General features: G+C 39.4%; 1 protein-coding gene and 1 long non-coding RNA gene across 2 annotated transcripts; one reads left to right on the top strand and one right to left on the bottom strand.

The window, feature by feature from the left end:
• The first annotated feature begins 37,389 nt into the window (after positions 1 to 37,389).
• UBE2E3 (ubiquitin conjugating enzyme E2 E3) lies at positions 37,390 to 101,801 on the top strand. The gene is made up of 6 exons (XM_067298982.1): positions 37,390 to 37,635; positions 38,829 to 39,031; positions 41,169 to 41,219; positions 95,683 to 95,815; positions 97,617 to 97,764; positions 99,291 to 101,801. The coding sequence occupies exons 2-6, from the start codon at positions 38,838 to 38,840 to the stop codon at positions 99,386 to 99,388; spliced, it is 624 nt and encodes a 207-aa protein (XP_067155083.1). The 5' UTR covers positions 37,390 to 37,635; positions 38,829 to 38,837; the 3' UTR covers positions 99,389 to 101,801.
• On the bottom strand, positions 70,189 to 90,338 carry LOC136992346 (uncharacterized). The gene is made up of 3 exons (XR_010884552.1): positions 90,317 to 90,338; positions 87,914 to 88,044; positions 70,189 to 70,198 (listed from the first exon to the last, which is right to left on the bottom strand). It is a non-coding gene; the product is annotated as an uncharacterized lncRNA (long non-coding RNA).
• Positions 101,802 to 144,179: the final 42,378 nt, after the last annotated feature.

Genomic DNA, 144,179 nt, shown 5'->3' with positions numbered 1-144,179 from the left:
AATCATTCTGGTGAAAGTTGTTAATCAAATCTAGTTTTCAACCTTGCTGCCAGTCAGTGAATCTGCTAGTCTTTCCTGAAGTGAGTGTAGGCTGATAGCAGTATCTTAGCTGAGGTCATACATCTGCAAAGACTTATATTGTTAAAAGGAAGGCTTATATTGGGAAGGGACAGGAAGCCTATTGAAATACAACGCATTGAAGTACAACACATATATTTAAGTTTAAGAATATTTGTAAGATTTTGAAGACATTCACAAGCTAAATTTATCACTGAAGCAGTTTTGAATATCCTTTTGAGAAATATACAGAACTGCTACAAAGTTTTTCTAGAAATAAATTAAAGAATGCCAAGCAAAGTCATTTTTTTCTTGTCCTTAAACCAAAACTTCTATTTTGGGGAAAAAATAGAGGTTAGCAAGCATTTATTACTTAAAGAAAGGATAATTACTTTTGGTACTGCAAAGGGGACTGGATATTTATATCCCAAAAATAGCTATTGCAGCTACTTTCTAAAATGCTTCATAATTACACAGCAGCACTGCGCACTGCAGAGTTGTTTCCATGCTAAACATCAGTTTGGACATGCTTAAATTTTACAGGAGTGAAAACAAGTACACATTTTCTCTAGAGGAATGTGTTGCGGGAACATTCATGTAATAAATCTAACATATAAATTCATACTCTGAGTGCCTTCTGGAAACTAACCCTGCATCCAAGGTTTGAAATGTATTAATTACAGCTTTGTATTTACATACAGAATAGCAGACTATCTTGCACTTAAATTTTAGTTGAGCAAAACCTTCTGGAAACATCAAACACTGACTATGAGCATTCCTTCACCTGGAGACAGAAAGGCAACAAAACACATGCAAGTAATCTGCATTCCTTCAGATGCTTCAGATTGACTGGTACGTGTTCATGACACTTACACAATTATTATTCTCTTTAAGGATGAATAGAATAACAGTGCAAAAGTAATTCACAAAACACAAACTTTTTAGAGTTAGAAAGGAGTCTTTGGAAGACCTTCCTACCATTGTTCTGGGGAAAATACAGACAACCGGACAATAAGCGAAATAGCTAGGCCTTCATATTACTGCTAAGTGAGGACATTTTCTTTATGGTTCTGTAGCCCCCTTGCTGAGAACAGAAGCATTAGAAAGGGTTTTTCTATTGACAGTCACTTTTTCAGGAAGCAAACCTGGCCAAATCCTGCATTTTCAAAGAAAATCTCATAGTCTTGCAAAGTAAACTGTGTATTAAAGGGTTAAGATTCAGGTCCTATGAGCTGCAGGTTGTCCACAAATGTTCCCTGAGACACTCTGTATCTTGGATCAGGCTGCAAGGTACTGGAGGGGCTTAATACAGATTTTATTATATTGGTCAAGATATCTCTCTTTTCAATCCTTCTTCTTTCCCCCTTCCTCCTGAAACTCCAGATGAGACAGAAATTTTTCAATATGCAGGTCAGGGTGACACAGGACTGATGCAGAAATGACAGCCAACCACAGTAACTAGCTGTGGACCATACTTGCAGAGTCAACACAGGTTTAGTACTTCTCCACAGACTCATAGCATTTTAGTCTGCTGGTCCCTGCCTTCGCTACAACACCCCAATGACCTGAAGCAACATCTCCTTTCACTGGCACAGACTGCTCTGATTAAGACTGTGAAAAGAAAGCTCTGCTGCTCAGTAATAGAAGCTTAGAGCACCATGGCTAAATTCCAGATGGATTTTTTGATATCCTTCCTTGATCTTCAGGCCTAACTTAGTTCAGGAGCCAAATTTCTTGTACTTTTAGTGAGTGCTGAATATGACCCTTTCCACAGTCCTCGTTGTCAAACAGCGGTATGGCTAAAACACGGCTATTACGAAAAGAGTTTGGTCAGTTGTCCTGACCCTTCACATTGGTTGTATTACTACCACCTCCCCTTCCAGTAAAGCTTAGGAAGGTGTTTACAGAATAAACCTAATAAAACAGTGTCATTAACTGTATTCTGATGAAAGATTAGAAGGTATTTGTTGTTGTAAATACAATGCAGCATCTGAAAGCTTATTTCTCTGAGTGACTGTCAAAAATCCATTATCTGTAAAGCATGCAGCAGAAATTTCACATTCACGCTCTTCATAGCGTTAGGGGCCTGGAGAGAGTCTGCTCAGTTCAGTGACCTATTAGCCATGCTATCTGATCATATGCAACCAACACTTTCTCTGTTTCATTAAAACTCAGCTTAAAACATATTTAAGATTTCTTTACCCTTTTAAGGAAAATACAAACAATATATTGTAGCACAGTTATTTATCACATTAAAATGGTAGGATATTTTGAATAATACAAGATGAATTGCAACAAAATCTGTTCACTTTACATGAAGGAAATCATGTAAGAATTAGAATTACAAAAGAATGGAGCTTTTGAAGCACTTTAACACCTGAGATGGAAATATTAAGGGCCAGAGTTTTCAGACCGAGCAGCACAGGAAGACACAGATAAGTACCTTGTAGAATTTCAGAAGTCCCCAAGCATAAACTCACCTTGCATTTCTGTCCATATGAATGCTTTGCTGGACACATTTTGGTCCCAAGCATCTATTTCTTTTTTTTCCAACATAATTTACCAGCATAGAGATAGCCAACATGGTGAACAGCGCCAATTTCTTACAGCCTCTTACTCCGCAGACTCTGCAGCCTTTCTTAGTCAAATCAAAGGTCTGCTTGGATCTGAACAGATTCAAGCATGACACCTATACAAAGGATGTGTGCTTATTAGTATTTATTAGGCTGAATACCAAATACAATTTTGTTAGCAAAGTACTATATTGAAAATGGATCAAATGGAGTATTGGAATGGTATCAATGGTATCACTGCTGACTGCTTTCTATTACATAAGGTAAAACCATTCACAGTTAAAAGCTGTTTCTTCAGCAAACTTTGGGGACCACAATTGTGATGGGATATAGGCACCCACTGAAATCAAATGGGAATTACGTCCAAAATTTTTTCACAATCTAACTGTGAATGACTCCAGTGCTCACAAGAAGTCTACTTTATTTTATATTCAGTATTTTATGACAGCATGTAACAATAAGAGCTTTGCACCATTCCACGTGAACTTCCAGTTTGTAAAGGCACAGCCCTCAAAACCATACAACCCATAGATAAATTTGTCACTTGCTGAGAGCATACCTAAGGCAAGATTAACAGGGGGGAATGAAAAACAGGTTATGTAGGGATTCAAGGGAGCACAAGCTCAGTGGAGATACAGAACCATGGACACTCCTTTAAAATTTTGTTTTAAAATATTAATAAAGGATATTAAGTGTAGAAGCTCTCTAAGGAAACACTGCAGATGCAAATATTATGTACAGAGTAACTAACCTTCACATTTTGGATTAACATGTGTTGCAATTCAATAAAGCCTGCAAAAGCCCATCAACTCCTTCCCTTCTCCGGGTCCACACAGTATAGGACAATTTAATACCCAGGCTAAGAGGCTTAAGTATTGGCTCTTATACAACGTTACTGCATTTCTGTTATCAGGACTACAGCTATGCCTATTGCTATGGCTGGTGAAGAAATACAAGTTCAGATTTTGCTGAGTGCTTTGAAGCAGTTAATAAGAAAATACAGACAATTAGCAAAAAATCATTGTTTTCTCCAAGGGAATGTTACAGAAAAAAATCTAACAAAATACAGGAAAGAGCAATATTTTGTCAATGAATAAAATCAGATTTGGTAGATATGACAGAAGAATGAACTGATAATGCAGAAAGGTCAGAAACGAGGAATACAGTAATTTCTGATAGGTACATGGGCAGTACTAGAATGGAATTATTCTCAATTTTCCCCAAAAGGAAGAATAAGTAGCTTTAAAGAAAAGTAAGTCAGGCAAGACAATAGAAAAATTAATTATTTTTAATGATGCTATTTAATACTTTTTATAACTAAATTTCAAAGCACTTTCTAGAGAGAGATCAGCACTATCATCTTCATCTTATAGACTTTTATAGAAAAAAAAAAAGTACCGAGGAAACTGCCAACACTGAAGAACAGATTTTGTAACCAGCAGGCAAATGGATATAAAGAGGAGAGAGAGAGAGTGCATATGTAAGCCATACTAGGCAGTCCACGTGGCTGCTATTTTTCTATTATCCTACGTACATATACTGAATACATTTAGAACAAAAAGTTAGCCATACAAACCTGTGTCTGTTTCTTTCATTGCACAGAATTATCTTCCTTTATTCAATAAAACAGATTTAAATTACTGCTGAATTGTCATATTATGTTTCTCTGGCCTATTTTATCAAATACTTTGGCTAATTCTGTGTCAGATTGCAATTTTGCCTGCTTGGATTGAATGTAACTGTCAGACATATAGGCCATTTCACCAGTGCATCCGTAAGTATGTAGCACCATTTCAAATTCCCAAATAGCTGTCAAGTGCACAAAAGATATATTTTCAGTTCATCAAAGTTGCTATCATCACTTCTGCTTTCTGCTTATTATGCAAATCCAACAGCACCCCGTATTTTTGTACAGTTGATAATTGCTAATTATGGAAGGAAAAGTTATCTGATTGTCAACTATGGAATCAAATGAATTGAAAATATTCCATAGAGCATTTAACAAAAGTGTAGGAAAAATACCAACTAAAAATAACAATGAACATACTCTTTGCACTGAAAGATCATTGTAGAAGTAAATCACATAAAATTCAGATCCTTATTGCTTAATCATCTCACATTTCATTAGCCACAGCTACCAATTGTCTTGTGCAATGTGAATTGTTTTGCATAAAAAAAATTTTTAAAAAATGGAGAAAAAAAAAGTTTCTTAGGCTGGAAATTGGTTCCAGTAAGATGCAGTGTTGGAATGCAAATATTCATTTCAGAATTAATTCATAACAGAGGACTTGGCCAACCTGAGCTAATCACACCCCTGGCATCCTCTAATCCTCTAAAGCTGATTATCTCATGATTGTCACACCCCCTGGGAGTTCCCTTTGTCCTTAGCAAATTCAAACTGTAGTTTAAAAAAAAAAAGGAAAAAAAACCCTTGTTTTGATGCTAAGGTTGACTAGTGAATAGCAGTTCCAGCTCTAATCCTTTGGCTGGCTGACAGGAGGAAATGCACTTTGGTATGTCTCATTGCCCCTTCAGAATTATTAGGATTCAGATAGAATAAACCGCTAACATGTCAGGTGGCAAGATTATATACTGATAAGATAGCTTTGTCCCTCCAAAGTTAAACCAAATTCCAGATATAATAAATACATACAATTCTCTTTTTAATCCTTGATTTAGTGTGTCTGTTTTGATGGCAAACTGGCATTAAGTCATGAAGAAATGTGCAACATAAATTGCAAATATGTTGTACAACACATGTTTCACCATGTCATCTTCAAAATTTGTCTTCTACCAAGATTGTAGAAGCTTCAGGAGGAACAAAGAAGAAGTTTACAACATGCATGTGAAACAACTGTTAGTGAACAGGTGACATCCTTCTCCAGCAGACAGTTGTTGACGCTATTTATTAGATTATACCAATATAGAATTAAAGTCAAGGTTTAAACCTTATGGATGACCCATGTCTGGAGCAATTACACATGCAAGCCCCATGAAACACAGTTTGCATATGCGCCCACATTGCTTTGAAATTCTCCATGCAAGATAATTTTCTTTTATTGAATATGAGTTTTGCGTGCTGTGAAACTTGTGTTGTGCACACACTATAAAATTTGCATTTATGTCAAGCTGGAAAATTGTGTGGGAAAGCTTGCATTAAGTATATGTTCTGAATTATTCATTGCACTTGCTGATGAATTTGCATTGTTTGTTACCAGCATTACCAACCTGCTGGAATTTGCCTGATACATTAGCTGTCTAACAACTGTATTTAAATGTACAGTAGTGGCTTTTCACTTCCTATTCCAAGCACTAATTGACTGTCATCTAAACTGGTTACATTTCTAATAATGATTCTGTATTTGTGAGATATTGTGGCTTTCTGTCTCTTTTTTTTTAATTCAAGAAAATTTTGCAGGTCAGCAGACGTGTGCATGCGCATCTATGGGCTGTGCAAGAATGTAAAATCTATTAATCTTTGCAGCTGGTATATGAGAAAACTGCTGGTACTTGTTTGATATTCTTAGAAGTGCTAATATGACATACTCCATCATTTATTTTCAATTCATACATACATCTAAAGTTTCAACCAGCTGTAGATTCTGTATGGTCCCATCTATATTGCATAATGAATCTTGTCTGGCTCACTGAAATTCATATTGATCTTCTGAAGTTTGTATCGTGGGATTTAGCAGTCCATCTCTATGAAAACGTCATAGAAGCAATATAGTGTGTACTTTGTGAAACATGCAACATGTGATTTGGGATGTACATAACCTAGCTCATAATGTTCCAGCAACAGAAAGAAGTGCGAGATCTGCTATAAAAGTTGAATCATGTGCAAGGCTTGCAACAAATTTTGCATGCAACATGAAACTTATGCTACTAAATTTGCATTTTTTGTTGAATGGGCTGTGAAATTTTTATCATGAAAGTTAATATTTATTACACTTCGCATATTACAAATCTGTTATCTATCTATTATGAAGTTTGTACTGCAAGCACGCTGCTATTCATGTGAATATTTGCATTTCCCTCAGGTGTGCTGTAGAAAGTGTGGTAAATGCTTTAAATCATATATGCATGCTGAGAAATCTGAGCTACACCATGAGAAATTTGCATTGAGTTTACTGTGAGGCTAGCACTTATCGCTCCCACAAGATATTCTCAACATGCGTATTGCAGGAAGTTTTCATTGTACAAAGGAGATCAGATTTTGCCAAAGCAAAGGAAGGTAGCACTGTAGCAAAAGCATGTGCTCTGTACACAAACACATAGACACAGATGCACAGACAGACAATAATATCTTGGAGATATTATAGACTTTATCAAAACTCTAACTGCCTACAATAGTTGCAAAATTTTTCCCTAAATCTTTGTATGATTCTGCATGAAATTCTCCATAGATATACAGTTTCACAAAAAAGATTTCATCTACATTTCTGTGAGCAACATTTTCTGGGCTTGAAAATCTAGTCCATGATGACAGATTTATAAATTAACCTGATTCTGGAAATTCATACTATCTGCATGCATTGTGAAAATTATCATCTCAAACACAGTCCTGACAATTCTCAAAATTCACAAGTCTTAACATGCATGGTGTTTTCATACAGCCCCAGGTCCCTATAGCAAATACTCATGCAAGACTTTAAACTTTAACTCATATGAATAAATTGCTAATGTTAAAGTTAAAAGTAAGAATTGAAAATATAAAACCTTTATGCACATGGACCAAATAAAAAATCAGCCACCACCACAGAAAACCCACATTTTTTAATCCCTTAACAACAATAGCAAATAGTCTACACTGGAAATGATTGATGAATCTGAACCAATAAAGCCATTGAGCTAAAAGTCATATATTTCAAGCAAGTTATCTGACTATTCAAAAGAAGAATTTTAAAAGTCTGCTTTTCCCATCCAATTTCTAGGGCAAGTTAAGGTAAATGTAGGTAAATCTAAACTTCTAGAATCATGTAAGAAACCCAGATCAGAGCATATCAGAATTAGAAATAACTTATACTTTGCTTTAAGTAACAGTTTGTTAATTTTATTTTTAAAGAGTTACACATGCTTGAAGCAAACTGTTTTTTTGGGGGGGAGAGTTGTTTTTTTGTTTGTTTCTTTGTTTTTAAATAGTACCAGGTAATACATTGTGAAACTCCCAGGGGAATGATAAACTACAGTGTCATACAGCAGCTAAAACAACTGAGCTGAAAGAAACTGAATTTACAAATATATTGGCAAACTCAAATCTACTATGTACTTGCCAGTGTTTTAAGTCTGCTTCACCTTTTATTGCAAAAAATCATTATTTTCCAGATTGCTTTAGAATCTAAATCTTCAAACTCTTTTGACAATTAAAGCTTGTAAATCACTTAAGAACTTTTCAAAATGTTATGATGCACGTTTAGTCCTCTAGAGTAGAGGTACACAGAGTATGTGTGTGTACATATCTTCTTCAATATATCACCAACAAAATGAACTGTTTATCTTATGAATTGTGACTGAACTTTCTTCAGTGTAACTACAGAGTAGAAGAGAGAAACAGAATGTAAATGAAAAAAAAATCAAAACTTGCATTTCTTTAGGAAGCTACCAATATACAAATCAATATTTTAGCTTGGGGAGAGGGAAGACTTTTAGTAAATACAATGCATTTGGGCAAAACACCATTTCTGTGCACATCTTTTTGAAAAGGGTTGCTCAGCATCATTGCTGCACCAAGGGTCACCTGTTTTGTATCCCAGATAACTGACTGGGAATTATCTCCAACCATTCCTGCGGGAGCATGAAGAGACGGATACGATGCTCAGCCATGACATGTCACCTTTTCTCACAGCCTGCCTCATGTAAGGAAAAGTCTTGTGACGAAACTGAAACATGTCAAATGTGTAGCAGATGGCATGAGTCAAATGAAAACCAGGTGGCAAAAATATCTTCTAAACCTGGGAATGCATTAGCCACATTCACTTATATTTATTGTGGTAAAACAGAGGCCTGACCAAGGATCAGGCCCACACTGTGTAGACGCAGATAAAGGAAGACATATGCTTTTTGACATCAAAAGAAAGGGAGAGTTTGATAGCTTATATTGCATATTCCATAGACAATTATGTGGACTCTATTGGCTTCTATAATATTTTGAAAATATGTTCACAATAATATTCTATTTCCACGCTAGTAATGTCAGTGGGAGTCCTAGTAGTGCACTATTTAGGCATATTGAGAAAATAATAGAATTTACAATAGCTGGCAATTTGTTTTCTACTGCCACAACGTATGCTTTTGTTACAGTCTTTGTAGCTGTTAGAAATTTCTTTCTGGCTATTCTGTTCATCTTTTCCATAGAAATATTTCTTCAGTGTGGATCACTTTAGTATGAAATGAAGTGGTTTTGCCATGATAAATTTTCATTATTAGACCTAATATAAATATTGCAAATGTTTTTGCAGGAATAGTCATTCACATTCTTAATGTTCCCTAGTTCTGTTTGTGGTCCTGATAGATGGTCTTACCAATGGTACTAGCAAACTATTTCAGAAAGCAGTGAATATTACCAAATATTTGTAGCAAGTAAGGTGCTCCTTTTTAAATCCCCCCAAAAAATCAGAATTAAAAATCTAAAATCTAATCTTTTGTAAAGCTATCCGCACTAGAACGTTTGTTCTGTGAAGTATGCTTATGCAGTCAGGGAAAACAATCACGCAAGGAAGGAAGGGAGACTCATCAAAGCTGACCAGCCAAAGGGTGCATTTCAAGCACTGGCAGTCACAGATCAGTTAGCTACACCCTTTGCAAAATTTAATGAAAAAAATATTGCCAATAATGAACACACTAAAGACATCTAACAAAATTTGATATATTAAAATCCCAGCGAATGTTGTCATCCAGGAAAAATTCTTCACCAAACTCAGTACCACAACCCTGAGAAGGAGAGCCAGGAGTTATGGGTCTGTCAGTCTAGTGTTTGCTGTATACTGCAAACAAATGTATCTTCCTGTTGTTCTCAGGTTAGCACATCATCACATATTTATTCACAATTGCCCTAAATATTAAACTTGCTTTAGATATTCCAAATTCCAGTGCAAATACCATCAGATCTAGGAAAATAAATACGCTATATGATACTATAAGCATGCATAATAGAAAACCTCTATATATGCTGCAGATTAAAAAGTTGAGATTCAATTACAAAAAGAGATACAGACAAGTACTTTAAAGTTGTTATGAATTATGTGTTGTACATTGAATTAACTTGGATTAGACAGGGAGTAGGAAAATGAAAACATAATAAACTGCCAAGATAAAAATAATTGATTTTTTACTCAAGACTTTTTTAAACTTAGACAGCAATGTCTCAGCACTGTGTAAATATCTCACTCATATATAGCTATTTGTTTATAAATTTGTCTCACATGTTACATAGTAATTGGTTATTTTTTTTAACTTACCCAGAAGAGTGTTGGCTAATATTTGTCGAGACACTTGTGATCCTTTTCTTCCATCTCCCTCATGCTGTTTCTCTGGACTGTCACCTACTGCATTGTCCTAGGCAAGCAAGAAGATCCACAACAATACAAAGAATGTGACCAGTTAAGCTGCAACTTTATTACTTTATCTCACCCAGTAACCCTCTGGCAAATATTGAACAGTGAAGGTCAACTTTTCTTCCTTATTCAGTCCCAGCTATTGGAGAGTAGTCATCAGGTCCTCACCTCTTGCCAGATGATTTTGAGGACCTTTGTCTTTTATATGTGAGTTAAAAGATGGGGTGGGAGGGGGAAATGGTACTTTGGTTGTATCTTAAATGGAGAACTATAGTCCTAAGCTTCTTTACTTAATGTCCATCCAAATTCCATAGGGAATTGAAAATTTGGTCTGGGCATGTACCACACAAGGATAATAGGAATTAGCTGTTTAAGTATTAATCACTTTCTTCAGGTTAGTCAGTCAGAGCTGTGTTCCTGCACTAAATAAGTCTGTTGAGTAATTATCAGTGTATTATTATCACAAAGATTCCTTCATCTTCCACCATTATTGATCTGTAGAGATAGTTCTCCTGCTTTACTCTCAGCTGTAGCATTTCAGTTCAGATTGAAGTCTCCTCCGGAAAGTGATTTTTGACATATCTTCAATTCTTTTGTGAAATTCCAAATGATTTGTTCTTCCCTTCCTCAATTTTGAGTCACCAAAGATTTCAAGAAGGGAAACCACTAATCACACCAGGTATCCACCCTTATTGTCATGTCAATTCAATCACTCCATCTACAGAGTGCATGCCTTTGAACATCAGCAGCTGACTTTATCCCTCAAGCCACGTGAAATTTCAAAATGGACAGTCACGCAATGTAATCAGAGGCTGATTTATCTATTTCATGACTCTCTATCAGTGAAGGCCCCATACCAAACATGAGCAAGTCCTCAGACCCAGCTTCTGTTGTCTGCTCCATCATTCAGTCCCCAGCTTGATTCCCATTCCTCCCCCTAGCTCCCCACGATGCATAGCTGATCATTCACATATCTCGTCTCTGGCTGGCGTATGTAAGAGCACACAGCTTCCTCCTCCATCGATGTCAGAGACTGAGACCTGCCTTGCAGAGGGAACTGATCTGTTGGTCAAATACACACTACTATGTTCTCATAAACTCCTGTGACCCATTTGCACAAAGAATTATTCTTTCCAAGAAGGGCCTCCTTATTTTGAATGAATTGAGAGAACACCCTTACCAAGAGCTCATGAGGCCATGCCCCTTCCAACCTGTGCTCTAGTCAGAATACCTTGAACAAATAGGATCCCAGCTCCCCAGGAAACACCATTCACATTCATATACCCTCTGGCACAGGTAAGAACTGAAATTCCTTTCCAAGGAAATACATTTCTTTCCTTAAAAAAAGAAAGTGGACTGTTGCCACCAACTTCACACTGTTCTGTTAATATGTTTAGGACTGGGAAAATGCCAGCTTCTTCCTTCTATTCTCTTACCTCTTCATCATCTGCTACATAGAGATGTTAAAGGAGAATCAGATCAACTTTACCTGTGTCCATCATCTGTGACAGGCACACCCAGAAGACAAGCTCAAACTAGACATTCCTCTTTCAGAACTTCAAAGGCTTCAGCACGTAATGTATCTCTGTGTAAAGAAGGGACATTTCTATCTATGATATCTTCAGATCTTTCTACAAACTGTGCTGCAAGCTATTAAAGCTCCAGAATGGAAGATAAATCCAAAACTGGAAGTTTTTGTACTCCACATTGCTGACAGATTAGGTTACTAAAAATGAGGAGAATCTGTCCACAATGACAGGAAAAATAGAGATTTTGATAAGGAAATTGACACCGTTGAAAAGTTATCATCTATTATAAACAATAATGTTTTTCTCTATCTTAGAACTGCATATTTCAAAAATCAGCTCAACTAGATTGTTAGGTATGAAAAAAGGGGCAAGAGAGATTGAAACCTTAGTCAGTACAAATAAAACATTTCATGCCAAATATAAACATTTATAAAACTCTGAAAATCTACTGTAATCTTTGAAAAAGTAGGACTGAGATTTAATTTGTAGATTTTTCCCTGGCTCCCTCTACAAATAAGTCCACTCCATCAAAAATTCTGTGTAGTGAATAATATTACTTGTGAATAAAAGTAGTTTACCTAAAGATAGATGTTATGAGAGACACCTTGTCCTGAACACTGTTCTGATTCTTATCAAGCAGAGAAACAGAGTCCTTAGACCAAACTTTTAATTAATGGCACAGCTCTAGAAGGGGATATATTTTATGAATCTTGAGGGAGTGGTCTGGTCTTAAGGCTCAATTTATTCTTTAAATTTACTCTTTGTGGTATATATGCATGTAAATCTAACTAAGTGTGTGTATATATATGTCCCCTCCCCACCAGCCATCACCTTTACAGTAATTATTTTCATTGTATATGTGAGTTAGCAGAATTACTGTCTCTCACACAGAACAAAGATACTGAGTATTTGATGGTAGATATCTGACCTGACTCAGCACTGACTGACTTCTGACAAGGACACAATCTATTCTTTAAGTGCCTAAATAGGCTCTAATACATTTGCCTGAAAGTTCAGCACAGGGCTCCCAGCTGCCAGGAAAATACCACAGCCCCTAGACCATTCTCCTCTCATGACAAGGTTAAAATTTGAGCCAACATGGACTAAAGAGCTAAGACTGTTGGTGGCTCAAAAATAGGCTACCAGCCTATATTTAAAGCTGGGTTGCCACAAATTACTCTCAGATGGGTTTGGGGTTAGCCTTGCTTCTTGGAAGCAAGGAGTCTTCAGACTATTGGAGTCTTCAGACTCCAGTAAGGAAATTTTAGGACTCACAGAGGTTATGGTTCAAACTAGGCAGGGAGCGACTGTTCTGGCCAGGATAGGCTATGCTTTTTAGCTTAGTTCTGTGGAGTTGTTAGCCCTGTAGGCCATGTAGCCAGCTTATGGTCCAGATCTGGCTGGGATTATAAACCAGAGTTATCATACGGTCTTGAGACCACAGAGGCTGATTATCATGTATCCTTATGTATCTTTCAAGGGATGTCCACTCTAGGGCCCGAAACCTGTGGATGAGTTTAGATCTAGAAGTGACTGGAGGATTTGACTGAAGACAGGTGTTACTGCTTGGTCCAGCAGTAGCCAAAGCATTCATTTTGATAGATCTGTTGCAAGCCGCTGTGCTATTACCAAGTCCAACTCTTGAATAGGCAAATTGGGTAGGTTTAGGATGAACTGTCAGCTTTATCTTCAGCTTCATGTTCAGCTGAAGAACATAAACAGTTTGGCTTATGGCAGAAATCAGGAGATACCCAGTTTGGCTAAAGGCTGAATCTGATATGGTTATTTGGGTAGAACTACCTTCTGAATATAAGAGAGGTCACTAAGTAAAACTGGGATGGTGTTTTAGTTCAAGCCAAGAGGATGCACTGGGCTAAGTTTGCTATAAAAGGAGGGTAAACTTCAGTAAGGGCCACTTCAGACATGAAGCTGCAGTGTAGGTGCAGATCAGTGTGTGCATGGGCAGAAGCTCTGATGAATTCTGGAGTAAAAATACCCAACCCAGCAAGAAAGAAGCCAGAACCATGACAAAACTCCACAGTTTCATTGGGTCCAGATGGTTCCCTGGACCTGGCAGAACTTATTCAATGCTTGGATCCACAGACCTACTCTTGAACTCAGACCTATCAAACTCCATACACTGACCAAAAGATACATGCAGCTGGTGCCTGACTCCTAAAAGTGTATTTCATTCTGTGACCTCATCATTTAACTTGCCAAACAGTTCTTCCAGCTGGATAGGGATGGGTCTAGAAGAGGCCAAATAACTAAGTGAAAGGTTAGATTCAGGAATGATGCAGTTAGCTGAAGTCAAGAAGCCACGTTACTGAGCTTCCTAACTGACCAGGGGATGCAGCAGTCTGCCCAAGGCTGGGGTCCAGACAGCCATCCTGCTGGTACCGTCTCAGTGGTACCCTCTGTGGACTAGGGTTAGTGCAGTGATATTTTTATGTTCTTTCAACTGAAATCTGAAGATATTAACACATTTAGTAAAAGATAATTATTAGAGGTTAATTTGCTATAATTTTTTTCTGCCAAATTACCAATTAATGTAGCTGGAAATAAATATTTTACAGATCTATAATCAAGCCCAAATAGAAATTGGAGCTTCAATTGGAGCCTCTTACTATTAGTGTACTAAATTATCCTGATATATCTTCAGCTGATTATATCAAGCACTCTTCCAGAATCTGAGAAAGTAGTAAGAAATTAAAAGATAAATGAGTATTGATTATTTTTATTTTTAACTTATCTTCCTCTAGATTTTGATATGGATATTGCAAACTGTTGCTGAGAAATAGTGTATAGAGGCAGTAGTTTTGAACAAATACTTGACATCTACATGATAACTGTTCATCAGAACTGTATTTTTGCTTCTGTAGTCTCAGAGATGCTCTATTACCAGGAAATGAGGCACTATGGCTATTCTTTACAGGCACACATGTATGTATGCATATGTACATAATGGCAAGTTGCCTCCATTGCATTAGGACTGCTAACTGAACTTCCTTTTCCCTCTACTGAGGATGTTCTGTAACAGGCACTGAGGAGGCAGAGGAGGAGTGTTTCACGTACCATTGTCAGGCCACATCAGGGCACCGGACCCTATGCAGGTATTGCCAGATGAATCCTCTTAAGTTTTGAAGATAACTAATGCTTAAATAAGAAAAAAGAAAGGAAGCATTTTTTACTCTCTCTTTCCTCCTGTCCACCTTCTGATGTCCATGTAACAAGTGAGTGTGAGAGGCAACAAGTTTGTTCTTTCCCTAGCAGGAGCAGCCCTGGCTACAGAGCGTGTAGAGCTGCTGCATTTGTCTGTTTCATTTTAAAAGTCACTCACGCAGCATAAATGTAGTGTTTATCAACATACATCAACATAAGCAGAGCATTCTTTTGTACACACCTGTGTGAGCACAACAAAGCAATGGCAAGGATCGCATTTGCCAGTGTTTAAAGATCTGGAAGTCAGGAATACCATTGCCAACACTTTTTGTCAACTATGATTACATAAAAGTCCTGAAAATTATAGCTATTGGCAAACAAATCAAGTTGGTAACACTATCCTATACAAAGAAATACTGTTCTAATCAGCAATTTTCTAGATGCCCAATGCTTTTGGTTTCAAGTGCATTTTGTTTATCTATGCAAAATTGCTACCGACAGTAGGTTTTCTTTAATGTAAAAAATTACTATGATAGATAATAATTGCTATGACATCTAAAAAGTAACATTCATATTGAGTACTGTAGTTGTAATACATATACCATTTCTTATTAATTTGTGGCATAATAAATTCAGTCATTTTCCAGCATATAAGAGTGTTTTATTGGCTATTAGAAAACCCCATTTCCACTCCCAAATAGCTCCCTGCAGTATTGTCTCCCAGTTATAGAAATACCCTTGAATGCATTTTTAGACAGTCACAGAAGAAACTACATAAGAATAAAGCTGCAGAGCAGGCTAGAATCTCTGAAAGTTGGCCTTTGAAAGTGATCATCTTTCTGATTCTGTCTTCCTTAGTAAATTTGCCCTGGAAATACAAACACAAATTTAGGCCCCATAGAAGTGCATAGGGTAGTGGGAAAATGTCTTTATGGCCGCCTTATCCCAGGGTGTCCACATATTCAACTCTTTCAGGGAAGGAGAAGCAGATACAGAACGCTACCCTCCCTTGAGAGCGATATATGCGGGTCCCTGTGGCCATGGAGCATCAGAATATTTTGGTGCTATAGTGGAGAGCAACTACAGTTGTCACACCAATAGCGAACAGATATAGAGTCCTCCTATGCAGACTTTACACTATTCTGCTGTCCTTGGTGCAGTCTAGGCATACAGTTTCGGCTGCATTAGATCCTTGCATATAATCAATCAGCTGGCGGACATAGCTGTATGATGACCGGAAATGAAAATGCAGAGGATGCTGAAATAAGACTGTATTAGGAGTTAATTATATTAAAGGACAGGAATTGCATGTACCATGAGTGAAGAGCATGTAGGATGCAGCTGGATAGAACAGTCATTCTGTTAAAATGGTAACAGTTTATGAAGGTTTAGCTCTAAAATAAAATCCATTTTGTTGTTATTACTGGAAGCTTGAATGTTAAATCTGACAAAAAGGCTCAGAAGAAAAGTCAACTAAAATTTGATTTCATGTATATTGGGTCAAATTATACATTGCAAATAAGATTTACTGTAAGTTTAGTCTTTTTCTGTTCTTGACTCTTCTGCAAACAGATTTTCTCTATGTGTAGGCATACACCAAATTTCTTCTATGTTAGCATAGCACAGTCCTTTGCATTGTTTGTGAATAGTTCATATTAACCATTCACAGCCTGAAACTCATCATTTAGCTCACAAGCCAAAATTTCCACCCTTGAAGTATGATTTAGAATGTCCAAATAACTGAGAAATGAAATACCAAAGAAAAATAAACTTTTGAATATGTATTTCTGGATGAATAGTTTTATCTTCTGAAATTTGTGAGATTTCAGTAAATGTTCAGAAACTGTGTGAATATGGATGAAGACAGGACTAAAAAAAATTAAAGTGAATACTTGGCAGTCTTTACTAATTAAGTCTATAATTAAAGTTTTTTTTTTTAGCTCTAATCCTCAGAATTTTAAAATAAAAAGAAAAAATCATAAAGAAATACAAAAATTGCCCCCAGAGGAAGGAACAAATAACATTGAATGTAATGACTAACCTCTGGATTAAAAAGTAACTGAAATATTACTTAACTCCATGGGGAAATCAGCTAAAACAGCATAATAAAAAGACTTAATGAAAAAAATAAAGTACACAAAGCAGCAGAATACAACTCTGAAAAAGTTAGGCAAACTGAGACAAACTGAACTTCACCATAAGCTAAAATAATTGAGGCTCCTAAAGAAAGCAGAAAATTGATGAAAACTAATGAACATATAACCAGCAACTTTTATGAAAAAAGATCAGCCTACCAAAAATGAAGAAACTGTACAGAGATTAGAGAAAGAAGATGAAGAGAAACAATTGAACAAGGATGTGTGAAAACAGGAAAGCAATTCTCTGCGCCATAGGAGATTTATCTGAACCAGAAACTATTAATAGTCCAGGAATATTTAATGTGAAAAAAGTGTTACAGGGAAATTAAAGAATAAGTGACAAAAATTACCATAAAAGACATACAGTATTTGCCAGACAGAAATCCCTGCTCCCTCCCTCTATCAGTCCTCAGTCACAAAGGTACAGACGTACACCTTAAACATTTGTGATCATTATTTGAAATCTCAACTTGAAAGCCACGAATATGAAAACAGTTATTCTAGATAGTAGCAGTGTTTGTTTTGTAATGTGTGATCATCATCTTCAGAAACCATGTGAAAATGTCATGGCCAGAAGAAGAAAGAATTTTAAGCTAAGTGACAAATTGTTAAATAAAAACATTTAGAAAAGTAGTGGAAAGATTGAAGCATAAAATCAAATGAACAGCAACGTTTAAGAAGTCTGATCAGTTAGAAGGACATTTTTGAAGACATGGCCTATTGTACGGAACAGATTTAAATATCTTCTGGTTTATGTGCGAAATCTTGCAAGACAAAATTAAACACATTTATCTTACTCAGTTCTTCTTAACTTTTTTAATAGTAAGTAGCCTCAATGTGTCTATCATCAACATTCTGACTGCCTGTTTTCAGGACAGAAAGAGAAAGTGGTATTTCCTTTTATCAGTGAGCTCTGTGAATGGGTGAAAATCAGACAACGATGACTTATCAGTTTTTCTCCTTTTTTTCTACTTTTTCTTCTTTATTCTCCTACAGGCAAACCACTAATGAGTATACAACACCGGCATAATCAAAATCCTGAAAAAGGAGGCTGGCTCATGAAGGATTGTATTCTAATTGCCAAGACAGCAAAAATCAAGATAGCCATAGCTCCTACGAATAAAAACCTTGTGGATGATGGAGTTAACTATTTATAAGGGCAAATGACAAACTGTTGTTCTGGTCACAGTGGTCTTTTTCCCTTCTAAAGGACATGACTTCTGAGCAATGCTGGACATTCGCCAGGTTTTTTTGAAGAGTATGAAAATTTACTAACTTCTTATGCAGCGTCACATCTTACCTATTGTTGTTCATTATTATATTTGGGAATAGGAATAGGAAATGCTATGGAGAAAACAAATAGATCCTTCAGTCAAAGTCAGTGGAATGCCATCATGTTTGACCAGTAGGTTCAATTCAAACCCCAGGTCATAGCCTCTAATCCATTGGGAGGGAGCAGAATCCAGCTGGGATTTGAAAGAAAAAAAATGAAGAAGGCACAGCGGTAACAGATCACTTTGCAATTGAAATTCTAACAGGGGTACATAGCCAAGCAAAATTTAATGTAGAGAAATGATTTAAGGAACATTGTGCACAGGACAGGATGTACAGCGCAGGGAATATAACTTGTGCAAATTCCTGCATGTAAGCAGGAACCAAAGACAGAATTATCCTTTTCTGTTATCTACAAAACTTTCTCCATTGTATGACATTATTCCATGCTGGATTAAAGCACCCCACAGCAAAGAGGCTAGTGTCTTCAGATTCTTACGCTTGTTACCAGATTTGGCATCATAAAATTATTGCACAAATTTGCACAGGTTTTGTAAGGCATATTTAGGTACCTTGTTATTAATAAGGCACTATTATAGCATTGCTATGGCAACACTACAGTTATGGTTGAGAAGACATTTTCTAAACCTTTCTTCCCAGGTGTTTGTAACTTTTAAAGCTTTTGAAAATGCTTTAAAACACTCATTGGTTCAGCTAAAATATTTCAAGTCTGTTGCCAACTTAATAGCAAAAACTTTTGAAAAGTTTTTTTGGGGGGGAATTGTCATGCTTGATGAATCAGGGTGTACAGATATTATACTTCTTGCATTAAGAAATATGTTCAGAAGGCCAGGCAATGTTCAGTGAAAAAGAAATGGAGGGCAAAAAATGTTGATGTCATGGGTATGGCTGCAAGTTTATACAAACCTAAGTCAGAAAATTAAAAATTATGATACTCCCAACACCTGTCATGCTGCCCTGAGCACAGAGATTAACATATTAAACAGTGCACACATGAAACCATTGTAGTAAGCAGCATACACAGCAATACAAAGCACTAAATAAGCACAAACTAAGGTTATTTTGGGAAACTGTTTCTCCACTTGTGTGTACAATACCTTATGCTTACATAGGACCAGATTTACTGTTTGGCAGAAATGCAGCATAGATGACAAGAAGGCCCATAAATCTGTCCTTGAGAAGTTTTCCCTTCAAAAGGTTGTCTTCACTCAAAAGTAACCACAATTTTCACCTGTGGAGCTGTATGCAGGGCCCATGCATCAGCTCTGTAGCTCTTCTTTGCCACAGAGTGAACCAGGTCTTCCTCTCTGACATTTGAGAGACAGGCTGCTCTTGGAGGAAGCTAGACCTGCGCAGCAGCTTTCTTCTATTCCTTCAACTGTGAAGGGACCCTCTAGGTAAAGCAAAGTACTCTAAGAAGTCCTCTGATTTCTTTTTACCACAAGTGTCCCCAGAAGACTGTGAAACGAATCAGACATTCTCACAGTTGACATGTGTTTTCATTTCTAGTTAAAAGAGAAAAGTCAAAATTTCCCACAGAATGCAAATGCCTCAAATTTTTCATTTTTGAGCCAATGTTGAATCATTCTGTTCTGGTCATGAGGAGACAACTGTGATTGGAATTACAAGAATTGATCTCCCTATTCTAGAATAGGATTAAGCCATTTCCAATGGATATTTTGTCTAACCTGTTCTCAAAAATCTTCAGTGATTCCACAGTCTCAAAAGACCACCTATCCCATTGTCGCAGTATGCTTACAGCTAGGAAGTTTTCCTTGATGCCTAGCATATATCTCTCTTCCTGCAATTATACTGAGTTTACAGCTTGAAGATAAAGTACTATGTCCAGTAGATGATGTGTGAATGATGATGTGGTGACTTGTGAAGCTACATCATCACTCCTCAATGTAACTCTGTAAGGACAGGCAGTTTACATTTTCACTAGTGAACCTTTAGTTGAAATAAACACATTCTTCTGGGGAAAAAGAAAGTTCAAATTTCAGTGAAATCTCTTTTACTACTACTCATTTTTTCAGTTCTGTATAGGATACAATGTATCTCACAAAAGCATTTTTTATGAAATATGTCTATTTCTGTATAATATAAATTAGAGGCTGATGGAACAATTGCAAAACAACACTTTTTATTTACAAAACTAAAAACTTTTTTTCCATATGCACTGAGCAACCTACAAAAAAGTCCCTTATAAACAGCAGATACACACTAACAGACCTTAAAGACTAGAATATTTCAAGTATTTCCTTGAAAAAATCTTAAGGCACAAGTTCCTTGATTCTTACAGAATGCACCTAGCAATGATGAGACTTTCTTAGCATTCATTGACAGAAAATGTTGCTTTCCCAGAGAGGTTGTGGAGTCTCCTTCTCTGGAGACATTCAAAGCCCACCTGGACACAATCCTGTGCAACGTGCTCTGGGTGACCCTGCTTGAGCAGGGGGGTTGGACTAGATGATCTCCAGAGGTCCCGTCCAACCTCAACCAGTCTGTGTGATTCTGTGTGTGTGATCCCCATTTTAGGTAAGTTAGAAATTCTGCATTTCCAAAGGTTAGAGAAACACAGCTGTTTCTGGTGTAATCAGAGAAGAAATACATATAGAAAATACACTAACTGAAAGATTAGGTTTATTCCCTGTGAAGCAGGTCATTTATCATAACACTTGACTTTTTTCTTAAGGAACAGCTGACCACATTTAATGGGTCAAATATTTTCTCTTTTTTGTAGCCGTATTTTATATCTTTGGATACTGATTAAACACAACAAACAAAGCATAAGAAATGCAGAGAACATACATGCCAGCAACTGCTCAGTTGTAGACCAGAAAAGATTTCAGAAAGGGACTCAGACTGAAGTAAGTTTTTATATCAGAAACAGTGAGCTCAATTTGCACATCAGTCCTCAAAGAAAAGAATAAGGTAGACTTGGCTGGGATAGAGAGGACGTGATCAAAGACGTCAGTGTAGGAGGAATATGGGAAGTAGCGATCACAATCTCATTTTCAATAAGGGTATTGATGTTGTTGTAGCTGAAGGTCTAAATTCATTCATTGTCTCAGCAGTCCAAAGGGATGATAACAGCATGCAACATTATTAATATAGTTAGGAAAAAAAAAGAAGCTAGAACATCCCAGAGACAGAGCTACGTTTCTGTATTCAGGCAATTTGGCAATTTAGAGTCATCAAAAGCTGACAAAGCACGAGACACAGCTGACACATAATGCATGAGAGAATTCTGAAAAACACAAAAGCTTCTGGCAAAGCATTTGTATCCAGATCTAGACTTGCTGCAGTGTAATTGCAGCTCCATGGAAATCAGCTACTTAAACTGTGCCTGAATTGAGTCTTTCTGGGTTTTATACCAGTTTCAAATGAGCTTCCTCATCTTTCCCACAATAACAACAGTTGGTCTAAGTGCTGTCAACAGTGTGGCAAGATGACAGGTGGTAACAGCCACCTTGGGATTCCCAGCAATTCCTCTGCAACGCGACTTCCGCACATTGGTGTTGCCCGTGGGGGTGCTGAACTGGTGACAGCAGCATCATTACCTTTGCTTCCCCGCTAAAATGAAAAGGGCTAGGGATTCAGCTCTCACTGAGGTCAACTGGGAGCAAAAAACAGTAATATGCTGTGGTTTAATTTTCCGCACAAAACATTTCACATAGCTTTTTCCATAGAAAGAATTCTCAAGGGAAAAGCAATCTATTGACTGAAGTTGGTAGCTGACAATGTGGAGGGTGCATATAAACAAACTGGCTATATTTGCAATCAACTACATCAATCACTTAGTTAACCCTGTATCAGAATACGCTGCATTTTCCCTGACTCAGGATCTAGTGAAGCCTTCTCCCCTGCAAACCTGTCCATGAAATTCTATGGTCTTCAAGGAGTTTTGCAGATCTTCTGTTTTTTGGTAAAAAATCAAAGTCTTGTTGTTTCAGATACATAATCAAACACACACAAATGACAGAGAATAGTTAGCAATTAAATTTGCTAACTGGTGACTTACTGAGAAGGTGATATAGAAATGTGTTTGTTGTCAAAAGTGCTCATTTATCACTTATATGACTCCTAGGGGGCAGAAGTCTGCTGAAGCATGAAAACAGTGCACTGGAATTAAAACATTTTTATTTCTTCCTTTTCTTTGCACCTTCAACTAAGGTATCTGCTGTTGCTACTGAAAACCTACTCATGCTTGCAACCAACTCAGGTCTCCGAAACACATTTAACATATTCTATGTGGAGAATAAAGATAATAAGGAAATAAGGGAAGCCATTTATTTACCATTTCCCTGTAGCTTGTGTATTATTTATCCCAGTGCACCAAATGAGAATCATGACATTCTGCACAAGTGTAAATGATTGATTACACACAGGACACAGGGTGTACAACAGACTGAACAGGATGCAAGAATTTTCCCACTCTTACTAAAATTCATTTTTAACTGTCACTAAATCCAACAAGGTCTATTTCCAGATTTTTTCGTATACTTTTTTTTTTTCTGGTGAAAATGTGTCTCTGTATTCATTAGTCTTATAGAATTCAGGATAAAAGAGGGTAAGTTACAGAGGTGTGCCAGGATTCCCCCAGGAATAACTGCAGAAGATGTTCTTTACAATAACAATCAGATATTTTCTGATTTCATATTTCTGTCCAAGAGTGATTTCCTGCCATTCCTTTACAACCTGGGCTTGCCTGGTACAAGATAATTCCATTCTACTGCAGACCACAGCTAGTACTCATCATTATACACTGCACAGGTACTTTACTGTAATTTATTTCTTTTCAGATGATTTAGCTATTTTCTGCTTTAATTTCAATGAGGATGCTATTATTTATGTTTGCTCATTATTTCTTACAGTCTGTTTCATACTCATAAGTTCTGTATTTCCGAAAAAAGACTGTATTAAGAATTCCATAGTACCAAGTTAAGATTGAAATATTTCAAGCATGTGTTAAGGAGGCTTCAATTACCACTGCCTACAGACAGTGCAACTGAATGCATGCGTTTTCTTTAATATCTCCAAAATATACTTAACATATGCAAATGTTTAAAAGCTATGGGAGCAATTTGTCTAACTATAACATTGCTTGCTATTTCATTACAATACAATATAGTAGTGAAGAAATCAGAGAAGATCCCTACCCGAAATGTTTATGATCTAAACAGACAATGCACAGGCAGTAGATTAAAAACAAAGTATCAGAAAACAGTAATTCTGTGAATATCAGAACCCATGAGGATCTATGTGAGAATCTGCTTTCCACTGGAGTTGTATATTATGATTGATTGGCTTTGTTACTGAATAATATTAACGATACACTACAAGTTCACCTGTTACTGGACAGCAGAGAATAAACACAGGAGAGAAATAACTTGAAGGCTGCAACTGTGAGAAATGAGAATTTGCACCTTGAAAATCCATGGATGAGAGAAACCCAGATTAAGGCTCTAATAATGTAATCTCTAATAATGTAGTATCTAATACCATGAGCATTCCACAGTCCTCTGTGCAGGTTTTCTAATGTTTAATAAGAATGAGATCACACTACATTCTTTCCTTTAAGGAGGAGCACAAACTCTTTTTCTTCTGTTCTTTCTTCTCTTCTTCTAGGAAACTTAAAGACACTTTATATAATTTTACTCCTCTGCCAAATGTGCCAAAGATTTAGTAAGTTATTCAGGGTAAAGGGTAAGGATATGCACTCATACAGTATAATTACAAAACTTTTGCTTCATCAAGAAACCGGGCCTAAAACAGGATGAAGGAAACACTAACAAAGAACAGTTATTTTTCTAGGGTGACAGGTGACAAGACTGGACAAGCAGGCATTCAAAGAATGGGAAGACCTGATCTAGAATGAAAGGTCAAGTGAGGCAGTGAGGTGGGTGGCCAGCATGCCAAATGAGAAGTTACAGAGATGAAAACAGATGAATGTGAGGAGGGACAAAGACAAGAGAGAAAATCAGAGGAGAGCAGCAGGAATATACGGAGGAGAAGAGGAGAATGGATAAGAGTGTGGAGAATAAAATTGCCTTGTTGGGGAGGAAAGACTGACACCACTTGACAACTAGCCCCTCTGGAAGTCATTGTCTCAAATTATTTGCAAGCACAAATTCATTCATCTTCACGCAAATCATGCAGGGAAAAAAGAGGAGGGCATCTCAGAGGGGATGTTATCCACTCAGTCCTTCCACTTCTCCGAGAAAACAGCATAAACAGCACCTGCTCAGCCCTTCCAAGGCAAGGAAGTGAAAAATAGCTTTATATAACGGGTACAGGTATAAACAGCCAGCAAATCAAAGTAGTTCATTGTTCCTTCATGAGTCTAAACAAGCCACAGCTCCTGCGATCCACTTGAAGTTTGTTGGGGGCTGTGACAACAGTTTGAAAAACTCTCCTGTGGAGAATATCAATGCTGGAGCAGAGAGAGGAATGATGTAAGCAATGGAAGTGGCAAAAGGGAAAAATCTACGTATTTTAGGTAGCACGAGAGATGGCAGTGACCAGAGGGTCTGGATGCTATTGATATTATCCAAGATGGAGTGAGAGCAAAAAAAAAAGAGTGCTGTATACCATAAACTACAAGAATCAGAAGCTGTTCAGCACAGATCTTCGAATGCTATTTGAAGATAGACTTCAGTAATAGAAGGCTCACACTACAGGATTGCCTTGGGAAAAAGGGCATGGTGAGAGAAGTTACACAGATCTATGACAGCTAATGAATAACTAAAAAGGAGTAACTGTACATAGCCACTGACACTCTAACTGGTTTGGAAAATGTTATATAAATGGGAACAATTTTAAAGATTAAAATTAACCTGATTTGGGGGAAAAAGGTCTTTGGTTTTACTTAGTAATTTATTGTGGGTTGAAAGTTAATTTAAAACCCAGCAATGCAACCGGAAGATTTTAATCCTTCCCTAACATTCTCAGACTGTCTCATTGGCTCTGGTACTCTTCTTGCTAATAGGAGTGCCTCGGTGGGTAGCGCTGAAGATGATCTGAAAGACAATCCTCTTTTGAGCTGCCCTTGCCTACCGTGGAGTTCAGAAGAACCACAAGGCTGGTGCAGACCACATCCTGCACAACTGCAAAAAGGGCGATATCTAGAGAGCAGGACAAGAGCTACAGTTTTGGTTGGATCACCTAAGCCTAGAGAAGTGAGACCTCTTCACCTCTCTCTTGCAGCTCCTCCTAAGTCTGCTTATAGGGGAAGAAATGCCACAATTTGACCTTCCCTACAACAACATCAGCTGAACAATCCTCTCATATGGCAGTACAAAAAGTATGTGGTACAGGGGGAAGAGGTGAGGTTGGCGTCTCATTTTAAGTTGCTATTAAGAAATGATCTTTTGCCTTCAGAGGAAAACGTCAGTTTGTTTCCAGGGAATGTTCCCACGAGGAGCTGGTGCAGTCCAGTCTCCGAGGCCAGTTCCTGCTTGATGAGAATGGGGGGAGCAGGCAGCATGGCAAATAGGGCATTAGCAGTCCTCCTTTGCTTTAAAATTAGACACTTTTTTCACAACAACCTTTCCTTCCTCTCATTTTTTAAGTTGATCGTTTTCCAAGAAACTCTGAACTGGCAGTACCTGACTTTTAAATGAATTTGGCTAGAATACAACGAGATGCAAAAGACAGCCCAGAAGACATAGGTTATTCTGTATTTCCAACTATTGATCTCAAAGAGTTTTACAATAAACACAAATTAATGCTTCCTAGGACCCTGAAATGTAAGTAAGAACAATTCTTATTTTACAGATGAGGAAACTCAGACACAGATCAGGTCTGTGACTGCTGGGCTCACAGTGTAGCAATGCTATCTATCTCATCTGTCAATCTCTGCTGCCCTTTCTCACCTCATACGATCTTTTCTCAAGAATTAATAACCAAAATTACAACAGGCCACAAGTTTAAATTCTGTCTTTCCTTTCCCCAGACAGAGTTTATCTAACTTATTTCCTCTTCTCACTCTTCTTTCTCACTTTTTCTGCTTCCTTCTTTTCATCATTGCTGTTTTATGCTGTATACCTGATGGGGGTAGTGGGGCTAAAATAACATGTTATACTTTACCCTGAAGGCTAGGAAATCTGCAGTCGTTCTTATCTGTTTCAGCAAGGGGTATGAAAGTCTTTGTTGCCAAGAAAGCCTTGTCTTCTACTGTCATGAGACTTACCCTTGAGGTTAGGAGAAACACTGTTCCTAAAGTAAAGTAGATGGCAGAAGAGAACATTGAATGAAAATCAGCTGCTCTAGGTAGTGACTTAGAAGACAAAGCTTTTAAAATTAATAATGATGCTCTGAAACCGACCCAAATTCTACAGAGGGCTGGCCTAGAGTTGGAAGCAAATCTCTTAGATCCCACGCAGCAAGGTAAGTATTAGTAAATAGGTACGCTTGAAGAAAAAGTAAAAACATCCCCCTTCTAGTGATAGGACAGAAAAATTATTTATTTGTTATTTGAAAGACTTGTTGCATGTGGAAATGCTTTCAGGACAACTGGTCTAACTCAAGCACACTCCTGAACAAAACACAGGTTCTCTTCTTCAGATGTGGCCCTGACAGTCTTTCCAAGCTGCTTTGCCAGGTGCTGGAGCATCTTGGAGCAGCAGCGGATGGGCACCAACCCAAATCACAAGCAGGCACTAGTTCCATTCTACATTTCCAGGGAGTGCCTTTTTCCAGAAACCTGCTGACATCTTTGCAGCTTATTAAGTCCTGTGCCTGCTGCATGATTACTGCCCCCCAGGGTAGTTGACCTGTTCTGGTAAGTATGTTCATGTTTCCTTACAGTACAGTCCTTTTTGCACAGTTCACTCTGTTCAACCCCGGGTGAGAAATTAATCTCAGCCCCAAAATATTAGAGAGAGCAGGATTTAGGACTGTGGAAATCTCAGTGACAGAGTTTATCTGTAACAATTATATTACCTGAAAACCGTGTCCCAAATTTCTTTATTCCTGTTTTATGTGCCAACACTGTTAGAGAATGGAGGTGAGCTAAGAAGACAGTGTGAAGAATGAAATAAATCTACAAGTGGTAGTGGCCTTTAGGAGATCTCATGTTCTCAGAAAATCCAGGTGGATTTTCTCTGTAGTGGATACTTTAAGGTATCTGCGATAAAATTTCTTCAGTTTGAAGGGCAGACGCACCAGGATAGGGGAGCAACATTATTTCCCATGCCACACCTATGTTTGTAATTGAGTTTGTGATGTGACCAACCTGTGCCAAGCTGATCACCTGAATGACAGATTGGAGATTTGGGAATGTCTGAGCCCAGTCTGCATGACTACTGAAGTGGCTTAGGAAATGAGCTTCACCAGCATGTAAACTGTACGAGCACCTGTCTTAGGAACTCTTTCCTGCGGGGAGATCTGAGAGCTGGCTTGAGGGCACACACATTCAAATGATACTAACTACCATTTTTGCATTTGTGGCTGAACAGGACAGCATATCTACTCTCCTTGTTGCTTTGAACAGCCCAGTGGACTGAGTTTGGCTACCTGGCATCATCTGATCTGGTTTTGCTAATGCAGGTTAGGGTGGAGCTCTAAATCATCCCTGAGGTCAAAATGAAACAGTTTTGGTCTTACACAGAACAGCATGAGTTTTCTGCCAATATCGTAAAAAAAGAAAACAACATAATCAATTTACCTATAATTATTCACGACGATGGTACATTTAATCAGCTCTGTGGCATTTTTGCATCAACATGTAGTAAAGGACAATGCTAATAGAGATCTTTATATCTGAATACTGTGGAGTGGTATATAGGTGCTATTTCTCCCGCTTGTTTCTCAATTTCCTTTTTCTTTCAGGAGCAGAACCATAGCTTATCAACTCTTAGCCCTGAGTCCTAGCATAAAGACTTTTTCTATTCTGCTGGACATTACTTGCAAAAACTGCTTTTTCAGAATGATCCCATTAATGGCATATTAACGGCCAAGGAACAATGCAAAGAAAAGACAATCTGAACTTTGAAACTTCTCTTTTCATATTCATGCCTACTTGTTGGATAGGATTCTGACAAAGGTAGATCTGGGAATGTACAGACTGCTTCCTTGGCACAAGAAACCAAAGAAAAATAAAGTATTGTTAAAGACTTTTTTGTTTGCTTCAGGATTTCACACATTCTGAGTCACTTATCCATGTTGCCAAAGTTTAATAGCTATTAATTTGATGAAATAAATCTTAGTGTCACTGTATTTCTTTACAGAAAAAAGTAAGTATCACACATGCATTTCAGCCAGATTTATATTAGACACCATACTATTTCAAAGTAACTTTAAGAAAGATAATTAAAAAGGAAAAAATGTACCCTGGAGACTTAAAATGCACACTGCAAAATGTCCATTATTAAATGGATATGTTTAACCAATTCAAACTACTGGAACCACTTTGGTTCTACATCTCTTTTACGCTTGGTTTGATGCTGAGATAGGAAAGTACCACATCAGTATGTCAGGTATCTATATTGGACATAAGAATGCATAAAATCACATTCTTATGTCCAATACAGATGGATATCTGGGTAGATTCAATGTAGAATACTGGTGGGAGTTACTAGCTTTTTTTGTAAACAATCTGGCCACCTGATTATGTGCTTGAGCTAGGATTTAGACACTTAACCTTGCATACCTGCATCCCAGTTCAAACCTAAATTACATTTTTGATTCTATTGGCCAAGAAGTTTCATATCTCGTAATTTCCTTTTTCCACTAGTAGGATTAATACAGCCTACTAGCAAGGAAATTACTATTTAAAATCACGATCAGCCTGACAGCAAAGGCCAAAAGTTCATTCTCACACACAGCTGAAACAGGGACAAAAATAAGCAGACCTCAGGAATGATGATCTCCATTTAGCAAATTAATTAAAACAACTTAAAGTAACTTAGGAATAAGAATACTCCTGAGAGTTTTTTTTTTTGTGTGTGTGTGGCTTTTAAGATCATGGATACAGTACAAAGTGAAGCAATCTTTTGATGTTAGATGTGTGGAAGCAGCTTCATTGGCACATTTTTTGTTTTGAAGTTAGCACCATGTTCTTATTTGTTCTGGCATAGTACAGTCTCCTTTATTTTTATTTAACCAAAAAGCATTCTTAAAAACATGCTATATTAATATTCCTGTTAAACATTAGTGAGAACATAGTAAAGAGGAAGTAAAAGACAACTGTTAGAAATTCAAATATGAATAGGCAATGCTATAGTTAGACTGATGCAAATAAAGGTGGCTTGAGTTAAGCCTGCTTATCCTAGTTTTCCTCACCAGTGCTGCTTAGAACACAGGCGCTTCATTTCAGTTTAAGTCAGGCTGGAACACTAAAACATTTTAAAGTTGGACTTTAACTGACACTTCCGTTGTGCTAATTATATTTCAAACTTCCACCTCAAGCTACCACGCCTCTGCACTGCAACTTCCTCATGAACAGCGTATTTGGTGATATAGAAGTGCAGTCATACAACTCTCCTACCTGAAGAGATAGAGTAGATTAATTTACATATTTATTAAACATTATAAATAGAAGCACGCACTGCAGTGCCACATTGCATTATGAAGTAGGGCTCTAGCAGCAGCTGGGACTACTGCACTGGAAAACACACAACATTCAATCTACTGACATACAAGTGAATGAAAGCAGGGAACAGGCACTGTGAGTCTCTGAGACAAAAACAACCTGAGGGATAAGTACCCTTCGCAGTGTGGCTGTGCTCTGCAGGGGCATGGAGAACACCCTGGCTCTCTCATTCTTTTGGGGAGCGCAGTGCAGACACTGCTCGGGGCTGGCTGGGAAGGACACTCATCTATCAGCTGCTACCTGGCCAGCCTAGGAGTCATCAGACCAGAGGGAGCCTGGTTCAGTTCTCACTTGGAAGCAGTACTTTGCTCAGAATAAGTGTAAAATAGATTGGCTCGTTATAAAAAGAATCAAAAGGTGAAACCAGAGTTTACCAGTGAATCCATGGAACAAGAGAAAAATCAGACTGACCTCACAACCGTTAATCACAACTTTCCTGAACAAATATTTCTAGCTGATGTTACTAAAGGAGCTACTTGAAGATAGTCACATCTTGACAACACACAGATGGGGGTGATAAAGAATGAACGTGCCGGTAAACACAGCTCATTTCAGTCTGCACCATTTTGCCACTCACAGACTTCAAAGTAACCTTTCAATGTACTCAATGACAAACTTAAACCTTCCTCCACCCTGTAGGATTCAATCTATTCTTATCCTTGAGTTTTTCCAGTATATCTCTAAGTTCTGACTTGACCATCTCTGATGGTTTTAGCTACAATTAAATACAGTACCACTGCAAGCTCTCTGCTTGGATGTGACTGCTCCAGCAGTGGAGGTGACAGAAACAAATATGTGGAAGCTCTTTGGCCAGTGCTGTCCCCCATTCTCAGCCCCACCATCACCCTAAGGGAATTCATTCCTGGCTCACGTTTGCTCCTGCCATCGCTGCTATGGGAAGAGCTTCCACTGGCAGGGGCACAAGACAGACAGCTGGGAGTTGTGACACCTTTTCCTATTGCAGAGACTGTCCAGGGAGCTCAGGAGTCCAGGCTGTGGCAGAACAGCCATGCCCAATTTGCAATGCTGATTTAGCATGGTGTGGCTCCAACCTGTCTTTCCTGTCCCTTTGTGGGAGGTTAGGGCTCCTAGAGCAGGAAGGGGGTGAATAATTGCAAATGGTAATGTTCTTAGTCAAAAAGTAAGATGCCACAGGGCTATTTCACTGCAGTCTTTGGTAATCCCAATCTTTATACTCTGAAAAGATACTTTTTCTTTATTGTAGAATAGACAATCAGCCAAGCTGGCCTCTTGTCCAGTGCAGACAAGATAATGGGAAATATGTATAAGCCTTACCCTATAATCAGGGTGCATTCAGAAGCACCATCGGCTTTCCAGGCAGGTAAATATGACACATTGTGACTCATCAGAAAAGGCTCTGACTGTTCTCAGGGATTTGTAAGATTTTTTAAAATGCTGACTGGTTCCTTCCTCTGATGGGAAGTCAGAAACCAGGATCTGGAGAGCCCGTTGGGGGGTCAACGCGTTGAACTGCTGATCAGGTAAACCAGACAAAGTCATTTGTGCCAACTGTAACCAGCCCTAAAGGTGCTGAAGGTTTTTTCGCACCTAATCTCAGAGAAATATGTTAGCCAGACTGAAGCAGTAAGGAGCCATCCAGGACCCATTTTTTTAATGACACCCTCAGGATGGACCAATTTAGTCACATACATTTTAATCTTTTTGTTTAAAAAACATCAATGAGCTTATGAATAATGCCCTGCCCCATGTGTGTGCTTCCTTCTGACCTCAAGTTGGTCAAGTGAGTTTGACTTTGTAATTATCTTGCCTTCTTGGGGCTGGCATGAAAGAGGATATTAGCTCTGTTACTACTAGCCTATTAACTTTCTCCTTTCACTCAAACAGTAGAGGCTGGTCTTTTGGAGCCAAAGGTTTTATGGAGCCAAAGGTTTCCAATCTAAGCAGTCTGTAGATAGTACTAGTACATATGCTTGTGTATATACTTACAGATAATTTAATCTGAGATATCTTAAAGTGGAGTATCTCTATTTGTAACAGGGAAATGAGAAATTTAATAGACCTTCAACATTATTTGCTGTAACAGCTACAAGGTTCACTGCAGAATATCACACACTGAGAATTATAACTTTATTTTATGATGTCCTTTGTGCTGAAAAGGGGCACAGGGTCTTCAATGCTCTCGCACTGCAAGATTTTTGAGAATGCTGGTCTGATAGCATTATATTTGTAGAGTCCAGTTCTCCCTAGCTTATGATTTACACACTATACTGTTGAATATACACTGAAAAATAGTTTTCTGGAGTTTATGAAGTTGATTATAGATCTATCATTCACACACTTTGCTACAGATAAAAATCTGCCAGTATTTGCATTATACTCTCCCATAGTCAAACATTCATGATTCTGCACTAAAAATTCAGTCTGTGTTAAAGCAAGCCAAAACTACCAATTAAAATACATCAAGGCCATTTTTTTCCATTAAAATTTCAAGAAAGAAAGCAGAAATTCTCTTCATGATATTGCTTGCAGATGAATACTCACTAAAATGATGTTTACGTGTAAAGAGGGAAAAGCCCTTAGGAAGTGTGAATTACTATTGTCCAACTGACACACCAATCTCACCTGAAGATTCTCTCTTTAATTTATCTACCTTTTCTTACAGTATTCCAAGTAAAATGATAATTACAAAGGTTAAAAGCTGAATAATACAAGCTGCTTTCAATAAAAAAATTAGGTATTTTTTAAGCGCTGATACTTATTTGTCATACACAGACAATGGATTCATATGAATGACTATAGGAATACAGGAACTCCAATGGGGCTATAATGTTTCTTCCTTGCATTGATAATCCACACACAAGGAAAGAATTTACACAACAGAATACAAGAACTCCATGTGAACACTGAAATAAAAGCCTTTTTTACCTAACTGCATGTTCCAAAAACATGCATTTATCTGATGTGTTTTTAGGTGCTTAAAGCTAGCCTGCCAAATAAAAGCTAGTACCAAACTGACCATTTAGTCTTCTAGTGTATATAAAATGTCTATCAAATGCAATACATACCATACAGTACAACTTAGTATCTACCTCATAGGGTTATTATGAAGCATAATTAAGGTCTGTAGTGCTTTAACATACTTTAATTGTTCTTCTGTGGATTTAGACACTACAGTGTCTGGCATTATACAGTTCCCTGGCTAACTAGCTGATTCCTGTGTTAAAATACAGTTGGTCAAATACTTTTCTTCCTGGCTTTATTCAAGCACATAGGGATTCAAAGAAAGTAAAGCTATCCTGAGAACTCCTTTACGCATCCCAAATTCTAGGCCTCATGACAGTATATATTAGAGCAGTCTCAGGATTATTGCTGAGCTAAAACATTTCCAAAAAGTCGTTCTCCGAACATGAACAACTGAAGCACAGCAGTGTTCTGGCTCATGCCTTCATCTCTTCCCCCACCCTCCCTCCTCATCCTTCCTCCACCATATTCCTGTGCCAGGATTTGTAAGGTGGCAATAAAAAACCAACAGATGGGCTAAACACCAGCTGACAAAGAGACAGGGAGGTGGTTTCCTAACAGTTGGTTCCTGCCCACTGCTATGCTTACTTTACTTCTCAGTTTGTGGACAAAAAATTACCTCTAATTTTCTTGTAAATTCTTGAGAATACAAATTAACAGAAAAGTAGTAGGAACATTGTATTTAGGGGGGTATTTTTCATTCATAAATCCAAACAAATCTATAGCATCACAATGTAAAAATAATCCTATTTATGGTAGTGATTTTAAGTTTAAGGCACAACAGGATGAGCTGTAATTACTGGCTCTGCAACAGGCTTCCTGCACTCCCCTGTGTAAGTCACTACATCTCTTCCTGGCCCAAGGTTTTTGCCTAATATACTTTTCAAGGTTTCTCTGTTTACATTGTAAACTATCTGGGGAAAAGATTGACTGGATATCTGTATGGGGTCTACCTTACAACGGCCACTAGTTGTTACCATGACACTAATTAATAATAAAAGCACAATCTAAATTTTATCACATCACATCTACTCTTAAAACAGCACTTCCTGACTCGGCAGTTCGTGCATGTCTAGCTGCACCATTAGTAGAATTCCAACAGGTGCTTTAAAGACAGAGTCTGGTATGGAAACACACACAGGACAGAAAGATGCATTGCTAGGTGTAGATATACTTACTGTCAGGAAACAATGAGTTTGTGATAAAGAAGATAAAGTATATGACTGTAAACATTAAGTAGTATTTTCAACTGAGCTGCTCCTAATCATGAAAAATGTACACTGGCCTTATTTTACCATCTGTACAACCTTAAAATGCTAGGGGCAAGGAGATCAAACAATGATCTTTTCCATCTCACAGTTTTCTTGCAAGAAGCGGAAAGTGCCTTTTGCTCTAGTTCTAGTGCCATGCATTGAGTTGTTTGTTATCACATCACTTCACGTCAGATGGAGGAGACTGAACTGTGAATTCCTAAACCTAGAAAAATATTATCAGATGTCTGTGCAGCCCAAAGCAGTTGTTAAGCCTCTGTATATTGACAATACCTTCATACCTGTGCTCTGACAAAATAGGGATGGAGACATACCCAAAGAGATATGTGGCTTCTGAAAAAAGCACCAACAGCCTTTGAGAGGAAGACCTGCGATAAAAACAGAGGCCACCAACTGGGGAAAAAATGCAGACCTCACCCATTTGTGAAAGCCCAGAACTGTTCGGGCAAGTCTAAATGATCCTTAAGAAGGCTCTGCACTTCACAGTACCGACTGCATTTTCACAGTTCAAGTGATCCAATAAATTGGCAGCAGAAGAGCATTCATGATAGGTACATCAGTTAAAAATATACTGATGTAAAATCGCAAGGGATATGAAAAGTTACAAAGATTATGATATGTGACTTTATAATTATGGCTATTAAAATTAGCATTTTCTCCCCCTAGTTCAAACTGTACCGTATCCCTCAATACTCTACTTTTTATACAGCTGACAACATAACAAACATACCTGAGGAAAATACAGCCTCATAAAAGAAAAGCGTCATCCTTGGAGATTTGATGTCAAATGAACGAATATTCATTCAAATAAACATCTGTTATAGCCACAAGTTCCTTCAGTAAATCTGTTTTAATAAAGTACAAAAGGCTGGGAAAAAATAAATTCTAGACTGGCTTTTCAATTAATCTCTGTTAAATGGGCTTTGTTTATTTTCATTTTGTATCGTAAAAGGCACACGGAAACCAACATGTAATAGCTGATGTGGTGAGCAACCCTTAACCAGTCTATTATGTTCACTCTGCAGATGCATACCCTGCTAATCATGTTTTTTTTGGATGCCCGTGTTAATCTTCACCTGAAATAAAATAAAAATTTAAACACTTAAACTTTCAAAGCTCCAGCAAGTTTCATCTTAAGCATCAGCAACAGACTAGCAAAAAAAAAAAAAAAAAGCTCCCAGTGCTGACTGATAGATTTTTGATATTGCCATGCTTCTCTTTTACTAATTATGCCCAGATTGCTCATCATGCCAGATACTGTTTATGCTAGGAATTTTCTACAGCATACCTCAGGGGCAAATTGCCTGTAGTGGTGATCTGGGAATTCTCTACAGCCTACTTTAACAAACAAACCTCCAGTATTTCTCCACATCACATCATTCAACTCTCTCACCAAATCTTCAGCATACTTTTCAACTGAGCTAACTTCAGCTACCCAGAAAACTGTCATCCCTGACACACTGATTGTTTATTCCCTCTAGAGCACAATATACACTTGCTGACCCCTTGATCCTACTAAACCTAAGAAAATACAGTAGTTTTAAGTCATCAGGCTGTTGATAATGAAAGCCCTTGAGGTAAAAGCCATTGAGGTGAAAGCCCTTGTGTTGGACAGCAAGGTTCACCAGAGATTTCATGTCAATTGCTGCCTTTTGTCTTTGCACAAACATTTACAATAATTGTTTATTCCTTCTCTGCTAAAGTGGGTTATACACAACCTTGTCTAGTTTTCACAAATAGGATAAATCTTCTTTTACAAGTAGATTTTATCATCAGTACAGTATGATCAGACACTTTGGTAAGTTTGGAGTATTTATATTATTTCAATTCTTGGCTTGCTTTTACCACACTGAGTACTCTAAATGTATAGTGTGAAAAGCTGTTCACATACACGCCAGCACAGCACATTCATGATAGGCCAGAAAAGAAGCCAACTCTTCACCCTATACTATCTCCCTTGTGAAACGATCTTCCCATTGACACCTATTGTGATTGCTACCTGTTATCGCCTTTCCTCTTAAGAAAAAATCAGAATTTGGCACGTGGGCTGTTTATGGAACAATTCAAAATACCGTCTGTAATGCAGAACACCCTTGCCGCAAGCAGCTCGGCTGTGCAGCACCGCTCCTGCCGCTGCACGGATACCGCACTTTGTTTGCGACACAGGAATTCCCGGTGCATTTGGCTTCCTCAAGCCGTGGGCAGCGTACGTACCCTAGGCGCAGCGCTGGTCCCAGGCTGGAAGGCCCCATCCGCCTACAAAGCTTCATGGCGAAACGAGGGGCTCCAGTGTAAAAGCTCTGGATCCTACAGAGCGAATACGCCAAAAAAAGTGTGTTTGGTACCGCGATGCGCTACGAGACTGTTGGAAGGGGAAAAGCAGAGGGAAGCAACAGCAGCTGCTTGTTTTCTGAGCTGCTGAAGCTGCTCCAGAGCTTGTGGCCGGCGTATCGCAGCCCGGCGAGGCTCCGCGCTGGGCACAAAGGCTGGCCTGGCGGCCGTGGGGCCGGGCGATGGGCCCGCCGGGGGACTCAGCCCCACGCACCCCGCTTCGGGGGCAGAGACCTGCCATGCGGCGCAGCCCCGCACAGGGCGATGGGCCTGCTGGGGCTCAGCCCCGCACACCTCGCTTCGGGGCAGAGACCCGCCGTGTGGTGCAGCCCCACATGGGGCGACGGGCCTGCCGGGGCTCAGCCCCACACACCTCGCTTCGGGGCAAACACCCGCCACGCAGTGCAGCCCCACACGGAGCGACAGGCCGCGGGTGGCAGCCGGCCCACAGACACCCGGGGGGGGGGGGGACAGGAGCCCGGCGGGCCCCGGGCCTGGCCGGCAGGCAGAGGCGCTGCCCCGGCTGGGGCGCCGCCGAGGCCCGCTCGCCCCGCGGCCGCGGGCCGGGCCCCGCCGCCCCCGCCGACGCTTTGTCCTTGCCCGGCCCGGCCCGGAGCACGCCCGGCCCGGAGCACGCGCGCCCTCGGCCGCGCCGGGAGAGCGCCTGCGCGCACCCCGGCCCAGAGGGGGGCGCGCTCCGGCAGCCGAGAGGCGGGAGCGAGCGCCCCCTCGCCCCTCCCCCGCGCGCTGGGAACTCCGCTGGCGGCGCGGCGGCGGCGAGCGCGGGCGCGGCGGCGGCGGCGGCAGCAGGGGGCGGCGGCGGCGGGAGCCCGCCGGCCCCCCCCGCGGGAGGCGCGCGCCCGCCCCGGCGCCCCGGCCCGCCGCGGGAGCCCGCGCCGCAGAGCGGGGCCCGCCAGCGCCACCCGCCGGCCCCGCGGCCGCGCTGCACCTCCCCCCGTCTCCCCCCTGCTCCGGCTCTCAATGTTCCACACTGCCCGGCCACAGAGCCTCCGCCGCCGCTTTATAGCCCCCCGGCCGCCTCCGTCCCCGCCGCGGGCGCCGCGGGCCCGGCCCTGCCGCCCGCCATCCCGCCCCTCCGACCCAGCAGCGGGACAGGACGCCGGCGAAGGTAAAGGAGCGGCGGCGCGGCGGCTGCAGCAGGCGGCTGGGCGAGCGCGGTGGGGGAGGCGCGGAGGAGGCGGGGGGGCTGGTAGAGGAGCTTTGTTCTTGTTTCCAGCGCTCGCAGCCTGGCGGCGGCCGGCGGCCGGGCCGCCCGAGTTCACGCCTCACTTGGCGCACACGCGCGGCGCGGTGCGGGGCGGCGCGGTGCGGCGCGGTGCGGGGCCGGGCGAGCCGCCGCCGCCCGCCGCGCCGGGCTCTCCCCACAAAGCGCGGCCGGGCGGGCGGGCGGGCGGGCGGCTGCCTCCCTCCTTCCCTCCCTCCCTCGCTCGCTCGCTCCCACCCTCCCTCCCGCCGCAGCTCCCCGCGCTGGCGGCGGCGCCGCGCTCCTCCTCGGCCCCCCCCTCCCGCCGCCGTTTGGCCAAAACATGTCGGTCCGCGCGGCGGCGGCGGAGCGGGAGCGGGAGCGGGAGCGGAGCCTCGCGCGAGGGGCAGTTTGAAACGCGCCTCTTGCCCCTCGCAGCTCCGCGGCGGCTCGTGCTGCTGCCGGCCCTGTACGGAACCGGCGCTGCTGCTGCTGCCGCTGCCCTCGGAGTTGATTTAAATGCATCTTGTTTAAAAAAAAAAAAAAAAAAAAAAAAACCCTTCTCCCCCCCCCCCCAGCCCTTTAAACGCGCAGGGACGGAGCAAGTGTCTGTTTCAGCCTGAAATCAGCCCAAGTGCTACTGGCGATGTCTTTTCTCGGGGAGATGGGGAATCTGGCTGTTTGGACCCAATAAAATGCTCTGCTCCAGTGTAAATATTTACAGGGTATTAGTGACTTTTTAAAAAACATTTTCAGTGAGGTCTGTTATTTACAATGTGTCATAAGTTATTAATGTTCCTTGCCTAAGTACCCTGCTAAATCTGTCTCATGCCTTAGAACAAAGTCGACAATTGGCATATTGTTTAAAGTATGAAAAAAATGTGAGTGGGTTTAAAAATTGGAAATATCTGTATTTTCAGAAGTGTAAATATTGCTTCGTAGCTGTCAAACTGCAACCCTTGCTGAGGATGAGACAAAGAGTTGCATTTTGGCTAATTTCTCAGTGAAATAGAGTTGCCATCAATTTAAAAGTGCTCCTTAGAACTTGGGGGAATGGCAAGAGACAGTCCTGACTGTAACGTTAACTCTGCCTCTTCTCCTCTCCTTCCCCCCAAAAGTTCCCCACGATGTCCAGTGATAGGCAGAGGTCAGACGATGAAAGTCCAAGTACCAGCAGTGGTAGCTCAGATGCCGATCAGAGGGATCCACCAGCACCTGAACCTGAAGAGCAAGAAGAAAGGAAACCCTCTGCGACCCAGCAGAAGAAGAACGCCAAATTATCCAGCAAAACTACTGCTAAGCTATCTACTAGTGCTAAAAGGTAAAAGTGATAGTAAAATATTCTGTAGTATTTTTGCACAGTATTTTGAGTCACAGTATTTGCAATTGCACTTTTCAGGGCAGATGGATTCTTGTAAAGCTATATGCGAAAGTGAAGTACAAACACTTTAAATACAGGAGCTTGTCAGGCATTATTAATCCAGATCTTATTGGGGTAATAACAGTTAAACAAACTTGTCATATTTCTTTTGAGGAGTTGCTTAAGAATTTGGTAACCTAGTGGCTGCGTGGTGGGGGTTTTTTTTTGGCTGTTCTATCTTTGTAAAAATGTGCGAGAGGGCATATATGTGAGCTTCAGGTATCTTTTTCACAGAGTTAATTTTCCCGCCCTTATTGCTATAGGGCAGTGTCCTGGTGTACACTGGTAGCCTGTAGACTAATGAAAGGAAATGTTCTTTAATTAAAGAAGTCACAAAAAAGTGGGTTTTGCAGGCCTTATGACTAGCTTTTCTTGTCAATATGCAGTACAGTCTTACAAGTCTAAAACTAAGTTTCTGCAGTTTCTCCAGAAGTTGTTTAAGCGGGTCTTTTGCCTTAGGACCTGCAGGTTCAAACCATGGAGTTCTATAGGTAGGCTCTACTGTTAACCACCAAAATCTTTAGAAAGCTTGTTTGGTTATGTCTGGTGCACTTTTATTTGCATATAAGATTTCTGGAAGTGCAGCTCTCAAGACACGCACACTAACACTTTTCTGTAAGTTCAGCTGTATGAAACAAGCAAACTTCAAATCCCTCTATTCCCATGGTCTTTTGAGATGAAACGTAACTTTCCAATCTTTTCCTCACAGTTCCTTTTCTTTACAAATATCAAGTGTATCCTGTAGCAAGAAGAGCTGTAGATTAGCCGTAAGAATGCATACGAGTTCTTTATTAAGCAGCTTCAAGTTTTGCTTATTCAGCATGAATACTGTAGTTCAAATTTTTAGGAACATTTCAGGAATTTTGTATTGGACTTAAATTCAATAAATACTTCTTGAAATGTGTTAATATTACTGCAGAATATGACTAGGTGGCTTTGACTTCTGTGTTCATTTAAAAAACCACCTTTGCAATAATAGGACTGGCTAAAGGCACTGTGTAGATTTTGTAATTTACTATTACTTGCCTTTTTTTTTTTTTTTTTAAACCCGCGATACATCATGTAGAAGCTCAAGAGTAAGTTTTCCCCTCTTGCCATCATTTTGCTTAGTTGTGTGTCTAAATCCGTAGATTTCAAATAGTTGAGTAGTCTGATTGAACTTAATGTGACTAGTGTAAGGGCTTTCAGATCAGCTTCTATTAGTTCATATTTTAATGCTTCCTATTTAAAGGAAAGAAGTCTTGCTTTTATGGGCCTCTTTTGAAGAAAATTCTTATTTGATATTTTTAAGAGGAATTTACCATGCATCTTTTAGCATTATACCTCTTATGCATCTGAGTAAACTGTTAAATTGACAAAAAGTTTTCAGTATTCCTCTTCTGGACCTTAACACCTCAGGAATGGCTGTTACAGGATAGAGCAAAGCTAGCTCACAGATTATTTCAAAATTAGAAGCTTCAGGGAAGAAAAACAGCAGAAGGTGTGTTAGAGAAGCAAAGTTGATCCAGAGAGATTATTCCAGTAATCGAGACAGCCTGGCAGATCTGCAATCTACTTTTTAAATACACTGCAAAGTAGCAGGTAAAATATTGTCAAAAGAATGCATTTGCTTTCAGTACAGTTCACCAGTTCAGCCACAATCGGAGGTGGGTAGCGCTGGTTTGAAGTCATTGTTAAATACGCTTGTACAGCCCCCCCCCTCATTTGCATATTAGCTTGAAAAGAAAATCTCTCTGGTAAGGAGTGCTTAGATATGAAAAATAGTTACTTTTCTGAATTCTTGTGGGAAATTCCTATCAAACTCAGTTGCAAGTGTTCTGTTTATTTACAGTATCAGGCAGGAAAAAAGCTGCAAAGTTTCTCTGCTGTGGGATTTGGGTTATGCCTCTGAGAACAAAGAGGAAGCAGCCATGTTAGCATTACTGAAGGCAAAGCCAATCTTGCATTTAACTGCATGGTGGTAGAGGGCAGTGTAATTCCCTGATTTATTCTATAGACTATCTCAAATGCTTTGTGTCTGTTCTCATTTCACCAACAGAATCCAGAAGGAGCTAGCTGAAATAACCCTCGATCCTCCTCCTAACTGCAGGTATGTAACAACTTCTTAAATTGTGGACAGTGGCAGGAGATTAATGTGCTCAGGCTAACAAATGGGAAACTCTTTAGTGTTTACAACTGGTGACTATTAAAAATTGTGTGCGGCAAAATGAGAGAGTGTAGGGAACATCCAATACTAAGTTTGATATTTTGTCTGCATGCTGTAGGCGCAGTCATTAGTGACTGACATGCATAATAAAATTTCTTCAGTTTATTTTCTGTAACTCTGAAACATTAATAAACTTCATAATATGCTGGAGCTTTCAACTTAGTGCCTGTATGCAGTTTGAACTGATTTTTTTGAGTGCCAGGTTTATAGTTATTACTTTATTCTGAAATTAGGTAAGGAATCGTGATTTTACATGTTTTCTCTTACTATATATTGCCTAATAGTTAGAAAAGCCGAAGCATTACCTTTGAGTTTTGTGCCTGTCATTCAGTGCTGTAGTAGTCTCTTGATAGAGGATATTAAGGAAGTTCCTAAATGGAGAGACACTTCTGTTTTTTAGGAAAAAAAAAATGCAAGTTTTAAGCTTGAAAGATTGTGTGGTTTAGTCTTAAAGAAAGTAAACAAAACTGGAGCACTTGAGCTATGGGAAACTTAAGTAGTAACATAGCTAATTTCTTTAAATCTTTTACATGTTTAACTTTTGTTTAAAGGATGCATAAAAATTCTCATTAGCTGTGAGCATCCACTGTAAAATTTGCAGTAAAACTACATTTAAATAATGTTGCTTTCATTTGATGCATTCCAGTAAGATTTTGACTGCAAGGTGTCTTCAGTTTAATAACTCCTGTGTAACAGCCAGCATTGTACACATGTTAAAAATGCAGGAAGTGCTTTCTGATTTTATATTAGAGTTGTTTGGCTTGTTGAATAGTTGAAAAGGTTTGGTGCAGGTGTCTTGTTAATTCAGTAACATGTAAGTTGTTTCTCCTCTTTTTATACTTAATGAGAGACAGGGACAAACCGGAGCTGTCTTCTATTGAATTTGTGGTAAAGGTGTCTTACCCTGAGCACTATGGTGTAGACTGCCTGTGGCAGTCTGATGTGTTTGCATGCAGGATCAGTGTTTCCCCCTTTTCAGCAGAGGCAAACTCTGCAGGGAGAGTGAGTGTCTTTTAAAAAGTCATCTTACTAGTGGGATATAGTTCTGTGTTGAAGGTGTAGCTCTTCCATTTGTCATGCACTTTATGCTTTGACCCCCAAATGGGGCATGGTAGGAAAGAAAGTATTTAAGGGAAATAAACACTTTGCCTTATACTTTCTAAAAGTAGTATTGCAGCAGTTTTGGGTACAGTAAGTTACAGCTTGGCTTTTAGAAAGAGAAGCCTCTCCTCCGCCCTCCAATACCATCTGATATTTAGCTACTTGGCAAATATGCTCCTCTCTAGAGCATACCACCACCAGTGCATCTAAAATAATTTGAGTTTCTCTCCTACAGAATGTAGGGGAAGAGATTATTTTTTGCCAGTGAGGAAGTCTGCTTCTGTTGCCAGAAGTATTTTTAAAGAGGAATTTAACCCTTTTACTCAAGATCAAATACAAGATAAATGTATTTTTTACCTTCTGCAAAATCAAAAATATTTGCAAGAGACCTCAGCTTCTTTAATAGCAGTTCTGGGTTTTCAGAATGAACAGTTTGAACAGAGAGTTCCACTGCCTGAAGGATTACCATTACATTGGAATTTACATCTTTTAGAAGGGGCCTTTCTGTATCAGGAGGTAAATGCAGCTGTTGAAGGAAAGGACATGTAACACCCTTTCTTGTAGGCTGCAGTAGCCTAGATCAGGCAACAAACTGAGAGCAGGCATATGACATATCTTCACCTCATTGCCTCTTCATGCAACAAGCTGCAGAAAACTACTTCTTACCTTTTTTGTAATGTAAAAAAAAAATAAAGTCTGTAGGATGTAGGTATATATTCATAAACCCTGTGTCATAAGTTCTCCAAAAGAGATTTCTTCATGTCAAGTTCCCCCTCAGTTCTAGAACACAGCCTTGTCATTTGTGATCTACATGTTGCAGGATTAGAGCAATTTGCCAGAATACAACTAGCAACTGATTTTCCTGGACAGTGAGTCATTCTGGTTACCTAGTTACATAAGTGATAAAACTAAGGATTTTTTAATATGATAATACTATTTTGCATGTGCCTTTCCTTTAGGTAAAAATACTGAAGTGCATATTAAGCTCTCCTGTGTTGCGCTAAACACTTTGATGGCTACTACTGCTTCTCGTCTGCCAGTGTAACTGCACATAGAATTGCTCACTAATCCAATTCTGTCAAAATGATCTAAAGTTGATTTAGCTACTTAAAAGTGACACCAACTGTTGCACTGTAATTCACATGCAAGAGATATGTAGGCTTCTTCAGCAGTTAAATTTCCCACAGTCACATCTATTACTATAACATCTGTTTTATAAAAATGCTAGGGCCCCAGGAGATCTCCATTCTTGGGTGTGCTGAACAAGGCTGGACGGCACATTAAGTTCTATTTTAGGCACTGGGGTAGCAGAAAGACAAACAGTAGAAATGTTTAAATAATAATTTTCTGCATGCTTCAACAGTAGAGGCTGGTCCTGCATTTCTGATTCTTTTCAGTTGACTGGACAATGTCCTGGTAGACAAATCATGTTGTCATGTCAGTGTGCAAATACAAATTACATCCTTGGGGGTACCAAGTGTAGAAGTTAAATATTTAATGCTGATAGCTTTACTCTAACATACAGTCATACTCTAAATTCATGTGGATTTTGGTGCAATTTTCAAGGAAGATAGAGCATTGAAGACAAAATATTAAATTTGTTCTTAAGCCACTAAAGATAATGGGGAGGAAATGAAGTACTGCTTTGTCTTTATGTTTTCTCCTAATACGCGAGTCTGAAATGAGCAAGTTGCTGCACAAGAGGCACCATAGCACTAGGACAGATGGTTAAACTGAGGACATAGGTATCTGATCCTGAATTTTCTTGCTTTTGCTGGCTTAACTCAAAGCTGTACTACTTGATGCAGTGTGCTGTATTTAATTTCTTTTGTGCTTTTAATAGTATGAAGCAAAGCTAACAAAGGTCTTGGCCCTATTGCTCCTAGGCAGCTCAATTTCAAACCATGGCCAAGGGCTTATACATGCTTCAAGGTATGGAAATGTGCCAAAACCCACCGTTATGCATTCTCAGAATAATGTTCCAAGGATCTTTCATGTAATGCATGGCAAATCCATCCTGCAGAGATTTTCTTAAATAGGTTTGACATATCTGGAATAACTCTTTTCAGTTCATAGCATAAAACTTTTAGAGCAGAGGTCACTGCTCTATAGTTAAGGTTATATGAGACTACTGTTCTGACCTGCACAACTCAGAGTCTGCAGCTCAGGTGGAGCAGGGCACAGCTGGCTCTGACACTCATCTATTTCCTAGATTTTAGGGTTGGCCCAAATGGGGCTGTTCCCAGGAACAGTGATTTATAGCAGCTTCCTTAGCTGTTCCTGGCTGCTCTGCTAGTCCACAGTAACTAGAATATGTGCTCCCTGTCTTTCCTCACTCCTCATTTCCATTCCAAAATTAAGCATTGTTCATCTTCATGAGAATGTTTTTGAAGTTCAACCCAATATTAAGTAAATTTAGTAACACCCATACAAACCTATTTTTATAATTTACAGTCTCATTTATAGCAAATCCAGTTTGGTATAAGCTTCATAGGAAATGAGAGCAAATATCAAAACTGTTGTATCCGCTGAGACCTTAATTCATGCAACTTGAAAAGAGATGAGTTAAAGCAGTGCACCTTTCCCATGCGAGTGTGAGAACTGAGTATTTTAATTTGTTTGGTCAGTTGTCTCTAATCTTTTTTAAGTTAACAATCAGACATCTGAAAGCAAGTGGTTTAAGAAAAAAAGAAAAAGACAAAAGTGTACCTTACAGCTGCAGTCAGAGAGGTAGCTTTCCTCCTTCTGCTGCTAGGAAATGCAAGTTCTTATGAGGACGGAGATTCTTGGATCGCTACAGAGGCTCCCTGTTCTGTCACATCCTCTAGCCTGACTGAACCCAGTTCTGTTGGGAAGATTTTCTCAGTAGAGATTAATATCTCTGTGTTTATTTTCATGCCTTTACACTAATAGTTACTGATGTGATTTCTTGAGCAATACTACAAAGGCAGCAGTTGATTTTGCTATTTGTATCCTTTCCTAGGCTTGTAAGTAGATTGATAATTTGAGTTGTTCATTTTAAGTTACTTAGTTGAGGTTGTGACTAGCAGACTTTAAAAACTTTTAGTTTTGGATTCCTGCTATGATTGCTTCGTAACTCATACCTTTCTTGAAATAGCTTAATTATGCATGCAATATAACTGAAAACCAGTGCAGAAGAGCTAAGTTAAAGCCAATTTTTAAAAAAAGGAAAATTTTCATATAGTCTCTCTGTGCAGCCTGTCGATTTGAGTAATACCTAATTTGTGTATGAGCATAACATGTCTGCATTAAATAACTGCGTCCTTTTGAGCTTACAGTGTATCCTGTTTCTTGAAAAATGGAGTTATATGCACAGAATTGTTTTGGACCATATTAAGTTTGGGAAAAACCAAAACACATACCACTCCAATGTATTTTGTACTGCGCACAATGGGAGCAAGAAACATAGGGGTTTTGTTTTAGTATGGGATCTTTGCGCTCCCAAAGGACTGCATTTGTCCATTTAATTACTGCTGTGTCTCAGGCCAATTCTATGCTACAAGGTTTTGCCAGTCTAACCCGATGGTCGGATATTTGACACAAAGCAAAAATACCTGTAAAACCCTGGTAGAGGAATGCCCTTGCTGGTTCAGTTAAGGACCCATGAATCCAGATGTTTGTTTCCGCCTCACTTGAGGCGGTTATTGCCCCATCCCTGGGGAAGCATTGCTGCATGTGTTTAAAGCAATATTGTGAAGGTAATTCTAGACCAGCAGTTTAAGCTCTTTCAGCTGAGCTGTGTGATACCATGAGAAGCAGTGAACAGTTGTGCTGGCAGAGCCAGGACAGCCTCTTCCACAGGCAGAGGTAGCTCTGGATTCAAGGACCATTCCACAGCCTTGCGTTACCGAGCAAAGTGCCACAGATAAGCTGGTAGAAGCCTTCTTTTTGATAACATACTCTATCTACAGTAAGGTTATAGGCAAGTGTTTACTCTGCAAACAGTTGTGCCTGTTGAAGATGTTACTGCACAGCTGTGGTTTGTTCCAGGCCTGCCATGGAGGTGACTGTCAGTGAAGCAGGTTCATGCAGTTACTCCATAGTCTTCCCTCAGGGCAAGGGGAGAAGGTATCATCCAAAGTTTGCTTGAGTGGTTTAAATAGGTTATTCAAATCTGCTCTGCTGGGTTTTCCTCCTTCCCAGAGGAGGCATTGTGCACACCAAGCATTTTGCCAGACACACCAGGATATTAATAAAGTCCATCCATTCCTTTGTTTCTCAAATGTAGTAAACTTCCTCTCGCCTTTGTGAAAACCAGGCATTAGTTATGTTGCTTTTTAAAGTCTGTAGGAGGAAGATTATTCTGAATGCAGTCGAATACCAGGCCCCTGTACAATAGCACAAACATGTGACTACATCTTCTTAACGTGTGCTTTTTTTCCCCTAATTCAAACTTCTGAATTTTTAGAGTAATGGCAGTGCCTCAGTTTTGCATTTATTCTGTTCATTTCTTACTGGGTAAATCTCTTCATATTGAGCTATACTTAGTCTCATGAAAAAAAGCTGTTCATCTCTTGTTTTTTACCTCTGCACTGAAAACCCCAGCTGTGATTAAATGGTTCCCTGTAGAAGGAGTTGATTAAGGTATGTAAGAAACAGTGTATTATGAGTATGTGCAAAAATGCCTGGGCTGAAGTTGAATGAGCAAAATTAAACAGCACCCTAGTTCTACTTGATAATGTATCTTCTGAGAGTTACATTATACTCTTTATTCTGTCTTACCCCCAAGCACTTGCTCACCACTGCATGTAATATAGAAAAGAAAGCTGGAGCTTGCAAAATGGTTCTGAGGATACAAATGCACATAATTATTTTTAAACACTTCCTTTACCAGAGATTGCAGTTACAAAAGTACAAATTAAGAGGGTTCAAAAATCCTGTAAGATCATGTTTGAAGCTAGCTTTTCAATATTCAAATATTACTTTATATTATTGAACATAGTCTTGCAGTTCCGTCTGAAGCAATTCCTTCATTGTTAATCTCCAAACATAAATCAATGGCTCGCAGTGATTTAAAGATAGGTTTATCTAATGATAAACTTAGTTTAGCTGGAACTATTTCTGTCAAGCAGTTTTTCTGTTCTTTCTTCTTTCCCACAAGCAGAATACAGTTTAGGTCAAACTAGCAAGAAGCAGTATAGTTTAGCACAGCAATCAGAAGTCAAGTATTTCTGTCCATCTGTAGTAACAGCCTATTTCTGCCATCTTCACACATACAGAATGCCTGTTACCTTATTTGCAAGTAGTCACCAAAACTACTTAAGGAGTAGGGATGAAACAAATTTAGAAAGGCATTTCAGCAAGATGTTTAAAAGTGTTAGGTATAGCTAAAGTACATTTATTTAATGTGCTTTTATTAAAAATAAATGCAAGAGTGGAAAACTGTGCAACTCCTGCATATATTGAATTGTAAGAATATTTAAGTTACTTTCTTCAGTTGGGAGTAGGTGACAGATCTACTAACTTAAAATGCCTTTTTTTTTTTTTCTTCTGTACTAGAAGCCACCTCTTGCAAGCTACATACCAAGGTTTTTAAACCAACGCCCACACATTGAATTTTCTCATACAAGTAAATGTCTGTGGCATAATGAAGACAGGGTTATGCAACACAAGTCAACATATCTATTCACAGGAGCAAGTTTTCCTGCCTACAAATTTGCAGTTTAGGCCCTTGCATAAGAACTGTCCACAGTGCTTTTAGACATGCTCTTAAATAAATCTGTGTTTTAGTCAAAAGGCCTTATGAAGACTGGTGAGAGCTTTTATTAGTATTACTGTCAAAACTAAAGAAAAAACTATCTAACTATAAAAGAAATTTGTGTCAACCTGTATCTACTCTAGGGTTGTTTAAATAGTTCAAACACTTGTCACAACTACTGGTGTTAGAAAACTGACCTCATTATGTCCCAGTTCTATTTGGGAACAGTAGAAAGAGTCCAAGTAGGACCAGTCTGTTTAAACAATGCTTTAAGCATTGCTGTGCAAAAATTTGTAAGAACTTGGAGTAACTTGTTCTTAGATCTAGAGGAAAAATCTGCATTTCAAATATCCATTTGTACAAAACCTCTTCAGACCATAATAATACTGATTAAAATACACCATGTATGTATCTTTCTTTCTACATCCAAACTGTACGTTGGTCAACACTGCCAATCTGTCACATTTATTTTGTGATAGCAGCGTATAGGGCAAGCACACTGAACACTTCCCCCTTAGACTGATTTGCCTGAGTACATCAGTTACCTTTCTTTGATTTGATCTTTACTTTTACAGCCTCAGGACACCTAATTTTAACCCAAATTAACAAAGTGCAAATAAGAAAATCAGTTAAACTACATTAAACCCTTTATTGAAAGCAAGTTGGCTACTTCATGTAAAAAATGCATGGAGATTTTCTTTAACTGATGTAACTAGTATTTGCATATATGTAGAACATTTGAAACAGGCAATATGGCCATCATGAAAAATTCCTTGATCATGTTTGAGTTTAGTGGGCAGGAGCAAGGATGTCTAATTGCCATCCAGGACAGGAGCATGCATACTATTAAACAAGCCAGGAACTATATTTTAGCTTTAAATGGACGCAGTACTTTGAGCCAGTAACTTCCAGTGACAAATGAGTCCTTATCTGCTTGCATTAATTTGAATTCGTTTTCTAGAGTGTCCCCATGCAGACAGTGCACTACACTGTTGTCTAATTCAGAACTGTGATGGTAGCAGTTGTTAATTTTAATACCACTAATTGTAAAACAGACTGGTCAGATCTCTCAGGACTCACAACAGTATTTTCACCACTGTCAACTGTGTCTCTATTTAAGTGTTGCTTTCAAAAGCAAATGAGGGAAGAGATTGCATAGACAAAATGCCACTGAGAACTGTGGTTACCAATAGCTTACATTCAAGTTGGAAAGATTTGTAGAGAGGGTCTGTAGAGGACTGTCCTGCATTCATTAGTAATTGATGTTTTCCTTGACTTAGATACTGGACTAGAGCATGTAGCTATTACATATGCAGGTAATAGCAAGGGGAAGGGGCTGTGGGCACCTTGGAGGACAGAACTAGAATGTAAAGTGACCTGGACAAATAAGAAGTTACCTTAAAAATAGCATGTAATTTGATAATTAAGACGGCAAGGCACAGCACTTAGTAGGGATAATCAGCTGCACAAGTCCATGGGGGGAAAAGAGTGGATAAGGAGCAGTTCAGGAAAGTTGTAACAGCTCTGAGGATTTTGTGCTTACCAGGAGTCAACAGTACTGAGCCACAAGAAGAGAAATGAAACAGCCATCACAACAGTGAGATGTTTAAAAAAAAAAAAGTTGAATACATGGTAGGTAAAGTCATCCCATTCAGTTCAGCACTGGTACAGTCCAGGTGGGGTACTTATCCAGTTCTAAGCACTGCACTCTTAAGTGACGTGGACTAACTAGAAAGAATCCGGATTTGAGGAAGGAAATAATATAACAGTCTTTGGATGCAGAAAGAGTTACTGCAAAATCCCTTATTGCTAGTTCTATCTGCAGTGGTTATGGAGAGCAGCTTAAATTGCTGTAAGGAAAATCTAGTTTAGATGTTAGGAGTAACTCTAAAGACAGTATATCTAAGGAGGTGGTGAACCTGCGTCACCAGAGGTTTAAAAACAAAGGCTAGATAAATCATTGTCAGGAACAGTTTAAATATAGTTGATCTTGTCTTTAGGCAGGAAATGAACTAAGTGACTTCTTGAGGACTATTTTGACCAAGTTGTATGATACTGGATTTAAGTGATAGCGCTAAAAGAGAGTTCATCAAGAAGTGATTTTCCCTTCATTTTAAAAACAGTATTTTAACCAAGGTTTTGTAGTATAATCATCCTGGAAAATATACAGGATCTATCATTTTAAGCAACAACAGTAACAACAATTATTAAAAGTTAGTAGAAGCATAGTTTTTCTTCTGTTTGTCAATTATAAAAGCAAATACCTAGTGATTTTTTTTTCTAATCAAATTTTTTCCTTTCAGCTTTGTTTCCATTTTGGGACCAATCCTACTTCCCTTGCACAAAGTTGTCACATTCTGCTGATAACTAGAAATAAGCTAGGAGCATAGCATCAGCTCCCCAGAGGTGCATCACCGCTGTGGGAAAGTAATAGCACTGATTGTGCCGTAGATCTTTATTTGTTGGGTCACATGCTCTGTGCTTGGACTCTCTGCTTTTGTTCCAGACATGTAAGTCCCTCTAATACTGAGGTAAACAAAAGCAAGGGATATTTTTCCCCCTGCTTCACAGAGGCAATTTGCAGTAGTTATGCAAGCTCTAATGCATCTGCACACACGCACCCCAAGTGGGTCAAGCACATCACAAAATAGTTGTATAGCATACTGCCTCTGTCCATGGATCTAAGCGCCCTGTGGAATCAGGGCCCAGAAGATTGTAGTGAAAATGTAAGCAGCCTGGCACGTTTCCAGCCGATGAGTTAATGCTGCTATAAACTTCAGTAGTTCCTCTCTGAGGCATGCAGAAGGGTGCAGACACTGGGAAAGTAGCCAACAAAGGCAAAGCGCAGACGGCAGATCTAAAGGCCAGCCTCAGGGATTCGCAACACAACTGTCTCCAAGGTGGGTTCCTCCCTCGCCAGAAACCCTCCGCATAGCTCTAGTGGCAAGGCTGGAAGTCAGTAAGCAAATTAAGGTACGCCTTCATTGTAAAGCCATGCTGACCTGTCTGTGCTTGAGCCATGCTGTAGCGTGACCACAGGTAGCTATGCTCACTGCTCAAGCTGCCCCACGATTGGATTAGCAGCACAGGATACTGGGCAATGGGTTCTCAATCATCCCCCCTCCCCCCCCCCCCCAAAAAAAAAAAAAAAAATCCCAATAGAGCCTCTAGCTGCAGTGAGGCAGTTTAGGCTCGAGATTGAAGTGCTAACCCGAGTTAAAACCTAGACAAGGAAGTCACCAAAACATTGAAAACAGCGTAAGTCAGTAGAGCATCAGCAGATCAGATTCCATGGGACAAATGGCAAACAAACATTTGTTTTTTCCTTTCTGTAAGGGAGAGCTAGCATCAGAATGCTATTTTTATTGGCAATTTAAATAAAAAATTTAGAGTATAAATGCTTTGAGCAGAGTGAGTTTGGAGGAGAAAAAAAAGAGCATTACAATAGATTAGTAGCTACGCAATAGGAGATACGTTCAGCTGATGATGATTCTTGCTGTGAAGCAGCAGCTATTGTAGCAGACAACGGCCAGCTAGATTCCCCCCGACCTGTTCTAACAAAGGATGCGTCTACTGTGCAGTCACTGCCCTGGGTACGCTCATACTTTAACTCGCTTTTGTCCTTCTACCTGGTACCTCAGCATCAGAGACCTCATCCAGGCTGAGGAATCCACTGGACAAGTTAAGTGGCACGGGGTGGTTATTTCACACTGCGTTCTGTTATCATTGTGCATTGGTGCTGGTCCTGACTTGTTCATAGATACCTGGGGCATATCTGTATCTACTTCAGTAACATACACATCAGAAGCTATAATGGGATACAAAGATTTAATAATACCTCCCCCAACACACACTTCAAGGGACCATAGAACCAAACCTGCTATACTAAAGCTTACTTAAAGAGTTGTGGGTTTTGTTTTTGAAGTTTTAGACTCCAAAATTGTGAAAAAGTGTGATTCAGTTTAATTTCTAGCCTATATAAAGGAAAGCAGGGAGAGGTCTTATGAGACTAGTATCTACTTGTAACAAACACTGTATTCTAATGGAAGTATGTTTAAGTGAATTAAGTTACATAGTATAACCTGCAGCATATTAAGTGTAGTCTGAGTATTAATCAAAGTTCTTATGCAAGAAGGAAAAAATACTGTGTAATCTAAAATTCTGCAAGCATGATTAAAGAACGATCAGATCTGAGGGTGATCTTCACATGATAGACTCTTTGACGTGCACACGCAGTCTATGACTGCAAAAGTGTTTGCTTGCCAAGAATAGATTTTGTGCTAACTATACAAATTCTGTATAGAATTAGGTAGTGCCTGGCCCTGCATTCCTTCTTCTTCTATCACAAAGTGCTAGGACTGCTGCAGTAACTTAAAGAATTGAAATAGCAACCTGGTTACCTCTTTTTTTAAAGTACATGTCAGCTGCAGATGTTATAAAGAGATCTTGATTTTTGTTTATAACTGAAGGCCAGAATTACAGCTGGTATACTTACTTACACCAAACCAAACACAGAGTAACTTTTTTTTTTTAAATGAGGAACAAGTAAAACGGACCTCACCAAAATAGAGCAATAAGAAAACAGCAATTCATTTGATATTATGCAGTACCAGACCCTAAATAGATCAATATGTTGATAAATCAATTACTTTTTAGATTCTCTGAGAGCAAATATTGTAAAAGGATTTTTTTTTCAAGTATTTCAGTTAGCTATTAATTTTTCATGGTAGTACCACAGGTTAGCATGATTTTAAATCTTGTTTTTTAGTAGGCTTGCTGGGTTTTTTTTGGTTTATGAATAGCCAAAACAAAGTAAGCTCTTACCAGTTAGAGAAGAGAGCAGTGGTAGCAGCTTTTAATACTAAAACCACTATTATACTCTGAGCACTGTAGGGTTCCCCTATATATTGTGGGCAAAGTTCCTATAAAATGACAAGTGTGCCCTATTAGAAATTAATTAAGATGCAGGTGGGGGTGGGAGTGGGGAGGAGGAGGAGGAGGAGGAGGAGGAGGAGGAGGAAATTAAACACGTATGAGTTGTACTAATCACATAAACACTTTGTTGCCATTTTTTTTCTCTCTGAAGAAAGTAAGCTTTGTAAGAGTATGCCCTGAGTTAGACTTTCATACTTCTGATTTGGGTAGAAGGGATTGAGAACAGTTCTTTCTTATGAATTGCACTTGTTTGTCTTTTGTGTGATTATTCTAAGCTTTACGTAAAATGTCTAAATAAAGCTAGAAATGATTATTTGTTCAAGAACTAATAAACTAAATTTGGCCTGGCATTGTGTGATGGTGACTGTTGTATTTTGTTGTACGTAATGTTTTAGAGAAGGTGAAAATTAGGAGCTGATTCTGTAAGTTGATACCTAGGTGTAGAAGCACCTGTAAGAAATGTGGAGCTCTTCCATGGAACCATGAGTTTATAGAAATGAGGTTTTGTTCACTAAACATGTAAAGTTGTTTTCAGTATTAGATTCTTTAAAAAGGTATTGAAATGTTGAAAAAAAAAACTAGTTTTTTTTTCCTTTTTTACATTTAAAACTTCTTCTATTTTTGGCAGTTTCCATTAGTGGTTGTTGATTAGAGAGATGGAGAAGGTTTCTTCTGTTTTAAGTAATATGCTTTACCTTATTTGTGTTCTCAGATTCCCCCTCTAAAAGTTTCTCTTTATCTCTTTTCTAAGGGGAAGGGGCATTCACAATTTATTTCTTTTCTTGGATTGCAGAATTTTTCTGGTTAAATACTTAGTTTCAGGCTCTGGGTATGGAGAAGCCCCACCTGAGTTCTGGAGGTGTTTTAGCAACAGCCACCTCCTCTCTGTAGCCAGGAATGTTACTTCACTCATTGCTTTAGTTTCCTTTAAATACTGGAGAAGCTTATGGAAAATTTTAAATGGAGTTAAATCTGCACAGTGGCAACTTTTTCTTTGTATGGAACAAGGTTAATTTGGGGCCTTAAATGCTCATATCTTGATTGGTGATGGGTGAGAAAAGTTGAAGCATGTGAAGGAATGAGTTATGTAGTGGGGTTGGTGGAAAGGGGTAGATGTGTTTGTGGGCTGTTTCTGTAATATCCATGAAACAGTCAAGCATTGACATTTTAACTGTCACACTGAGATATTATTTAAAAAAATCAAATTCCCAGGGTCCTTATTTCATACCTTAAATGTCTGGGGAGGCTTTCTGTTGGACTGAGGCAGACAGAGCTTTGCTAGCCTAGAAATCATAAGCCAAAATACAACTGTTCTCACAAATATTAGCTAGAATGTTGGCAAAATAAATCTTTGAACTTGGAATCTTGTTCTGAGGCTAGATTTAGATTTCATTCCAAATTCCTCGGGTTCCTGGTTCACCTGGTTATGGACACGTCTTGTCATTGAACTCCCTGCTGGAATAAACTGATGCTGGAAGAGGGAAATTCACAACAGCATAGGTTTATATACTGACAGATCTGTATTCTAGTCTCTATCTGTATATTCTGCAAACTGTTTAAACACAGGATTGTTTCATTCAGGAAAGGAATGTGACTCCTCATGCTTCTGGATGTTATTTAGGCCATTTGTATCTCCTATGAATAGCTCTGTGTGCGTTTGCTGTGTTGTTAACTGAGGAGCAGACAGTATTTGATATTTACACTGTAAATGGCTACTGCCTACTTTTCTCTCAAGCAGAATTTTAAAAGAGGTTTTAGTAACTTCATGCTTTGTTTTCTGACAAATGCACTACTTTTAGCCAAAACAGATTTTGAATTTTCACTAGCAGTAGTAGCATTAAATATAGATTTGGTGTGCTTAATATTTCTTTCCTCCTGTATTCAGATTCTGACCTTTGAAGAGTAAATGTTTTCTAAGCCACTTCTGAATAATAAAATCTCTCATCTGAGTTGTCAGACCCAGCTCTGCTTACACTTTTTTTTTTTTTTAATGTGGGAGTGAGAAGACAGGAGTGACAGTGAGCATATCTTTTTCTACATCTGAAATAAGCTGGATACCTCCCCATTAATATCCTTCTGGAAAGCCATCCAGGCTGGGAAACTTTCCAGCTGAAATGACGCCTGCCCACTTTTGTGATAGTGGCTACTCTGAGAACTTAAGGAGCTAGAATGTTGTTTAAAAAATACTAGTGCACCAATAGAAATACCACTTTGGTTTTCCGCTTATTAAAAGTCCATGAAGGAAAACAGATACTTATGAGAACCATACTGCCCCAGGTCCTAGTCCAAATCCATTTTTGCCCAGAAGTGTTCTAGGTTTGTTAACTTTGAAAGGTCCATTAACTTTTGAAGTCTGAGGGGGAAAAAAAAATGGAACAATAAATCATCTAGTGAGCAATCTGTGTAGTACAGTGAATGTTATTTGTGGAAGTACTTCTGTTGGCCTTTTTTCAAAATTGGTCACTGATCACAAAATCGAGGAATCTAATGTGGTTAGTTTTGCAGCAGATGTCACGAGCACTGAATGCTTGACAAGCAGGATCTGTAATATACTGTACTGTAACTGCTTTACACGTTCTGTATGCAAAATCTCTGTTAGCTTCAAAGTAAGCTGGCAGAGTACAAAGCCCTGTGAGTCATCCCGGCACTACCGGAGTGATTAACTATCCTCTTTAAGCTAGGTGGAAGCTGGACCCTGGATTTTATTCAGTTTGCGTGCAGAACAGGACAGAGAAATTCACCTTTGCACTCTTCAGTCCTTGGGCCATTGTAGGCCGTATAAATTACAATATCTTGAGGGCTGTTTAAAATTACACCAACTGCAAATGGTCCCAAGTGGCTTAAATCTCAGTTAGGAATTAGTGTTTTTGAAGGGTATCTCAGCTATGCTCCAGTGCCAGCCACACAGCATAGCACTAGCCAAGGGGATCTTTTCCCTGGGAGAGGAATGGTGTTGGCCCAGTACACTCGTCGTGTAGCTGTGCTCTGCTTCTGGTAGGCTAGCTAATACTGTGCCTCTGGATCTGGAAGGGTGTTAATAGATCCTCTGATTTCCTAGCCTTGTGTTGAAGTTTTAGCATTGGAGTCTACAACACCATTAAAATGGGAATTTGGGGAAAAAGATCTTCCTAAGTATACTTTGAAAGACAGGAGCTTTACTGTAGAACCTCTCTGTTCTCATTATTGGTGTCTGCAATAAATTGTTCCCTGTATTATTAATTCTTCTGGCAGGTGGAGTTAATTTATTTGTGTATTAGTCTTTGTGCTGCTGGATGAATTATAGATTTAATTATGGTCCAGGTGCTCAGAGCTTTGCTGTTCTACTAAATGTAAAATATAAAAGAAGAAATAAGTCTGAGTAATTTTTTGGCTTGTTGAATAAATGTAAACATTGGGAAAGTGTGCCAGAATATAAATGAAGAGAAGATTTACTTTGCAGAGTATGTTGTTATCTACTCCAGGGTATTCTACTTTGTGGGGAGGATTAGTGTCCTATGTGATACCAGGACACACCTTTTTACAACCACTGCTGTGTGCAACAGAGGATAAAAACTTTTACCTATAATTCCTTGTGTTTATAGACAAAGTTTATTTTGCAATTACAGCCAGTAACTAATGCCCAAAGGTCAAATTGAATTATCGTAGTCATAACAAGAAATACTTCCCTGATTCCCTGATAGATGTAAATAAACTACCTTCTACTTCTAGTATTTCTCTTCATGTTACTCAGTCTTTCCTTTTCTGCCTGGCACAGTTTAATTCACAGTCCTCAAATGTTCTCATTCTGTAATGATGTTTATTTATTTATGTTTGTTTCTTGTCCTAAAACAGTTTTCCATCATTTCCCTTAATCTATATGAAAATTTACTTTTTGGATGACATTTAATTCCCTGAGTGCTCTTTTAATAACTGGGTGTTCACAGTCAGGCTGGAATACAAAATCCATGAAAAAGCATAATTTCTGAATCTTACAAACTTATTTTTTTCTGGCAGCTGTAAAACTACTTTAATAGCCTGAATATATGAATTCTCCGTGTTAGTACTGGTCCTTTCCCATGGGGTCCTTGGACTGTAGCTGTAGAAACTTTCTTTTCTGGTGCAAGGTCTAAGTCTTTTTTCCTTACAGGTATTTAAATGCCAACAGATCAGAGCTTTCTTCCTTGTGAAAGTCAAGAATCGGTAGATTACTTTCCCATATTTTCTGTAATTCCGTGCTTAAACCTGACTGTTGCCCCTGTCCGTGGGTGAGTGTTTCCAGAGGTGATCCATCTGGCACTCTGGTGTGCCTGAAAGCGACTTCATTTCCGCGTGGTCAGAATGACACGCAGCTCTCGTTGTGTCACTAACATCCATTCATTGTGGCTAATGTCCACCGTTTGTCCAAAATTGCGGTCATGCCTCTGTGTTTTCTTGATGTTACAGGTACGCAGACATCTTGATTAAAGTATTTTTTTAGGATCAGATAGAACAACTGGATAAGCATGTATATACTGGGGAACTGTTCATACATATAAATAAACTCTAAATTCTGTGAGAAGAGAAACAAAGTGTTTTTCTCCTCTTTTTACTGAGATTTCAAAGGATTTTCAGGCAAGAGGTAAGTGTATGAACTATGTTAATGAAAAGGGGACTCATTTCTCTTCATTCCTCTTTTGTTTATATACTTTTAATTGCTGCCTCTCTGGTTTCTGGCCTTGAGTCAGAAAAAGCACACCATACCTTTCTCACCTTTTTCAGGAAAACTTGTGAGTGTATGTTTAAATGCTTTTCTGAAGGGAGCATGAATTGGCCCTGTTTCAACTGAAACTAAACATCGTTCGGCATAACCTACAGAATAATATGCGTGTGCATCCACCGCTGTCCAGGGGACAAAAAAAAGCAAGACTATGTTTCTTTAATATATCAAGCTATTACAATATGCCATAATACCTGCAATAATATGGATCTTTCAGATGGATGAACTGGATTGATTTATCCTTGCAATTGTCCCTTTAAGCTCCTTTTAATCTGGGAGGCAGAGAAATTCATATCATGATTTCTTTTTTTTTTTTTGGTCCTGCATATCACATACCCTGAGAAGTCTGCTGTTCTTCAGACAGAAATAACATACTTGATGCATCTCCTCAGGAAGCAGCCAAAAGTACATGTTCTGACCTCATCTTTAAGCTTTTTCATTTCCTTTACTGACACTTAATGAAGTGACTATCACAGCCATTAAAGATAATTTTATAATATACTATAAACATAGATTATGTAATTATTACAGTTGCTTGTTGTACTCTGTTTCCAGTATGCAGTCGAGTATTGATGCTGGTTCTTTTGGCCTACTATGGCAACTTTGCTCTGGTTTGCTCTGGTTGTTTGATATGAAGTGTGCTTTGGGCATTTGAGTTTTGGAGGTGGAAAGAAGTTTGTTTTGGAGGAAATCTCCATGTCTTAGAGCATCTTAATATTTAGGATTTGAGAGACAAGAAATTAGGTTAAACTTAAGGGGTCACTTCTAAATTCCTGTCTCTGTATTTTTGCCTTTTCCTTTGATGCTTGGTATAAAGGATCATTTCCAGAAGTTTCCCCGGTATTACTGGATTCAGTTCTGCTTCATTGGTATTAACATTATGAAGGCCTGTGCAACTGTTCTGTTAATATTACTGGTGCTAGTGGGACTGAAAGTGGATTCCTTTAATTTTTTTAAGCTCTCTTGATATTCAGCAGCTTTTGGTTAGGGAAGGTACACAAGCAATTTCTTAATTTGAATACATTGTTAATGTGGTTAAATTTAGAATAAGATTAGGAAGTAAGCTCCTCATAAAGATTTTCCTATTACGGAGCCTAAATTTAGCTTCTGTTTTATATATGCATAATTTTAGATCATGAAATACCTACATTTTGTGGGAGGTTTGTGGATGAATGGGATGGGGGTTGACGATGTATAGGCTTTCAAGTTCTTTGCTCCAGAAGGAAATGCAGTTGGTGTCAGCATGCTGACTTGATGGAGTGCAATTATAAGGAGGCTTTATATAACTGTTGGGTGTTGACTTAAAACCATGTCTTTGCTTGGTACATTTGTTCATTGTTGTGTCCTTAGGTTATTTAATAAAACATGCAGTGAAATGTAGTCTTTGTATGTTGCCTAGAAAAGCTCATGGACTTTGTCTTCCAAACCACTATTGCTGCCAGTGTTACCATGTTCTTCATGTCTTAAGCACAGTAGTCATCATTCTTTATAGCAAAAGTGTGATTGTGAAGGGTTGTTTACTCTTCATATATTACTATATCTGTATTTTTTTACATTGAAGTATGTAGATTGCGGCTCTTTCCCTTGAAAATCAAATCAAGGTGCAGTATAATTTCCGGAGATGAGAATGCTACTGTATAAAATCCTTACTGATATTGAAAAAAAAAAAATCAAGCCAATGCTTCAGACTCTTCAGATTCCTATTTTTTCTAATATTGACTGTCTTCATGGGCTGTACACATCTATTTTTGTGTTTGGTTGTATATAGCTGCTTACAGAGCAGCATACAGAGCATTAAACAAGGTTGGCTTTGCACCACTGAATTGTAATCAGTCAGATCTCATTATTACTCCTAAATCTTGCTTCACTGTAGGCATACTATATATGCTGTCTGTTTAGTTCTCAGGAACTCTTTCCTTGAAAATCGTGTGCCTTTTTAATGTGTCATGGCTCAATTATCACATTCAGTTTTGGCTGCCAAAATAGCCATATATATTGTCTAGCAAGTGACAGCCTGGGCCTTTATCTCTTCCTGGCTGTTTGCCAGCTGTTTAATTGAAGCCCTGTGTTTGCTGTGTGTCACATCTTATGGTGGTCTATTGTACCCAGCTAAAACAATATTTTGAAAATGTTTCAAATGTAAACTAATTCTCTGAGAGTTTACGTCCTGTTATTTAGATGATCTGTTGAGGATGTAATGTAGGTCATTTTTCTCTACAAATACGACCATTTGTATTTCAGATAGCCTCATGAATTTCCAGGGCAAAGAGAAGCAAGATGGGGATGCAAAACTGCTATCCTGTCCCCTTGAGAGAAGTAATTAAAGCTGTACACTTTTCATGTAATTTCTCATTTTTAGTTTCAGAGGCATTTTGCAAGGCAAACATTCTCTTTGTTCTGCCCTTTAGAAAAGAGCAAGCATTTCGAAACAGAACTGAAATCTCAAGGGGAGTAGCAGCCTGTGGGTTATATTCCTCCTCAGATACTTTGGGTGAAAAAACTACGTTGGTGTTCGAGTGCGTGGTGTCTTCGAGAGGCGGAGAATGATACAGTCTTTGTGAGCAGCACGTTCTGTTGGGCAGCCGTCTGCTTTCCATCAGGAAAGACTTCAGGGTCATGTTACTCATGGCAGAGCTGAACTTCTGATTTGTGTCTTGCAGTCCCACACGGCCTGGGGGATGGAGCCACATGGTGTGAAACCAGGATATTAGAGGGCTAAACACTCCACAGTGCTTAAACACTCCACAGTGCTTAAGGGTGGGGGGAAATCCTTGGACTAAGTATGAATCCAAGAGACTTTTCCCTGCTCAAGAGACTTTTCATCCTTGCAGAGTTATTAATCTCCTGCTTGCTTTTTCTCAAAAGAGCATATGTCTTGGAGAATTTCAGCTCCTGGGTGAGATTCTTATCTGGCGCAAACTGATTTAGCCTTGGAAGCTATGAATGTACATTAGCTAACATTCTCGGCTATGCAGAATTTTTTGGCAGAAACTTTGCTTTTCCAATGCTTTAAGAAGAATCAGGATTTGTTCTATTGCTTGTTTAATAAGAGGAATATCTTTGTAACAAGAAAGAAATGATAAAAGTCTTAGGAAAGAGCTTTACAATTTTAGGTCAGAGGAACACAGAGCAAAAGAGAGCTTAAGAAAGATCCCATTTTTGTGCAAAACTCCAGATTTATAATTAAATACTAAGTGTTGGCATTTTAAAAAGGAGAGGAAAAAATAGCCTGTAGGCAGGATTAGATCTGCAGAATATTTTCCTTCTTTCTTAATCGGAGGGGAAAATATCCCATCCTTCTAAAGCCATCTAGCATTCTGTTAGAGGTTTGATATTAAAATAGGCCCCTTTAAAAGGAAATTGCATTGTTAGAAAGCTCTTAAACCTGTTTTGTGAGAAGCATAATATTGTGTGTATGTATGTGTGAGTAATATACTCAAGCATGTGTATGTATATTTTTTCTAATACCCCCTATACCTTTTTCAAAAAACAGCATCTGGGAGTATGGAAACAAAGTGAATATTAAAACATACTTAGGAGACAGTTGTGGATATATGGGACAGCTGGGGTGTGAATGATTATGGCAGTTCTGCTGTGCTGTCATTGTGTGGCTTTTCAGGAAATACATCAAAATAGTTGTTAGTACCACTTTATTGTAGAAGGATCTACATAATTCCAGCAGTTTTATAATGTGACCAGTCCATCTAGTGTCAAAAAAGGTCACTTTCCCATGCCTGAGTTTCCGCTTGACTAAACTCTTCCCTGTTCCATTAAGCTTTCATGTAAGCACTGTATTTTGTCTTTTGCATGTCAGTGTTGAGTTTCTTATATCTCTCAAGTCACTCTACTTTCTGGTCTGAAGACATCATCAACTAAGTTTTATAATATACAAGTAACGTTGGTTCTAAAAGGTAGCTTGACAAAAATTCTTGTTATGTACATGTTATCTGGCTTGATAAGGCAGGTGTGCACATTGCTGCTGAAGTGGAGAATTTAGACAGCCCCCTGATGTATATATTTAAATGTTATTTGATAAGAAGTTGTTATTTCTGAAGGATAGTTAGAACACCCAATTGTAGATACCATAATGTTGCAAACAATTGTTTTCATGTTAAACGCGTTGACTGCAATTTAATGACAGCCTTGGGAAAGTAAAGTGTTTCTTGACCATTTAAGGTCTGCAGGTAGCCCCAGGAATTAGGCACAAGGAAGTTAGATCACAGCAAGACTAAGGAGTATGGAGCTGAAGTTTATGTTACACAAAACTCAGCACTGGCAAAGCAATGATGCCAGTTACTTGTCACAGTTTAGATGAAGGACAAGATCAGGAAAGGTCACAAGAATGCACAGCCTCTATGCATTACAGGCTGATGAAGCCCTGAATGTTGAAATAATCAAATACTGATCAAACACAGAAAATTTGGGAAAACACGGCATGAAGCAGAGCAGAGGGATACGCGTATCTGTATAGCAATTGCTGCAGTACTAATGAAAAGTGCAGAATGGTGTCATCAAAATGCAGAACTGTCATGAGCTTGTGGAATTTGGGGTGAATCTGAACCAACTGAGTTACTTGTGCTTGTGGGTTTTGTTCAGCTTTCCACTCTCCAGGCTCCATTTCCCCTTGCAAGTCCTGTTACACTTACTACCTTTAGTCTCAGTATTCTCAGTTTCTGGCTACTCATCTTGTCCTGCCCCACTCCCTTCTTCACAGCTGTGAAGTGAAAATAATTGGGGTTGAACACTGGCTCTTGTCTGTGGAATATTTGTTGTAGACTTGTAGTTACTCTCTTTGGGAATTCAAAAAAAAAGAAAAAAATGAGACGTCCTCTCAAGGATGCAGAACGTTCAGGGTTAAAGTAGGCCGTGAAAAGGGACACTTCCCTTTCTTGTCGAATTGGCTTTGGTTTCTTAGATCCATCACTCTGGAATGCAGCCCTGAAACTCCAATTTTCTTGTAAGGAGCTAGCAGAGGCAATTGATTTAAACTTCTAGTTGTGTCTGCTGGCAATTTCCACCAGAAACTAATTACAGCTAGCAGTTATCACCAGCAGATGACTAAGGAGTTCCACCTCTTAAAATAAGCAACGAGTTTAAACCTGCACTGGCCTTTTTTTTTGCCCTTGGGATTGTAAGGCTGGGGTTAAATTCTTCAAGCAAGTATTTTACACACACAAACAGAAATCTTCCAAAATATGTAAATTATTTTATCATACGAATAGTATCTGTAGCTGTTCCCTTAACTGGAAGGTGATTTAGTGGGCTTTGCATTGTATCCCTGTATCATTTCAAGATTACATGATATGCTTGTTTAAATTCTGATGTGATTAACCCAACTCTCTTTCTGGGTTGTCAGTTCTGTAAATTACTTTGGGGTCAATAAAGTGGTTCAGTCCTTTTTCCTAAGTAATGCTGTACATTTGCAAATGCTCATAGGTACTGAAGATCTTTCACTTTTTGAAGCTGTCGTTCCACTAACAAGAATTTCCTCCTGCAAGAATGAACCTTTTAATAAAGCATGGGGCATGATTTTTTCAACTCTCTTCACTAGATGGCGTCGCCTAGTAGTCTAACAACTGAGTGTTATGTTCTTTTGAAAATAGCTAAAATTAATTTAAATCAATAAAGTAATTCCAAAATATTTTAATCGTTCAGTGTGTATGTCTTAGGTTGCTTCCTTCTAAATCACCTTTCTAATTGCTCAGGAGAAAGACCGTTTAAATGTGATTTCTGTACGTATAGCTCTTAGGTGAGCAGTCTGCTGTAGTTTCTGGGATTCTGCTGTCTTCCTTGGCTTCCTTGAAAGCTTCTTGAAGTCACTTGCTGAGGGACAAAGGTAGGAGGAACTGCTCTTTAGTCAGTTGTTTAAACTCAGGGTCTGTTCAGATTTCAGAAGCAGAAGCAATTGCAGTCATTACTGTACATTTTTGAAAACTAAGCCCATGCCACTATTTCATGCTTGATTCTCTTTATAGACACAATTAGCCCCTTTTAATCATATACCAAAATATTAGCAGAATGGCTGTTTGGAAGATGCTAAATCAGACAGACAAAGCAAAAGCCACATCAGCATTACTTTATGGAAAACTCTTTGGAAGACATATTTTTCTAAAATATGGTGTCCACCGTTACAACAGGCAATATCAGATGAAAGTGTTATTATTTTCTGTTTGTTTCTTTTGTGCGTTAGACAGCATGCATTTTTTCTGGCTAGTTTCCCCTTGTTTGTTAGTGGTCAGTTGTGCTTCCTGAGTCAAGCACTGGCACAACACCATGCTTGCATTTGGGGCATGAGCATGCCAGCAAACAGTTCTCTAACATGCTTTTTTCCAGGCAAGGCAAGAGGACACTTGCCTATAATGTCAGCAGCATATTTAAACAGAAAGTGGAAAAACGTCAGATAGGTGGGTTTGTTCAGAGAGGACAGCAAGGGGAAATGATGGACCCAAGCAGCTTTCTTGCCCTGCTTTTTGTCCAACTCCATCATCTGCCTCTTCTAAAATGCAATTGGGAATTCAGCATAATCTGTCCCCCTTTTCTTGTTTCACTAGAACTTTTAGTTTAAAATTAGAATGATTTTTAATTATTTCTTAACCGATTGCAGTTGTCTTTATCAGTCCACTAAAAACTGTAGAACTGTTATGAGCAGAAGTTAATATAACTCATTTGTTTTGTTTTTGAGTTTAAATAATGGTTCTTGTTAATGTCAACTGATAAGTTTGCTTTGCCAGAAGTTCTACATTAGGATGTAGAGAGTGAGCATGCCTCTGGTTGCTATAACATTTGTACTTTCCAAATGGTATTTAAGACTTTTTAATAGTAGAGTTTTAGTTATAATATAATGTTGCTGATTTGCATTAAGAGTTTGGAGACCTATAAGGAAGTATCAGATTTTGCAAAAGAATGAGAAATGAAAAAGCCTTTTTTTTTTAATTAAGCATGTACCATAATGTATTTTGATAAGACAACGTCATCAAAGCTACTGTTTACTTCAGAGATTTGTAGCTACTTCAGAGATTTGTAGCTGAGTGCTAGGCCTTATTTGAACAACTTTTTGAACAACACTGTGGTGTATTTCCATAGGTTAATGTACTTTTTTATGAAGCCTCATATTAGAGAAATGGCAAAGTAAGAATTTGGAGAGAGCAAGCTTGTTCAAGAACTCTGGAACATAAGAGTTAACAGCCTTCACTTAGGTGGCATAGGAATGGCATAGGACTGCCATGATAGAAAAACCCTTAATCTTCTTATACATGTCTGTATGTTTATAAGTCAGAATGAATGGAAGTAGCTATGAAGTAATAAACTTACAGGCTAGTTTTTCCTCACTTTATACAAGGTAATTGATCATAATAAAAAAGGTACAAAAGAGCATTGGTAGGAGAGGTCTACATTCACTTAAGCACCCCGTTCAGTAAAGTACTGAAGCATGTGCTTATCTGCCTTTGAAGTCAGGGAGTTTTAAGCACATGCAGAAATGCTTTCCTGAATTGGGGTCAGAGGGAACAGAGTCAGTTAAACAGGCCATATGCAAGAAGGAAGGGGGGAAGCAGTATGGTGACAGTGAATTGGAAATAGCTATTTCGTTCAAGTGCTGTGGGAAGAGTTTCACAAGAGAAGGCTCTCCCTGGCGCTATGCAATGCCTGCTGTAAATATTTTTATAAGATTTCAAAGCCTTGTCCTCAAAAATGATCCAGCTGATCCACCACTGGTTCCCACTGGGGTTTAGCACTATGACACTTAAGTGCGTTTGAAAAACATAGCCGCCTGTGCCTAAGCAGGACTATGAGAGGAGGCAGGTGGAAGTGAGCCTTGCCTGCAGTTCCTCCTCACATCAGTACCTGGCTTTTGCCAGGTTTCATATGGACTTTTAGAAATACACTGTTCAAAGGAATTGTATTTCTCCCGCACCTCCATCTTCAGTCTGCTTTCTGGAAGCAGTGAGAGGCAGTAATTGTCAGGAACCCACTCGCTACATTGCTGGTAGGAAAGACTCTGTATCATGAGAATAATGAGAATCAAAGTACACATTCAGTGCCAGTTTTTTCTCCTATTTTTTTACATGAGGGCTGAATGCTCATCTAACCCTGTTTATTTGGGGGCATTCAGCACATAATACTAAATGTGCTTGATTTTTTTTTTTATTTGCAGGTGACCTTTTAATGGAGCTGTAAAAGTAAGTGTAAACTGCACCTTCTTTTGTCATCAGTAAGTGCTGAAGGGCTGAATGCTCAGAACAGGAGTGTCTCTGGGCTCAAATGTGGGAGAAGGGTGGGCAACCCCTAGCGCTACACAATAAGTAAGGGGGTTGAAAGGTAACACGGGCTCTTGTTCATTTTCACTGTCTGCTTGTACAGGCCTCCTCAACACTGCCAGTGCCTACCCTTTTTTTTTTAACAGTTGTTATTTGTGTTCTGGTACCAGCAAGAATAACTGTCAGGGGCCTTGTTGTGCTAATCCCAATACAAACACATTCAGAAGGACAATTTCCGCTCCAAAGAGCTATAGCTACTGGTTTTGCTGCTTGGTTAAAAAGGAAGACTGCATGATGGGTCTTGATAACCTCTAGGTCAGACATAATCAGGAAATAGAGCTTAGGCAGTTATCCTGCTTAGGCAAGTAGCATCCACCCCTTTCACAGTGCCTTGCAGAGGATGTTGATCCTTGGTAGAAGTCAATTAAGGTGATTTTCACATGATGCAGGTAATTTCTATGGTAACTATCTCTAAGGTTAAGAAAGTGTGATCTGGATGCATTTTGTGCACATATGCAGGAAATGCAGGTGTAAGCCAGATGAAGCAGTCACAGATCTCAAAAACCCTTTTCCCTGCGTGCTCTCTGATACATAGCTGTTGCATTTATTAGCAGAGCACATGAACGGGCAACAGCCCATGTGGTAAGAGGGAGCGGTAAGGTGCATGGCATGATTTTGGCTGTAATCTGGATGGGTGGGTGATGGTGAAATAAGTCAGATGCAAAGTGAGAGTGTCTGTCCAAGCTGTCCCTTTCTGTTGCAAGAGCAGCTTATAACCCCTAGCAACTGCTGCTGCAGATTCTCCTCATTTCACTTATTCCCCGGCAGCTCCTATTTGAATAGGAGATATCTGCATATCCATGGTGACAAGAGAAGAGGTTTAGATTATTTCACCCCCTAGAAGATTGGTCCATTTTGGGTACCAAGCAGGAATAGGCAGTGTCTTGTGATGCTTGGAGGATGATGTCTGCCCAGCTTTTTGTAGATTTGCTCTTTGTGTCTCTGCCTATCTGTGGCTGAGACTGCTAGCCTGGGTGCTGAGCAGTTCTATTCCTCTAGAGGTTATGTGGTCACTGAAATCAGGATTAAGTTTTTGTTTTCAAAGGACAACTTTTCAGAACAAATTTCTGTTTAACCATTGTGTTTCCAGAAGGGTGGGAAAAATGTCAAATGGAAGCAGACATATTTTTTAGTGGTTGTGAGAAGCAGGTTTGAGGATCTACTTTACAAGTGGCTGACATTGCTGCAAAAGTCTTCTTCCTCTACACGAAGCTCAGCTGCACGGTATAATGTCAGTGTTCCAAGGGGTCTCATAGAACATTTCTGATTTCTTGCATCAGTGCCAGGAATGTGAATTTCTCTGCTTTGCTTTCAGTCAGTTGCAGTAAGAAAACTTTGGCTTGCCCTTAGTATCTGAAACACACTTCTCTGAAATTGCAGTTGATTTGGTCCCACTTCATTGTTGTTTCGGGGAAAAGGTTGGATAATATTTATTCAATCTGTTCTGTGAATGTGGAAAAAGACATGTAAGTGCCTGAAAGTGGGAGCCTAGAATCCCTAAAGCCCAGGCATGGACAGGACTACTGGGATGTCCTCTATGGCAAATTCTTATGTGGAACATAATAAATATTTAAAAAGTGTAGCCAAGGTTTGCAGGCACCATGCAGCTGCTAGAGTGGTGTGTGGAGAGTTGTTGCACTGCTTTGTTGATTTGTTTCTCTCTGAGTTGCTCTGTGGTTGAAATTGGGGTATGGCTATCAGCATTGGAAATGCAAACCAGGCAGAAGAAGTGGCTGAGAGCTCCCCTTTTTGTGCTGTTTGGAGAATCTCAGAGGAGCACGAAACACAGGTGAGCTGCTAAGCCCGACAAAAGATGCTACAGGAACTGTCAAAAGGCAGAATTTTACAGAGGAATGAATATAATAAAAAAATGACCAACTGATGTAACTTCATCTGTAAGGCTGCCCACTCAGTACAGAAATATCATTGGATTCTGAGGGGAGCTGTCTTCATATGCTAGAGACCAACACAACTGAGGCAAGACAGCCAGTACTTCTGCAAGAGGCCATCTCCACACCCTGTTTTATACATCCCTGAGAAAAAGACAGGAATGGCCTGGCACAGGAAGACTGGCACAGCATTTCTCAGGAAAAGCGCTTCCTTCTCCTTTTATCTTTTAGTGCTCCAAGAAAGGTGTAATATTGAAGTGGAAAGAAAAATGATCTTTTTGCATAAAACCAAAATGTTAGAAAAACAAAAGGTTTAATTGGAGTTTGTTGAGAGGTAACACACTTGATTTGTTTGGGTTCCCGTAAAGCGTTTTGTGTGGAAAGCTGTGTAATGAGGTTTACACGAGAGATCCCTTGTCTGCATGTCCTCCCAGCTCAGAGGCATTGCGATGAATCTTTTTCTTAGACTCTGCATGAATCAACTCAGGAGCAGGAGGCTGAAGTAGCAAGACAGCTGTTATCCTCTCCTTAGAGATTGGAAAACATCAGTATGCCACCAGACCTGCTTATATTACACATACTAAACACTTTCAGTTCCTTTCTTCTGTCTGTTTTCATCAAATGGTTAGGTCAAATAAGAGGGACTTTGAAGGGGAGAGCCCCCTGCCTGTGTGAGGTACCTTTTAATGAACTTTAAATGTGTTTGGCACCTTGCTTATACTAAACAAATGAGCTGGAGGCTGCCTCTTAAGTGGTTTAACTCCTGCTGTGCACTCACAAAGTGGTGGCACTGTTTAGTTCCTACTTTCTCTTGATGGGAATATTCACAGGTGCTCCACTGTAGGTGTCAGCTATTCTCTCCCATGGAAGTCTGCTCTTTGGCCAGGGTCCAAATTGTTGGATCTGAGAGAAGGAAAGGGAGGATTGCTGTTGCCGTGGAAAAGGTACATCTATAGGCAGTGTACATTTATGCAGTCTAGCCTGAAACAAGCTTGGATGCCTTCCAGTTGATTCCAAAGCTGCAATTTGGAAAATGTGGGACAGTGGGGAGGTACCCTGCAAGAGTGCAGAGCAGCACACCCAAAAGTCAGTTGTCCAACTGTGCTCTAAGAGTACCTTGGCTAGCTGAGGCCCAAGCACTTCTTTTCACTTGCCAGCTGTGCTAAGAGAGCAACAGTCTACAGCAAAAGGGCAGCGCAGACAGCTTTCTTAAATGGTCACAGGAAAATTTGCTGTAGCTTCTCTGTCTAAACTCTGTATTTTGAAATAGGTTTCCTCATCAGTTTTCCCCTTTCGGAATTCCTTGCAATCTGCCTGTCAGTTCTGTGTGGGTCCCTGTAAAGATATGTGCTTTCAGGAGTGAACTTAGAGAAATGCTTCCTTAGCAGTAGGTTTAACAGCTATTTCAACTGAATAGGACCAAATTTCAACTTATCAGGACCAAATTAGCAAGTTTTCATTTCCGACTTTGTATGGTGAAAAGCAATCCACCTCTCCAAAAATCACAATTTCTACATCCTCTTTCTAGCAGCTTCCACCCTGGTACCTCTTCACCTTGAAATACAGAACCTTGTGATTCTGCATTTGGCCGAATGGTGGCGGAAAGAAGCCAGATGCAGGCAGTGTGACTCTGTGGTTAGCTGTTATTGCCAGCCATATCCAAGAAAGGTCCTTGCTTACATTCATTTCCTGACTCATTCTCCAGACAACTTGCTTTTCTGCATCATCCTAGTGTTTCTAGGACCTCTTTTATTACCCCTGGCTTTTAGCTGGAGGCTCCAGGGTTTTCTGATAGCTTTTCAAATTGTCCAGAGGTACTTATGGCATTTTTGGCTGGCTTCCAGGTCAAGCATGAAAATGAACTGAAATTTGCACTCTCTTCCTTTTGCTGCTAGACAATCAGATTGTTGCTTGCCTGAAACTCTCACTTCCTGTGAGGGACCAAGGGACTCAGGGCAAGGGCTGAGCAAGGGCTTCTGAGTAAGCAGCACAGGAGACAGAAGTGGCCACTGAGCTGATAACAGCAGAGAATACTGAGGAAGGAGCACAGTCGGCATCTGCTTGCATGAGGAAGACAAGGAGGCATGTTGATGGAGGATGAACTTTGGTGAGGCTGTTAGCATATTGACATGAAGAGGATGGATTGCTAACAGGGCAGGTGATCCTATCTGTACTCAGACACAAACACACAAAAAAAAAGAAGTGAGAGAAGTTAAGAAACTAGTGCCAGCTTGTGACATTGGATGAGTAATCTCAAACAGCCATACTGATATTGTAGCTTTAAAGTTAGATAAATATATGAGGGTATAAAGGAAGATTTCATCCAGTAGACAGGATAGTGGCAGCTGAGAGAATTAGTTTACATTTTTATTAGGCATTTTCATTAAGGAAATGGGAAAGTAGGATTTATACTCTTCCTGTCTCATAAGGCTTATATGGGATGTTTCAATATTGGAACGCTTAAGCATCTCAAACTAATGAAAAGATTATTGCAAGGTTCTTGAACTGTTTTATAGCATATGATAGCTGAAAAGATGTGTTTATTTCAGGAAAGATTATTTAACTGTTAGAGAAATGTGTGCTTGGGCACTGCTAGAGCAATATGCCATTGATTGTGATATGCATAAGTAACATAGCTGCATCTGTGGATCTAGTTTGTTTACCGAGAGACCCAAATAAAAAGATTGCAGTTTTTGTCCTTGCTCTATAAAACAGTGAATTAACCTGAAGAGATTTTATATCATATTCTAAGAGATCATAGAAGTATATTTTTTCTGTAAAATAAATATTTGATCTGAATAAATGAGGCTACATCATCAATTTTTGTCTAAACCACTAGAGGTCTGTTTCATTTTCAGTTTTGTTGCCTCTTTTTACACTAGCCATTAATTCATTAGCTATACATTAAAGCATTCTTTATTTTTGTATATATAATTATAGATAAAAGCACAAGTTGCTGTCTTTTTATGAATTTCGAATTGAGTAAATTAACTCTTGCTAGCACTTGTTAATGTCTAAAAATATAATATTGCATTGGGATAAAGTAACTCTATTAACTTCAGTGATACTAGTCAAGCTTCAGACCACACTAGCCAAGAACAGAGTTTAGTCAGAAGGACTAAGTACATGGATGTATGATTAATAATGCTGTGCATAGCCAATGCTAGCAAAGTATTTCCAATACCAGCTATAGGTATACCAGTATAAAAGATTCCTATCCTGCATGTCCTGTGAAAAGTTACAGAGTAAAATAGCTTTGTTTAAGTCTTTACTTTTGTATTTTTCTACCTCCACCACTAGACTGGGGACAGGGGAGCTTCTATCCTGAAAGCATTTTGATAGAAAAATGCCTGGAGTTTTGTGTCTTCGTTGGTCTTCATTACTTCCCTCTCTCCTTCCTTGTCCTGCATTTCTGAGATTTGCAACTAAAAGCTATTAACAGCTCAAGAGCTGAACCTACTCATCCATTCAAGCTCTCTTGTTTTTCCTGTCATCCTTCAACTGCTAGCTCCTGCGCAAGTGACAGAGCCAGTGTGGTGTCTGTCTGGTACCGCTCTCAGGAGCTGGGCACGTCATAACTCAAAGCCGTACAACTGGTTTTAAATGCAGTAACTAAGCTAGTGCTCAGGGAGCAGGTGAGCCAGGGCAGCACAGGCTGCTGAGCCTCCCCGGGACTCGAGCTGGCTCCCTGCGTAGTCGTGCCTGGCCAGCTAGACGTGCCTAGGACAAGTGTCGTGGAAAGCTACTGCTGGTCTTGATTGCTTCAGGAGAACCAGGACTAAAAACTCGTAAGAACAGTAGCATAGTTGAGGATCTGGGTGACTTCCAGGGTTATTTCCTGTTACAAAAGTTAAACTCTTTTGCATACTTTGTGACTTCCCTGTTGTACTGGCATTTGTGAGAATTCTTTACAAAACTACCCAGGATAGTTAACGTTTAGGTATTTTTCTGTCAGGCTTTACATCAATAGGTAAAGACAAAGTAAAAAAAAAAGAGGAGAGGAGAAAATCCCCCTGTAATACATTTTACATAAGATAGTTCTAAAGTTATTTCAGTCAACATAAAATATGTCTCTTTAAGCCCTTGCAATAATACTGTGCATTGAAAGTGGCTCTCTCCCCTATAGCAGTTTCCAGGAACCCACTGCTGATGGCTTCTGAACAGTAACGTGAATTTCCCTGTCTAGTTGGGACCTGATTGCATGGCTTTTGATTCATTTTTGGACATGCTTTTGAACATTGCTCTTCCAAGTAAGAATCAAGATTGCATCCAGCTGTTCCAGATTATTTAAATGTTTTGAATGTGTGTTTGTTCTGGAACAACGCTACCGAAATGAACAGAAGAATGGGAAGTGCCAAGTGTATCCTTGGCTGCACTGAACAAATCCCTGTATGATAACATATTTTGGTTTGTTGTTCAACAGTGGAGTGATTTTACTGAAATTTCAGTGATCACAATTAGGCTTCAAAAGTTAATATTGTATCAACATACAGAGAAAAAGCTGAATATTATCTTGGAGTTATTATTTCAGACTTTGTTTCTCTTGTTGCTGTGTTCCTTGAAAGTTTGAGGTATTTCTGTCAGACTGACCAAAAATGCCTGTAACTTCCCGGCCAATGGGTACGTCTGATCTGAAATTGATATAGTTTTCATATAGGGCATGTTGTCAGTCCTTTTGTTTAATATAGTAAGACGTAGGTTCTCAAAGATGAGGGAATAGGACAGCTCCCTTTTACAGCCAGATACTTCTTGCTTTAGACTCCTTTGTAAGGGCCTTTCTTTCATTATAATTGTTTTTGTAGCAGTGAGTCTATTAACACAATGTGCTTTACTTTTTCTAATAAACAAATTACTCCTTATCGCAGTAGAGTTATTTTTGGTGTTTCCAAGGAAGGTATGATACAACATACACAGGCCCTGTTGAAGTCTGAATTTGACTTTGAAGTGAGAGTGGGGCACAGCAATGAGCCTGCCAAGCTGGCAGAGCCCTGCGTTATTAAAGGCCATATACGTAGCTTAAGTTATTGTCAGCATTAAGTATCTTAAGGCATGAGGGGAAATGGGCTGATTCTGTATCCAGACGAGAGTTGGCTTGTCCCAGGACTTCCTTTATGGAGTCATCACAGACAAAGACAGCTTAGGCCTTTCTCCGCTTCTGACATGGTAGATATCCCCAGAGCAGGGTAGCTTGGCAATGCTGGGCTGAGTTTTGTGAAAAGCAGCTTTAATATATGTCCATATTATGTGTGTTCACCATGCACTGGTGAAGTTTTTCTTCTGCTCTTGCTTCTTACCAGTTGTTCATTTCTCCTATTGAAATGTGATCGTTCTTGAAGGATTCTAACAATTCTGTAACTGTTCAGAAATACCCAAGTTTTTTTTACAGGTTTTAACTTCTTGGGGGCGCTTTTGCCAATGGCTTTTCTGTGAGTATTTCTGTGCTGTGACACTACAATATCCAAGCTCAAACTCATAAATTCCTTTGTCCATCAAGGAGAGTTGGTTTAGGATTAGTCTTGCTGTTGCTGAAATCACTTTTTGTCTTCTTCAGGAATAGAAATATATTTTGAAGCTGTGCCCTCAGCTACAAAACTAAACCTACTCAAAAAAACTAAATCTGAGGAAAGCAAATGTACCGTAAGAAGGTGGCTGTTTATTTTCTGTTGTTCTTGTTCCAAATTTTAAAAAAGAAATAGACCATTTTATTTATTGAAATAGAAGAAAGATGAGATTATTTCTTTACAGATAACAGCATTCTCAATCTTGTGGATCTGCAGAATAAATTATTTAATCTGCTGTCTTTTTCGTGGGTAATTGATTATTTGAGTATGGATACCTGTTGTCTCAAGATCTTTGGACAAACAAGTGCCTAATTTAGCTGCAAGTTACAGCATAGTAACTATCGTGTAGCTGAAAGAAAGGGAAGAGGCAGGAAAACAATTTTGTTTGTGACAAGCACATACAATATAATGGTCAGGGGAATAAAAGGAGGCAAGCAAGCACACTGCCTGTGTGTTTGGCTGAGAATTTACTGTGAAGAATCAGCGTTTTTTAATGCCTTACAATTTTTCATCTTTCTTACAAAAAATTTATACTCAGGATTCTAAATTAAGAAAGAATGTTGCTTCTTCTTGGGTAACTTCACAAATGTCCAAGTGTCAAACAACTGCAAATCTTAATCTTTATGTACATGCATATTTTATATTAATTTCAAATAGAATTCTTGCAATATCTCTAAAATTGTATGTACATCTGTAACCTTCCTATACTGTACAGTTTCCTTAAACTCTTTGTTTCTAAAATTGATTGTCTTACTTTTCCCTACTTTTACATGCACATTTAATACATCCTGATTTATTTTTTCTTCTGTATTTGCACCATTTTTATGTTATAACAGTTTGGCATTAACTTGACTTTGAAATCTTTTCTGTAAAAATATTATTCTCCAAGACTTTTTTTCTTTACAAATGTAGTTAATAATCATGTAACATGTAATTCACTGCAGTAATAGAACGGTTTTCCTAATAATCAATTCAGAGGGTATGTTAACTGTGAGCTTGGCTCTCTCTATATTATATATAAATTAAATATATATAATATATAATATGTATAATATATATAAATATTATATATACATTATATACTATGCTTTCTATAAAGAAAGTGTTTTAAGAAGAAAGATTTTGACAGTAGAAATACAAACACTCTTAACAGATACAACTATTTCAGGTAACTGTAACAGATTTGTGTCAGCATAGTTGTTTGAGGTTAACAACATGAAAACACCTGCTGACAGTATTTCATACTCTTTCAAATTAGTTTATAGTAAAAACATGATAGATTATTACTATATTATTATGCAACAGACATAAACCAATTAAGAAGTATTGTACTGTGCACAAAGAGGATCATTGCTGTCAATGGACTAAAAATCCAGAAACAAAAAGTATTCTAGTTTTTAGTATTTTCTGGTTGTCTAGTTATCTGCTTTCTCACAGAGATGTGCTGAGGAAAAGTTTTGTGTAAAAATTTTATCCAGTTTGAATATCAATCAAAGGATTAAATTGCCATGGGTGAATAATTGGGTCTGTGCTGGAATCAGTGATGGTGAAAGATACTCAAATATTGCTATCATCTGATGAATATTTTCAATAGACATGAAGCACATAACTAGCTCATTTGTAATTAATACATTCACTATTTTCCCCCTTTAGTAGATTAGACTTTCAAGGAAAAGAAGACCATTGTAGGAAGAGTAATAGTTTGAAGAAGTATTAGGGATATGCTCAAGGGAAAAGGAAGAACCTATTTCTGAGATTGGATGGGTTCCTTCGCCTGGGCCAGACGGAGGGAAAGAGGTGGAGCAAATATCAGCACATTCTGGGAGAACTGTGGTCTCTCTGACAGTTGGCATTTTAGCAGAAGATATTTCTTTTCCTTGCATTTCTGAAGGGAGGTTGAGAAGGCCGTGAATGCAGTGGGAAGGGTGTAGAAGAAGAGTTTGAAAATTTGAACTAGGAGGAGAGTATGCATGAACATTCATGCCAGACTGCAGTAGCAGTACATTAGTGTTCTGGACCTAACTTGGCAAAATCAATCAAACAGCAAGTATATAAAGGCAGAGAGAAGTCAGGCAGGTATTTATTTTTGTCGGATGATTTTTGATGTCCAATAGACAGTTATGTTTGGTTTGTTTGTACTTGGTGTACTGAGTGTAGCCTATTGTTTTGGAGGTGGCCCTTATCTGTACCTGCTTCACCTTGTGACTTGTCTCTGTGACAGCCCTCGCTTGGAGCTGTGCCCGGAGGCCATTCAGAAACTGAAATCCAGTCTGTGCCTGTTAGGCAGCACGTTCTTGGGGGTGCCAACAGAATTGCCTCCCGGCTTTTAGATGGATTTTAGGTGGCACTTGACCTTTAAAACCTTAAAGATTTTTAAGGATGAGATACCTGAGACATGGATGCTCTCTGTATCAACATAATGCTCCAGTTCACATTGCTAATCACTGTCTTTATACCTTCAGTGGTTTAGTGCCTTGTATTAAAGGTGGATTGCATCTTCTGTCTTGACTTGGATGAGTCAGTGGTCAATGAGGTCATGCTTGGTGGTTGATGCCTCACTGGGGTAGTTCTTTAAAGGAAGCTTCTCTACTCTGAAGTGTTTTAGAGACACGTGGCAGCATTCTAGATTGATTGTTGTAGAGCATGTTAGAAGATACTTTCACAAAGCCACTCTCATAAAATTGCCTTAATAATGCCTGATATGCGTTAATATTTAAAGAAAAGAAGCACTCTTAAGTGTGCAGGGTATTCAAGATAGCATGGAGAGCCAAATGCCCTAGAGGAAGACAGTGTAAGTCATTTTTTATCTTTAATACACAAAGACTTAGGGTGGGCTCGGTAGAGCTGACAGCAGCGATTGTTTCCACTGAATATACGAAAAGCATATAGAAATAGTCAAAAATTAGTGGTGTCATCACATCAGCATAGATTCTCAGTAGCAGAATGGTACCAGATTTTGCATTATTTCCCTTCCTAAATTTTATTTTGAATAGTTTATTGGTCTGACTGGAAAAGCACTTCTGCTGCTTTAGCATTACGCTTTTGGCTCACATATGGCATTTCCACATAGGCCTTAAGTGCACACATTCACATAGTTCAGGAGTGGCACTTTCTTTCATGTAGTGTAATTTTATTTCTGTAAAAGGGGGTAACTGTTGTACATTATTATCCTGAATTCCTTCTAACAAATGTTACCTTTTGCTTCCTTTCTTCTGAAGGCACAAGGAGTGTAGCATGTGGTAGAGCTGTCCGGTCTTCTCTCACTGAATTTTGTTCTTTGAGAGATATGGCCATGCTGCTGATGGAGGGATTGTGTCATACGGTGCCTGCCAAATTGGGAGCTTGTAATGGGAGCTTCGTGAAACCATAATCCTCTGGCATATCTGTCCCCAAGTCAACACAGTCATTTCTCTCATTCACAGTAGGAACACATACGAGTTTTTTTTAAGCGTACAAATTATTTCAGAGCCAAGGTTCCATTTCAAGAGTACTTTCAGTCCCTCAGTCCCAGCAAAAGTCAACTTGGAGTCCAGTGCTTTTACACTTTTACCTCCAGACCTGATTTTGAAGTCTGTGAAGTTAGTGAAAAAACAGTTCCTTTCAAGTGGATTTTAGACAACATTCGTAATGTGAAGACTGTCACATAGGCACCTACAGTTAATGATGCATTGTGACATTTTGGATAGTTAAAACAACTCAATTAATGATGCATCTCCCTTCTGTTTCTTTTTGGGCAACAAAAAGAAGTTATCACATTGAATCTAACATAGTTGGTGACTGAAGAGTAATACGGGGTCATCATTATATGTGTGATAAGATGGTAATTTAATGGCCATTAGTAACTACATTGATCTTGCTTCTATTTTAGTAGTAGATCAGTTCAGTGACATTTTAGGCTATAGCCAGAAAGAATAAACAGAACAGGGATACCATTTAATGAACATTGTTAGACATCTGATGTGTGCTATGTTAACTTCTGATTTCAGAGAACTGGGTTAGTGTTGCAGAATATAATCTAGAGGCATTTGGAATTCCCAAGGAAATATTTAATGAAAGAGAAATAAGATTTTTAAATAGACTTTGCCTTCTCCTGCAAAAGTCAAATTAAAGCAATTAAGCTAATGATTCTTCTGAATGTAAATATGTATAAAGACTATCCTTAGTGAAAACAGGTCACTTTTTTGACAAACTGAACTTGAATCCTGGCTTTGGAAAATAACTGGTTTAACGTGTGACACTGATTCATATAGAAAACATAGCAAGAAGCCATATCTGTCTCTAAAAGCTGACTGGAATTGGTCATTGCTCAAAAGCTGATGTACTCATTGAGCTTTTTATGTTCAAATACTGTGTCAGCTGAACTGTAAGGAAGATATCAGAAGTACCTTGTCACTATAGTCACGAACAGTCAGGTTTTTAGATATAGCAAATTGAGGTGATACTCACGGAACAATAGAATTTGATTAAGAATCTCCAGTTTTTATGGCTAGATCTAGAGGGAAAAAAATCCCACCTCTGCAATCGCAGAGGAGGAGAAACTTAGTGTTCCTTAATTTAAATCATGGAATATTTCAGTGTTGATATTTAGGCTGTAGCTTGTCTCCACAAACAAAGACCCAGGTTTAATAATATTCTGTCTTTTTATTCTGGGGAAGCCGAGGTAACTATTACTGACTACTACAGCACAGAAGAGACTACCTTTTGAGCAAATGAGCAGGACCCGTAGCACCAGGCAGGGCTTTCAGGATTGCATACACTGTCCTGTGGCTCGGAAAGGGCACTGGTCTAGCGGACTCCCCGGGCATGGGTCCCCGGCATGTGGGCTCAGCAGCAGAAAGAGCTGGCTGAGGCAAGGGAGGCAGGAGAGGGAAAGAGCCACCAGGGCCTTTAATTGGGATGAAACATTTTTGATCAACTTAAACTGACATATATGGGTAGCTTCAACTAGTCAAACCTTGTCCTACATGTTTCCTGCCAAAAAATTAGCTCTGCAGCTGTAATTTGGGATTTATTTTTTATAGGGGAAATTCCCACATTGTGGTGTTGAAACAAGAATTTTTTTTTAATTTGGGGAAAGTTCTCCTTGTTCTTCCTTTTCTCCTACAAAGAGATGAGGAAGGAAAGAAAAGTATGTAAATCTGTTCTCTTTTCAAATATTTCCTTCCTTTATCCTCTCTCATTCTTTGGGTTTCCTCTTGCTGTTTTGTTTTTTTTTTTCTAGATGTGGAAAAAAAGAGGAAAACTTATTGAAAGGAAGGTCTGCAATGAAGTCTCAGAAAGTGTTTGTAGTTTATTTAACTGTGTGAAGTTTTAAGTAAAACCAAGCACGTCTTACTTGTTTCAGTCCTTTTTTAAGGTAGTTCTGGGCTTTTTATGTTCACATGATTTAGGCCAGCAAAACCTTCCTTGTAGATGAATGGTGAATCTTTAAAGATGAATTTGTCCTGTTTTTTCTTTACACATTAATTATTTGCTTTACTAAATGCAATCTTATCATGTTTTGTCATTTTTTAACCAAAGTAAGTGCTTAAAATTATATAAAAACATAAATTTCTAAACCTTTTCAGAGAGCCAGGTCATTGCCAATATGTTGGGCCTTTCACTAATTATAAGTTTTGCACTCTTTTCAGCAAAAGAGGTTTTGTAGTTAATACTGGTGTTTGCTAGCAATAGCAGCTCAAATGAAGATTGTCATTAAGTGTTAGTTGGTTTGGGGGATACCATTCCTCCGATAGTGGCAGTTGCTATAAACTTGATGTCTTCTGAATGTTTTTGTGAATATACTGTGCTGAGAACAATATTTTAGCTACTTAATTTAGTATTTACTTGAGAAAGATACTGCTTGTAGCAGATGATTTTCAACTGCCAGAAAGTGCAGTGTGCATTAGGCTTATTATCCAAAATGCATGCATTTAAAACTGAATGCTCAGAAGGGTATATACTTCTACATACACAAGACAGAATTTGTACAAAATAAAAAAAACTAAGGTACTTCTTCCAGATTTGGTCATGACAAAATCTTTCCAGAACATATGAAATCCAGTAGTCTAGATGTTTTGCCCTAGGGGAAAGTTCTTGCTTTGTTTCTTTTAGCCAAAGAGGTTCAAATAAAGCACCTTTGATGTTAAAGGGGAGATTCCTGCTTTAAAGCTAGCAAAAAGCTGTGGCACTAATTCCTTTCAGCCCTGGGCTGAACGTGTTCCAAGGAGACAACAGACATACAGCACAGTGTCAGTCTTAGTAGGCATAATATCATTAGATGTAAATTAGAGCAATCCTGGGCCTCTGAGGACTACCCCTTGGGGCTGGTTGGGCATAGTCTAGAGTCATCCTTCCTTGCTTAGCACAGTCATCCCGTTGTCAGACACTCACTTGCAATCAGCTGTACCAATGACGATGTTACCACCCTTCCTCTGTGGTGGTCTGAACCCTTCCCAACTCTGCAAGCAAAAGCACTCACGTGAATGGGGTCCATATTCCTGCTTCATACTAAATCCATACAGCTACTTTTTATGGATCCCACTGAAACAGATTAGGGAGAACTGACGCAGTCTCCTATGCCAATAATACTGACGGAGCAGTAATATTCAACCGAGTAACTCTTCATCTTTGTCACTATATGCCCCAGAGACAAGGCAATTGAAAAATATTTACATTACTGTAACTGTAGACATGAATGCTCCATGCTCTGCATTGCCATTAGCAGTTATCTGGAGTAAAATTTTGTGGACAGAACTTCTGTCAAGCACAATTTCATCGGAACAAACATCTGACTTCATCCACTCTCTTTTCAAGCCCCTGTAAGATTTTAATTTAAATTGTCCTCAGTAAGTGTAGCATTTTTACTGGCCATATGTTTGGCAAGACATGTAAATAAATTACAACCATTGTTTGTATTCATTTTTGTAGTTCTAAAGTTATTTTAAAGAAATAGCCCAAAGCACTGTTTCAAGAATTAATAAATTTTCACATAAATCTGGAAATCTCTGTATGTTTTGCTCAAATCTTCAGAAAAATACATTTAATTCATTAGTTTCATGCTGAACTGTTAATGTTTTAGGTTGTTTTATTAGGAGAGAACAAAGTTCTCCTGGTTTGTTGAAAATTTGTTACAAGAAAATAAGGATGAAAAGGTTCCAAAGAGCTGATGTTAAGCATTACAAACTGGATGGAGTTGTGCAGATTGGAAAAATTTCCTAGACATCTGGTAATTAGCTTCCAGCTCCTATGGAGTTCTGCTCTGTGAAAGCTACTGCTGCTTCTTGAATTAGAGGGGGAGCAGGAGGGAGATGAAATATAACTCTGAAAAGCTAGATCTTTGTGTTCGCAAATTATCAATGGGCTATAGAAGATTCTTTGGGTACTTTGTTGAAAACTACCTCCTTTAAAAAAAATTGCCCAGCACCTTTCCATTTTCGGTATTGTCTCCTCTGGTGATACTTGCTTAGCAAGTGGGGGAGAGGGAGCAAACTGTCAAGGGGCTGTTTATGACTTTGCCATTCTGAGCCAATCTGCCACTTGAACCTGCAGCAGCCTGCTGCGGTCCCTTGGGGACTGCGGGACAGCTGGGAATTGCTGGGGTGCAACCGGCGGCAGTTCCTTCCCCCTGCCCGGCCCAGAATGCCTGCGCTGCTCGGCACTGGGGTGAGCCCTCTGCGCCTGGCAAGCAGCATTAGCTGGGGAGTGCAGCAGTGCTCCTGGGCACAAAGAATGCGGAACCAGGCCACAGAATTAGATATAATAATAATTATTATTAATATATCCTACATACTATATAATTAATAATATTACTATATTAATATTATTAATAATTATTACTATTATTATTACTACTACTTCTACTACTGGTATTTTCCAGCACTTTTAAATTAAAAGAATTTTAGAATATTATAGAGCTATCCATTGAATATGGAATTTAAATTACAATAAACAAGAAAGAAAACTTTCCTTTTGGATTTGTTTTGTTAATTGTCTCTTGGGGGCACAATTTTATTCTACACCACGACTGTAGAATAATGTGTGTTTGTGTGGTTTTTGAAACTCAAGTGTATGAACAGTGGAGGGGATTTTAATGAACCTTCAATCATTAAGTGGTAATCACTGAGACCTGGTGCTTTGGTTTCATGTCTGAGACTCAGGAGATTTTGTTTCTGTATCCAGTTGTGTCCCTTATTTATAGAATAACTTCTAGCAAGTCATTTCTCTGTTATGTTTACTATTCTGTCTGTAAAACAGAATATTGATCTTGTCTTAGAGAGCTACAGTGAAAAGGCTTAAGATCAAAATGATACATTAATTGTATAAACATTTTGTAATATTTGATCATCTGAAAGCTGGGAACCAGTCCCAGCAGGCTAACTACTAGTAAAAATTTTTATCCTTTCAGCTCTTAATCTGTTAAGTACAAAGAGCAAGCAATCTGTCTTAAGTTAATATTCCTAGTAATGCTGCACAAACTTTAAATTTAGGCATTTTCAGCAAAAAGAGAGCTTTATTTTCCCTAGATTGCAAATGTGAGCAAATATGTGGTTAATAACATAACATAACATTATGTGACTGACTGAAAATACTAAGGAAGCAGGGTTATATATCAATATATAGTATTAGGACATGTTAGAAGAGCCTATACTCAATTTGAATATAACCTGATGAATTTTGCAACAGTACATACAAGTCATGCTTACAGTCTCAAATAAAAAACCTGCACAGCCTGAACCTTTTATTCTTGAGATTACATCCATTCGGCAGTCTCCACTGTAGCTGTGTCTAACACCTGAGTGCAGTGCAACCGGTGCTGCGACCTCACCCGGTGAGCAGCAGGCTTCAGCACACCCACCGCGTGCTGTGGCCTCCCTGTGCTCCTGCTTTGCCCAGGTTCGGAGTCGCTGGGTCCTCGTGCAGGAAGCCAACTGCTGCTTTTTTAACAGCTGCCTTGATCAGCCTCAGGGTGGGCAGCGGGCAATAACGTGTCTGTTTAATTATGGTTCCAAACAGCAAGAAGTGACAAAGGGGGAATGCAGCTGCAGCACATCTTAGTCCATATGTATCGGTTATCCAAGGTCTATAGCAGAGCTCGGTGTGGATCACTAATTTCTTAGCTCATCCTTACTGCTTTGCTTTGGCTGTCAGCTGTCTTAGAGAAGGTTTATAAAGCCCTGCTTCCAAGCCTAACTCAAACAAATTCTGTTTGATATGCTACAGCTCTCTCCACAACGAACATTAATTTGGAAGAGTTATTCGTTAAATTAACATTGTTAGAGGGAGTTACAGTTGGGATGGAGCTGGTTTTTCAATAAACAAATTTTACTGAGTGAGACTTGTTTCATTTAGTAGAAGATGTTTATTGATTTTTTTCTGGAATGATTATTATTTTCATATTTTTCTTCAATGTACTACACTTTTTATTGTAAAATAAACTTTTAAATTAGACATTGATTTCCATGTATTTTTATGCACAATGCTTTCTTGAGTCCTTTGAATTGCTATGCTTTTGGAATTAAAACTCATATTGACAGGGTTTTTTAATGCTTTTAATACACAAGTTACATTTATATATGCTCTATACCATATGTTGCCTCAGTTGTCTCAAATTCTGCATGATGCAGAACACATTGTTATCCTCAGCTGCTTTTATTTTGAACTCTCCAGACTGTGATACTCAACTAGTGAAATGTACAGTGTTGGAGGAGTATTTCCCTGTTCATTAGCAATAGCTCTCTAATATTCTAGCACCTAAATCAAGTCTACCTTATAGCTGGTACAGAACAGTGCTCATAATCTTTGGTAACTATACATCTTACATAACAAATAGACAAAGAGTAGAATGGGAAAAAAGACAGAGACTATCCTGTGCCTCTAGTTATATAAAGAGGACATTGCTGATCTAGAAGTGCACTCTCAGAGTATAATTCCCCCACATTTTAAGCCAATCTAAGTTGGAGTTGCTGCAGCCCCACAGCTGCAGCTTCCTGCTCCCTTTTTTGTGCTGGTGCTGTTATTTGTGCAAGTCTGCAGCAAACTAGTTCAAGGAGCTGAGCCAGCCTAAAAGCAATCACTTTTTGTTGGTTAGTTTTCAACCTGCTCAGTACCACAAAACAATTTATTCTGCAACTTTACAAGCACGACTGCTGGTGTCAAGGGAGGGCCAGGAGTGTGCGGGAAGGGGTAGGAGTAAGCATGGGGCTGATTGTGTCAGGCTGAGTCGGTCGCGGAACAGCATCTGTCACCTTGCTCCTGGGTCTGCTGGTGTGTGTCATTCCCCAGAGATTTGCTTTACATATTCATATAAGCAGAAGCTTATTTGCAGAATTATTTTAGTGATTAAAAATACAAAGTTAAAAAATCAATGTAATATTAGATAAAAAATATAAAAAATTGTCACTGGTGATAAACTCATGCACTGCTCTGAATGCAAAACTTGTCATTATTTTGCTTTAACCATAGTGTAAAGGCCACAGCCAGAGCTTTGCTGATCATTTCAAACCATGAGGTCTTGTGAAAAAGTGTAAATCTTATTTAATCAGTCCTCAACACTGGAAGTTTTATTAACCAATAATGTGGGAACAAGATAAAAGACAGGCCTTCTGAATATTACACCACTGCATAGAGCAGGGTTCTTGTTTTTTGGCTAACCAGATTCATGCCCTTTCAAAACAGTTAATTTTTTTCAGTTCAGATGAAGTAGCTAGTGATAAAAGTTATCTGGTCATCACAGCTATGTTCTGAAGGGAGCCAGACTTGAGAAGTCATCTGTACTGACATGAAGTAAAACTTCTGTTGCTTACAGCTGTATACTGAGTAAGTGGAAGTGATAGAAATCCTATTCCTTTGCACATTTGAAAGTCTTTTGGAGATTATATCCCTACCAGGTCAGTAGTAAAAGCAGACTAACTGCTAAGGAGAGGGAAGCCTGCCGAATACACTCATGCTGTATGTCTTAAATGGAGAAACAGAACACTTCCTTTTCAAATACTGTCAGTCTGCCCACTTTAAACACTAAATTCACTTTAAAATTTATTGCTGCTTTGACAGCTCTCAAGCACTCCATTTTTTTGGCTTTCAGAAAGGAAGTGTTGAAGTGACAAAGGGCACTTCAGAGCATCTGTATCTGCTACTTTAGGCTCTTGCTTAGTGTCTTGCCTCAAAGACTGAGGGAGTTTCTCATATTAGAGACAAATGTCAGTCCAACAACCCGAATGTTTAAAAGCCAAGAAGCTGCTCTTGGCATAGACTTCAGCGTAACACATAAATAGAGTTTGACTTGACATGGCATTTCTGCATCTGTTTTTGATGGTAATGAACTTCAAGAAACAGTGAGGTAGCCTGAGAGTTCAGTCTCAGATTCAGTGTTTTTATAAGTCTTATTAAAGTGGCTAAAAGGTTGTCATTTAGTGACTGTAACTCAGGCTTCTGTGAGCGAGTATAGCCCTTTCTAATTCAAGAACTACCTGCAGTTTCTCTCCTCTTTCATTATAAAATTTAAGAGCTGCAAACAAAAAAGTAATTCCTGTAACTGTTTAAGCTAGGACTGTTGGATCTTCTTGGTAGCAGGCACTGATTTTAGAGAACTTCCTCGAATCAGTCATACTGGTGTCTGAAATGGAACGTGAACTGGGGTTGGGAGCTAGTCACAGGAGTGTGGCTTTATGAGCCACTCAGAATCATTTGAGAGGCTGGTGGCATGGCTCTGTAGACCAGATCCACCCAAATGACGTGCCTAGTGTAAACTGAAGTTATTCTCATGAATGAACCAGGCCCCAAACACACTATGGCTATGTTTGCCAGTCGTCAGCACCTCTGTCATCACCTTTGATGTTCTTTTCTTCCATCAAGTTAGTCACCTGTAGCAGCTGAATCTGAATTTATGAACATAATTCAATCTGATTGCAAATGTATTTTAATGTATGTGTTAAAAGAGGCATTCGTACTGCTCTGTTGCTAGGATGATTAAGGTGGGGTTCACTCTTGCACTGGTTTGTGGAATGCTTGGGAACCCCCCTGCATTTTTCCATCCCCAGAGTGGCAGGCTGCGAGTGTAGAGAAAGTAGCAGCACATTTAAATAAATCCAGCTGTCACTTCTGTGGGGCTCCAGATTGTAGTGCTACCTGTCCTCTTCTGTCCCAGCAGGGGTAGCGCAATCTTGGGATTACAGCAAGCAAAATCTTAGTCTGCTTTGCAGCTGTTCTACCTATAGTACTCCAAAACCAAAAGGATACTAGTGACTGCTATTGAATTTCTTCATCTCAAGATCTGTAATGAACTTGTTAGCTGCATGGATTCAGTCAGAATATTAAAGAAAGAGTAAACTTGAAGAGGAAGCAAAAAGAAGTGTCCTGACACTGTAGATGCCATTTAATTTTTCTTTTCCCTTTTTCTTTATTTTCCCTTTTTCTTGATGGAGAAACAGACTAATTACGTAGATTACAGTGACTAAGATCTTGGGGGAAAAAAAACCTATTACTTCTCAAAAAAGGTAATATTAATTGTGGCGTCAGCAATTATGCAAATAACATTCATGAAATACAATGTGGGACTTGTAACAGCAATGCAGAACTGTAACAGGCAGATTTTTGAGGGTGTAGAGAAGGTCAGGCATTGATGAAATTCCCATCACTTTGTGTATCTGCTAAACTAGTTGACACTTAAGTGGATTCAAAAAAGATGGAAGACTTTTCTTCAAAATTCCTATGCAATTACCTGTTTTGAAGATTGCATTGTACAAGCATGAGCTCTTCCTCCTAAAAAGTCTTCCAGAAACAATTAATTAAGCTTCTTTTACCATTACAAAGACTGAGTTAATGAGCTCTACTGAGGCATAGGTGGAGGTGAGGAATGTCTTTGTGTATGAACTGGGAAAGTTCAATTCTATTTTTGAGAAATCTAGCCTTTTACTAATCATAGAGATCTCCATCAGACTTTTATGGCTTCAAGTTAACCATCCAACAAAATGAACTGTGGCATGACATTTTTCTGTTTTGTTAGGCTGTATCCCTGCTAAGTCTTTGATGTGGAAATGAATGGTGGCAAGAGAGAGGAAGTATTTAAAAGGAATAATAGAATTACATTTGAAAGAAAGTGTATTCTAGATGACCAGGAAGACTGAACTGAGAATTGACTTAGATGAGGAAAATAAGTTCTTTTGAGGGTGAAATATTCAGTGCTTGCTATTTAAGAGTATGGCTACAGGGAAGTTAGTATGAAACAAGTAAAAGCATGAAACTAATATGCATGTGTTAAAGACCATTAAATCCCTAAGTGGATGCTTCTCATTCAGAGTATTAATGTGTTTTAATGTGGGCAGTGCTGCCTTACTTGCCGATTTTAGCTTAACTTTTCTCTCTTTCCATGTGGCCAAGCTGTAACTTTGTTGCTGAAGTTAAAAGCTGCTTGTTAGAGGGAGGAAAAAGGCAACTTTTAGCTACATTCCTGTGAAGTACCAAAGAAGCCTAATTCTGTATGTCCTAGGAGGAAGAGGTTCCCTTGTGCAAACACCAAGAGCTTTGGGTGTTCATCGCCTTGACAGGTGGATGTGCTTGCATTTTAGTGAAAGCGATTTACCAGCAATGCTGTCTTTCTTGATCCTTCATGAAGTCCCTGAATAAACTGTGTTCACTAAATTGCACTTTCTCCCTTTATGATATAGAAGAAAAGCATCTCCACAACACTAACACCATGTGCTCATTTAATCATTGAGTCTGCTTTAGGCTTGAATTGTTAGTCTGTGATGGTTCTCTAGTGAAGTAATGTGTCTTCTGTGTTGAAAAACACTGTTTATTGGTAGAGTTCTTTTGAAATTTTAGCCGAATATATGCTTCTTAAAAAATAAAACATAATCCGCAAAGGGTGATGAAAGATTTTTTAATTATTACGTATTTCTTATTGCCTAAAATTTAGGCATTTTGTTTAGACAGATAACTGGGGACTTCATTAACAGCTTTAATTGACTGGCAGGCTGTTGAAAATTGCCCAGTTATTGTTCATAAGTTGATTACTTTTTTAAAGCCAGTTGTATTTTTAGATTAATTAGATGCATTTAGTGAGACTGATTGTTTTAACTGATCTCCCTCAGTCTCAAGTGTATATGTAAAGGGCTTTGGGAATAATAGATTTCTTTGTTGACATAAAAAGTGACATTGAAGATATTCGTAGGAAATCCCAAACTGCATTTCTCAATGTCATTTAACTTTTTGACATGAAAATTTTGCAGTGCATGATGGAGGTGACTGATGATATGTGGATGCATTAGAACTATTGAATGAGATACTAATAGTGTAATCTCAGGCCATTGGGTAGGTTGATGGCCTTCGATTTGGGAGATTTACCTTCTAGTCATGCTCCATGGCCCAGATTTTCAGTATGACATTGGATAAATCATCTTGTGTCTGAGTGCCTCAGTTTTCCATCTTCAGAATGGGTGTAATTTCATCTTATCACAGAGGTTTTGATGACACACCTGTTAAAGAATATAAAACAATCAGAGTGTACAGTAATAAGGACCATAGATAGTTTTCAGAATAAAATTAATGATAATTGTAAGTACTGTGAAGGTAATTATATGAACTTTTAAATAGACCATAGATGTCTAAATATTTTCTTCTGCATGGATTTGAATTGTCCCATTATTGTCCTCATAAATTATAACACTTTACAGCAACATCAGCCAGTGCTCTCATCTCTTTGCCTTTGGTAGATTTTGTGTATCTGTGGGCAGGCAACTTAAACTATGCTTCCTCAGGTACTGTGTGATTCTTCCAGTAGGGATTGCTACTATCAATATGGAGCCTGTAACATACCAAAGAAAAAAATATGCATGTATCCCAAAAGAGTTTTATTTATGTTGGGGAGTTGAGAAGGATCCTCCCTCATGGAAGGAAATGCAGAAATTGCCTTGTTTGCTAAGTACAGGTACCTCAATAAGTAATTTTGAGTGGAAGGAAAATGTGAACAGTATACCTGGCAGACAAATTTCTTTAAGTGACAAAATGATTTGGCCTTAGTACAAATTGAGGTTTATACTGATAGCAAGAAAATAGCACCCATTTTGCCATGAGTGCTACTAGTGTTTCAGTTGTGATGACAAGAAGACACAAGAACTGGTCTTTTATTTTACCCTAAATTATGAATGTGTTATTGTGAACACATATTGAAGTAGCAGGAAATGTTTTCCTTTACTCACTAACCTAGTTTGTTTGGTTTTTAATAAGGAGTATGTAAAAAGATAATTTTTGTAGTGTTTGCATATGGAAGGGAAATCTATGCAGATTTCAAGATATTTAAAAACAAATCTAGTGTTTAGCAAGAGCTTTATTCATGCTTTTGAGTCCTGTGATTTCTCTTTTTTCAAGAACAAGTCATGTTTGATAAATTTTCTGTGTATTGCCTGGGCAGTGTTATGTTTATTTACAACTTCTCTGTTGAGAGCATGGACAAAATCTGATCTAACAAGTTTTGTTACCTGGCTTAACTTCAGTATTTCTTGTTGCAGTTTATCAAACTACATTCTGGGGATAGTTATTTTTCAAAAGAAAAATTGCAGGAATTCTGCCTCCATGAATTGGGTATGTTTGCTATGGAAAATGGACGGAAATTGCTAACAGTAGCAAAAAAGGTCCTAAGAATTAATGCGAATACAAATAGGAAAGTAAAGTTGAGCTATTATAGCAATAAACGTAGTTAATGGGGCTTTTGGCAGTGGAAAAAGAGCAGTTTTACAAAATACATTACTTGGGGTATCTACATATTACAGCCTTGATGGAATTATCAAATGATTTAAGTTATCTAGCTTCAGTAACAACAGTGTATATTCTTCTACTAAAGACAAGCTTGGTGCTAGAGGTTTTAATTGTCTAAGACACTACAATCTGGAATCCTTTTTTTTAGGGTGATTAATACTAGATCTTCACACTATTTGATTCCCCTAATGATACAATTTGACATGAACCAAATATGATCACGTGATTACATTTCTAAGCTGGACCATGCAGTGTGAAGTTTATGCTCTCTTTATGCTGGCTGCAGGAGGACAAATGATACCTGAATAAGCATAAAGCCTGGTGTTACAAAGCTAATCCATTGACATTTTTGGAACATATATGATTTGGCAAAGTTAGTTTATATTGGATCAGCACTTTGCTTTGAGCAGCCGTGCTGTTTTTCATCTAGTAATAGGAATTCAAGTTGGATTTACTGTTGCATCAAACCATGGCCTCAGGCACAAGTCCTGCACTACTTCACAACTGGCTGAATTAGCAGGGGATCCATGAGTTAAAAATCAGCTTTTTTCAACAGTAATTTCTAGATTTCAGTCTTAAGGGCATGATAGACTTAAGGAAGTGACAGAAGCAAAGGTTTGTACAGTGAACTAGACTCCATGTATCTTCAATTACATACAGCCTTTATGGATGTTTTAGAAGCAGTAAATAACCTTTCTTTTTCACCAAACAGACGTAGGAGATAGTTCAGTGGCAGATAAAATAATAACAGTTATAGCTATATAAAGAACACAATAGACTGAAACTATTTCCTTGTAAGAAATTGCACATAACCTGGAAACCTTAATAATAGCAAGTACCTTATCAAAAAGCATTTTCAAGATGAATTTGATATTTTGCTGTAGACAACCCACATGTATCCTACCCCAGCAAAATGCTATAATCCAAAACTTATGCTACGTTTGAGGCTCTTGCCAGTAATAACAGTATACTTTATGTGTATAGAGAACTTACCACTCATATTCTGTAAGTATAGATGTTTAGGCACTGCCACTATTAATGTGGATATTGAGAGTAAGTCCTCCAGAAGGTCATGTAAACTAGGCACTGAAAAATAAAGAAAATGGAAATCACTGTCCATGGTCGTTTGTTTTTCAAGGCCTCAGGACTGAAAGTCACAAAAGTATGTTTTTTAATTAATGTTCATTTCATTTCTTGAGGATTGTAACCAAAAGTACAAAAGAGAGCCTCCAAAACTGGAAAAAGAGGTTTTAAAAAAAGTAATGGTCAAATTTTCTTCAAAATAGTATTTTCTTGAAAATAGTATTTAGATGCTGACTGGGCCTCAGAGGGTCGCTGATTTCTTTACACTGATTTTTTAGGAGGTCTGGGATACAAATATCAGCATCCACACTAGGTACCCAGCATGGTCAGTGTTGCGAGTCCCTGCCTCTTCGCTAACTTCCTCATGGAGAAGAGCCCTCTGTATGTGAGCCTGGGGTTTTCCCCTTCCACTAGAGATGAGTTCATCAGTGCTTAGATGATGAGGCAGGTAGTAGACTCACTGCAGATAGGACCTGTGTATTTTCCTGAGTTGTATATCCTAGTCATATATGTTGCAGCCCCATTACCCTCTAGTGGGTTTATGCCAACCTAGAATGTCATCCAAGAACATTAACTGAGACTTCACTGTCCAAAACAAAGCCTTTCACGCTGGTATTGTGCTGAGTGCCTTTTGTACAGCAGGATTTGTAAAATTTGATTCCTGAAGCTGTGTTGTGGATTTTACAAAACTCAGTACGTAGCTTTATGATCTGGATTTTTCAAGTATGTAATTGTGGAACATATTTAAGTGCAGACATTAATTGTTCCTTTCCTCAGTACCTATAGTTGAATTAAGAAAAACAGAAAAAGTTACCTTAGTCCTTTTGTAAAGCACTGCCTTCATTTACGTTGTTGTATAAATTATAATTAACTATTGCGGCAGAATCATTGTGGTTGAGTAGTCTATGAAGAGCTTTTGGAATTTTACTTTTGCTGAATCTAATCTTGAGCTAGATGTTTGGGAAGGCTGTCTTTCCTGCATAGCTCTCACTCCAAGTATCCCCTGTGGTTTGTTAGCTGCTGTCTTTATGGTATCTGGCTGGGGATCTTGAAGTGTCAGTCTTAAGGATGGGGTCTTTGAAAGGAGAACCTAGAAAAATATTTGGTCATCCAGAATTTAGTCATTCAGGGGTCATTCACTCCTCTTGGAGCTTTCTGATACGTTGTGATTTGCACATGCTGGGAATCTACTACTTAAGTCAGTACTTAGCATCCCTGATGGTCATCTTGGGATATAGGCAAGTACCTTTAGTTTTATGGTACCGGCCACACTTATTTCCAAGTCAGACAGATTTCACTGTCAGGAAACTTCCTAAAAAACAGAATTTTTTTACTTGGTTATATCCTATTACAGACCCAAATTGTGTCTCATAATAAAGGATAACACAGAGTTTACATCGAATATAGCTAAATTACATTTTCCTTCATACCATTTCTTTTTAATCATCACAGTCTCAGCACTATGAAGTTACGTTTTGTCACTGAATTTAGAGCACTGTGTTTCAGACGAGTGCTGTTGACAGTAGAAGTGTATTTAGTGAGTGCAGAAAGTAGCAGGCTGGAAATTTCTTGTCCTAGTTTCTCATCCTGCAGCTGGTTGCATATGGACAGCTTTAATGCATTTTGACTTAGTGATTGTAACAAATGCTGAATACTGACTTCTGTAACAAACCATGTCAGAAGTCTATCAAACTTCTTGGTGGTGTAAATGCCACTGCTTCCATGTGAACGCTCATAACACTGTGCTGGAAAAGCCATTCTTCATCTTCATGAAACCTGAGACTCAGGATTCAGTAGTGTTAGGTTTAAAGAACCTGATGTGACCCTGTAGTCCCCTAGAGTTTAACCTCATGTCTTCTCAAATTTGCCATCTGAAGTCACACTTGTAAATTAAATCTGTTCAGCTGACTAGCTTGTATGAAATGCTGTTGCAGGTCCTTTGTCTTATCTTGATCAGGTATATCTCCCTCAGCGAAGCAGCATAATGAACATTTACTTAGGAAGCAGATGTAGTCAGTTAGCTTTATTCTGTCAATTTATGTAATTTATTAAAAAAAGATGCAGTTTTTATGTGTTAAGTAAAAACATCTCAATTTTGTAAAGAATATTTTTGTCATTTCAAATGAATTGCTTTGTTATTTTGTCTAAGATTTTTTCATCCCATATTTTTAAAAATGAAGCATTCCAGGTGATTCTTTTTTTGAGAATATACTGATAGTATCTTTACTAAATTTGGGATGTTCTGTAAGCTAATTTAATAGAGCAGCAGACTAGCAGCAATTACCTGCACAGGTATGCTGTGTAGCCAGAACATTTAAGTAGTCATCAGATCCTTAGCTCTGTCAGGATTTTTTGGTTTAATGAATTGAATAGAGGAGGATTCTTTATTCACGTAGACTATCTTAAGGAGATCAGGAAGAGCTGGGTCTTCCAATGATGAAGAAAAAGGAAAGGAAAAAAAAAATGTGGAAATTCCCCATCATCGTGCTCTGCCTGGGATATTCCACCCAGTGTGGCATACAGTGAGACTCGTAGGCTGTTACTCTGCTCTGAGAGGAACAAGCGCTGTTTGTTTACTTCCCCAGAAGATTGCCGTGGCGTGTATACAAAATGCAGAGTAGGGCATGGCTGGCTGAATATGGTCTGCAGCGGAAATATGCAAGTGGTAACAGCCAAGTGTGATGTCTTGTCTCCGTGCTTTAGTCGCTTGTCTCTACGTACCAATAATGTGGTAACTGCTGGAATTTTCAAGTTGTTAATGAAGCAGGGGTAGCTCTTACACCACTGCAAAGTGAGACAACACTTCAGCTGTTAAAATAGGTATTTCACAAACCTCAGTCAGGTGTAATGAAACGGCCAACCTTTCAATTTAACGATTTTCGCCTTTACCTGAGTATGTTTATTATTACAGTTTTATATAACTTTTGATATTGCAGCAGTCCTTTCTCAGTGGTAACAGGGGTTTTGAACACAGCATTTTCTTCCTCTTAACAAGGATAAGAATTCCCCTTCTCACGTTATACCTTATTCTTTTATATATCACTAACAGTAGCATAGAAGAGGACAGTAGATAATAATAGGCAGAGAGTTATTGCATTTAGCTTCTGGCTATTAACTGATAGATGCCCTTGTGCTCACTTGGTGAGTGACTAGCAGATAGTTTGGCACAGGACTAGATGCTATAGCCGCACTTAATTGTGACTGATTCGCTGGGCTGAAATATGTCACTACTTTAATTCAGCTATTTCATTAATCTGATTGAATTGCATCCAGCCATTAAAGGTGTATGAAAGAAAGGTAGCTGACACATGAGGCAAGAACACTAACCTCTGCATTAAACTATAAAACAGTCATTAGGACATCTAATGCTGAAATTGAATTGCTCCATAGAAATTTGGTTTCCAAGCATAATACTAATTAGCTATAAGCTTGATGAATGTCAAGAATTAATTAAAACATTTCAGTGGCCTATGTGGGTTTTAAATATTATCGTTATTGCCCCAATATTTTCAGTTCTTACACTAATTGCTTTTTAGAGAGCACAAATGGAATTATCTACTGGAGTGACGGAGGGTACAAACAGTTCGTTACATCATAAAAAATGGACCTCCTTGCCTGTGGATTTTCCCTTTTTCTCTAAAATTTATCTACAGTTTTTCTTTCCCCTGTTGTGCATGCATTGCAAATAGGAAGGTAAAAGCAGTGATTTTAGGCCCAAACTTTATTTAACATCACTTTTAACTTTTCTTCTTTGGCTGTTCTCTGGAGACTAGCACATTGCTGCTATCTACTTTCATTTTGGCAAAAGGAAAATAGCTGCAGTTCCACAAATAATTTTTTGTTTTTAATTAAAAAGGATGTCAGCCAGAATTCATAATTATTCTTGTCCTGTTAAGAAAAGGTCTGCAACAGTTTAAATATTTGGTACATGAAACAGTCACAAAATAAAAAACATTTTGGGAAATTATGAACTGAAAGGAAATTCATAATCAAAATCAGCTTTTGGTTGCTTCTTGAATATGACCATAATGTAAAAATAGCCAGATTTTTTACATGGGAATTGCAGATGCATAGTGCAGCCTGCTCGTGTTCCTCGTCTCTGATGAATGTCCCCACATTTTTGGCTACATAGTAAGGATGAACGTCCAACATGCCGTGGTATAGGCTGCAGACATATGCATGAGAAGTACTGTACATGAGGTGACATGACATAGGAAGAGCCTTAACACTAGGAAGGCTTATAGGAAGGCTCTGAGCCACGCTGAGCGGTGCCAGAAACCACAAGGGCCCTGGCTACAGCTTAGTACCATGCCTGTCACCTGCTTCACAGGCAGTGAGACGTGACAGTCATGCCAGTCCTGTGACCGCAGAGGAGAGGAGGAAAAGCAAGGACCACGTGTGCAAGTGTAGGTAGTGCTGGAGAGACTGCTGACGATGGAAAGGCCCTTCTCCACTGCGCCTGGTTACTGACCCGACTGCGGGATGTGGTGAATCCACAGTGCCTCCATGAGCTCAGTAGCGTTATTTTCCATAGCAGGCAGTTTGGAATGGAGCAGTTCCGATTCTGGACCTTTTTTTGTAGAAAGGCAGTTTAGTTTTTACATTGAGACTTGTTTATGGAAATAAGGTTCTGCTTTGATTTTTTGTGAGGTTAGCTGGTTACTGTGTTCTGATAGCATTAGTTATGATGTCTCAGAAATTGAGAAAATTCCAGGTTACTTCCTTCAGTCTCTCCCATTTTCCTGTTCGTGTAGTGAACAGGAAATGTGAATTCACACAGTGAATGGTAACATATCACTCTACAGCCTGTAAAAAAGTGGCAATAAATGCGTATCAGTGTGTTTACAGGTCACATTTTTTATGAAGGTATGATCTGTTCAATCCGCAGAGCAGGTGAGTGTGGTTGCGATGTGCAGCTTCTTTTGCACATTGAAACTCTGTCACAGGAAGGACACAGAGCTCCAGAGCAGCCAAAGCTCAGAAGCAACCAAATCCACCAGAAAACAGCTAGGGATATGCTTCAGACAGTGACAGTCCAATAGTCAATCCTTTCCATTCCTATATATTAAAAGGCATGAAAGCCCAGGGACAGCAAAGTGCCCAGCGGTTATGCCTACTTAAAACATTGAACCCATTGAAATCAGTTGGAAATGAGGCAGTGTTAAAGATATGCAAGTGGTTAGTATTAAACAAAACAGATGTAAAAGAAAGTCCATAAAATACCTGTCTCAGAGGTGCACCTGACTCTCTGACTCTCTCTCTCCTTCTTTACACAGCGCCGGTCCTAAAGGAGATAACATTTATGAATGGAGATCTACTATACTTGGACCTCCAGGTTCTGTATATGAAGGAGGTGTTTTTTTCCTGGATATCACATTTTCATCTGACTATCCATTCAAGCCACCAAAGGTAAGGGTAAGGTTTTTACTGTGTTTTTAATTTTTTTACATGTAGGTGAATGTTACTTGTAAAGGGTGAGTGCTCAGCACTTTCTGAAAATCAAGCTTGTTTATGGTCTTTTGAAAGCTAAAGAGCCTGAAATCTTGGCTAGCAATTTCAAAAAAAATCTGATTTATTTCTTGATTACCACACCAATGCTGGTTTCCAAGCTTTGCCAGGTGATAAATGAGGTGGTAATTCTTATCATGAGTAAGACTCAAAAAACTAATTTTAATAGAAAAGAGCACAAACTTTCCTAGCCTGCTTCTTCTCGTTCTACCTGATAGAATATATGTATAGTAATCTTTTCTCTCTTATAATCCAGAGACTGTATTATATATTTTCCAGATAATTGTTACAAAAATAATAGAAGGCTAAAAATGAATTCATTTTGATAGACAAGTGAAGTGTTATATGTGACTTCAAGTTGGCTAAAATATTGTGATGACATTCATTATTATAAAATGTCAGTGTATGTGCAACTAGTTAGATCAGCAGTCTTGTTTGATAATATTTTTAAGCAAAAGCTCTTTCTGTAAAATGAAACCAATCTTAACTTAAATTAAATTTTATTTCCTGGCTCAGAATTAGTAGGGACATTTATGAAATCATAATTTACTAACAGATGCCATGGAAGCTAACGGTTGCTCCCCCCTCCGTCCCCCACCATGCCAAATTACAAATCTTGTCCATGACACCAGAAGGACACTGCTGACATTTACAAAGAATAAATACGTTCTACCACACAGTATTTCCTACAACTTGTGGCGGCTGCGGCAATAGTGTTGTTATTATAAATCCAATATCTTTTTTCTTCATTCTCTAAAGCACTGTAACATAAAGAATAATATATCCTCTATATATTTCACACTTCTCCAAAACTCACAGATTTAATCTGCTCTGAGTTAAGATTGTTATAATGATGTGATGGCGAATTTTAGACAAATTCTCCATGAAAATCATGTAGATTTTTGTTAAAAGTCTGGTCATTTTTGGACTTTCAGTGGTTTCAGAAAACATTTCATGGATTTTTTTCCCCCTTGCACTGGTGTGAAAAAGAATATTTTGCTCATCTTATTCTGCTTTATGTAATTATGGCACTTTAAATATTTCTAACTTCTTATTTGTCCAGAATTATACTTTCATTGTTTACCAATACTAGTCTGAAATAATTTTAAAACGAGTATGGTGTCAGTATGATACCATTGTTTTAGATGTATATTATGTCCTGCCTAATGAAAGGTATTACAAAGATTTAGTTAGTTGCTAATTTGAACAAAAATAACTCCATATTCTAGTTTTAAATATTACTTTTCAAGGTCTATATTTAGGCTTTGAGAAGTAAGGAAAAGATCAATCTAAGACTGAATAAGCAGGGCAAATTCTGTCTACTTCTTTGCCTTCAATAAATGCAATAAAGTTTTGTTTGTGGTAAGATAGTTCTTGACATGCAGTTCAGTATCTTCATTAAATAGTGCACAGTATGACAAAGTAGGTCCTAATTTCTGTGGCTACCAGACAGAGTGCCTCTGTGAAAGTAATCTATGCACCAAGGATTTCCGTGGTAGGTCTCCTAAAAAGTAACCATGACTAAAATAAATATTCACTTTTAAGTGAAATTATTTTAGAAAATGAACAGAGAGGTGTTGCCTCCACAGAAGTTCTGCAGAATTGGGAGTGCCCCATACACTTCTGCTACTCAGAGAATAGGGACAGCATTCCTAGGCAACATTTAATGACTTTTTCTCTCTCTCTTACATGGTAATTCTAGGTTACTTTCCGTACCAGAATTTATCACTGCAACATCAACAGTCAGGGAGTCATCTGTTTGGATATTCTGAAAGACAACTGGAGCCCTGCTTTGACTATTTCCAAGGTTCTGCTGTCTATTTGTTCTCTTTTGACAGACTGCAACCCTGGTAAGGAACTTGCTGAGCATCACCTCTTACTTGTTTGGATTATTTGACATGATATATAATTTGTATGTTTGATTGTATTTAGATTAAATCAAAGTTAATATTTTTAATTTGGGGGATGAAATGCTCCTGTTCTGGCATACAGTTCTACACTTAAAGGCTCTTTTCACTCCTGTGGCACAACAGAAAGCAAACAGTGTTAAGCCCATTTTTTCCAAGGTGTGGTAGAGAAAAAATGAAGTTGCTGCCATTGAAGGTCTGTATCCCAGGAGCTGTAGCAAGTGAGTGATATATCCAGGAAGGCAACAGAGTTCTCCGACTTTACTGAGTCATAAATCATTCAAGTTGGAAGCGACTGCAGGAAGTCCCTTCTCTGAAGACAGCAATTGAAATGTTTAATCTTGCAAATGTGAGGGGGACTATGTTTGCTGTTTTCAGAGAGAACCCTTATTCCTGCTGGGAGGTGAGGAACTTCACTGGAAGCAGTAAAATTTCACAGCAGCAACTGTATGACCAGTGCCATTATACAATGAATGCTAATGGCTTATGGTCAATATAGGAACTGAGAGGTGATGCTAAGATGGCATTCATTTAGAGAAGACTGATAAGGAGCAGGGAGAAACAGACTGGCATGTTTGATACAAAATTTTGATGACTCTTGGTATAGTAAAACTGTGATGCCCTCAGTGTGTGTTCCTCCCTAGAGTGCTCTAGTCTTGTCCCAACACTGTGACAGGAGGATGCCAGGATGTCCGATGCACCCAGCAGTCCTTCCAAAGGGAAGCAGGGTGCCTGGCTGGGAAGGGTTGTGGTAAGATTCATTGTATTCTGTGACGGGAACAACAGGAGAAGTGAGGCTGAGATGCTGCACCCTACAGTACGGTTTCCCTCAGGCAGGACGTGGCTGGTGGATATATCCTGGAGTCAGGTGTATGGAGCTTTCCGGCCCTAGAGGGTAGGCTCAGCCTACTTGATTTCATTGAAGTTAACGAGTTCTTTTTTTCTGCAGTTTACAAGGGAACTGTTGTACTTGTCTGTAGTTTTGTCACCATCAGCTGGCAGTATGTCTGTCTGTACAGGTGATGTTTACCCTCCTTGAGCAGACTAGGTCTTTAAAAAATGAAAGACTTTTGGGGAAGGTTTGTAGTTTGAAAACATCTGTTGTTTGAAAATATAAGCAAATTATGCCTGACAAAATGGTACCTGGATTGCTGGTGATCTTACAAAACTACCTTCCATGCTTTTTGTCAAGTTTTGGCTAAAAAGAGCAGCTGTAACATTTGAACACAGGCGTCTGCCTGTCTTTTAACATACTAAAAGGCAGATTACCAAAACAGATTAAAATCTCTTCCTATTCACTGTGCCTTGTGTGTTTTCTCTTGGAATTGTCTTGTATGATAAGAGCCCCATTTCATCTCACAGCATTTGCTGGCCTAACAAAGACTATACTTTGGAATAGATTCCATTTTTTAAATCATGTCTTTTTATTGTGGAATGGTTTCTAAAGTATCTTCTCCTGTCTTTTACAGCTGATCCTCTGGTTGGAAGCATAGCCACTCAGTATCTGACCAACAGAGCAGAACATGACAGGATAGCCAGACAGTGGACCAAGAGATATGCAACATAAATGACAAACTACTTGTGCAGTGTGAAGGTGCAGAAGGCAACTTTACAGTGTGCAACAAATCTTTATAGCCTTTACAATACGGACTTCTGTGTATATGTTATACTGATTCTACTCTGCTTTTATCCTTTTGAAGACTGGGATACTGCCCCCCCAAAAAGGTAAATGCTATCAAGAGTAGAAATTTGTAGCTGTAGATTAGTTATGTTTAAAATGCCTACTTGCAAGTCTTGCTTCTTTGGGATATCAAAATGTATTTTGTGATGTACTAAGGATACTGTTCCTGAAGTCAACCAAATATTATAGTGCATTTTAGCCTAATTCATTATCTGTATGAAGTTATTAAAGGTAGCTGTAGATTACTAGGAATTATGTCATTTGTATTAAACCCAGATCTATTTCCAATATGTGGTACATGCTGTTGTGAAAACTGTTTTAACTTTTACCTTTGTCAGTTTGTAATGAAAGGATTTCCTTTTTCCCTTTGTAGCTCAGAGAGCACCCAGTGTATCATCTCAAACACAATAAACATGTTCCCCAAGGAGTAGTTTCTTTGTTTTCCTATTTTAAATTAATATTTGAATAAATTTAATTATAGTAACAAGGCAGGGCCATTGTATCACAGATCCCTGTGGGTAATCTTTAAATTAATATACATAAGCAAAGGCTTGCTATTAAATGTTTAATGCACACCTGTGGATTGTTTAAATTTTCCCTGGTTTTCTTTTACAGAACAAATGTCATTTCTACTATTTCCTTAAATTTCCTACTGTTCAGCTCTTTCTCAAGTTGGAGTGAGAGCATTGTGTATGCTTACTCCTGAGGTTATTGTAGCTGGTTGCCTCAGGCCCAATTCTGCTCTCATAATAGGGTGCCTGAATCTTGCTACAAACTTTTTCTGCAGGACTAGGGCAAAGTTATAGATAGGCTGGTGCTTTTGCTTCTGATTAGAGCAAGTCTGACTTGCTAATCTGGAGAATTACAATTGTCCATTGCAAGTGGTCTTCCAAAGCATGATTGAACACTATATCATCTGTCCAGAAAAGAAAGGATTAGAATAAATTTAATCAGATTTTTATGACATAAAAACAGTTGTGAGGGGAATTAACTTTTTGCTAGTGAAAATGAAATCTGTAGGACTTTCGGACTACTTTTTCCTCCCCCCTCTTCCCTTTCTGCCTTGGAAAGTTTGTAACATCTGTAAGTAACAAAGATACAGCTTTATAGTACATACAGTTTAAAAAGTAGAGTCACTAGTAGTTTTATAATTTAAGATTTTGTAGATTGCCAATCACAATATTGATTATACAAAAGAGTTTTGATCCCTTTAAAGGATTTTTAAAGTTACAACTAATTTTAAACTTTACTCTCTCCCTTATCACCTGGTCTTTTTGGAGATACTGTAGCACTTCCATCAGTAAGATGCTCTGTGCATTTAATATATGAAAACTGAATGTTAAGTTTAAATATTAAAGCAATATAAACTGTTAAAAGATTTAAATCTAAAATTAGCCATCACTATATAGATCTGGTTTTTTGTATCACATGATCTTTGAGCATGAATTGTCCACCCTACTTTAAATATTTCTACAGATTGCTGAAGGTGGCTTGAAGAACTGGGGATCCCGAATATCTCAACCTAGAAGCCAGTCTCTCTTGATAGCTACAAGATAGCTTTAGAGTTCAGGTTATAAAGTGCAAAAGGGAATGAGAAACAGGGGATCTGGCAGGTCCATACACCTAAGTCAGGTAACAGTCTAATGCCAGGAGATGAAGTGCTGGAAATCACTGCTGAAGGTGACCAGAGTTTCTCATTGTGTCATTGAACATAGTGAGAAACAGCACAGATAGATTGGCAAAGAAACAAGGGGCTATCACATCTATGTGGGATATCTAAAGTCTGCTCACTGCTCTCCGTTAGTGCACTACAATATTACACAGTGCTCGTACACCACTCCAGTGACTTTCAAGTGAAGTGCAAACTATGTATTTCACGTTAACTATATTGCCTACAGAATTTACAGATATTTATATCATAAAATATTATGGTATAACAATAAAGGTTTTAATCCTAATTTTAATGTATTTTGTTTTTGTATTGTACCTACAATTTAAAATACCTAGGTGTACAAGTGGGATGCCTTGTTAGTGTTGCCCCATCTTGCCTTCCTTGCAATTGGATCCTTTACACTGAATTCCCATCCTTTTTTTTGTTGGTTTGTCATGAATCTGTTCTTTTTTATGTAGGTTTTTTGTGTGTAAATTTTATATTTACTGAAGTAAAGGTTGTTTTGTGTAAACATTTAAACTTAAAAAAAAAAAGAAGCTAATTTTGTTTCTCAAGTTCTCTCTGCTAAACCATGCAGTAGAAAGAAATTTGTATTGTTAAATAAATCAATTAGTTGTTAAATGAGAATGTGTGTCTGTTTTCGTGGGGAGGGGAGAAATCTCTGGTGGAAATATGTCCAAAATACCAGTTGCAAAGAGAATCCGATGCTTTCTAATTATTTCTTTCCTGGCTGTGCGAGGGTGAATACTGGGTACATTGAGAGCAAATACCTGCGGATATTAAATGAGAAGGAATGGGTGAATATAAATATATTAAACGTAAATATCTTAAATATAGGGGAAAGGCAAAGATGTGTCAACCTTAATTCTATATTTACAGATGTTCTTGGATGAGCTGCTTCATGTTCTGTGATGTGTCTCAGTGATGGCTGGGGTGCCTTACATGGAGATGGTTTCACTTACGGATCTACATTGGCTAACAACTGTTAGAAGTCTGACGGGGAAGGGAAGGGAGTCGTACGGGGCCGGGCAGTGAGAGCGCAGTCTGGCCTGAGTAGTAGCAAGGATCTGCCCAGCCTTGTAAACAAAGAATGAACTGAACCAACTCGGGGCTGTGCTCTGCTCCTTTCCTGCCTCGAGGGGCAAATGGAACTGGGCCACTCTGCTGCGCATCAGTTCTTGCTCTGTATTGGCTTATTTGTGGCAGTGGGTATTACAGGAAGTGGAATCAAGCCTCTCCCTTGCTTCACCTTCATGTGTGGGAGCCAGATTTGTGGCCTCACTGCAGCTTCTCCCTCTTTCTTCTCTGTGCTGTGAGCTGAGTACTGCATAGCTCAAGCCGGGGAACAAGAAGGGGCTTTGTGTCGCTTGCCAGCCCGGCGAGGCACACAACAGCGCAGGCTGTTGTCCTCTCCCCATGGGGCAGTGGCTGCCGACAGCGCTACCTCCGTGGTCACCGCAGAGCTGTGGGGAAGGCGGCTAGAGAGCGCAGCAACTTCTGCATTAATCTAATGGCGTTCTGCCCCAGGGTTTCATCTGTATGGGTTAAGAAGCAGCTACTTTTGTTTGTAACTATGAACGCTGTTTTCAGCCCTTCTGCTAGATTCCAGTTTTAAGAGTGAATTTCATCTTTCCTGCATTTTCTTCAGCAACATTCAGCATTAGATATGTATAGGAAAGAAGGAAGGTCTTTTCAGACATCCTGAAATAAAGCAGCTTCAGGGGCAGTGGCACTAGCATGATTAAAATGAGATTTGATTCAGTTATAAAATAGCATTGTGTTTCTGTTGGCCATGCGATGGCCAGGAAAACAGATGCATTAGAGAACTCAGCACTGCTTTGTATATATTATCCCTTTAACCTTTGTGTGGTGGCAATCCTTGCATTTATGTTGCATTGTAACTTCTGAACCAGAACAGTAGCTCCTCTTTGCTCACTAACCACCTAGCCTGAAAGTGGTTGAAGAGGATCCCCAGACAACAGAAGACATCATAAAACAGAACATGTGTTTTGAAGAGAAAAGAAGTGAGACAACAGCGTGGCTGCTTGTACCACTGGGCAGGTAGCCTGACCCTGCTGAAATGCTGATGAGAATTAGGCATGTTCAATTGTAGCTTATGCAGAAAAGCAGATAATGCACTTGGAAGATGAGTAGGTAATTGCTAGAATGCTTGCAGCACTTAGGTGCTTTTGCTTTTTTATCCTTAAAGAGGGAAGCTCGCTTCAGCATCTCTTCCCCCTCCCTTCGCTGTGTGCACCTCTCTGAGGAGTGCTATCATGACTAACTCTATTGCTGGGTAAAAGAGAATGCGTCCAGCATAGTAACCAGAATTTGGGGGATCCTTAAAAATAAAAGCTGTCAGGAATAAAGTAAGGGGTAAGTAAGTACCCCTTAAGAATAGAGTAAGGGGTAAGTAAGTAAGTAGGTAGAATAAGTATGAAAAAATATATATATCTCATGGTGACTACATCTGAGTGCAGGCTCTGCATCTGAAGTGATGTAAGATATGGTGGGACCATGTGGATGGGTAAGGAATATTGAGAAGAGAGTTGTCTCTCTTCCATTGTTGTTGTTACTGCTGTTCTCCTGTGGGTTGTGTGTTGACAGTCCTATCTGTTTATGTAGTGTGTCCAAGTACCAGGAAGCATTTTATACCTTTATTGTCTAAGATAAACATCTTTTTGAACCATTCTAAACTGTTACCCTCCACAACATCCTTTGACAGTGAGTTCCACGGTTTAATTATGAACTGTGTGAAAAAGTACTTCCTTGTTTGTTATGTGATCATTTCATTTGACCTGCTATATGAGCATTTCATTTGATGCCTCTTAGTTTTGTACTCTGAGAAATAGTGAATAATTGCATCTGTTCTCCTCCTTGATCCCATTTCTGATGCTGTGTGCCATTACTATTATCAGCCCTTCAGTAATCTCTTTCTCCAGGCTAGAAAGTTGTCATCTATATAAGCTCTCCCAGTCACCCTTCTCTGTACATTTTGCAATTCTGCTCTAATTTAAGGGAATAAGAGCTGCTCACAGTATGCAAAAGGTGAACTCATGATTCATCTGGAATAATGTTTTCTGGTTTGGTCTGTTTACCCAGTAATTCTTAATACTCTGTTTGCCTTTTTGAGCATTGCTTAATATTGAGTTAATGTTTTCATTGAGCTATATTCAAAAATGCTGAAATCTCTTTTCTGAGTAATAATAACTAGTTTTGAATTAATCTTTTTATGTAGGTCTAATGATTTTTTCTTTCCCTAAATCCATTACTGTGTATTTATCATCACTGAATTTCATCTGTGGTTTTATCGCCCAGTTCTCAGTATCATGAAACCCTTTATGACTCTTTGCAGTCAGTTCTAGCATTGGCTGTCTTGAATATTGACTCTCTGTGTGTCTATGCTAGGGGTAGGAGGCAGCAGCAAAAGTAATAGCAAAGTATACCGGACAGGTCTGTCTGCCAAGAAGTGATGGGTCCCTGTGGAGAAATTATCATCCAGCTTCTGAATGGCACAAATGAAAGCGGCTGCCAACTGTTTTTATCAGTCTGGGCTTTGTCTCCCTCTACAGAACAAACGTCAGGTCATTATTTAAAGAGGAACTCAATGTGGGTAAATTTTCCAGAGTGCTGAATGAGCTGTCATCCTAGAGATTAGTTTTCTGGGATATCACATAGGTAGAGAGGGGTGAATCTCAAATCCTGTGGGAGACTGTTCTTCTTAATGTAGCAATTGGATACATCTCCGGAGCATGTGGTTGGGTTAGAAATCAGCAGTCTAACATTTATTCAAGGAGCCAGTCAGCAATAACGGGACTGGAAATACAGAGGCAATAAATGGAAGCTGAATGAAGCTGTTAAAATACAGTGGTGCGTGATGGTATTACTTTTAGTGAGCAAGGCCACTACTTGTAATTGTAGAAATCTATGACTGTGTTTATGTATTCCAACATTTTAAATCTGTTTACATTTGTGAAAATTTGAACCAAGCTGAGACTCTATTTGCTGCATGCTAAATAAATAGAATACTACCACTTACGGTTCATAATTTATAGGCAGTGGAATTAAAGTGACAAGTTATTCTAAACTTGTTGTCAATTTCTGAATGTAAATATTAACAAGCTCTATTCTTTTCTGCTTTTGCATGCGTTTTCCTGTTAGTTGTGAAGCTAATATGCTCTCTTTTCACTATTGGAATGATTAGTTAGTACATATAAGCAACATTTTTCATTCTATTCATTTCTAATTGTTGCTGGTCTCTTAGCTGACTTGTTTCTTAAGTATGGATTTAATGAAGAACGAAACACATTAAGGTAACAATTAAGCTTCATTCATTAGTTTAGTTGATATTTTACTGGAAAATGACCTGAATTACCTTTCTTAAGCTAACGAAGTAAAAATTAAATTACACTGGTTCTTCTGGAAGATTATGTTGTTTATTAGCATGTCTGTTACCTAGTTCAGTACCTTATATGAGTAAATCATGTACCTTTACCACAATTTGTTTTGCCTACTGCATAATATTTGATCCAAACACTTATAAACTAGTAGAAAATAAATTAAAAAAAATGAAGTACTGTGGAGTTTTGCTGGAGTATGTCAGCAGAACCACCTAAAATCTCTGAACTTTGCATTAAAGAAAACCTAAAGCTAGGACAAATCAGATCAAATCCTGACCTTTCTGGCTCAGTCAGTTTCCTAGATTTTCATGAAGGTTGCATAGTTGAATAACATATTTGAGAATTTTTCAGTTTAATGAGCTTTTTAAATGCAGCTGTGATGCAAGAGGTTCCTACTTAGCATTGCCAAGCCATTCGTTCCTATCTTCAGGTGCCTGCTTTTTGGCAGAGCACTGCATCCCACGCTTAAGTATTCTCTAGCTTCTCTAAAGACTCCCTACACTGCTAACCATTCCTCTCCTTGAACGATACTCAGCCACTTTCATTGCTTCATCTTCAGTAAAGGCAAGTGGAAGGAGTTTCCCGTGGGAGTCCCTGAGCTGTGTTTCATCGCACAGGACACAGAGGTAACTGACCCCGACCTTGGCAGTGGCTCATAGCCCGCCTGGGGTGGCTGAGAGCCAAGAGGAGCACACACTCTTATGACGCCCATCACTACCGCATTTAGGCAAAGGGGGCCTGGCTGCTGTCTGTTCTCTAGCAATGATTTCTCGCCACCACCAGTCATCCATCCCCCCTACCTGGTCACGAGCAGCAGGTATTTTGAGGACGTGGGGCCCTTCCTGTTTCTCCATTTTTTCCTCTGCTAAGCAGGCCCCACATGAATCAGCCCAACTCCTGGCTTGCATCAGCAAGTGATCTGATGAAAGAATTATTTAAAATTAGCCAAGTCATTTTGTTTCCGAAGTCCCAGCTAGTGGTATCAAGGTACCCTGAAGCCTGGTGATGCCTCTTAATGAGGGACAGACCCGCTGAGTGGACGGGCGTCCCGCATGTCTCTGGCACGCAGAGCAGCGCTTGCTCCAAAGGTGGAAAGTCAGCACTCTCCTCCTTACGCCCGAAAGACATGCTCAGCTGAAAATGTAAAGGCATGCAGGACGATGAATAGCTCCTGTCCCAGCCTGCGGGGGATTTTGCATTCATTCAATACGGGGTTTCTCTGGAGGTTCCCCTTGCTTTGGACAGCTCAGTGGGGAAGGCTTTTCTCATCACCAGCGTTTCCTTCAGGAACAGGCAACTCTGTTGGGCAAAGTGAAATAAATGCCCGCTAGATGTCAGTGTAACACAGTTTAGAGCCATAGTAGCAAGGAAAAGTTTCTGCTGCATAATCTCGGGGGCCAAAGAGATTTACATAAATAAAAGGGAAGAAAAGATACCTGGTTTTACATGGATTTTGCTCCTAGCAGATGAAATGTAGCCACAGAAGCTAAACGTGCAGTTATAAAACTAGAGTTTCAAATAATCTGTGATGGGGCATTAAATTGCTGATTCTGCTCCCGTGGTCAGAGGCTTCATAGCCAGCGCTGCTTGCAAATCCTGGACCTTCAGGGGTCCTGTAGCCTACCTCGCGCAACAGCTCAGTGCAGGCGTACAAGCACACGTACCGTCATCCCCACCCAGCAGACCAAAAGGGAATTGCACAGAGTGTATATGTCACCAGTGGTGTGGTACAGGAGAGTGTAATCTCCTGCTGCCTGTGATATTCCCTCTCTCATCATCGGCAGAATGCCTTATTCTGTTGAACAGGCACTCTGTTGCCCTCTGTGGACAGTAAATTTGCTTTAAAATATATTTTAAAAATGTGTAAGAAACCACAACAAATTATTTCAAATAGGTGCCAGCCCAGTATTCAATCTCTTCCAAGTTCCTTGAGATCTTACAAATTAAATATCACTTACATAAACCTAACAGATCAAGAGGGCCATGAAGCATTTGTGCAGACAAATGCCTCAGCCTGCGTGTTCATCCTCTCAGAGCGTCTCTCAGAAAGGCGACACCATATAGTTGGAATAGTGATGCTGCAGTAGTCTGAATAACTGCACTTTGACACCACTGCTTTGAACAAGAAGCAATTAAAGAAAATGAATATGCAAGTTAAGAGGAGAGATTTTCAGCTATCTTCCTGAAGTCACATCTTTGTAGATGGATAGATATAGTCCAGATGGACTGAAGTAACGTTTTCTCTCTATTTTCTTTCTTAGATTAATTAAATATTAGGCTGCTGGCATTAGAAAGGCCTTTTTCCTCTCAAGACATATACATTCAGATGTGCCACCCTGGAAATTAGCCTAGTGGACAGCTGATTTTCTTTAAATAACAAAGGATTTCAGTGTGGCTGCTCTATTTTCTCTCTTGCATGTTCTGTTTTACTCTTCAAGTCTTGGAAGAGTTTATTCAAATCAATGAAAGTTGTGGTGGACTATTACTGTATAATTGAACAAGACTTTTCCTGGCACTTGACTTATATTTTGTCACTTGAAGGGTGACCTCAGCTAAACATTATAAATCAGGTAAAGCTGACAGAGGTGACTTGTACTTTTCTCAGGCTTTCACTTTGATGATATACTTGCTTACTTAGCCATAGTGCACTAATACTATTCTTTTTATCCCTCCAGCAGCGCTTCCAGAACATAACAAATGGAGTGCTGTTGGGCTGGCGCTGTCTGTTTAGAAATGATGCATGAGTAAATATTTTAAATCCACCAAATTGTTAATGATTTTCAAAGGCTTTAATTGAGTGATTAAAGTGGCCATTGATTTTTCAGGCCTCAACCTATGCTGTAATTCACACACTCTGCAAAGGAAGTCATGCATGATCAGATTTAGACAGTATTCAAAGTGAGGCCTCTGTAATTATCATTGCAAACATCAGGTATTGTATTTGCCTTATTAACTTACATTAGGAACCTGGAGTGAAACTGTGAAATAGCAGTCATCTTAACATGTTGCCCATGGTAGGGTTTTTATTAAAGACAGTTAGAGTCATAAACTGCAAAGGGTGATGGTTCATGGACATTGCTGGGATTTATGCTTTGAATGTGATGTAGATCTGCAAAAAAAACTGTCTTGGAAGGGAAGGTTGAAGACCTTAAATAAGTTTGTGTCTTCCTCTGATCTATACCTAGCCATCGCCTTTCTTTGTTCTCTCTTTCTTGCTCCCTTTCTTCTTTCTGCATTGGTTGGATTTGGAATAATGGCTAGAAAAGAATAAATAGTAAGTGTTCCTTCTTCAAATTTTGAGCATCTCAGTGGGTCAAATTCAGGATTAAAAATTTCCCACATAATAAGATAAAAACACTCACAAAAGCAAAAACCAAACTAGAAGCTTATTTGAAACCAACAGAGAAATTTTAAATTATTGTGCCAATGCTTGACATTCAACTCTGAGTTCTTCAGAGGAGGGAGGTGAATGAGATCTCTGCAGTGCCCTGAAACTCAAGCATCTGGGGAAACATTAACCCCTGGAGAAGGGAATATTTAAAGGTCCCTGTGGATACTACCTGCTAGCACCAACTTTGGCTGTAAGGATCTCTTGGAATCTAAGGTTTAAATTTTTTTGTTTTCATTGTAGATAACTAAAGCATACGGCTTAGCTATTTTCAGGCCTCGTCCCCTTATTTGTTCTTCTGTCTTAAGTTTATGGTAGGTTTTGCCTTCTTGCTCTTGCTGCCGTACAGTTGACTCTGCTATTGTCTGCTGTTGTTACGGATGCCTTGAGAAGCAGCTTTGGGAGCTGCTACTGCTGGTTTAAGAACAACCAAGTTACTGTCACGAATGCCAAGCAGCCTGCAAGCAACAGAGCACAACACCTTGCTCATGGTGCATATACTGGGCACTAGTATAAAGCATGAAGTGGTGGCAAAAATTTTTCTCACAAGACCTTTCAAACCTTGCTATTGCTTTCTTTCTCTTCTTCTTTAAGAGTTTCAAAAGAAGTCATTTCCCTTACCTGGTTATTATGAAAAACTGACTAATATGAATCTAGGGGTTCAGTCTCGAATTATTATAAGGTTAACACTCATGGCAGCTGAGGGATGGGGAAGCAGAAGTGGCTCTAGCGTATGCTGGCTTGCAGGAGGCCTCTGGAGGCCCTCACACTGGCATGAATTACTGCCTGAAGGGCAATTACATTGGCAAGCATCAGCTGGGGCACTGTGCACCCTACATCCTCACTCATCGTGCCAACTCATGCCGCCAGCTTTGTTCTGCCACCCATCCCCTGACACAGGAGCAGGTGGCGAGAAGCCAGCTACTCTCCGCATGGGATCTGTGCTCCACATAGATCAAGTAACCAAAGCTCAGCTCAGCCTGCTACAGTGTTTGCAAAAATCCAATGCAATGTAAAGGGCAGAAATAAAGCCTGAGAGAAAAAGAAAAACCCAAAACCTTGGACTGGTGTAAAGGACCTATCTGGTATACAAGAGGAACAAGACAGTGGGAGTGAAGAAAACAAAACTAGTGTGCTGGAGTGAGGCCTGAGTGGTGGCAAATGAACAGATGGACTGCTCTACTCAACGTCTTCCTGGGGAGAGAGAGATGATAATTCGATTGCAAGACAAAAAAGAGAAGGACAGGAAAGTGCGGATTTTCCTATCCTGGCTGCCATATTTACTGCCTTCTGAGATTGCTGTAATCCCACTGGGCTTTTATTACGTTAGGGTTAGGCATGCATCAGCTGGAGTTGACAGTCTGGAGCTGCAGTTGGAGGGAGGCCGGAAAGAGACTCCCGAAGGAGCAGTGGTGCTGCCCAAAGACTTGTCCCCAAAGAAGTTTTTCTTCTGGGCCATGTCTGGGGGTCCTGGGCTCAATCTCAGCCCTAGCCCAGGCTAGGGATGAAACTGGTTCTGGAACTGTGGGCCTATTTAATTTGTTATTGAATAAAATCATAAATGATGTGAAGATTGGAAGCCCGAAATTGAGCAGCTATGTACAGAACCTGTAAGTGAAAAAGAGAAGCATCTAGGCCATGCTTGTTGCAGACAAAATGCTTCTTTTGCAGAGCTGCTCCATAATAGACTCCAAACTATACTTCTGCTCAGCATCCACATTGGAGCACCATAAACCAGGACATATTTGGGAAAAGAAAATAGAAAAAGAACTGCATGAAAATGTAGAAGCCTATTAACAGCACACCAAAGAGTACAGTCAAAGGAGTAAAATCACTCACAGAAGACTGGAAAGTACTTAAAGAAGCCTGTTTTTTTAAAGAAAGCCTATTGGATGCTCAGAGCAAAGCTCTTAACAAGAAAGATTTTTAAAAATATGAAAAAAGAAGCCAGCTACAGGATGAGGAAAGCTACTAAAAGCAAGCAAGCAATAAAGAGGGCTGAATATTATGGAGACAAAGCTTGCTTCTGATTTGTAGTTATTCAAAGCAGTTAAGAGGAGAGCTGATGGTAAAGAACTATCAGAATAACTTACAGTGACCAAGATTTAAAACAGCAAATAAAATTCAATATAGTTAAATGTAAAGTGATAAACAGGAGGAAAAGAATCTGAGTTTACATACATGATGGGATCTGAGCTGCTGTTTGTCGTACAAGAGAGATGTCTTGGGACTGACTCTTCACTGTCTCTGCCAATGCCAGAATGAAGCAAGTACAGCACAGCTTCAAAACGAACAGAAGATAATACTGCTGCAAAGTACTGAGGAAACATGTTAGAGACTTCCTTTCCTCGGGGATGTTGTTGGGTATGCTAGACATCTCCACTGGATTTTAAAAAGTACTCATCAAAGAACAAACAAACAATCGTTGATGGCTAGCTCTTGTTACGGAAGCTTTGAACCAGAGACTGCTTTTTTTCAGCCAGAGTATCCATGAGAGAGCTGACTACATGCCCGACCTTTCCTTATATCATTGCTGAGCACCTGCCATTGACTGCTTCTATACGGCCCCCTGATTTTACTCAGAGTGGTCACACCTGTATTCCTATGAGCCAGCCCACTGCAAAAGCTAAATGTGAAGCAGTGACAGATTGAACCCAAGACCAAATTTCATGTCACTTAGGCTTTTACTGCAAATCTGGGAATTACAAAAATTCTTTATGTCTCTTTTGAGGAATTCAGAGAAAACAGACAGATAGAAGAATTTTTAATCCTTTCACATTAATCTTTACCTAGGTGTTGAAGCTAAAAGTGAGCCTTAGTCTGTACATTAACATCAACAAGAGGACCATCGAAATCAAGTCATATGTTGATCATAGATTAACATCCTAAACTGTTGGCACATACACTTGGACATTTTGACTTAAATATTCTCCCACAGATTCTGCATACCCTGAGGTACTGAGCTATATATCCTTCAATTTAGTGTTTCTCAGCAGTTTCAGAAAAAAGACATGAAAAAGAATGAGAAAGAGAATAAATGCTGGAGTGATTTAAAAGGTGGCTCAAGAGTTTCAGGACTGGAGCATTGCTGTTGCAGAGGTGGAAATGACACTAGCAGAAGAATCAGGTTAATACATGGTGCCCCTCAACAGCAAGACACTCGCCATCCATTTGCATTCTGGGCTCTCTACAAAATTTGAGACAATAGTTCACTTCTCCTCCATCTTACAGAGAAACTCAGCTCCCTTCTTTCACCTGAGTATTCAGGCACTGCCGTAACTCCTTCCTTTCCTTGTCTCCATGCTGGATAGCATCACTCACTGTGACTCAAGTTACACAATGCCATGTGTCAAAAACATGTAAAACTGCGACATCCCATCCCTCACTAGATGCCAGTTAAGTCCTTGCGCTAATTTGAACTTCCAGTACTTCCAAGCCCTACAGTAACTTATGTCAAATCCTACCTATCCTGAGCTGCTGAGACTGCTCTGCTCTCCTGTGAAAGGAGCTGGGTGGGGACAAACATCTCTCAAAATTTGAGGATTTTCAGAACATGTCTCAAGACTGCTTCCGGTAGCTGAAAACAGGGAATTATAACAGCAATTAAAAATGAACAAACAACAAGACAATTAGCCAAATCTGTGGAGTCTCAAACAAGCAAAGAAAAGCTCCATTTAATGAATATCCAATGCATAGTTTCATAGTGAATCTAAGAATTATATGCTGACAACTGACAAATATGGCCATACCATTTGGAATTCATATTGAATAAACTTGTATTTCTGAAGCTGTATGTGGTATGGGTGCAAAGCAGAAACATCTGCCACGAGGCTAGAAAAGTAAAGACAACAGCCTCAATGAAGAGCATCTTACCAGAAGCCAAGTCAGCACTATAGGCATGAAGCTGTGATTCCCTGTGCTCAGTCCTAGGCAGGGCTGTTTTGCCCTGCCTGTGAGAAGGGAAATGAAAAAAATGACCTGTCAGTGGGGGAAGTTGCCACCAGCTGCAGGCTGATGCAAAGAGTGACTCAGAGCCAGCAGTTGCAGCAAGCAGGCTCAGTTCCCAAAAAGCCAGGCCCCCAACAGGCTGAGAGCTCAGATATTTATCACAGCTCCTATGGCCCTGTGGGAAATGGGAAGAATAGAGCAGCCTAAACATTTCTTCTTTCTGCACAAGAGGGTGCAGACAGCCCCAAACTCATTGCGCTGAGACTCTGAAGTGGCTGGCACTAAGGAGCCCCGGTCTGGGGCCGAACGCCCACTGGGGCCAGCCGCCAGCTATGGGAAGTCAGGCTAAGAGCCCCCCTGAGGGACCCACTGCAAAAACCAGGGCGGCTCTGCAGCCCCCAACTGGTCCCTCATTGGGCACTCTGCGTTCTGGTAGCAACCTTGGCTCGGGTTTTGTGCTTTCTTTTTATAATTTAGTTGCCCTTTGTTTTTAAATAAAAAGGATAAATATTTTTCAAGTTTTCTGTCCCACCTGGGTTCTCTCCATGGCTCTCATCGAATCATTGCATGCTTTATTTCCCTCTCATTATCTCTTACTTCTGAGCTGCATTTTATCCTTTCAGACAGGAGTACTTTGCAGTGTCGCTACCAGCTTTTGTCTGAGGAAAATGGTTATTACAGTACGTGCTAGGTGAGAAATGTATCAGGAGACTAATTTTGCACTTCACTGCCTGACAGAAATGTGAATGCCACAATTCCAACCAAATTCAAAATCCTTTATGTGGGCAAAACTTCCGTCAACATCAGGAACAGTTCTGCTCAAGTAAAACTCCCCCAATATGGCATTTTTTCACTGTGATTTACTGATACTACAGTTAGTCTCTATTCCTAAACACGTCACTTAGCAGCAATTTGCTTGCTCCCTGCATCTTTTCTAAATGCCTTCAGCATTAAGAAATGAATGTTCTTTTTTGGAGGAATTCCATCTTTGTTGGAATTATAGCAAAAAAGAAAGTGGCAAGAACAGAAAAAAAAGATTTTGACTTTACACATATACAGAGTGAATACCATGGAAGTCTTGCACCAAAGGCTTTGAATGATTCAAACACCACCAGCCTAATTTTTCTGCTGGCCCTGCACCAGCTGCATTGAATCAACAAACAGCATCCTGGTGCAGATGTGAAGAATCAGACCCTTCATTAAAAAAATCATTCAAAATATGTAGAAAAGCAGACAGTAAAATCACAGTCAGAAGCAAAATCACAGACGTGGTTCACTGCATGAGTCAAACCATGCATTTCTGTTTAGCCCTGCCCTTCTACGCTGCAAGCACACCCTAGCTGAGCACTGGCCGTCTCTCTGGATCTTCCTTACCAAACAGTACCTGCTGGGACTGTAATTTCCAGCCCTCTCCCAGTTGAGAAATCAACTACAAGCCAACCCAGGTCATTAAAAGAGCAGACGAAGAGTATGGGGGGGGGGGGATCTAGTTTTGCGCTGCTGTATAGGCTACATCCGCTCAGTTTGGGGTCAGAGAAGCGCGAGAGCTCGTGCAAAGGCGTGAGCCGGCTACAGAGCTGAGAGCAGGCAGGAGGCTGGCATGAGGGGAAGCGACACTGCCCCTCTCACCAGCAGCAACAGGAGCTGCCCTCTCTTTCTGCAAAGCACTTGTTTAAATTTAAATAAGTCCTAATCTGAGTCCTGGGAGCTCTTTGGGACAGAGACTCCAGATTTAAAGTTGCTCTACACTTGCAATAAATTACAGGACACTGTCCCCTATTGCATAGCTTTCTAGTGTTACTCAGTTGCATTCAATTACAAATAATCTTGGAAATCTGGCACAGGCAGATCTTCCTGACTAGTTATCAGGAATGTCATATTAAACATTACATTATCTCCACTCCCTTAAGTCTATTATCGCCTCTTGGTGGCTGGTCAATTTTCCTCTCTATTGAATATTTCTGTTTCATGATAAAGTAACACATGCCAGGTTGTGCATTTCTAAGGCTTTATTTATTACTTGTCTTTGGTGCTTGAACTCTCTCAGCTTTTAGACTATGTGACTCATAAATGCACTCAAGGTATATACTGAAATAAGTAATTTTTCTCTCCACATACAAATCCTGTTATATTTTATTATTTCCATATTTATAATGTTTTGTGTATTCTTATTCAGACACAGACTGATTCCACAGACTGATTTATGTGAAAACACCTTTCTCTTTAGGCTACGAATTCCATATTCTTTGACAGCAACAACTATTTTGCTGTGTTATATATATGGCCTAGAGAAGCACTAGCAGCATTGTCTTCTGTCTTTTTTAACTTCATTTGTGTCTCTATTGCTTAAAAGTGGATTTGGATTTGTACCTGAAATATATATATAGGCGTGATTCCTCACTGGTGATGCCTCTTGAGTGCAAGGTTATTTTCAGTGCCAATTCCCCTCCTCACTTCTAGGTATTGGTTAGTAGATTCCAGCAGACAGAGATCAGCATAAAATGTTGCAGTTACCTTTAGTTCCCATATTTTTTGGTATTTGCTTTAGGACTCACAGCATCAGGCATTTCAGTCTCCAGTATACACTACCAAGTAGTGTAGTGATATATGCAGAGACAGATACACAGCACGGGGATATGAGGGACAAGGTTTCCTCTGAACACATTATTATAATTTAGTTAGGTATTTCCAAAAAAATTCACACTCAGGTCCCTTGTGTTAAATTTGGGAAGGACAGTGCTGTATGAACTGCGGCAATGGGAACTGGAGCATCCAGAAATTAGCCGTTAAGGCCTATGCAAACATAAGTCAGTGCAGTTTCATATTCTGAGGACTTCAAGACTAAGTAATATGGATGAGTAACATGAAGTAACAAGGGAACATCCTGACATTTTCCCCAGATTTGGAATACATCCTTTCCCAAAGTTGGCAGTAATGTATACTTTTTCCCCAGTTCATCATAATCTAGCTCTCTGAGGCCGATCTTATGTGAGATCTTGCTCCAGCCTGTTTTTTCAGGCCCAATCACGTCGGCTAATCTGGGGTAGGGTCTGGTCATTTTTGGTTTTCAAAATCAAACCTCTGAAAATCCTCCTGAGCATGTCTTCTGCCCCAGAGACAACTCATTACTAACCAGCCTGAGTCACAAGGACATAACCTTTCGGAAAATGCTGCTGATTCATACTGCGTTTCAAAACTGCATTTAGCATTACTACGTGATTTGTAGAGAACACAATATTCTTTTGCAAAAAAGAAGCACAGCTAAGCAGAAACCCTTGCTTGATACCATATGCCATATCAACTGCTATCATACAGGATCCAGATGTAAACATGTTGTAAGCTTTAACGGTATGCTAATTTTATATCTAATATATATCCTGTGGCTGAAATGTGCAGTGAGGCCGGCAGCTGCAGCTGCAGGGCAGTGTAAAAGGACTGGCAGGCCGAGAGGGCTGCAGAGAAGCACAAATGTGAATGCTGAGCTCAACAAGAGCATGGTTAGCCCTGCCAACCACAAGCCATCTAAGTAGGTACAAGTAGTTTTTTAAACTGTGCAGCAATGGAGCAAAGTGCAAACTCGATGAAACCAAAGTGCCAAGCTGATGCAAAACAAAAGTGCACTTCTGCCTGCTGTGAGGGGACCTCTGCAACAGTGAGACGCGTCCCCACATCCCTCTCTCACTCTCCTCCTGCCTCTCTCACGGGTGCCCCAGGGTGTGACCCAAGTGGGAACCGAGCGAGGACTGCCCGGCCTTGGCCCAGGGGTGGACGGCAGCTCCGGCAGGGCTCAGCAGGGCACAAAACAGAGCAGATTTCACTCCATGCCCTCCTCAGCACGCTGGGCACCGCTCCCCTGTGGCCACCGCTTTGGTCATCCTTCTCCTTTAGGGACATTCTCAGGGGAAGAAAAAAATTAATCGCAACTTCAGTACAGATTCATGCAGCCCACTGCTTAGCCATCCTGCTTTAGTCAGAATGATACTCAACTTTGTTGGTCATGCTTCAGAAAGTTCATCATACACGCATGACCGTCTGAAGCTACGAACCATATCCTACCTTAATGTACAAGCAAGCCTGCTTTGTGACGCACATCACTTAGGAGCTATGCTCCTACAATTTTTGATTTGTACATGACTGAGTAAGAAAAAAAAATGCAGTAATTCATTTATAACTTTTTGAGAGAAATCGGCTAAGAAAAATTGGTCTGGCCCTAGATTCTCATGGCTAAGAAACATGTTGCTTGTAACCATGGATTTATTTTTTAAGAATATTCAGAATAAGAATAAGTCAGATCAGTTCTTCTGAAAGGACAGATCACAACATTTTTGGGATGTATCTTAGTACTTTACAGTACAAATGCACATTTTTCACCAAAATATGCTCACATTCAACCACCAGTGCCTCATATGCTAATAAATGAATTTCAGCAGGCAACAGTTTGAGTGAGATTACCATTTCATGTTAGCTGCTGAGAGCTAGACTGAAACTGTCCCTACTGCAACTCATGCACAATTATAACCAGATGAATGACTGGCTGCATCAAGAAATGGGACATAGTACCCAGTATTGGACATAAAACATTTCAGGAAACTTTGGATTTAGATCTAGACATTGCATCTGTATTTTAGTGGTGGGACAGTGCATTTTATAATACAAATGGATGGTAGATTACAATACAGAGTAGCAGCTAGTGGTCTTAACCATAGTTTTCCTTGGTTTTGGTTTATGTCAACAGTTTTGTTCATAACTGAATTTCCTTGCCCTTGTTATGTGTCAGCCTGGTCAAAGTAGACAAATGTGGTTTAATTCACACAAGACCTACTTATTTCCTTATAATGGTCTTGTCCTCTTGAAATCTTGCTATTTGCATAAACAGTCAGTTTGTTGTTTTTTTCTGAATGCTAGGAACTTTCAAGTCTCATTTCTGAGGTGCTAGGAACTTGTTGCTGAATCACTGCCAAAGCCCCCAAAACATGCTCTGTGGAATTCCTATTGCAATGGTATTCGTAGGGCTGAATTTTGACAGTTTGAGATGCCAGAGAAATAAATATTTTTGACATCCCACAGTGTTCCTGTCCACCAAAATACTACTATTGTGCTTAGGGCTGAACTTGGGATTGCAGGAGGAAAAGATACTTTAGACTGCATACAAGGTTATAAAATGTTCTATATGGTTGCTGCACCAGTAAGTAGGTCTTCAGTCCCTGTATATCTGCATCCAACTTCAAATACATATGAAGGACTGTAAATAGTAACTGATCCATGACACTCAGGTGGTATTTATTGTTACCCATGCTTTTCAAATGGGCAAATTTAAAGCAGAAAACTTGATTGACTTGATCAAGTCAAAGTGCAAAGGAAGAGGCGTTTCTGTTTTCTAATATATTGCATATCCTGCATGACACCTAATGCAGTACATGAATCTGCTATTACTATTTGTCTTTGGTTATGGCTACTTGAACCTCTAGATGGTGACTTAAGTATCAACTTTAGACACAAACCCCAAATTATTAGCCTTTCTCCACTTCAGAGTGGCTGCAACATCTAGCAGTAAAGATCATACTACTTGCTCCAGATATGTAGAGTACAGAGAGAAAGTGAATTCCCTAGGGATTGTATCTCACTTTATAAACTCATGAGAATCCACACACAAATGCAAGAACACGACGGCTGCTGGATGCGAGGCGGCTACAGTTTAAAATTTCTTTTCAGTTTTCTCTTCCTCATGCTGCATTAATACATCAACAGTTGTGAACACACACTTCCAACCATGCCACAGAATTTTATTATTAGAAAATTGTCCAGATATAATATCCAACAGAACAGAATATTAAGCCTCAACTGTACTCTTCCTCTGCTGCATTGATGTGAATAAACAACAGTTTTAACATTTCAGAATTTCCTTTCATCTCAAGACAGAATAAAAAGTTGAAATTTTGAAATTCATGAAATGAAAATTAAAAAAAGGTATCTTGGGAATATCAAAGGGAATTTATTCAGGCATTTTGCAATGATGAGATCAAAGCACTTCATCTGGATGTTACCATTAAATGTGTACATTCCAAATCACAACTATCAACATCAGCATGTGCAGCCAGAAAGAAGTGGCTTGACCTGACCTGACCAAAAATACAGAGCGCGCTACTCAATAATAACAATGGTGATCACTGTCATGTGCTCGTGCAAAACTTTTGATTACATCAAGCCTGTATTTCCTCGCTGAGGAGAGAAGAATTAAACTTTTTTCAGAAAGATGAAACAGGAATCAGTAATGTTCATTATGCAGGGATGATTAGAGGCAAAATGTATCGCAGAGCTTGCAAAAAATGTAAAATTGAACCTATAAACCCCGTAATCTTACCAATTTTTTCAGCAAATGTATAGGTCACCTTGCAGGGTGTTTCCCTTCACCACTGTTCTGTTCTCATCCACACCTATCTGAAACTAGAATCACTTCCTCCAAGCTGTTCTGCTTTAGATATTTTCATTTTTCTGTGCATGAGTTTCTGATTTTCTCTCTTTGCATTTTGCAGTTATCTACTTTAATCACATTCATAGAGTCCCCCTTTCTATCCTGTTGCAATGCTTGGAGGATTTTCACATCCTGCTATATTACAATGAAAAAAAGGCCCTTCTCTTATTCTATTACATTGTAACTTTGACCTTCTATCTAGACTTTGAAATGACGTTGCCTTCTCTTTTATCTAAAAGGCTGGGTGGAACACAACTTACTCGAAACAATAAGTAGTGACAGGCCCTGGTCTCTTATTCTTTTGAAGTAGTATTATACTTTGCAGGAAAGAAAAGCCTTCCCCATTTCTACCAAATCAAACATGCAAAATAGTTTTCTTCATTCTATAAGCAAGAGCTCTCGGCTTTCTTCTCAACTGCTCCCTATGCATGAGGCTCCCCGGAGAAACCCACAAGCACCCAGTATCCTTCAGCTGAAAATTCACCAACATGATGCCGCCTAAAAAGCACTAAAGTGTGTATATACAGTTAATAACTGTTTCATATCTACTTAGTGGTCTTTTCACTGCTCATCTTACATTTTCAGTGTAAGCTCTTTGAGCTTTTTGGGACAGCTTTCTGGGAGAGATGCATTTTTAAACCATATATATGAATAAAATCTAGGACAGCTGCATGCCAGGCCCTAGAGTAGATCTTCTAATTATAAGACAGTCCTGTCCGTCATCTTTGCTATTTTGGGGTGTCTGAACAAATGTGACTCCGAACCAGTGAAAATGCTCTTATATCTCCCTTCAGGTCACCCCCAGCAAGTTTTCAGTATCTCTAGCTATGCCACTGATAGTGATTCTCAAAGTATCCTATTCCCACTGGATTGAACAGGAAATAAAGGTGCACAGGTCTTTGCAGACGAGGCCCCGTGCTGTGCAGAAGGCTGACCTACTTTTTTAACTCCTCATTTTCCATGATGGCAGCTGTGATGGCTCTCACAGCTATCAGTACCTATGCAAAAACCCTACCCTAATCTAGAGGAAAAATGATTATGCATCAAGCATAGTCAGAATACTTAGGCAAACTATTGGCAGTGATATCCTTCAAAATGAAGCCTTTCTAGACTCTGTGCATATGCATATGATAGTTCCTCTCCTTTCTAACAAATAATTCTTTCAGTCAAAAATATTTCTTATCTGCTTAATATTTAGAAATGATGCACACTGTTATTTATAGCAGCCATTAGTGTATCATGAAGAGACTCTACATATTGTTTTAACCAGTATATAAACAGATATATAGACCAGATATATAAACATTGGAAAACACAAGTACAAGCATTTTGCAAGTATGTGGTCATGAAGCAAGAACTGGGTGCTTTAAAAAGTTTTAAAAAACAGACTCTAAATAGAAGTTGCCGTCTTTGAATTTGCTGTTTGGACTGGGTTGAAAAAAAGCACAGAAATACCCCTCTTGAAGACCTGTCTGGACAGGCTTCTTGGGGACGCAATCCAGATTTCTGTGTAGCACTCCAAGCCCTGATCCTTCGACAGCCTCAGTTTCACCACCAGTTCCCTGAAAGCACAAATGGGGCTTTTCACTTAGTCGTGTATGGGGTGTCTTTCCCACATCCACTTCAAGCACCTTCTTTCATCTCCACCTTCATGTAGCTTCAGTATCACAGGGCCACTTTTTAAAGCCATAAAGAGGGAAAAATCCCCTCTTTCTCCCTCCCTATACTTTTTTTCCCTGGAATTGGCAGTGGCTCACAAAGAGAGGAAAGTTAAGAGGCTGAGCTTTCTCCGATCACCTGGCTCTGCTTCCTTCACACCCCTCCTGCCATGGTGTGTGTCTGCTCACCGCCCAGCCCTGCCCAGGCACCTTGCCAGCAGCCGCAGCAGCGCAGCAGGGAGCGCACTGTGCCTCGCAGGGGCTCCCGGCCCTCCCCGCGTCCCCCTCATGCCAGCCTCCACTGCAGGAGCCAGCTGGCTTGCAGTTTCTCCTGCCCTAACCTGCAAGGAAATGTAGAGCAGGACCAAATGCACCCAAGGGGCCATTTTTCTTCACATGGGATGTAGTAAAGAAATACACAGGATCACAGAATGGTTGAGGTTGGAAGGGACCTCTGGAGATCATCTAGTCCAACCCCCCTGCTCAAGCAGGGTCACCTAGAGCACGTTGCACAGGATCATGTCCAGGCGGCTTTTGAATATCTCCAGAGAAGGAGACTCCACAACCTCTCTGGGCAACCTGTTCCAGTGCTCTGTCACCCTCACAGTGAAGAAGTTTTTCCTCATGTTCAGATGGAAGTGTCTGTGTTTCAGTTTGTGCCCATTTCCTCGCGTCCTGTCGCTGGGCACCACTGAAAAGAGTCTGGTCCCATCCTCTCGACACCCTCCCTTCAGATACTTGTGCACATTGATAAGATCTCCTCTCAGCCTTCTCTTCTCTAGGCTAAACAGGCCCAGCTCTCTCAGCCTTTCCTCATAAGAGAGATGCTCCAGTCCCCTAATCGTCTTTGTAGCCCTTCGCTGGACTTGCTCCAGTAGTGCCACATCCCTCTCGTACCGGGGAGCCCAGAACTGGACGCAGTACTCCAGACGTGAAATACAGCGTACAGGCTGTAATTTTGCAATAAAGGATGGCCATTTGGCGTGTTCAGCAACGTGCTGTACGCACCTACAGGAGCCGAGAAGCCAGACAATAGGTTGAACCGCATCCCTTTGTCAGGGCGCTTGAAAGACACGGAGGGTTCTGTGTTTTTTCTCCCGACATATCGTATCTGGGCTCCGTGCCGTTACCGACGACACGCTCTGACCAACTCCCGGGATGCGGTGAGGCAGCGCGGCCGCGCCGGGCCCGCGGAGGCCACGAGGTGGCGCTGCGGCAGCGCGGCGCGGCGGCGCGCAGCGGACGCGCAGCGGGGCCCCGGCCCCGGCCCCGGCCCCGGGAGCGCCCGCCGCGGGCGGCCGCCGCGCTGCGTCGCCGCCGGGACGTGCAGGAAAGGCTCCGGGCCCGTCAGCGGCGCCGAGGGGGCGCCCGGCCGCGCGCTGGTGCCCTTCACCCCCTTCGGGCCTGGCTAAGCGGCCGGAGAAAATCCAGCGCCCACCTCACAGGGCCTGCGGTTTCTGAAGTAAACCTGAACGCTGCCTCTGGAAAGATACCTGATTAAAACCGTTCCGTAGTTTTTACAGAGAAATGCATATTGTTAAAACAATTTATGAGTACCACACTGATAGCGCACGTATTGGCAAAAATCATTCCACTTGCTGGGCTAAGGTGACAATTTGGGTAGTTTTGAGTATCTCCAAACGAGCTGCTCTGGGCAGCTTGTTTCAGTGTTCGACCATCCTCACAGCATAAAAGTAAAACCTGATGTTTAAACAGAATTTCTTGTATTTTAACACATGAAATTATGTTCCTGAAATATGTTGTTTTCAAATGTCAGAAGAGTGTCACACGGAACAGGACAAGAATCTGCTGAAGGGCATGTCTGGATTCGCTCCTTCAACTACTACTGGTAACTTTTTAAAATAGGATGTGGTGCATTCATTTCACAAATCTTTGTCTACACTGGTCGAGAGGAGGAATTTTTTATTTACTCAGTCTTTTCTAGTCTTTAAGCAATTCCCCATACTTCCCAGCACCTAAAAATGATTTTTAAAGTGAGACGCTATGTCTGTTGGTTCTCTGATCATTACCATGTCTTTCGACATGCCTGATAGAGCGCTATAACTACAAAGATAATATATTATAACATCAGTGTCAAATCCTGTAACTTTACCACTTGAGTAACATTCTAACAGTTTCTATTTTCCCATAAAGATTTCACATAATTTTGAGAAAGAAAATACACTAGTTGTCTCAACCAATCTGGCAGAAGTCAGCTGGCCTCTAGGCAGCTGCATGATACCACTAAATAAAAATAAGCAAATGGTTCTCAGCTACTTCAAAGAGACTTAATTTGCTTCTATATCCATCTTACATCAGTTTAACTCAGGGGCATCTATTCCTGATTTACCCCAACAGACCAGCAGGAAGATGAGAGCCACTAATTCCATGGGAGCGGATGTGGCATGGCTGCGTACATTCACAGATGCCCTAACACAAAGGGTCAAGTGCATCCAATTTCTTTGTTTTACTGGGAAGGATAATAAAGCTTTCTTGAGCAGCAGTATTTAAAGCAAGTGAACTATGGGAAGTCTCTTCCCTCAACTGCTATTACACAGCTTGCAACCTTTCGTTCAGGAGATTAAGTTTGCATCTCTTCACATTATCTCTTTGTAATTGGAAAACTTTCATTTTGACAGAGAAAATGTGCCAGTATCCCTATGAGCCTTGCTACAAGCCAATGCTGAGTGCCATCTGGAGAACTGATGCCCAAGTCAAGCAACAACATCCTGTCATATTTTATCTGGAGCTCTGCAACAGAACAACTAATAACATCTTCAGCTTCATTTGTCTGGATCTCGAGTGCTCTTGGCAGAGGTCGCAACCAGTAGTGGCTTTGCTGATTTGCTGCATCAAAACTAATTAGGTTACAGTGCTCACTGACAGAGCCTCTGATAATGGCATAAAAGCCTCCGGCTTTAACTCTACTCATTATGTCAAAGTAAAGTTTAATAGTCATGGAACTCGCACTCATATCAGCTTCCTAGCTGTAAACTTTAATGTCCATTAAAGATGCTTATTCAGCTTGATTGAGCTGCCTGCCCCTTATGTAACTTCATTTTTCCTTTCCTTCTTTAAAAGTCCTTCTGATGGGGTGGGGTTCAGGGCAAGAAAACATGAGCCTGACATTACAGACAAGGATTTCAAAATCTGACATTTCTACTTCTAGTGTTCTTATGGGAACAAGCTAGAACGCCCAGAATTTATTCATTTTGGTTTTTAAATGAATGAACTGAAGCTGCCGGCCTCCTGCATCTGAAGAAAACTTGGCCTAAGTGACATTTTTACTGTGCTTATTGGAAATCTTTTACCAGACACTTTCACATTTTGTCTTACTGAATGAGTCATTTTTTTAAATCTGAGTAAAATTAAGATAACCGTTGCAGGGGTTAAAATTAGGGCAATGCTCAGGGTAAAAGCCAGGGCACATCTTAACGGTTCTTACTACAAGTGAGAAAGCAGCAGGAAAGAAGATTTCTGTCTGCACAGAGGGAAAAGAGAAGTAAGGTTTAACAGTTTCCTGCTTAAATGTTGTAAAACATGTCAGCAGGGGGCTGTGGCAGTAAGGAGAATTGTGCTTTCTCACAGCAGGAAAGTGGCACTTCACTAGACTGGCTACATTGATTATCAAGATGAGGCCCTCTTAAAGAGCTAGCGCGGCACTTACATGGATTATAAAGTGCAAGAGAATCATGATTTAAAAAGACAGTATTGTGTATTTGCTCTCATACTTTCCACCTGTTACACTTTTTAGGGGCTATAATAGTGCTAAGAGTTGATGCAACTTTCTTTTGTGCTCTCTACTGATGAAAATTTCAGCTGAATATTAGGGCAGGCTGTGAATTTTGCACCTTGTGCAGAGAGCCTGGATTTTGCTGGACACTAATGTCAGGTCATCAGTGTTTGATAAAGACACTAGGAATATGTGAGAATGACAGTTAAATGAGTATTTATTTGAGTATTAAAATTTTTCTATGCTCAAAGAGTAATTATCCTGCTGTTAATTTAATATTCTTACCCTTCTGATTTATTTATTGCTTATCCTTTTTGCATAAGCAAAATACTGTGAAACTCTGAATCTTATCTTCTAGTGCTCTTATTTAAGACAAAGGCTTTGAATTACATTAAACTATGAATTCCAGTTTAGAGCACTGTAAATAACACTGCTACTTTAGAAAGGCCTGGTTCCTCTTGATCAAATATGCTCTGCTTTACCAAATCACCTTACTCTTTTTGCCTTGTTTAATGTATTTCTTGCATTATGGCAAAAGTATGGAAAAATATAGAGCAATGCACCTCCATGCCAGTGCCACAGAACTGAACGTATGCTGTTTACCCACAGGAGCATTTCTAGTTTGGCAAACTAGAAATGGCAAAATTGTCTAGGCTGACGATGCCATGTTTAAAGAGATTATAACTGCCTGCATCAACAGATACTTGAGGAGTGTGAACACTGAGGTCCAGATCCCCAACACACTGTGTTTTACCACACTCATTTCAGATTCCTTGTGATCACAAAGTTAATCATGTGCATAAATATGTGCAGGACTATGGCCTAATGACGGAGTGAAATTAGTCAGCATGTCATACAGTACTACAATTAAGAAGTAAAAATTAAAGGAAAGGAAATTTAGACTGAAAATCAATAGAGCTCTTGTCACAGAGAATGTCAGGCTTTAAACTATTTTCCATGGCCGATGAGTAAAGTTTCATTATTTGGTTCTTAAAAAAACAAAACAGAGCAGCCAAATTATTAGTAAAAACAAAATAGCACATAAAACACCCTAAATGCATTAGGTATTTTCTGACTGTAACCTCTCTATCCACATGTGTGACTCCAGATAGACATTCAGCTGAGATCTCAAAAGAAGTAGTATCTTATTTGGTATGCTTGATAAGAACTACAGGTACAGTTCATTTAGTCTTTTTGGACTTGGAGTTATGTGGTCATGATGACAGTACAGTAGCTAGCATTTCTGATCTGGGGACCCAGAATAAGCTAGTAATCCTCACTGTATCTAGCTCCAAGTATTTCTTTCGTTTGTTTGATTTAGGATACTTTTTCTTAAAGTTCTGAGGCTGGTCTCTCGGGACAGAAAAATAAGCTGAGAGAGAGCACCATGGACAAATAAATATATCCTTACTTGCATACATGCAGTAATGTCACTGAGAAGTTATAAAAAAAGAGAATTCACTGTTGAATACTTTGTGGATTTTTTTAAACTAAGTTATAAACAGGAATGATGCAACACAAAACTAAAACTGCATACAGCTCAAATTTTGAAAATATGCTTTCAGAAGATAACATTTCATTTCCTATTTTTTCTTACAATGCTCAGCTGAAACATGAGCTTTAAAACTGCTCACCTCAGGGAGAAGGGTGTTGCCCAAATTTTCTTACCACATTAGAGGGGTTTGTTGTGACAAAACATAAGAGAGCCTGGGTTAGATTACTGCCCATCACTCACTCCCTGCTTCCAGGGTGCGAGTGCTGTGAGGACCATGTGTTACAGCTGCTTCGTCCTACTAGGTAGCATAAAGAGGGGCATAATCCAGCCATAAATTCACAACAAAGAATCCCCTGCTGCAGAGGAACGCTGTTGGAGATAAATGTGTCACAGTCAATCTGTGCCGAGACATAAAAGCGTGTTGCAAAAGAGGGAGCAGGATTGAGGCATGGTGGAATTAGGCTGTGCCTCTCTGCTGTGGCTGCACAGGCATAAAACAACTTCTGCCACTGACACACTTTGGACTGCGCAGAAGCATGCCCGACCCAGAGCTGCTTTCTGCTCACCAGTGAGTGCAAAAACGACTATGTGAGGGAATAGCTTTCTGAAAGATCAAAGGTCTGAATACTCAGAGACTCTTGCTCTGCTTGCCTTTTCCCTTGAGCTCTCATGTTACTTAGGAACAACTCTCCCCATCATTTATGCAGTATACGTCAATGATATGTGCCAAAACTGTCCTATTTTAGTAATGTCTGTGCAACTCCCAGGCTGTCAGTAGCATTAATAATCAACAGGAAAATAGATTTAAGCCCTGTGAGTTTATTCTGAGGCTGAGTTCGTGAAGTTTCAAAGAAGTTTCAAAGAAGTTTTTTTTGTCCTCCATTGCTGTGGCTTAGTTATTGTTTCAGTTCTAATGTACATCTTCAGTTGAAAAAAATATAAAACATCAAGAGGCTGACATTGGTACACTTTGGATACCACAAAGTGGAGCCAGTGAGTAATAGCTGTTACTAATAGAATAGCACAAGACAGTCAAAATGGAACTAACAAACCTGGAATTGAGACCTTCAGTGCTTGGGGATAGAAATTATCAGGTTCCCTCAAAGACAGCCACAGCGAGCTTCTGTGCTGTATTTTGCTCTGTTGCTCCCCCATCATTACAGCGGATACTGAATAGACAACACAAGTACCAAAGCTCTCTATCAAAAGTATGACTGTCACCAGCATTTTGCAAAAACTTGACTTGGCCTCATCTGAGCATGATAAATGATGTTTGTTCTATGTTCATAATTTTCAGTGTATTTATCTTCCTTCTAAACTCTGCATAGAGCTCATTTCATTGAGGGGTATTTTTGAAAGTGGCAGTGATAGGGAAATACTTGAAAATATAGGGATCAGTGCTGGAACAAGAGAGGCACTTGTGATCCTGGGGAGTACCCTTTGAATTCATGGCATACTCATCTAAGCTAGATTAATATTGGAGTTTCCTAGTTCTTATAGGACTTAGTTCTTACTACAGTGAGTTTTCTACACCCACTAATTTGATGCCATATTAAAAAAAATTGAAAACTGTATTAACAACCCAAACTATTTAAGTGCAACATGCTTTTTTTGAAAATGTGCTTGTTTCAAAGTCTGTTGACCTTTTTTTAGCATCTTGTCAGCAGTGTTCAGAGTACAGTGTTTCCCCACCCTCAGAGAGCATAAACTTTATCTAACATGTTGCAGGGGTACCTTGACAGAGCTGGTTAAAAGAAGGGCAATGCTTATATAGCATGGATAAGGAAAGACAGTTCAGATCACCTAACAACTGCTATAACTGTAGAGAAATACCTGCCAAATATCTTCTACTGCAGGATTTGTAAAAAGGTCTGAACTAAGCCTCAGGTAAGCCAGCCTGTCTCTGTTGCTTTGACGAAGTGCGATTTCCCTGCCTGTTTTTACGTTCCAAACAGAGAGTGCTGCAGCCCGTACGACATATCTGAGTCAGGTCCTGCGACTTCCACAGGAGAGCCAGGCACTTGGTGAAAGAAGGTATTTTTTAGCTCCTGGCACTTCTAATAAGGATCCTATTGTTTCAAACCCTCTTGCAGAGACTTTGCTGTTAGAGGAGAATTTTTCTACCCCTGTTGTAGATCAGCTGCTGCCCAACAGCTTCCAGAGATGTGAAGAGGCACAGGTCAGCCGGGCTATTCATAACACTGAGAGTCACTGAGGAATCGTTAGGAAGGTGACGGCGCAAATGCTGAGGAACCTGCTGGGAGCTGGAGCACCCCACCCCTCCCTGCCCAAATAACCAAGCGGTTAGGTGCAAGCATTAGTTCCTGTATTTTGTAGTGGTATATGTTTTCATTCACAAAAGCCTTCCTCTGATCAGCTGGAAGGTGATGGAAAGGTTTTTTTCTCTTTGCTCTGCCTCCTAATTATTTGGAAATGTAGCATGCATCCTTTTTTAATCTTTGGTTCCCATTAGGTGCTCTCCCTCTCTCAAATTAGTTGCCATTAGTTGCCCTTTAGTTGCCCCAGAACTGAAGGGCACTGTGGATTTTGCTAGTGGTCTTTTTGCTTGCACAAGAGAAGGTGGGAGAGAGGCAAGTCTGAAGTTTTCCCTGTTCCTCCTTCAATTTTCTCTTGCATTAAGGAGGAAGAATCGGAAGACTAAATTGAATAAAGCTGTCTTAGGGGGTACACTGAGGAAGTAGAGATTATCATAGGTAAATGCATGCCAGAGACCCGCTTAAATGCCCTTTATGTTAAGAGAGACAGTTGAAGCCTGCTGCTTAAAGCTGCGTCTGCAGTTGCCTTCATTCTCCTGTGTGTCCCTCTAACAGAAGAGCACTCTGACAAAAATACGGAAGGAAGACACATATATTGCCTTCAAAAGGCAAGTGTAAATGTTGTCATAGCAACACAGGAAAGCAGAATGCTACCTTATAAAGGTGGTGGGGGAATGAGGGAGGGAGGGAGAATTAAGGGTTTACAGAACATGCAAGAAATGACAATTCTAGGAGTATACAAACAGAAATTTGACATGTGACATCTTCAGCTAGTTGCAGGAAAGTTTGTTTTTGTCTGAAACAGAAGCAATTCCAGGAAACTACGTAAGGTCTTATATCTAAATAAATCAGAATATTTTCATCTTCTGTGTTTTAGATGACCTGACAAACCAGGGCTCAGACAGACCCTGGGCTTACGGTCTATTCTTGGAAAAAGAGATTGATGACTCACAGTATCTTTCTTTTTTATGAGCAGCTTGTGTCATCCCACAACACTGTCAAGATCTGAAATATTCCACCAAAACTGCTAGATTTTAAATAACATAAAGAGACAGAGCTAAGGGGGCAGATATTAGCTAAGTGTCACTAGACCCGTTTGTTTTGAAGCCTTTTTTTCTGGTTGCCCTCCTCTAGTGCTGAAGAAGATGGCCTATTTTGGTGTCCTAGAGGCGGAGCAGTTTAATAAAGGAACTGAATAAAAAAGCTGCCACATATGGTATCAGCAAGAAAAATAAAGGAGGCATTAAATAAATACACTTGTAACATCATTAATAATATTCCTTGACAATTTTAGTCTCATCCAGTAAGAAAAAGCTTTGTTCATTTTGTTTCCAAAACACAGTTCAAAGAATCTTACTATTTCAAATGGGTCGTGTGCACCTGCTTGTGTAGGTGGCACATCAGCACCCTGCAGACTCGGGAAGCTGCTGTCAACACACCAGGGCAGACAAGAAAGAGCCTACAGCCCTTTTGTGACTGACACATTCAGTCGCTTCAGTACTGAGCCCAAAGCCGAAGCCTGTGGCAGCTCTGCTTCACAGAACGATGTCAGTGGCATCAGAAACCATTTCATTGCAGCTTGTCATTTAAAAATATCCCTCTGAAAACAAGTCATTCCTAGTACTTCATATAGCGTGCAAAGAAGGAAATGTTTCTGAGGTATCTACAGTTTGCGTTAGCATCATACAGCCAGAAGAAAGTCATAACCAACCCGCTTTCCCGCTTTCCTGCAGCCAGTCTGTGGCTAAAGTTTCAGGCTGGAGGGCATCCTGCAAATGGAAGGTGACTGCAGAATCAGTCTCTCACAGCCTTGCGTGCAGCTTTTATACTACTTTAGCACAAATCCAGTGACTTTAAGTGAATGATCCCTCTGCATAAAAAATAAAGTCTGACCTGAAGGTGATTGCAAGGTTTTGTAAGACTGCAATACAAAATTTCACCTTAAGCCCTTCTTTTTATGCATTTTATTTGACACGTTGAGCTATTCCGATTGTTGTTAGACAAATGCATCCTATGTAATTTGGCTCATTTTAAAGTTTCATTTTTAACCTTCCTTTTAGAGAGCAAGTTTGCAGGAGAAAATTAAATATTTCTTTAGTAAATGAAACAATAATCGATAGTACTAGCTGTTATATTACTGCTGTATAATTGCATCAACTATTAATTTAAAAGGTTTTAACTTTTTTACAAGAAAACCATATTTATTTCACTGATAATGAATATGAAATGATGTGAGATGATGTGAAAATACGTTACACTTTTATATATATGAATTGTTTCTATACAAATGACCCTTTAACGTATATGCAATGGTTTTCAAAGAATCCAACATGCTTTACAAAGTGTTCTCAGCTTACAGAGGAGGAGACCATGGGACAAAGAGTGTCAGAAGATACAAATGAGTGTCTAAGATCATGCAGCAAAACTGAGATTTGCTTTGACTTTGCAATTCTCCTCTGGAGACATTTATTCAAGATTTTGCAGAGACTTGCTACAGTCAAGATTAGAAGTCAAGATTCTTGACCACAGTCTCCTGCTCTGCCTTAGTGCTCCAAGTAACACCCATGTTACTCCAGTACTATAGATACAGTTAGTACAGAAGGATAACAGAAGATTCGGTTTTCATTTGGAGTTGGCAAGTGACACATCACTTCCACATTTATGAAGTTGAAATGCCGCACAAAAATAGAAATATTTCTATCTATCTGCCATATATACAATAATAAAGTGATGCTGCTAAATGCCTTGAAAACAAAGAAAAATAAATATCTATGTAAAGAAATCTTTCAGCCTGCTTTTGCATCTGCCTACATTCCTGTCTTTCTAATGAATTTCCGCAGGTCACAGATCCTTCTAAAACAATATCAGTTATAAAAGGTCTGAAAGACGCACAAGAATCTCTTCTGTGCCCTCCTCTTCCTGTTCTCTAAAGAGGCTAGTTCCCCCCCTCAGTAACAGATACTGATAAAAGTAGGGAAATGAAGTTTCCAGCAGCCTGGGAACTGCAGTTGTTTCAGCCAGAGCAACTTGCTATATCCCTTCTCCCTGGTTGCAAGTAGTGGATTAAAGTGGTGGTGGCTGGAGATAAAAACATAATGCTGAAACAAAAATAACACAGGGAAAGTCAAGTGCAAGAAATAGTAGGTTAGTGGTCATCTCAAAGTATACCTCCCTTTTACAAACCTGATGACATGGCTGTAAAACAGGACATTGTATAGGGAGTCATTCAGAAACACTGTCACAAACTTTGTCCACCTAGCAGGAAAGTACCATTATTAGATTTCCTAGAAATTCAACAATTCCTTGTCTCCCTGTTTGTTTGTTTTTTTAATAAACAAATGCATTTTTCATTAGCAGTAAAATAGATCAAGGGAATTAATTTTTACTTAATTATTGTCCGATATGGCCAAGACCAGATGCCAGCTTATAGTACTGGCCTGCTTCATAAACACAAAATAAGCATTAGTTAGTCATGGGAAAGAAGAAGGTTTCTAATGGTTCAAAAACACAATGAGTAGTCAATTAATCTAAGTTCTTATGGCGCACAAATCAGTGTAAATTCATCTCAGCTCACTTGTCCCATCTTTTTTGTGAGGGAGAGAGATGTGTTGGTAGAATATATACCCGCAACACAGAAGCATTACAAAGATGAATGTAGTCATGTATGGAAAGAGCCAGGAATCTGTTGGTGGAAAGCCATATAGGAACAAGGAGATAAACTGTCCCTCACAAATCATTTCTCAGGACTCTCACAGGTGTGTTCACAAGCACAATCATGTTTGAACATGATTCAAACGACAGCACTCCAAAGAGTGGTTTATTTGCTGTGTTAAATGGTAGCTGATGTAAACAAGCTATGGTTTCCTGGAGAACGTGCACACCTAGTGCCTAAACAAGCTCCTGAGCTTTGTCTAAGCCAGTTTTCATACCATAGTACAGTCCTGGAAAGTCTTTCCACATAAGTCACCCTGTCACAACAATGTCAGTGGGTGTCTAGGTAGCTCCTAACTGAATTCTTGTATCCATAAATAAGCTTTAACCAGTGCTCCCTCTCCCACCAGCAAGTTCCTGGTTTTGAACTCCCGATTTGGAGTTATTTCTAATGAGAAATATTGCTTACATTTTCAACACTTGCCAGCCCCTATAGGTAAGTGCAGATATGGAGTCTTTGGGTTGGTCCCAGTTCAGGGAAGATAGAAATGATGTGTCACAGCTGGGCGGCAGGGGTGTGTGTGTGTGTGTGTGTGTGTGTGTGTTTCTAACACTGTTGCAGGCAAAAAAAACCCAAAAACGTAAGTGGAGAAGTGAAAAACAAAACAAACCTTTACTGTTCCCTCTGCTATAGCCTCAAATTGTCCATTTGATTTCCATTTAAACACTGGGCAAGGCTGTGGGTCAGTTGTTTAATACGAACTGGTTAGTCGTCCCTGATTTTCCAGTTTAAAATCTAAAATTATAAATTTCAACCAGGCTTTTTGTCATTTAATTACTAATTCTGAATCTTACTCAGGGAGTTACTTAGTTATAGTCAGTTATTTAGTATAGTTATTAGCTATTTTAAAAGCTCTCAAAAACAATCAAGGGGCTTTATTTTAGGAGCACTGGAAACAGAACCAGACCAATGTAAGTTCTTTTTGAAGCTTCATACTGAGTTCCCAATATACAGCCCTGCACAGTGTGCTCCCTATGGCAGGCATAAAAGGGTTGCAATCAGAATTCACAGCTGTATGAATGCATGTTCATGGTTTTAGAAACTATCATATTGAGGGAATGTATCTCTTCAAAAAACTCAGTCTAAAAACATTTCTAAAATTGCTAAGAAAATTAGTCTTAGACCCACAATGGACAGGCTGAAGCAGAGAAAGAAAAGCAAGATCTTTTTATGCAGCTCCCACATTCAGGAGGAAATTCCCAGGCAATGTAAAGCAAGCACAGCTTAACACTGCTCTTCGCTTGTGGCAAATGGGTGCTATGACCATATGACCATATGACCAGACCATGCTGTGTTCCTGTAATCAAGCTGCCACTTGGCCCCACGGTCCATCTGGAGTACCTGTGCAGCACAAAGTGGCATAAAACTCTTTGGAGCGCTGTATGAGGCAGAGAGAGAGAGTGCTGAAAAAATGTAGCAGTGTTTGCAGCCTGGCTGCTCCTGCAGCCAGGCTCACCGGGGGGAGCGAGCAGGAGGATCAGCTCCTGCCCCCTTATCTACATGTTTCTTAATTGCCTTCTCTTGTTGAGATACCAAATATCTTTGTAAACAGCGTTCAGGCTGTTAAATACAAACATACATGTGATACCTTTATGAAATATGCAATGATGCAAATGATGTGCTGGGTTATGATCTGAGCTGCATGTGTATTTGAAAGCCTCTTCCATGCTTCGGTTCAGTGCTGAACATTTCTGACAGTTTGTTTGAGGTAAACAGTTCCAATCTGTCAGCATGATTCACTACCGGCACATCTGATAAGTACGACTTACTTGCAGCACGCTCGTATGTTTTTAAAGCACCTGCCTCCTTTGCAGTTAGCAAATTACTGTGGGGCAAAGCAAACAAAAAAGGAAATAAGAAAGGGAATGCTGGATTTGATCATATTACAGAGGAAGCAGGATGATGAAGAGATCGCTTTGCCTAGTTCAGACACCTGGAAAGCAGCGCGCACGTCTCAGCTGCATCAGAAGAAGTGCGATCCAGAAGCCCCATGCTGTGCGCAGGCACTGTAACAAGAGGTTGTCATCACATAGTGTCCCATGTTCCCTTTTATATAGATTTCTCTGATTAAGTTTCTATTTTGACAGCTTTTGAACAGTAACACCTTTCTCATTTTGCCTCTGAATTTCCTCTCTCAAAAGGTGCAAATTATGTTTTTACTGTGGCCTGTTAGAGGTGAAAATAAGCACAACATAGCCAAACTGGGACAGTCTTGAAGTAGCAAAATATTGGGGCTGAATCCTGTTGAAAGGTATATATACATACATACAGACATAGATGGGGGCGAAATGGTGGAAAAGTATGTATGAATTTTCCTGGTAGAGGAAAGTTCTGCATAGCCTAGGAACTTGGTAATGATTAGGCTAGGGAGCACAGAAATAATCTAAGGATAATTAGATTTGGGAACTAAGCAGCGTTTAGTGGGAATTGCTACAAGCAGGGCTGTGTCTTGCTTCACTTGGCTAGGGCCAGATAAATGTTTCATAGTACAAAAGATGAAACTCTAGTTCCTTGATTCTGAACTTGCTTTGACTTCTCGTTCTTAGTATTACAGAAATTCTGAGACTAATTCAAACAGCACTACTGTTTGAACAGTACCTGCTGTTATATGGAACAGAAAACCACTTCCTTGACCACAGCTTATCACTGGTTGTTTATCACAAGCGCACATAAAACTGTCACTACAATATTGCAACTTTCTGGTGCTAAAGGCAGAAAAAGAGAAGCAGAATCACATTTTCTTCTGTATTTTCTTTAAAGGCTATTTTGTAAATATGCTAAAAGAAATTTATGAGTTTGTGAGTCTTTGTTTCTATATTTTTATATCTTCTGGGTTTGATTATCAAAACTAAATCAATACTGATTAGAATATACGAATTCAAGTAAGAACTCAACTATTCTGATCTGCGCTAATTTAGGGACAGGCAGTCCAATGTAACACATTCAGTTACATGATATCACACTATTTTCACTTGCATAGAGACAAAAAATTCACCTTTCAGGGTAAACTCTTGATCTTTAGTGTCAAGTGAATGGGGACATTTATTTTGATTTGAAAGGAATATTCTTTTTTTTCATTCATATTCCACAGAAAGAGTTTCTTTTGTCACACTTAGTTAAAAAGGGCTGTTTCACCTGTACCTTGAAAAAGTCGGGCTTCTCTGTAATGTGCCTACTGATGAAGCTGAAGGGATGCTGGTTGAAAAGGAAACTTATCAACAGATTTTTCATTTTTTTTTAAATCACTGAAGAGTGCTTCTTTGCCTTGATTTTTATTGGAAAGTTTAACATCTTATTAGAGCAACTGGTAGAATTAAACTATATAAAAATAGACACAATTTCAGACACGAGCCCTTGTTCAGGTTGGGTCCCCATGTTTGCGTGCTTGAACGCTTGTCCAGTGTTCCTTGTTATTTTTGGTCGGTCTAATAAAAGTTACTGACGCTGCCTGCAAACTCTGCTTCTCCTGTAATATTAGACTCTCGTGGCTGTAACAGAATTACTACTACAAGAGTTTTATTGCAGTGCCATAAAGTCCTCTCTGTGGCATCACAATGTCCTTTTTCAGAATGGGAAGCCCTGGGCTGCAGCTGAGATAACCATATGCAGGAGCCTGTTAAGCTTCCAGTACAGCAAAATAAAGCTTTAAGTGGAGAGAAAGAAAATTCCACTTGATGTATTTTCAGAGTTCCTTCCCATTTCTAGTGCATGCATGAAGCTTGAGGATACAAGCTCAAAGATAGGCTTTCTTTTAAAAGAAGGGTCCATTTTTATCATTTTCAGTTACAAATATAACCCAGTCACAATGTGTTACTATATACTTGTTATTTAATTCAACCTTTTGCAAGAGTTCTGGGTACTTCTGTATCCAGTTATTTCAGTGAGATATGAGTTTCAGTGTTTTACTGGGGTCTTTATTTATGTATTTTTAGGCCCCACACTTCTTTTTCTTTTCAAAATGATAAAGATGGGGAAAAAAGCCCCCACCAGACTATGTTTAATATTCAAGTTTTACAATCCAAAGGATGTAAAGAAAATTAAATGAAATATAGTCAAACAAAATTAATCCTTTGTTAATGCAAAAGATTCAGGATATTTGTGACTTCCTACTGCCAATATTTCATTTGGCTACATTGCACATAAAGAACATATGTGTCCATAAAGGTAGTTGTTCTCTCGTACTTCACCCCTACTATGGTAATGTTAAATAGACGCAATTAAATATATAAGGTTAAAAATTTAACTTTTCTTTTCCCTCACCTGCTTAATAAACTTCAGCTCCTCACTTCATAGAGATTAGATATGAGCCAGGCAAAATAGTTGGTTGTTTTGCTAGAAATCCATTTCTGTGAGCAGAGATGTCCCAGCTGACTTGCTTTCATAGACAATACAGCAAATTCTACTGGGTTCCCTGGCTCGGTAGCTGATATTTAATTTTTTTCTTTTGTTCCTTTAAAATTTGACTTGAGTAAGCTACTTCTGCAGCCTGACATACACTTTCAGTGCCACCAGGTTACAGAGCATCACGTGACATAACACATTTTGACACATCCAGATGCAACACGATGCACACGTCACAAGAAATAACACAAGGCAGAGACATTTAATTTTTCTTCTCCTAAGTAGACTCATAAATATCCACAGGTGTTTGAGTCTTTTCTTCATATATGCTCCCATTCCTGCTAAGGGAATACAGTAGCTGAAGGGAGCCTAGAACATACTGTATGACTGCTGTGTTTTTATAGCAATAACTTTATAGCTACCACGAGTCTTGAACTCTCCCACCCTACAAGCCCTACAGTGTGTGTTCAACTTGGTGCTGCACAGCTGTACGCATTGCATTAGCCTGAGGTTGCACTGGACAAGTGTTTCCTAGCTGCGCTCCCAACTCTGCCACGGACACAATGTGCAAGTCTCGGGGGACGCCTACCCAGATGCAAAGCTGCGCTCTGCAGCCAGCCCCAGCTGCGATACGGACAGGCAGGCACAGCAGCGCTGGCTCAGCCTGGGCTGCTGCGCAGAGCCTGCGGGGCTGGGCAGCGCCGCGCGCCCGTGGCTCTGGCCCTGCTGCACACAGCGCCGTGTGCGGCATCTCCACCCGGAGCCAGAGGCAGCCGGGAGGAAGAGGAGCGAAGCATGGGGCAGGCACAGTTTACTTACTCTCTGGTCTGTGCTGCCCTGAGCAAAATACGTTTGTCTTAGCACACTGTATTGCTTCATGCCATGTGGCAAAATCAACAGGAGTGTATTAAGACAGAAAAACCTCTGTGCATTTTTCTTCTTCAGACATTAATCATTAAAGCTGAGAGTCAGAGGTGAGAACTGCCAGATGGGTGCATTGCAATATTATTCTCCTGCATAGAAAAAGCAAGACAAAAATCAACCTTTGTAAGTGTTTGAAACTGGTTACCGCCTTGAAGCAGTGCTGGTGATATAAGCAAAATCCCACTGCGAAGGCTGAAATTGCTATATTTATTTCTTATTGAAGATACCAACACTGTGAGGGGAGGGAGGGAGGGGATTAACTTTTTCTTCAGCTTGAAGACAGATAGCACAACTAATAGCAAGACTAGTAGCCAGATGACTTACACCACTCTCCTTTCCCCATTTGGATACTGAAATACAAATTTGAATTTATCAGCAAGTGAAACTGGCAATTTTTGCTCCTTGTCAGCAGCTGCACTGAGCAGAACATAGCGGGAAAATTGCCGGTGTCAGCGCTGTGCCCCCTTCTGTCCTCTCTAGAACTCTCTAGAGTCTCCTTCCATGCAAACTGACAATTATCACACTTTATTAAGAGAACTTAAATATATATAATAGGAGCAATAATTAAGACTGCTACTTTTTTCAGACTGAACATTTGCCTGCTAAACCCTGACCCAGCGATGCCATCATACGACTTCCTGCTGCTGGTGCAAAGAGGAAGCGCTGAGGGAAGAGATCAAGATGGTTTCATTCATGAGATTGATACCAGACCTGAAGCATATGGAGAAGACTTTTTGGGGGGTGGTTTTGTTGTTTGCTTTCTGTTTAAAAGGCAGAAAAAAAGCAAACATATTAATTGCTATATAGTGAGTGACATTTGCTTAACTGTGCAGGTGTGAGGGGGATTTTTTTAATTGCAATGAACGATACTTCAGCATTGTATCCCTGATTCATTTTTTATTACAGTTTACAGTTTATCCTTCAGGAATAAGTCAGGCACTTAAACTGGAGAAAAAGGATAAGATTTTCACTGGAACTGAGATTCTTAGTTGTGACAATTCCCAGTTATGGTCAAGAGTTGTAAGTTACTTCATGTAACCGATATGCTCTGAATGTAACTTTCAGAATAAATTCAAGCCAGCCCCATTCATTTCACTGAACAAAGAAAAACAGTTAATTCTATAATGGGTATCAAAGCCTGATGAATGATCAGTAGGCACAGGGAAACTTACCCATCTAAATGTAAAACTTCTGAAAGAAGTTTAAAAAAAGAACCTATATTCTGACATGAACTTGAACTCTTCTTGTTCCTGTTTGTCAGGCAGTGGCAAAACTGCACTGTTGCAGTTTTCACCTCACATCTTTCTTGGCCCTCATTTTATTTATCTTAGGAAATATAGATTCCACTTAGGTGAAGCACTGAATGCGAATCGATCCAAATTTAAAGGAGATTAAATCTTGCAATACAGAATTAATTATTTCCAAGGACAGTTTTATTACACAGCACTATCTTCCACAAAAAATTGAGAGAAAATATATTCAGCTTTAGCTGAAAATAAAGCTTCCAACCTTAGCTGAGTTGAAGCCAGAGCATATTCTCCTTGACTTTTACAGGGAGTAGATTTGAGCCCACTTTATAACAGATCTGAGCAGGTCATATAAACATTGTCCTTCACTTTGCATTTGAGCTGTGAGTTAACACAATTTAACCGATGAGTTATTTGCTAATATGACATAGTGCCAAAGAAAGTTAGTGCAGGATGCCACCTAGACAGTGAGCGGGAGAGAGAAATTTAAGAATGATGGATTGGAGAGCTCAATAAGGTCGTGCAGCACGTGATATTAACCTTAGAGACAAATGTTTGAATTTAATGTCCAAGGGATTATTTATTAGCCATATGAATTTAAAACATTTCAGTTGGAAGCTGATGATCACCAGTTAGTTGACAGTTAAAGATCCATCTTAACTCTGGCGGATTCAGCAGGCTTTCTGTTGTGAGCATCCCTTCCTTCACTTGTGTTTGTGATGAGCAACAGAAACATTCATTTCCAGCTTTTCTGGATTTTTATTCTGAGTACACATGTCACTAAGAGCATGTTTTGCACTGAAATTTTAGCAGATCAAAGCCAAGATAAGGACACCCAGGATAAGGACAATTCCTGTAGAAAAGATTTTGTTTTTACGCAGGAAGTAACATTAGCCTCTAAATCACTGCTCTGTTCTCAGAGATGTTTCCCATATGTATGTGAAGACATTTTAATTTCCATATGTCCTGAGAAGGATCCTTGGCCTCTGATCCTGCAGCAATCCAGGATATCAGATACAACATGGCCAAATGTTAGACAGAATGTTTATACATTTCTATCTCGTGAAATGCCTGAAGGGAACTTTTATCTAACAATTGAAATGCTTTCCTTTGCTCCTAATGCATTTCAGTTTAATTTAGTGTTCCAACTTCTTTTTGGATTAAAGTCTTTTGTACATTACTGAAGCAAACATTTCAAAGCACATGAGTGAAGTTTTATGAAATCTGTGTTTTCAAAAGTATTTTGACCTTTGGATTTCTGACAGAAAATTTATCAGCTTAAATAATCTTAGAGCATTTTTGTAGAAAACTATATCTTGAATGATGAAACATGAATAGTGACATTATAATCTTAAGGAAAGATGATATTCATGAGTCTAAAAGAAATCAGTGCCTCTCAAATTCTGAATAAAACAACTAACTCACTATGTGCGATTTATAGATCAAATACTAATTGGTAAATTATTTTGAACAAAAATTCAAGGGAATAAGTTGCTCATGAACAACCCGTAAACATAAAAAGAGGTGCAGTGCAGTTCGTAACATGAAAAAGCCATTCTCTTCTTTTAAAAAGATGTTCTGGGTTGATTTCAGATTTGTTAATAAGTCTGAGCTATACTTCTTGGGACCACGTTTTAGGAAAGGAGATTTGTATTTTGGATAGTGTAACAGCTGGTAACAGAAAAAAAACACAAATGTTCCAGCACCACTTTGGAAGTGAGTGCAGTGGGAATCAGAAAGATGAGACTGAGGTCAAACAGTCTAAGGATATGTGCCATGATCACAATCTGAGACCTTCCGATAGTTGAGTGAGAAAGTGAGTGAGGAGTGGATACTGGGAAAAAGGTGGCATTTAAACAAATGGAAATGAATGATTGCTGTGTTGATAGTTTCCTATTAGACAGTTGTAGAAGTCTAATGGCTGGCACATGGTATAAAAAGATGAATTTGGATTTTGAACCTTTGAAAGCAACTCAAAGATAGGGAATTAGGATTAGACAGTTATACAGAATAGGTGTTTTTCATCATTGAAATCTGGAGCAAACTTCAGCTCTTATTCTCACTAGAGCTCTTTTCAAAAATATAAGAATCATCTTCATACAGTAAGACATTAACAGCCATAAAGAAATCAGCATGAAACCTAATAATTAACTGGATATAATTCATACATACAAACTAAATGGTGATAAAATTCTTCACTAACCAAAGAATGACCTTCTTGCCAATCTGTGCTCTTTCAGAAGCAATCAATCAGAGCATGTCCAAATGTTTCTTGGAACCTTTGCCTCTTCACATGCTACTTTGTTGTTGAAAGAAGCCTGATATTTCCATTGTCTTTCTATTTAACCAGTCTTTGAGAAAGTGAGAGCTGTAACTCTAAAGATATAATTTCGTTTTTCAGTCATTGATCAATTTATTCCTTTGTTTTCTGCACTTCAACTTGAGATGTCTTTTAATAATATGTATTTTTTAAAGGAGGGGTGCTGCAGGTGTATTGGCCCCAATGCAGCTTTCTTTCCAAACACAGAGAAGCCTCAGGGGTGTAAATGGCAAAGACTTCTCCTGCACACGGAAGCATCTGGTTTCTCCACAGATTCCTGAGGCAGTTCTGTTGGTGGCTCTGGAGGTGCCCTTGGGTTTGTTGTGTGATTAAGCTGCAGATGGTTATCTAGGCTTCTTTAGCCTCCCGGTTACAATTTCCTTTAGTGTATCATGGCTTCTGAAGAATTTAAACACTTTGGAAAATAGGATGCAGCTCAATTTTCTTTCAAGATACATACTTTAAAAAAACAAAAAGTCTAAAAGCCATAGTTAAGTTCTCCTTAACAGGCTTTCAGGTGCAGACCCACTGAGGCCAGTGTAGGCATAGCCACATTTGACACATAGAAGAGATGCCACAACAGTGAAAGTTAAGCTATGTTCATGTTACAGTTGTACGTGTTTCACACTGGGTATATTCTGTTAGAAATATCATGGATTCCTGTGTGCAGCCTATTTTGTCATACTTTAAGGAAAAAAAGAAAAACAAAAAGCAGGACCAGGATCAGATCAGGACCAGTATAATTACTGCTACATGTAGAAAGTTTTCACCTTTTACCTGTGGCTCACAAGTAGTAACTAATGCTACCTCTGCAAATCCAGGATCTTGGTCTTCACAAATACTGCAATAAAGACTGAAGAAAAGGGACAGTTAAGCTTGATAAAAGACAGCTGAACTTTTTCTAAACTTCAGAAAATTTTTGCTTTAGTTTTTTGTCATGTTTCAAGTTGCAACACTGGGGCGGCTGTTTAAAAAAAAGCTCAGCACATTCATTATACCACTGTGCACTCTGCTGATAAATATTCAGAGAAATGCTATCTGTTTAATCTATGTAGGCATTCAAACCTTGTGTAATACTTGGTAGAAATAACTGGGCTGAATGAAGATTAATTTTTTGTACTAGAGGAAAAAAAAGCAATTCTCACAGCAGCTGTTGTAATCTTGGTAGTAAAAGCAGAAGAGTTTGTGCAGATGCTCCAGTCTTGGGAGCCGTAAAGGCAGATGTATCAAAGGAAATATCAATACATGGCTTTATATATTTTCTTCTCACTAATCACAGCTGCAGTAGCACCTAATTTCCTCTCTTTCCATCACCCTCCTCTTTCACTAGTTTTCTGTAATGCGTCAGCATCAGCCAACTCCTCCTGGCGACACTGTACACTAATACAGCAGCCCTGATATACATCCACATTATTCCAAAAAGTGAATTTTGCTAATGAGTCTTTTTTCCTGTGAATTGTACACCAGCAGTTCCAACAGCCTTCTGCCCTGCACTCATACCACAGCTAAAGAAATAGATTTGGGGGGGTTTTGCTTTGTTTTGCCATAGCAAGCAGGACAAAAGAAGCTTGTTCTTGCTCAAACAAACAAACAAATATCTACTTTGAATTGCATAGATGACATTTGTCTCACAGGTCTGGGGTGAGATATTAATAACAAAAACATCCAAATCATGGTATGTGTTGGTCTGGAAATGGGTGTATGAAAGACTACTAATTACTTTAACATAGGATGGTATATTATTATCTTCCTTTGAGCAGGTAAGGGAGAATTAAATAATCAGCAAAATAAAACTCCATATTACAGTTAGACTCAATTATTTCTTTTTCTCTTATCTACAGTAACTGATAACTCATGAAAATTATTTATTGTCAGACATATCATAACCTATGCAGATGCAAGGTCCCATGATTTATCACTTGAAAACATCTCAGAAAAAGTGTATTTCAAGAGAAGAAATTTGAAGATGATGAACTAGGTTAACTCTGATCCCCAGGAGAGAGAGGAATTATAAAAACAAGAAGCATATGGAAGAATTCACAACAAGACAACAGTAGGACAGTAGGAAGTGGGGTAAGAAGAGCAGAAGGAGGAAGATTAGGAGGAGGGTGGACAGATGATCCTTGCCAGTGGGTAGAAATAATTGCCACACTCTCATCTTTGTTCAACTTCCTATTTCACTCCTGTGATGACTTCTCACACACTCTTTGTTTCAGTCACATGTTTTGTAAACAGCAACAGTGTTTAACTCACTGATGGGAAAATGTTAAAGAAAAAATGGCCCCATTTTCTTTTTTGAGGTGAATTTTCAAAACAGATTATGCACGTTTTAACACCATGCCTGCCACCACAGTATCTGAAAAAGGCAGAGATAAGCAGTGTACTAAGTAACATGACTAATATCTACCACATGCTGTTCATTTTTTCATCCTCTCCCTAATGGAAAAAATGAGGGCTTGGGAGTTTTCTTTTTCTTTTTTAAATAAAATGCGTCTTTCTCACTGTGTCTGCATTGGAGGAGACAGGTCACAGAACTGCACTTTTCATTTGAGAGGATGTCTGCAGTGGCTGCTCTGCACACTGGGATTTGTCCTCTAATCTAGGATTACTCCAGAGAAGCTCTGTCTTCTGTGTAGGTGAACTTTTGCCCTGTGGTGGGGATTTCTGTTGTCCGCCTCAAACCTCTTCTCTGAGCTTTACAGGGAGCAAGGCAGAGAGAGGGGGCCAGGCTCACTGAGAGATGAGTGGTTAGGGGACGACTCTCCACTCTTCCTTATCAAAGTTTCCTAAAGACTGACAGTTCCATGTCCAGATATATTGTGTTGCTACTTTCCCTGCAGCCAGAGATGAAGACGCGTATCCAAGACGAGGCAGCCATCTGCCAGGGTGGGACACATTCTCCTCACAAGCCAGAGAATGTAGGAAGTTTTACTTCAATGACTTATACAATGATGAATTTAACCACTTACTCATACTTGCGTACTTTTAAAAGATGGAGACTGCACCATGTCTGCAAATTCTCAAAGCATCTCCTTCACAGATCAGCAGCACCTTTCTCTTTCAGAGGTTCATTTTCAACCAGCCATTTTTT

This window comes from Apteryx mantelli, chromosome 6, assembly GCF_036417845.1.
Source record: "Apteryx mantelli isolate bAptMan1 chromosome 6, bAptMan1.hap1, whole genome shotgun sequence".
NCBI classification, from domain to species: Eukaryota; Metazoa; Chordata; class Aves; order Apterygiformes; family Apterygidae; genus Apteryx; species Apteryx mantelli.
This window is presented reverse-complemented; position numbering and strand designations above follow the sequence as displayed.

Bases quoted from the DNA above. Each gene is read 5' to 3' on its own strand.
- UBE2E3 (XM_067298982.1), top strand. From the start codon at position 38,838: ATGTCCAGTGATAGGCAGAGGTCAGACGATGAAAGTCCAAGTACCAGC. The intron at 39,032-41,168 runs GTAAAAGTGATA...TTTCACCAACAG, and splicing joins CTATCTACTAGTGCTAAAAG to AATCCAGAAGGAGCTAGCTG. The intron at 95,816-97,616 runs GTAAGGGTAAGG...TGGTAATTCTAG, and splicing joins ATCCATTCAAGCCACCAAAG to GTTACTTTCCGTACCAGAAT.